Genomic DNA, 144179 nt, shown 5'->3' on the forward strand with positions numbered 1-144179 from the left:
ATGGACCACTTATCAATAAGAACATTCTAAGAGGAAGGAATAGGTCAGACCTAGAAGGCAGAGAAATTCATCTTCTTGTCTGGCATGTGATGTGCCAAGGAAAGAGTAAAAAACTGGTTCTGGATCAAATGAAATCCTCTCAAAAGCATGGCTCTGATGGGACAGCACTTGTTATGGGTGCACTCGGGTGGGAAGTGTGGGGGGGGGCATGGAGTCCGCTTGGTTGTGTGCTAAATACTTTGTTTTATTATATTCATGCACTTTCAAAATACATATTTATTGAGCACCTATTATACAGAAGACCCCACACTGGCAAGTGGACAGGATACAAAGGTGAAGATGGGGTCCATACCCCTCAGGAGTTTCCACTCTAGAAGGGAAGCATGACAAATCCACAAAGAACTCCAACATTAGGTCATGCAGGATACATGTCACAAAACATAAATTTTAAGCACCCTGAAAACATTATATGGTTTCAAAGGACTCTTGGCAGCTCAAAGATTATCACGTAAGAAGAAAGTTCAGTATGCTTACTGAAAAACTATTCAATAACAACCATAGCCATCCTAGGATTGGATTAATAAGATTTATACAGAAATGTCTAATACTTATGCATGCAGTAGATATTTTTCTCCCACAAAGTAAATACTTTTTTAGTTACTACAAAAATACTATTAAGTTGCTTACACTAATTTTTAAATTATAATAGCTAGCTTGGGGCCTTTGCACTTCCCATTCCTTCCCCTTAAAGACCTATCCCCAGATTTCACATGTCTTGGCCCCTCATACTTTCAGGTCTCTGCTCAAATGCCATCTCCTTAGAGACACCTGTCCTCCCATCCTTCTCTCTCTCTCTCTCTCTCTCTCGCTGTCTTTGTTTTTCCCATTGGTATATATTATTACTTGACATTTTATTATATTTCATCATATATCATTTTCTGTCTCCCTTTCTGAAAGTCAAGAGCTCTTCTGTCTAGTTCACCACTGTAACCCAAGAGTTAGAGTAGTACCTGTTCATAGATGACACCTTCTAAACATTTGTTGTTAAATAAATAAAAGAATGAAGAATGTGCCTTCTTAGGAACATCAGATTCCTTCAAATAGTCTCAAAAATGGTAAATCTCCACCAAGTGGATGCCAATTTAAATTTTTGAATCAGCCAAGTTCACATAGAGCTTTCTGGTTATTAAGATTAGTGGAGGAAACTGGGTTCGTTCTTTCATTCATTCCACAAGTGCATATTGAAGACAGCTGTGTGACAACGATTCTAGGAGCTCAGTTAACTGGTTGGTCCAAAATGGAATGTGGCTATTAAGACCATGGGCTTTATTAAGTGATGGTAAGTTAATTCTGAAGTGTTCTGGCAATGTCTGTCACAGTACATAGGAGCATAACTGAAACAGAAGCAAAGCTTTCAAAAATGACCACTCCTGACTGCATGTGGAGGTTCTGGTATGTTTGTTTTTAAAAGATGGTTTTTGGGGCACCTGGGTGGCTCAGTCTGTTAAGCATTCAGCTCTAGGTTTCAGCTCAGGTCATGATCTCAAGGTTCCTGAGATTGAGCTCCGTGTTGAGCTCTGCACTGACAGCATGGAGATGCTTGGAATTCTCTCTTTCTCTCTCTCTCTCAAAATAAATAAATAAACTTAAAAAAAAAATAAAATAAAAGATGGGTTTCACTTTCTCGTGATTCCATTTCCTAGAAATGGGCTCTCTGGTGCCTACAGTGGGTCTTGTGGAAGCAGCCTAGGGAGGGATTGTAATGAAGTCTCCTCTAAATTATTCTGAGTATTCTACTGTGCAACATTCACCTTCCATAGCTGTTTGTGGGTGGAAAATGTATAAGCCTGCAACTTGAGGCATAGATATTTTGGGGGTTCACAGATACAGGGGAAAGTATTTTCAGATATAAATAAAAATTCTAAAGACATGCATGTGAGTAATGTATGCAAACAAATCTACCTATGGTTGTGTTTTTTTTTCCCCCCTTTGGAGTCCAGAACAGAAATTATTTGGTAAGTAAACATGGCTTATAATAGGGTCCGTTAGAGCAAGAATATCTACGTCCGATCTTCCTCATGTCAAAAAATACTTGTCCACATCTAACCATACTGGAAGAATCTAATCCATTGTGTATATGTTATATTCTACAGCCAGGCCAACTGAGCATTTACCTAGAAGACATTATTTTGCTTTTCTCTAAATGACCGTCTTTACAAGTTCTTCACTTTCAACAAAACTTTGCACTTTGTGTTCGGCCATAAGAAATATTTTCCCCCCAAAGCTCCACAGGGTAGCCTTTTGATGTAAACCGGTGTGGGTATCTCTCGTGTTCAACAACCCTTTAAGCACACCGGATCCTGAAGAACCACATGTCCAAATTAAAATTGTTAAATCCACAAGGCTGCAGGACCCATACAGCTGTGGCTTCTGTCAGTTCTTAAATAAAATATTAGGTTGTGTCTATTGTGAGTGAGCCGTCCACGGTCCCTTGTTCAGCTGGCTGGGGTTAAAGGGTATGTAGATTAGTTGGCCAGCTGTTTGGTAATTGTCACAGCCAGTTACTTGGTAACCCACAGAACAGCATTCTCTCGAGGTAGAGGCTTTGTTGCTAGGCAATAAATTCAGGTAAAACAACCTTTCCCTGGTTCTTATCGGTCCAGTTTTATAACACAGGGTATAGGCTAGGTTGTATCCTTGACAGGCTCCTAATCCTCTTTTGTTTTCTCTCCCAGGCCATGAAATGAGTGTGATAACTTGGACAGCCCTTGCTTGCTGGGACTTATGTACTGCTCCTGCAGGCTGGGAACAAGCAAATGACTGGGGAGCAGGGTCTATCGGGGTGCGCTCTCTGGTTGCCACTGTCATCACACACCTTCTGGATCTCAGTCTGGGGACTGACCAGTATATCAGACAGTCACAGAGAAGAGCAAAAATAATAACAGAGGTTTCATGGAAAGGAAGGAAAATGTGTGCCTGATGATGTTTTGCCTATATCAGTATCAACTCAATATTATTGTCGTTATTATGTTATATCTTGAAATACTTCCTCGCCCTCAAAACTTGACTGAAAGCTTTTTAAGTAAATCACTGTGTGTTACAGAGACCAAGAGCTCTGAGAAGGAGATCCAGGCAGGCAAATCTCAGGTCAATCCCTTCAGGACAGGTTTGAACTGGCTTCTCTCTCTAATGGATTCGTTGCAAACAGGCTAATCAGCCTACTCCACAACCATATTTCTTACTTACCTCAAAACTTGTGAGGAGGTCAGGAAATATATAACAGGTGAATATCAGAGGCAAATTCTACTCACTATTTTTATAGTCTCACCTGTTAGTGCTCGAGTAGAAAAGAAATGAGTCATGTCCTGGTTCTCTTAAAAACCTATGAATTCAACTGAGCATACTTGACAGTTGTTCTGGAAAGTCACTGTTCCTGGGAAGCCATGTTTGGATTCTGCCTGGGATTTGCCTTTGCTGGGCCCTGTCACTGTCACTTCCATGGGCAAGCCTCACCTTAGGTAAACTTTATTCACAACTCCAGACCTGTCAGGACAGGTAAATATTTTCTTTCCCCAAAGGTCCCCTCCCCTCCCCAAAATTCCTTGTAATAGCAATCTCCACTAACAGATTTAAAACAGATTTCCGGAGTTCCGGAAGATGGCGGCGTAGGAGGACGCTGGGCTCACCGCGCGTCCTGCTGATCACTTAGATTCCACCTATACCTGCCTAAATAACCCAGAAAACCGCCAGAGGATTAGCAGAACGGAGTCTCCGGAGCCAAGCGCAGACGAGAGGCCCACGGAAGAGGGTAGGAAGGGCGGCGAGGCGGTGCGCGCTCCACGGACTGGCGGGAGGGAGCCGGGGCGGAGGGGCGGCTCGCCGGCCAAGCAGAGCCCCCGAGTCGGGCTGGCAAAAGCGGAGGGGCCGGACGGACTGTGTTCCGACAGCAAGCTCGACTTAGCGTCTGGGAGGTCATAAGTTAACAGCTCTGCTCAGAAAGCGGGAAGGCTGGAGGACAAAGGGAGGGAGAGCTGCTGAGCCCCCGGACGGCAGAGCTCAGCTTGGCGGGGAACAAAGGCGCTCGCCAGCACCATCTCCCCCGCCCATCCCCCAGCCAAAATCCCAAAGAGAACCAGTTCCCGCCAGAGAACTTGCTCGCTCCGCGCAAACACCCAACTCTGTGCTTCTGCGGAGCCAAACCTCCGGCAGTGGATCTGACTCCCTCCCACTGCCACAGGGCGCCTCCTGAAGTGGATCACCTAAGGAGAAGCGAGCTAAGCCTGCCCCTCCCGCCCCCGTGCACCTTGCCTAACCACCCCAGCTAATACGCCAGCTCCCCAGCACCACAAGCCTGGCAGTGTGCAAGTAGACCAGACGGGCCACACCACCCCACAGTGAATCCCGCCCCTAGGAGAGGGGAAGAGAAGGCACACACCAGTCTGACTGTGGCCCCAGCGGTGGGCTGGGGGCAGACATCAGGTCGGACTGCGGCCCCGCCCACCAACTCTAGTTATACACCACAGCACGGGGGAAGTGCCCTGCAGGTCCTCACCGCTCCAGGGACTATCCAAAATGACCAAACGGAAGAATTCCCCTCAGAAGAATCTCCAGGAAATAACAACAGCTAATGAACTGATCAAAAAGGATTTAAATAATATAACAGAAAGTGAATTTAGAATAATAGTCATAAAATTAATCGCTGGGCTTGAAAACAGTATACAGGACAGCAGAGAATCTCTTGCTACAGAGATCAAGGGACTAAGGCACAGTCACGAGGAGCTGAAAAACGCTTTAAACGAAATGCAAAACAAAATGGAAACCACGACGGCTCGGATTGAAGAGGCAGAGGAGAGAATAGGTGAACTAGAAGATAAAGTTATGGAGAAGGAGGAAGCTGAAAGAAAGAGAGATAAAAAAATCCAGGAGTATGAGGGGAAAATTAGAGAACTAAGTGATACACTAAAAAGAAATAATATACGCATAATTGGTATCCCAGAGGAGGAAGAGAGAGGGAAAGGTGCTGAAGGGGTACTTGAAGAAATTATAGCTGAGAACTTCCCTGAACTGGGGAAGGAAAAAGGCATTGAAATCCAAGAGGCACAGAGAACTCCCTTCAGACGTAACTTGAATCGATCTTCTGCACGACATATCATAGTGAAACTGGCAAAATACAAGGATAAAGAGAAAATTCTGAAAGCAGCAAGGGATAAACGTGCCCTCACATATAAAGGGAGACCTATAAGACTCGTGACTGATCTCTCCTTTGAAACTTGGCAGGCCAGAAAGGCTTGGCACGATATCTTCAGTGTGCTAAACAGAAAAAATATGCAGCCGAGAATCCTTTATCCAGCAAGTCTGTCATTTAGAATAGAAGGAGAGATAAAGGTCTTCCCAAACAAACAAAAACTGAAGGAATTTGTCACCACGAAACCAGCCCTACAAGAGATCCTAAGGGGGATCCTGTGAGACAAAGTACCAGAGACATCACTACAAGCATAAAACATACAGACATCACAATGACTCTAAACCCGTATCTTTCTATAATAACACTGAATGTAAATGGATTAAATGCACCAACCAAAAGACATAGGGTATCAGAATGGATAAAAAAACAAGACCCATCTATTTGCTGTCTACAAGAGACTCATTTGAGATCTGAGGACACCTTTAGATTGAGAGTGAGGGGATGGAGAACTATTTATCATGCTACTGGAAGCCAAAAGAAAGCTGGAGTAGCCATACTTATATCAGACAAACTAGACTTTAAATTAAAGGCTGTAACAAGAGATGAAGAAGGGCATTATATAATAATTACAGGGTCTATCCATCAGGAAGAGCTAACAATTATAAATGTCTATGCGCCAAATACCGGAGCCCCCAGATATATAAAACAGTTACTCATAAACATAAGCAACCTTATTGATAAGAATGTGGTCATTGCAGGGGACTTTAACACCCCACTTACAGAAATGGATAGATCATCTAGACACACAGTCAATAAAGAAACAAGGGCCCTGAATGATACATTGGATCAGATGGACTTGACAGATATATTTAGAACTCTGCATCCCAAAGCAACAGAATATACTTTCTTCTCGAGTGCACATGGAACATTCTCCAAGATAGATCATATACTGGGTCACAAAACAGCCCTTCATAAGTTTACAAGAATTGAAATTATACCATGCATACTTTCAGACCACAATGCTATGAAGCTTGAAATCAACCACAGGAAAAAGTCTGGAAAACCTCCAAAAGCATGGAGGTTAAAGAACATCCTACTAACGAATGAGTGGGTCAACCAGGCAATTAGAGAAGAAATTAAAAAATATATGGAAACAAACGAAAATGAAAATACAACAATCCAAACGCTTTGGGATGCAGCGAAGGCAGACCTGAGAGGAAAATACATTGCAATCCAGGCCTATCTCAAGAAACAAGAAAAATCCCAAATACAAAATCTAACAGCACACCTAAAGGAAATAGAAGCAGAACAGCAAAGGCAGCCTAAACCCAGCAGAAGAAGAGAAATCATAAAGATCAGAGCAGAAATAAACAATATAGAATCTAAAAAAACTGTAGAGCAGATCAACGAAACCAAGAGTTGGTTTTTTGAAAAAATAAACAAAATTGACAAACCTCTAGCCAGGCTTCTCAAAAAGAAAAGGGAGATGACCCAAATAGATAAAATCATGAATGAAAATGGAATGATTACAACCAATCCCTCAGAGATACAAACAATTATCAGGGAATACTATGAAAAATTATATGCCAACAAATTGGACAACCTTGAAGAAATGGACAAATTCCTAAACACCCACACTCTTCCAAAACTCAATCAGGAGGAAATAGAAAGCTTGAACAGACCCATAACCAGCGAAGAAATTGAATCGGTTATCAAAAATCTCCCAACAAATAAGAGTCCAGGACCAGATGGCTTCCCAGGGGAGTTCTACCAGACGTTTAAAGCAGAGATAATACCTATCCTTCTCAAGCTATTCCAAGAAATAGAAAGGGAAGGAAAACTTCCAGACTCATTCTATGAAGCCAGTATTACTTTGATTCCTAAACCAGACAGAGACCCAGTAAAAAAAGAGAACTACAGGCCAATATCCCTGATGAATATGGATGCAAAAATTCTCAATAAGATACTAGCAAATCGAATTCAACAGCATATAAAAAGGATTATTCACCATGATCAAGTGGGATTCATTCCTGGGATGCAGGGCTGGTTCAACATTCGCAAATCGATCAACGTGATACATCACATTAACAAAAAAAAAGAGAAGAACCATATGATCCTGTCAATCGATGCAGAAAAGGCCTTTGACAAAATCCAGCACCCTTTCTTAATAAAAACCCTTGAGAAAGTCGGGATAGAAGGAACATACTTAAAGATCATAAAAGCCATTTATGAAAAGCCCACAGCTAACATCATCCTCAATGGGGAAAAACTGAGAGCTTTTTCCCTGAGATCAGGAACACGACAGGGATGCCCACTCTCACCGCTGTTGTTTAATATAGTGCTGGAAGTTCTAGCATCAGCAATCAGACAACAAAAGGAAATCAAAGGCATCCAAATTGGCAAAGATGAAGTCAAGCTTTCGCTTTTTGCAGATGACATGATATTATACATGGAAAATCCGATAGACTCCACCAAAAGTCTGCTAGAACTGATACATGAATTCAGCAAAGTTGCAGGATACAAAATCAATGTACAGAAATCAGTTGCATTCTTATACACTAACAATGAAGCCACAGAAAGACAAATAAAGAAACTAATCCCATTCACAATTGCACCAAGAAGCATAAAATACCTAGGAATAAATCTAACCAAAGATGTAAAAGATCTGTATGCTGAAAACTATAGAAAGCTTATGCAGGTAATTGAAGAAGATATAAAGAAATGGAAAGACATTCCCTGCTCATGGATTGGAAGAATAAATATTGTCAAAATGTCAATACTACCCAAAGCTATCTACACATTCAATGCAATCCCAATCAAAATTGCACCAGCATTCTTCTTGAAACTAGAACAAGCCATCCTAAAATTCATATGGAACCACAAAAGGCCCCGAATAGCCAAAGTAATTTTGAAGAAGAAGACCAAAGCAGGAGGCATCACAATCCCAGACTTTAGCCTCTACTACAAAGCTGTAATCATCAAGACAGCATGGTATTGGCATAAAAACAGACACATAGACCAATGGAATCGAATAGAAACCCCAGAACTAGACCCACAAACGTATGGCCAACTCATTTTTGACAAAGCAGGAAAGAACATCCAATGGAAAAAAGACAGTCTCTTTAACAAATGGTGCTGGGAGAACTGGACAGCAACATGCAGAAGGTTGAAACTAGACCACTTTCTCACACCATTCACAAAAATAAACTCAAAATGGATAAAGGACCTGAATGTGAGACAGGAAACCATCAAAACCTTAGAGGAGAAAGCAGGAAAAGACCTCTCTGACCTCAGCCGTAGCAATCTCTTACTCGGCACATCCCCAAAGGCAAGGGAATTAAAAGCAAAAGTGAATTACTGGGACCTTATGAAGATAAAAAGCTTCTGCACAGCAAAGGAAACAACCAACAAAACTAAAAGGCAACCAACGGAATGGGAAAAGATATTTGCAAATGACACATCGGACAAAGGGCTAGTATCCAAAATCTATAAAGAGCTCATCAAACTCCACACCCGAAAAACAAATAACCCAGTGAAGAAATGGGCAGAAAACATGAATAGACACTTCTCTAAAGAAGACATCCGGATGGCCAACAGGCACATGAAAAGATGTTCAACGTCGCTCCTCATCAGGGAAATACAAATCAAAACCACACTCAGATACCACCTCACGCCAGTCAGAGTGGCCAAAATGAAGAAATCAGGAGACTATAGATGCTGGAGAGGATGTGGAGAAATGGGAACCCTCTTGCACTGTTGGTGGGAATGCAAATTGGTGCAGCCGCTCTGGAAAGCAGTGTGGAGGTTCCTCAGAAAATTAAAAATAGACCTACCCTATGACCCAGCAATAGCACTGCTAGGAATTTATCCAAGGGATACAGGAGTACTGATGCATAGGGGCACTTGTACCCCAATGTTTATAGCAGCACTCTCAACAATAGCCAAATTATGGAAAGAGCCTAAATGTCCATCAACTGATGAATGGATAAAGAAATTGTGGTTTATATACACAATGGAATATTACGTGGCAATGAGAAAAAATGAAATATGGCCTTTTGTAGCAACGTGGATGGAACTGGAGAGTGTGATGCTAAGTGAAATAAGCCATACAGAGAAAGACAGATACCATATGGTTTCACTCTTATGTGGATCCTGAGAAACGTAACAGAAACCCATGGGGGAGGGGAAGGGAAAAAAAAAAAAAAAAGAGGTTAGAGTGGGAGAGAGCCAAAGCATAAGAGACTGTTAAAAACTGAGAACAAACTGAGGGTTGATGGGGGGTGGGAGGGAGGGCAGGGTGGGTGATGGGTATTGAGGAGGGCACCTTTTGGGATGAGCACTGGGTGTTGTATGGAAACCAATTTGACAGTAAATTTCATATATTAAAAAAAAATAAATAAATTAAAAAAAAAAAAAAAAAGAAAAACAAACATATTTTGAGCTAAAAAAAAAAAAAAAAAAAAAAAAAGAATTTAATTCAATTAAATAAAGCATGGCCCCTTCAAAACAGTCTCTGAAAGATAAAATAAAGTAACAACATTAGGTAAAAAAAAAAAAAATAAATAAAAAAAAATAAAACAGATTTCCTTTTTGTTGTTTTTTCATAGCGAATCAAAGTATATCTATAGGGTACAAAATTTATGGGATACACCATGCCTCAAGGCCAGCACAGAAGCCATTCCCTTGGTGACACCCTCTCAAGACTCTCAGCCAGAATTTAAGTGCCTCTGCCAGCTGCCATTGCTCCTCCACAGTGAGTAACAGTTAAGAGCAGCAGGAGTCTGAAACTTGATTCCTCCATTTATGAGCTGAGCAATCTTGGGCAAGTTATTTGACCTCTCTCTGCCTCAATTTCCTTATCTTTAACATGGGTATATGGGGTCCCTGGGTGGCTTAGTTGGTTGAATGTCTGACTTCAGCTCAGGTTATGATCTCACATCTCCTGACTTCGAGCCTGGCATCGGGCTCTGTGCTGACAGCTCAGAGCCTGGAGCCTGCTTCAGATTGTGTGTCTCCCTCACTCTCTGCCCCTCCCCCACTTGCTTGCTCGCTCACGCTCTCTCTCTCCTTCTCTCTCTCAAAAATAAACAAACACTAAAAGAAATAAAATGGGCATAAAATAAGGTTATTTAAGAGCAGGATTATTGTGAAAATTATACAATCTAATGCATTAGTACCCTAACTGCACAATAAATTGTTAGCTTTGATTATCACTCTCTCGCCTTTTGGACCCACATTGTTTTAAAATACTACTAATAAATTGCCTACTGTGTATGGGCAAAGCTTTATGCTGGTCACTTAAAATCTTGCTAGAGTTTAATGAAGAGCAGACATTAAAACAAAGACTGCTCTGGGTGTTCATTATTTAATGTAACTATATGACTTTTCTAGAGAAACAGGCCTATAGAGAACAGAAAGCAGTGAGAGAGCAGAAGCCTCACTGCCCGAGTGACCCGCCCCTGCCTGGGGAGCAGGGTGGACACTTGTGTGTTTGCTCAGCGGGTTCCCTGAGCTGGGAGCTGGCACAGGCATTCAGCTTTGCAACTTTCCCTCGCCCCAGTAAATCACCAGTCCAGAGTAAGTGGTCCGTAAACATTTGCTCAAATTGTTGAAGCAGGAAAGGATGAGGCAGAGAAAAGAAGAGGTCATGTTCAAAGGGTTTCCTAAAGCTTCTGTTGTTGTTTTCTTCTCTGTTTTCTTTTTAAACCTAAAATGTACAAAGTCCTTTATGGACTTCTTCACCCTGTAGGTAGATAGATAGGCAAGCTTACCATCCCCATACATGGATATGAAATTGGATTGCAGCCCCAAACTCTACCAGCCACACAAACAAAATGAAACAAAGCAGCAAAACATTTATTTGGGCAAAATTCCATGCAGGCCTCCTCCTACACCTTAAGTTGCAGAGTTTCCCTTGAAAGGACAATTTAGATGCAAACAGAGATGTTCAGAGTATTTCAGTAAAAAGAACTTAACAGTGAGAAGAAGCAGAAATATAAATTGTGTGCACCGAAAGGGGAATCACCCAGATAGGCTGGCCCCAGCTCCACACGGACGTGCTCCTTAGAGCTCTGTTCCACAGAATCTTCGTTGGGCACCCTGTCACAGACATGAACCAAGGGCCAAGGACCACACAGTAAACTGATAGATGAAAAGGACAAAAAGAAAAAAAAAGAGAAAAAGAAAAGAAATGGACAAAAAGAACTCCCCAGCACAGATTGTGTGAGGCAAATGAAGAGAGTTCTTTAACTTTGTAGACTCTGTTCATACACAGAGTGTTTGGAGTAGAAAAGAACTCTTTTTAGCCATAAAGTAGGCTAAAGAAGCCTTTACACTGCTCATTTACAATTTGTGTATGATAAATTTCTTATGTGATGGCTCTAAGTAAAAGCTAAAAGAAAAATATCCTGTCACTTGCCGTCACATCCTGACTTATTTTTGTTCCTAAACTTCACCCTTTGTTAGACTGATAATTGTTGCATAAGTTCATAAAACTTAAAATGGGCTTTTTACAGTCTTTTCAAGCCATACAGTCGCACTATAACCTTCTTATAACGATTTCCTCATTTTAACAATCTCCTTGTATATTGGACCAATTCTTTAGATAGCATTACTTCATAAAGAAGTCATTTTGACATTTCAGGAATATAACGTTCCTTTGGATAGAGTCCAAGAGCCACTCCCACTTTAAAACAAATTGGTCTTTGTGACAAGTCATATATTAAGATTCCTGTGTGTTTTAAGTTGGCTTCTGAAGAACACTCTATCTCTGATACTCAAATGTCAGAATCCTACACTATGATGTATTCACTTTTTTTGCTCTGTCCTGCCTCTGAGTATTAAAAGACACAATATTTTGACAGCTGAGGCACATTCTATGTTGATACTTGATACAAACAAGTCACACTTGCGCATTTTATCATCGCGCAAAATAAATCTAGATAAACATCTCTTTTCCTGTGCATGTCATCTGGCCATGAGGCATTATTTTTGCCTTCTTATTCTTGTTCTTTGAGTGAGTGGTGTCTTAACTAAACTTTATTTTTTTCCTGGAGTTAGCAATCAATTAGGTATCGCCTTGCCCTGCATGATTACAGAGGGAGACTCTGTGTGTGTGGTTCCTACTTTCTGAACCCAGAGGTCTTGATGACTGGGAACAATTCTTTCTTATTTTGAATCAGGGTATATACCATGAGCACATGCAAACAAACAGTAAAAGACCACCCCAAAGTATGTTTTTCTTAGAACATGCTTCTCATTAGCATGATATAAATCTGCTTCATTATTTTTTGTCCAGACCAAACTCTGGTGAGGATTTTTTGTTTGTTTGGTTGGTTGGTTTAGGTTTTGTTTTGTGGTCTGTGTGTGTGTGTGTGTGTGTGTGTGTGTGTGTGTGTTTTCTGTCTCACAAAAACCAAGTGTTCTCCAGCAATGAGGCAACGGAAAAAATCAATACTTGCCATGTACCATGTAACCAATAGAATAAGGGGAATGATTTATGTATGGATGGATGCAGCCTGAATCAGCTGGGGCCTCGCACAGAGAGCGAGAAAGAGAGAGGGAGAGACAGAGAAAGAGAGAGTGCACAGAGGGAGGTGGGGGGCGAGCTGAACTGCGGTGATTATTTCTACAGTGTGGCCAGATTTTTTTTTCCTGCAGCAATAATCCCTTCTCCAGCACCGCAGGACATAGGGAAAGCCTGCAATTTGAGGACTATATGATGGCTCAGCTCTCCTCCTTCTCTCCTCAGAGTCATGATGCCATGCTCACGCTAAGGTATACTGAGAAGGGGAGAATGATGCATGGCCTGCAGTCCTTCAACCTTCCAGCCATCTCAACCCTAAGCAAGGCTAGTAATGAGTCAACTAGCACTAGTTGACAGAGAGTCCAATTATCAAACAGGATTAAAAACATAAACGTTCCAGCACCGCTTCCCGAGAAGACCTGCAGGAAGGGCTTACAGACGAGAACTACTCAGTACCTCAGGACTTTCTGCTGGAAATAGAGTTTGGTTAACTGGAAATCCAGGGCGCGGCAGCGTTTAAAGGTATTTAATCCTGCAGGTAACTTTTAGGGTAGCCGCTACTCTTGCTCGAAGCTTAGATGCTAACTGTAGTTATGTGCTTGTGGTGTGAAGGTGCAAACAGCACCAAACCCAGCTACTTTGCGGCTGGATACATGCTACTATTGTATATTGATTTCTGGTGGTTGTGACTTTAAACCGGGTTAATCATTTGCTTTAGAATGACATGATATACATTTTCAAATGGAATGTTTTATAAAATTCCTACTCCTGCTTCAAACTCAGAAGGAACCGTGCAAGACTTTGTGATAGGCATATGTGACCATTTCTTTGCAATACCTTTGTTTTTGATATGTCTTTAGATAGACCTAATTTTCTTTTAACTTACCTTCTTTTGGCATTGTGCTCGAAACCACAGGAAGTTTGAGAGCATCGTATTTCCATCAGTCTGTTGAAGAAGACTGAATTGTGTCCATTTACCAGGAAAACTGATGCCAAATAATTTTTTATAATGTTTTTGCATCCTTTAACTCATATACAGTTAGGTGTACCCCATAAATATCCTGTATTCTATATACGATCCACTACACTGAATCATAATACATGGAAAGATATTTTAAATACTGAGTATGGCAGAATAATGCCATGCCATTAATGTGTGCTTAATTTGGAGCTGGTAGTGTTAACACCCATAAGCTATTTAAGTAGCTTTTTCCCCCTTCGTTGAAAGTATCCATTCAAGCTAACATTATTATAAACTCTTGTGACAAAATGCCATGTTATTTTAAAATATGTATGTTTACCTTATTCAAAGTATGCTAAACTCTGTTGACAAAATTCCATGTGGTTTTTAAAATATGTATTGTAGCCCTATAAAAATTATCTTAAACTCTGCTAACAAAATTCCATATTGTTTTTCAAATTCACATATTCGAAGTGTACTGGATGGCAATTTGTAGCATTTTTCCACATATATATTTACCTAACTTTTTCTTTAATTTATTACATACTTATTTTTTTGGTTCCGGCATATTGTATTTAGTTCCTCATATACAATGCACAGTTTGTACATTTATATTGCATCTGAGTATGCATACATAAAATGAAGGATTCGAAGAGTAGAAAATTAGAAAAATATAACAAACTATTCTCAGTCGTCCTCTTTTAAATGACTCTTCCTACTTTCATACCATTTTTATGGGTGTTATTAAGGAGCAGCTGAGTTGAAGCACTGTTAGTTTTAAGTCAGTACGTGTTCTCATGTCTTCATTAAAATATCTATTCATTGAGAGATTTTGTCTATCCTTTTCCTTGTAAAATAATTTTGGAAAGCTCAAAGTAAATAAATGCCCATGGTATCTTTCCTTTAAACAAAATGAGAACAATAAAAATGCACTCCCCAAGTAAACTATATGTAGTGAAATATCTTTTGGTAATTGTAATACCAAACTGATTACCCAAATCAGCAGAAACCACGCATAATCATCTTGAATGGGAGAGACCAAGGAGATATTTGCTGCCTCCACATAGGACACATGAGCCTCAGTTTTTACATTTGGCTTCAGGCCTTCACTCTCACTCTCTCTCTCTCTCTCTCTCTCTCTCTCTCTCTCCCTCTCTCTCAATCTTCTATTGGCCCAAACAGGTAAAACAACAGAAACCCTTTCCCATCTTCACTTTTTGTTATGCTGCTTCACTCAAGCTGTCCAGCTGAGGGTTAATAAAAACAGAAAACCTGGATGTGATCCAAATACAGTGAGGGCTGTGAAGACCAAGCACAGCGTGGCACGTACCACAAAACCAGGAGGAATGCTCTTAGCACCTACAAGCGGGTCTGAACTCACCCCAACACCGAAGCACATGGACATGAACAAGCACCATGACAAGCAAGGTGCTGCTGAACTCCAAGGTAAGTACAAGCAGGACTTTGTTGCACGTTTATTTTCAGGGATGTTTGCTGCCACTTAGGAAAAACTGTTATCTATAGCAGAGAAAAAGATTAAAAGCCTGCAAAAGGCCACAGAGAGTGTTTAATGAGTCTAGCCATGTCTATTACATTGTTTGAGATGGGTCTTATGACCAGAGGTACCTGGTGTGTTAGGAAGCAGAAAATCCTGGTGCTAACAATAGGAGCAACGCACAAAATGAATGAAAAACTAACTGCAGGTAGGAGGTCTGTAAACAAGAAGCCCAAGAACTGGATTTCATTGTCAGTTAACACAGCACCAAGATGGTCTTTTTGTTTTAGAAGTTTGTGTCTATTAAACATAACTTTCCAGTTTCTAATAAAAGCCAAATAACCCCTCTGCCCAATAGGAGATTAATATCCTAAAACATCTGGAGGTAAAAATGTATCAATGAAACTCAGGTTGGCATCTTCTGCCGTGACAGAAAAGCAAATCTCATTGTAAACAGGGTCTTCAGTGAACACCTGCTATGGTTTATTCTCTTTCATTGGTGGTTACAATTTCACTGATGAAATACTCATTAAAGAGAAAATCAATATCTGAGCTTAACCACCTGCTTTGTTTTAGTACCTCAAATTATTTTAAAAACTGATTAATGTAAATAACTCACTGTTTAGGAAATACAGCAAATGAATGTTTCACATCACTATTCCAGCATCCACCAAAAAAGGAAAAAGAAAGATGAGGTGATATCGAGTTCTCATTTACTTAGCAACTCCTTAATCCACATAATAAAAAAGTAAATGAAAATTCCACATTTTTATTTTCTAAAATCTAATTTCACCCTTGCATTAAGGTAAAAAGGAAAACTTCTAATGTTAAAAATAAAATGTTATTATTTCTAAATAAATCTGCTATGCCTAAGAGATAACTTGTAGGTTCTCCATAAAAGAGACATTTCTCACTCCCTTTATTTCTTTTTCCTTCAATTAGTCCACAGCAGCCAGAGCGTCTTGGGTTAGTCTAGTTTAATCTGCACATAATTGGGTGGCAAATTTCTATTCTCTAATCTAAATGAGCTCACCTTAAAAGCACATAGAGGGTGGCTTCTATTTAACAGAAAGTTTAAATAAGGACAACAAAATGTGACATTGCCTTTCTGCTCACTGATACACTATTAAATGTTGGTACCTGTCCTTTGCAGACCTCGACAAGGCAATAGTCTACTGAAAATATTAAAAGACAGATGCCCAAACCCTCACTCCAGCCAATTTTCCTGGTAGCATGAGCTTCCTAGGCCCTCATCCTTGTTGTCTGCATTTGCATCTTTATAGATTATGTGGAGATATAGATCCTTTCATCTCTCGAAAAGCTGTCTAGTCCTAGCCACCACTTAGATGGCTTTACTGTATGGGCTGCCTCATTTATTTCAACAGAATTTTTCTCCCCCAAGATCTAAATGAGAGTGCATCTTCCCTCCTCCCCAGGGAATAATCCAAAAGATGGGAGGTTCTTAATAAAACAATTAATTGTGATAAATTTCTGATTTTTGCTCCTTCGTCCAGGGCTATTTCCATGGCAACAACCTCTCATCCTTTTGTTGGGTTGCTCTTCATTCACACAGCAGGGTAAGCCCAGGGCAGCCAGGGCAGGCTGATGGTCAGCCTTTATTTTCTCTGGCCCTTCAACAAAGGTTAGTTGAGGTCACCAGAAGCCAAAGGGTAATTACTTTTCCTCCACAGGGTTAAAGGTACACAGATTGCTATTGGGACAACTGTATGGATGACCTTCAGCTTTTAATGTTCAATCTTCTTTTCTTTCATCAGAGTGAATAAGTATGATAGAACAGTGGTGATGCCACCCCCATGCCTGAAATTCAGAATAGAAAGCCGAAGGTCTTTTTATTTTGTAAGCTACTATCTATTAGCATAATATACTCTTGGAAGCAATTTGGAAAATCCAATGTGTAAAAGGTTTCCTATCCCTTAAATTAAAAAAGAAAAAACAAAAACAAAAACAAAAAACTCATGGCAGAAAATTGCAGCTGTCCACTGGTTTTCTGAGTCAGTTAATCTGATGCTCATAATTTCCCAGGCTTCAATCACTTTCCTGAGGGTGTGCTCTATAAAGATGAGAAGAAAATGGAAGCTTTCCTGGCTCCAAAGAAGCATCTGGGGCTCTATTTTTCCCCCCCTTCAACTACCAACTGTGGCCCTGTCCCTCTGAACTGAGAGCAAATCAGATTAAAATGAGTTTCCGTTCTTTGCTTCTCTATTCTCAGAGAAAGACAGCCTCTAAAATAATTTGGGGGAGGGAGACTTTTGACACTGAATACTTAAAACACTTTGCCCCTTGTTTGAAGAGCCACTTTGAGATTTTAGCTCTTTGTTCCAATTTTCAAGAAATGATTCTTTTTTTTTTTCTACTTACCAATCTTTTCTTTTTTTTCAAGAAATGATTCTTATGGACTCCTCCAAAAATGGAGCCAAGGTACCAGCCAATTTGATTCATTTGCAATTGTTTTACTATCAGACAGAGACTTTTGGCTCCCTGAACATGATGGCTTTGCTGGTGGTTCATCTCAATAGAGGTGCACAGAAGGGAGCCTGAGCCCCTTCATAGGTGAGGGGTTAACATCATCTATCTGAAAGAGCCACTTGACCAATTCTCAGCCTTAGCCAAAGGCTAAGACTCCCCCTGAGTCGCATCATCTTTTTCTGAGAAGTTGCCTTGATGAGAAGAGCATCAGGGGAACCTAGAGCAGACCCCTGACTCCAACCCCAGAGACAGGTGGAGACATTGTTTCTGCCTGTTTTTTCAGATTCACCCATGTGTGATCTGAGAACAACCAGACATTTTACTTCCCTCCAGTCTGCTACCTCCATGTTAGCATTGACCTAGCTGCCTCTCCAGCCCTTCCCTCACATTCTATATACTCAGTCATCCTTCTCCTGAGCTTACTGGGCACCCTCCAGATCTGTCTCCCAAGGCTCCCGCTGCAGGTTGGTCCATGAGCTGCTCCCTTCCTTTGGCTTGAACTCCATGTCTCAGCCTCCTCTCACAGGACACTCTGCCTTAGATAAGCAGCCTATGGCCTCCTGTGTGTGACTTCACCCTCTGGGGATTTAGACCATCCTCAATAAATGCCAGTCCTCAGGGGCAGCTGGCAGCTCAGTTGGTTAGGTATCCGGATCTTAATTTTGGCTCAGGTCATGATCTCACAGTTTGTGGGTTCAAGCCCCCCATCAGGCTCCTGCTGACAACACTGGGAGCCTGCTTGGGATTCCCTCCCTCTCTTCTCTTTCTGCCCCTCCCTCGCTCTCACTTGCTCTCCCTCTCTCAAAATAAATAAACTTAAAAAAAAATAAAATAAATCCCAATCCTCTCTAATTCCTGATTCTTTGAAAGATTGGTTTAAAATTTAGTTCCTCCAAGGCGCCTGGGTGGCTCAGTCAGTTAAGCGTCCAATTTCAGCTCAGGTCATGAACTTGCATTTTGTGAGTTTGAGCCCTGCGTCGGGATCTGCTCTGACAGCTCAGTGCCTGGAGCCTGCTTCTGATTCTGTGTCTCCATCTCTCTGCCTCTCCCCTGCTCTCTCTCTCTCTCTCTCTCTCTCTCAAAAATAAATAAACATTTTAAAATGTTTTTTTAATTTAGTTCCTTCAGGAATTCCTCCACATTTTATCCTCTGCTACATATAAGCAAATTAAATACATTTAACCAAAAATATATTGAATGTCTACTATATATATATCATATACATGATTGTACAATGAAAAAGCTGTAGAAAATGCATCTAAATATCAAATCTTATTACTAAGCAACTTTTTACAAATCCAAACCTTAAATTACCCCCATTTACAAATTCTGGGGCCTCTTACAACATTACTGTTCTACATAAAGCAATTTATCACATAATTGCCCTCAGTATTTATCTTGGCTGGTTCTATTTTTTCACTTTTCTTTATTTTCTGTTCTTTCTGCATGTCTACAAAGTCCTCATCACTGTCATTCTTGAGAACAAAACATTTTGGCATCATCATATTACAAGCTCCTTGAAATAATCACCTTCTTGCTCTCAATGACTGTCAACTAATTTCTATTGATTTTAACTGATAACTAAGAAGTTAACAAAAAATAATAAAGTATAAGCACACCCAGGGATATTTTATTTTAGAAGGGATTGCTGACATCTTTAAGACCCATAGAGCGCATGTTCTGGATGTGAAATGGTCAGTGGTGGAGACAATATTTGTAAAAGGAGATAAACTCAAGGATGCATGTGGCAGCATCTGGCATGTGACCTGGAGACATCTAACCAGATGAGGGAGGGAAGGAGAAAACCTATCATTGCCCACAGCTGGCTAGTGTCCCCCACTAGTCAAAGAAGTTGTCCTTTCCTCAATTATAGACCAAAGCTAAAAGGACCAGCTGCATTCTCTGGTCAGGGCTCCCCGGTCAAGGGCACTCACTGAAGGTAGGGTGGTCGAGTCCTAAAGCTGACTCTTAGCTGGTTCAGTGGGACTTACAGAAGCATTAGGGAGAGTGATGAGTTCTCACCAGGTCAACCTTAGGAAAGGTGTTTTTCTTTCCTTTTTTTAATGTTTATATGTTTATTTATTTTTGAGAGAGAGAGAGAGAGCTTGCATGCACATGAGTGGGGGAGGGGCAGAGAGAGAGGGAGACACAGAATCTGAAGCAGGCTCCAGGCTCCGAGCTGTCAGCACAGAGCCCCACACGGGGCTCAAACCCATGAGCCATAAGATCATGACCTGAGCCAAAGTCAGAGGCTCAACTGACTGAGCCACCCAGGTGCCCCTCCTTTCTGCATAATTTCTCCCCCTTTCTAATTTCCTTGCCATCATATGTCCAGACACCTCAGCTCCTCAGAGTCCCATCTCACACAGGTTGTAATGTCAACAGGCCACATTTTGCCCTAGATCTGTAAAAAAAAAAAAAATGCCTGGATGAAATACATAAGCAATGAATCTCTAATGAGGGCATTTCAGGCAATTTGGATTTGGGTGAGGGAGATACCTGGAAGTAAGTGTTGCTTTGCTAGATCCTGCCAGATTACCCTTTGAGAGCTCTCTGGGCCAGTGACAAATTGAAAGGAAAGTGTCTGGGATGTATAAGGTCAAAGCTTCCTGAAGAACAGCAGGTCACACGCTTTCATTCATTCCAAAGTGGACACAAATATTCTTCCTCATTAGGCAAGAAATTCAAGCACTTGCCCTTAGCGTTTTCTTACTAGTTCTTAAAGCTCTTTTACTTCCTCTTGAAATCCAGGGCCCCTGGGTTCTGTGTCCTACACTGACTTCTCTCTTTCCCATTTTGAGGAGAAAATGTTACTAAAAGGTTTAACATAGAGGAATCTTCACAATCACAATAGATTCTTCCTCGCGTGCCAGAAAAAGGTGCGATTTGCCATCTCCTCGAATCGATGTCTTCAGATGTGGGATGTAAGGCTATCTCCTACAGAACCTGCAGCAGACATTTCTCTAGCGGCCGTTGAGTTGTTACAGAGACTGAGAGGGGAGCGTCATGGTCCAGAGCCTCAGGCCTGGGTGCCAAATGAGTGATGAGTGCTCAGGAGTCTAGCATTGACAGCTGGGGGATGTGGTGTCCTAAAGCTTGGAGCCCTTCCAAGGCTAACACAAAATGGGACCTGGGAAAAAGATGGTAGCACAGGGCTGCTCACATTTTAGCATGCATAGGAGAGAGATTTCCCTTCTCTGGATATCACTCTTCTACCTCTAAAATGTACCACAACCTTTGCACTGGTCTAACGGTCTTTCACTTGTTCAGAATGCTAACGCTAGTGGTCTCTACACACCACTCTGTCACTTTCCTGCATCTCTGTTCTGGTTTTCACTTCATTTTCTCATAGCCTATATGGATTATGTGGGCCCTTAAGAATAATACTTTTCGTATTTTTATTCAACTTCAAGGCAACTCCAGTTTCCTGCTATTAAGGCAGAAAAATATCCTTGCCTCCATTAATCTTCTGTATCTACAGAATGCCCTTTGACATATTCCAAATCTTCACATCTCTACAAGCCCTCAGGTGATGCTTTCTCTTCTCCCATTTTAGATGAGCTAAGAGACTGCCAAGATACACAAGGTTACATAATCCTTTCTCAGGAAGCTTGTACTGTGGGGTGGCTACTTAATGTAGTGGGGAAGTGCATGGGCCTTAGTGCCAGACCGACAGGTTGGGTTCAGGTCTTTTATTAGCTGACAAATAATCTAGCCCTCCTTAGCCTCAACTTACTTTTCTGCAGAATGGGAATAACAATACACACATGCATACCTCAGAGAGTTATGACAATATTTTAATAACGTAATGCATTAAAAAAAAAAAAAGCTTAGCAAAGTGCCAGTAAGACCTGGATAAATGGTAGGTACTATTGTACAAAGCCCATGTTATTAACAAATGGCACAGGCTTTAAAATTCCATCCCAGTTGCTTCTTTGTTATGTAATTTTGGACAAATTAATATATCTTTCAGCCTCAGTGTTCTCATTTTTAAACGAGGATAATTCACCCACCCTCCAGGATTGTTATGAGACTTAAAAATAAAGATACATAAACTTCCTAGCACTCTTCGAGAACATACTCAACCAATGACTACTACAAACAATATTAAATATAGTGCCCTTTATGCAGGTCTGCCCTATGGGGTTAGAACATAAGTCTTGCCTTTGACTTAGAACTCCAGACCCTTAACAGCTCCTTAAAGAGACCCCCAGGGCTTTCAGCCTCCATAAAGTAACAACACTACTTAATATCTGTGTTCATGGATACCTAGACAAGTTGTTTCCATAGGTGGTACCCAGACTTTGGGATTTCACACACCAGGAAATTCATATATATATATATATGAATTTAATCATATAAATTTTAATACATATAAATATGTATTATATATATTAATTATATATCTCCCCCAAGAGGCTCAAATCAGGCACCAACTTTTTTTCTCAATAAAGTGGTTTTGTTTTTGTTTTTGTCTACCATCTATCAACACTGACATTCCATGAAATAAAAGACATTTTATCAGTAAGAAGTAAGAACACAAATCAGGAGAATAAAAAGCATGCTTTGCACACACATACACATATCCGCACACTGCACAGGCTTCTTGTTATACTGTTACTGTGGAAAACATTACCACGGAATGCCAAGTGGTACACAAATCTGAGTGGGAACCCCTGACTCACATGATCTTGGAGCTGGCCTCCCCTGCACTCTAGAGGGCTTCCGTACTGTTTTTGGGATAGGTAAGCAGGGCAGGGATATGCCTGTTCCAGGTCCCGGATCCCAGGGCCACCTGCCCCTCCTGAGTCTCTGGGGAATGGAAGAATCAAAGGTCCCTCCCAAGCCCCACTTGCTCTGCAGTTGAGCAGCGTCCTCACATCCTATCTGAGGTGGGCATCCGGGTCCAACCGGGCCCTAGCTTCAGGCTCCTAGGTGGTGCTTCCCAGCATCCCCTTGCCTCCCAGCATCTCTCACCTCAGCTGGTTAAGCATTTTGCAGATGATGCTCATTTATCTGCAGGATGTTGTGCATATTGTTATTCCCCTGTCAATTCCCCATGGGCATTGAGGTCCCAAGGGGTCAAGAGGCTCTCCCTAGGGACCCAGAAATGAGCTCTCACTACCTCCTATTTGAGTCCCAGGACAGGGTAGGAATGATATAAAATGAATGTCTCTACCAGGCAGCAATGAGGTTGTACACACAGAACTCTCCAGTGTCACAAGCTGAACACTGTTTTGTTCCCTGTCAATTCAGTGGACATTTACTGAGTCCCTATTAGATGCTGTGCTAGGTCTTAGAATACAAGCATGAAGAAATGTAGACTCTATTCTTAAGGCAACAGCTCATAATGTATTTCTTCCTATAGCCCAGGGAGAACCTTGTGTAATCCTCATTCATTATGCCAGAGACCCAGACCAGCAGGTGTGATGTAAGGGCCTCAGGCAGGCAAGAAAAGGCAACACGGGGAACAGATTCAGTATGAAGGGCTTTCAGGGAACTTATGCAGGGTTAGGACATGATCTTACAGTTCTTTCTGAGAGGCTCTTCCTTCTCCCTAAAGATATGTGATTTTTTCCTCCCTTGAAAATACCTGAAAGATTTTGGTAGATTTGTCTTCATTTCAAAGTGTTCATGAGAAGCAAGTCTTGCTGACTGAAGAATAAACAGAAGACAATGGGAGGAAGTAGAAAGACACTGACCTGGAAGTCATGTAAACACGTTCAAGTCCTGGCCTAGCCACCAAACAAATAAATGCCTTGAGCAAGTCACTTCGCCTCTCCAGAACTCAGTTTCCTCCTCTGAAAAAGGAGTCAGTTGAACTAGCCCTAACAGTGCATACGGTACTCTCTCTGTCCAGATTCTCAGGGCTCTGCACATAATCGCTCACTTAATCGTCACAACCAATTTGTGAGATAGAGAGCATTGTTCACACCCACTTTACAGGCTGATAGGCACAGAGAAGTAAAAATAGTCTTGCTTAAAGTCGTGCAAATAGTACATAGCAGGGATGGGATTTGGACATAATCTATTTTCAGCATCTATACTCTGGAGAGCATTATAGTGGGCCGCCTTTCAGCAAGTAAGGAGATAGTACTCAAGTCCCTCTTAATGTTTAAATTCTATTGATCTAGGAGTTTCAAATGACCCTTGAGAGCTCAAATTCTGTATTTTAGACCAATGGAGCAAAGAGTTTACGAAAATTTATAATGTATGAAGCAAAACTACTAGCTCATGCTAGCATTAAAATAAAATTTTTCGAGGTGCTTTCACAGATGTGATCACTTTAGATTTTAATTGGATCTTGCATACGTTGGGAGGGTCATAGCATCATCTTCTACACCCGAAAAAGGAAGATCAGAGAGGTCAGGACTTGATTATGTCACTCAATAAAACCAGCATCTAAGCCAATGGATGAGTCTTACTTCTCCAGCAAGACCAGGGGCCTCCAGGCTGGTATCCTGCAACCTTTCCAACCTGACTCACACATTTTTTCTAGGATGGCCTCTTAGGTTTGGAGAGAGACACCAAATTCTGAGTAGTGACAGAGAAAGGAAGCTCTTTCTCTGAGGCTCTCCTCCATGCCTCTCCAGTGTGGGGTCTCTCACACCGAGATGCCTGCCCTTGCAATCAAGGGAGTCAGGTTGCACCTCCTTCAAAATTTAGATGCATGTGGTGGGGGGGTGGGGTGGTCACTGCAGAATGAGCTACTCTGTCCTTGAACTCCATTTGGGGCATTTTTTTGCTAAAGTTTATTTATTATTTATTTTGAGAGAGACATATACAGAGAGCAAGTGGGGGAGGGGCAGAGAGAGAATCTCAAGCAGGCTCCACACCATCAGTGCAGAGCCCAAAGTGGGGTTTGAACCCATGAACTATGAGATCATGACCTGGTAGTCTGATGCTTAACCACCTGAGCCACCCCGGGGCCCCTCTATTTGGGGTCTTTTAAAGAGCCATCAGACCTTGAAGCCTCTGCCAACTCAGTTCCTCCTTCTTCCTCCACATTTGTAAGATAACATCTGCCCTCCACTCAGGGAAACTGTACTCTCCAAACATCACCAGTAACTTCCCGGTCCCAAAAGCCGCTGCTTATTCCCTTAATGCACCTGCTACTTTCCCGGCAGTGACTTCTGCCCCCATCCTCCCCTCCCCCAGAACACGTTGCCCACCGTCTCTCCTTCAAATCCTACTCCTATCTACAGGCCTACCCCACACGCCACCTCTTCCAGGAGGCCTTGCCTAGTCCTTCCGATCAGATGTGGTCTATTTTTCTCTGATAACCCACAGCCTTTTTGTTGTGCCTTTCTTATGACACACACACTTGACTTCTTTTGTTTTGTTTTGTTTTGTTTTTGTTTTTGTTTTTTTTATTACAGTTGGCCTTATACTTTCTTATCTCCTTCACACTCAGACTGCTTTTTACTTCTTGGTAATGCCGGGAGCATTGCCTGGCACTGATAAATATCTGCTTGACCTTAAATTAATCTTCTCCCATGCTGTAAAAGGATTCACTCTGCAAAAACATATGGCAAAGAAAAGAGATAATTATACTCTAATGTCTTTCATGAATTTCACCAAATGCTTTTTTTCCTTAATCAACTTCTGACTGACAGAACTCAGCCCCAGAGGTGAGAACATCCTTTCGGTAACTGCCATGTGGCCTGCCTCCAAGAGGTGTCTGAGTGTGAACACGTCTGTCCGAGACTCTGTTAATTGGACCTTAGGCTGTTCAACGTCCACATGGCACAGCTGCTGTTTTACCCAAGAAACAGAGAGCTGGGATGACTTGGAGCAAAGGAGACAGGATCGGGATAATGTCCCCACTGTGGGGCACTTAGTTTTCACTGAAACTTGTCATCCCCACAGAAGGAGAAGGTGGGACCAGGGAAAGACTGGTAATGTGTTTATTCTTTTTCCCCTCCCATGTCAGAATTATGGAATTTTGACAATTACAAAAAAGTTTAAATTATTCTAGTGAAAAGGAAAACCCCAATCATTTCCTCTAAGGATAGCAAAACTGGTCGGCATAAAAGTGCTCCCCAGATTTCCAAGTCTTATTCAGACTCTCCTTACAAATGGCTCTGTGTAGGCCATGGTAAATGGTAGCTCAGAACACTGCAGCTGGTATTCGGTTGGTTTCTCAGGCTACTAGCACATGGATCTGGAGAAGCATAACCAGAGGATACTATGGGTAGACCAGTACTCTGGGGATTAGGTCTGGTGGAGAAGTGAGGCACTAAGCTTCTCTCCCTCCCACATCAAGACAGACACAGAGAACTTCTGAGACTTAGACACTGAGACCAGCAAACGGGTGGCCATTGTTCACTTGATCAAACCAGGTGATTTGGGAAGGTTGAGCAAAAAGGTGAAAGGGACCCCCTCCTTCTTCCTCACAGAGCAATTTCTTAGCCTTTTTTTCATTATCGCCTAAGGATTCTTTTTAGACGTTTCTTCCGAATTGCTCCCCTTGACATTTTAATGCCACGGATACAGAGTATATTTGTGTATGTACTGTGACCCCTTAGAGAACACAGGACATTGTAATGCTCCCAATTTTTTGTCCCTCACACAGTGACCCCTGCCCTTGCCAGGGGCAATACCCCTCCCTCAAGAATGCATGTCACAGACCTGCCCCATGGATTGAGAAGCAACAGGACAGTTCCTGGGCACCATCTCTGGATTCCTTTTTCTTTCCTTTTTCTCACTCTCCTTTAGACTCCATATGAGTCTTGCAGGCAGAATGTTCTAAGGCCCAACATGACTGGGTGACTGCTCCATGAAATGCCACAGCAACATGAGGGCATTGGGGCAGAGACACTGACAAGTCCAGAGGAGTGGTGGGTTTCATTCAGTGTAATCTCAGATTCCACAACAGCAAGTGTTGCTGCTATAATTATATAATTATAATTATAAAAATTATAATATATGGGTTCATGGGTAAAACTTTCTGTAATAAACTTATCCAAATAATAGCATTACAAAGTTCAGAACTGGTTATCCTATTACCTTTTTTTTTTTTTTTTTACCAGCAAAAGGGTCCAAAATTGGATTTTCCCTTCCTTCTATTTTTCCCATATTATAATTAACTTGAGAAATACACCTTAACTTCCAGGCTTTCCCTTTTACTTGCACACTTTATAGACATGACATAATGATTCTATTTAGTAGCTCACTTTAGGCCAAAAATAATAGGGCTAATAATACATTAACATTTCCATTATCATCAGAAAATTGCAGGTCAGCTCTTGAATGATATGTTGCTCAGCACATTATATCCTCGAACTCAGCAAAAATGTATAAATACTTTTACTCCTGAAATTATGGTTTAAGAGAGACATGTGGCAGGGTAAATGGGAGATGAGGAGGATAATCAATTTAGATTGGTCTAAATGGAAGAACAATGGATTGCTATTTTTTTCCTTTAATATAGAAAGTGAGTGTCCATGGTACCCATTTTGATATCCATTTGATACCCATTTTGGTATCAAAGAGGTGGCAATGAGTAACCAATCAAAAATAAACTTCTCAGCCTTTGGCTTTGTGCTGGAACTTACCCATATCCTCCATACACATCACCTTGAGAGAGCAGCAATCCACATTTACCAACAGATAGTACTAGAATGAGGTTAAGAACAAAATTATCTTCCTTTCATCTGGGCACTGGAGGACCTAATTTTTCTGTTTGAAACTAGTGCCGACTGTGTCCCTGCAGATTCTGCAGATTTTATTATTAATCTCCTAAATATTCATTTATTGCCAGTATTTTGAAATATTTCAGGTGAATCTCCTCTATAACACTTGTTTTTTCCACAAAATAAGCAAAAAACAAAAAGTGTCTTACTTTTATTTTGTTTTGGTTTTTTTTTTGCTTGACATCCATTTCACGGTGCCTATAACGAGTATGCAAACTAAAGCCTGTGAGCTAAAACCAGTCACACCCTTTGTTTCCATATTGTCTATGATTGTTTTCCCTACAAGGACAGTGCTGAGTAGTTGAACCCAGAAACAGATTATTTGGTTTGCAAAGCCAAAAATAATTACTGTCTTGTCTCTTTACAGAAGAAGTTTGATGAACTGTGTTTTCTAAACTGGTGGGGTTTTTGTTTTTGTTTTTGTTTTTTACTAAATTAAAACCTTTTTCTTCTATAATTTCAGAATTCAGAATTTAGGATTCTTTTTAGAGCAGAATAACATCTGGTTGTCTTTCTACACTTAGGAATGAAATTTGGAAATATAAACCCAGAAATGTAGTAAAAACATTATAGAAAATGATATAGGTTGTAGATCAGTTACTTTTGTTGAAAAGCAATATTAAGTTTTCTCTTTGAGCAATAACCATGGATACTCATTATAGAACAGACTGGCATTTTCCCAAAGGACAGATGTTTTTCTTTATAAGTGAGGAAGCATGTTTGAGAAATGAATATATAGAATTTTTTTCATGTGTATGTAACTTTAACATTAATATCCCAAATGACCTCTTAAATAATATCAAAGCAAAAAATACAAGGCAAGCAATGCTATATTGTTGCTGAATGTGATCTTAGTTAAGGTGAATCAGAGATCTGAGAACAATGAACATAGCAATCAATGACTGTTCTTACCTGTATAATAGTATGTTTGCATCTAAATTTTTTGAGGATATCAACATACTCATTAAATCTACTAGTATTTGTTAAAGATTACTACTACTATTGGGACATCAGAGTGGCTCAGTTGGTTGAGCCTCTGACTCTTGATTTCGGCTCAGGTGATGATCCCAGGGTCTTGGGATCAAGCCCTGCATTGTGCTCCACACAATGGAGCAAGGAGTCTGCTTAAAATTCTCTCTCTCTCTCTCTCTCTCTCTCTCTCTCTCTCCCTCTGCCCGTCTACCCAACTCACGTTTTCTCTAAAATAAAATAAAAAATAAATGTCTACTATTAAACATACTAAGCATATTAAATATCTTAAATAGTACTAAGACACAAAGCTATCAAAGACATAACACCTACTCTCAGAGAACTTAAAGTCTAGTAGAGATGCTAAGAGGTGCTGAGTACCCAAATTCTATTTTACATGTATATAAATTTAATATATCTAAATTTCAACATATTGAACAGAGGTAAGAAAAGCTTCATGTTTGATTTAGGCAATTGCGTATCATAACAAATGGTATGAAAAAAAGTCAAATTCATGTACCCCTAAAAAAATTTATCTTTCCTTCCTAGGTGTCATAGTGACTGAAATTCTACTATATTTTAGAAATTCATTTATTTTGGTTAAGCACTGCTCCAATTTCCTTCCAATGCTAATGAGTCATTATTTAGATTTTCCTAGGCATATTTAATTGCTGACATTTTAAATATAAGAATCACTTAAATTACTATAATAGATTGCTTTTATTTTTTTCTGACCATCTCAGTTAAAATGAAATCATTTATAGATGATTTAACATGTTGTCATGTTATTTACTTATCAGGTCACTTTCCACTATGATAAACAGGATCCCCACCCCATAAAGGCACTGAGAATTTTGTGTGAAGGATCATCACAAGGGAGACAATGTGCACAAAGGGCGGGGGGAAGAATCCTATAAAATAAGCTTACACTCCTCACAATCAGTCAAAACTGGTGGTATATAAGGAGTTAATGTTATCAAGAAAATCAAGAGTCAGAAACAGAAAGGTGGTCTTCTCAGTTACCCCCACACCCTTAAAAATCAATCTGAGTCAATGGTCATATCGAAGTGGGGCGATGGTGATAAAGGGAAAGAGAAAAAAAGATATTTCCCATATTCTGTTATTGATGGCTGACCACACAAAGGCTAATGTCCACAACAGGAATGAGCATTTATAAACTCATGCAAAGATTTCTCCATTCTATTCTAATGCAAAAACAAAAAACAAAAAACAAACCCTTTTTGAACTTAAGTTTTTATGCCTTGATCATAGAGCCACGTGAAATTATTAACTAAGCTCAAAGCAAAATGCAAGGTACTGAAATTATAACATACTTGTAGGCAACTCAAATGCATTATTATTCATTAATAGGTACTAAAAGCTACAATAAAGTAGACGACTTCAGAGAAACAATTTCAACTGGCATTGAGTGTAAATATGACTTGGTTAAACGTGTTCGTTTGCCTGTCCAGCTACAGCCAGTACATCTGCTCCACATCTTAGCAATACATGTTTTATTTTCTTTCTACTTTATTTGTTGTAGTTATGTATATTTGACTTGATGCATGTTATAACACATAATCATCTTGTTGGGATTGTTTTTCTTTTTTTTTCTTTATTTGTGTGTGCGCATGCATTGAATTGTGTGAAATTTTGTCACATGTAAACATTTGTGTAACTACCACCACAATCAAATTACAGAACTGATCCATACCACAAAGAATTCCCTGTCTTATATATATTTCCCTTTTTTATATATATCATGTAAAATACATATATTTTATATAATTATATATATATCTCTCCACATTCATAAATTTACATGGTATAATCTTGCCTCGAATTTTATTAAATAAAGTGTTTCTAAGTTCAGTTTGATTCAATCTACAGCAGGACATTAGAGACAGCCCTGGGGACAAAATTGCCAGAGTGGTCTGAAGGGTGAATCATTCCCTGCCAGATAGCAGAGCTCTGTGCTTTTTAAATGGCTCAATAGCTCTGAGAGCTGGATTCTATGATGAAGCTGAAAGGCACCTAATATGAGTATTTGGAGCAAATCTCCACAGCCTAAAGCACTGCCTTTGGAAGGCACCACTGGGGAGAATGCACTATAGGAAGAAAGGCAGCTGTGCTTCCCAAATGTGATGTTCATCTCACCTTCATTACTATTTTCTAGAAACAGAGAAGCCTCATGAGTGATTTTGCTGAATACAGTGAAGATAAAGAGTTAATGACTTCTCACCAGGCCATAAATTAACCTGTTTTTCTACAATCTGAGGAAAGAGGTGCTCAGGAGGACTAATGAACATCCACATCTAAAAATAACTCCTTATTTAATTAACAGCACACTCCACAGTCATTCTAATTAAACTGGCCAGGCTGAGGACTATCAGTTCCATGTTTTTTCACCTTAAAAAGTTCCCCAAAACACTGAAATCATTTGAACTTTATGGGGAAATAACAAGTAGGCAACTGAGAAGGGTGTCAGAGGGGGAAATTAATTTCATTTTAAATAAGATAGAGGCAGTAGGCGGGAAGTCAAGCTGTGGCAAGGTCAGAGTGAGAAAGGGAGGGACCAAAGTTGGAACCAGAGTGGCACAAGCCACCAGTTCCAAGCAATTTCCACAGATGGTCTGTGAATAGGGGGAGGGGGCCATCCGACACCAGAAATATCCATCTCTACCTTTGGGAGGCTAAGCCCAGATCTACCTGGAGGAAGGGTAGACAGCTGTCCAAAATGGAAGTAGTTAAGACTCTACTTTAAATAACAACAACAGCCAACATTTGTTGAGTTCTTATTTTGTGCTAGGAATTGCACTAACCATGCTAACACGTATTACTTCATATAATACTCACAACAACCCATTTTACAGATCATAAAACTGAGGCTTAGAAAAGTTATGTTACTTGCTCAAGTTTCCAAAGCAAGTCAGTAGAGGAACCAGGAAATGGACCTTATTTAACAGGGACAGTACCTACTTTCAGGACCCCTGTGACAGAAGGCCTTATAGCTACTAGGTGCTCAATAAATATCCCCACCAAATCTTTCACAATGGCTTGTGTCAGGCTTGTGTCATAATCTACCAATGAAATTTGTTCCCTTTGGGTAATGCCTTCTGTTTCAGCAGTCCTCTAAAAAACAACAACATGACAACAACAAATATATATAGTACATACTATATACAATGTCCCTTAAAACTTCTTTCAAAACTTCTTGAAAAAGAAAAAGGGGACTAGAACTTTGATGCTTTAAGAGCAATTTCATGCTCAGAAAGCTAAAATATTAGAAAAAAAGTTCTCTTCTTATAGACCTGGTTTTTGATGGTATCTTTTTTACATTTGACATACCCTCTCTCAGTTTCCACCTTAAATCCCAATGTGGGGCTGAACCAGCCTAACAAGTATTGCACTGAATGATTCAAGCTTTCTAACATTGGTATTAGCACTTTAATGGTCTCCATTAATTTTTATAACATTTTAAATAGAAAAGGTAAGAGTTAAAGATTCATATATCATCCAAATGCTGATATAGTAGAGACAGTAATATTCCCAAGTCTAAACTAGTGGATAGTATCACACTACACATCAGCTTGAAATGTTTGTTCATGATCTTAACTCAGCATGAAAAAGGCAGTTCATATATACTGGTGTCAAATATACGGGGAACACTGGAAAGTCATGTATTTCATTTTGCCAGTTCACCAGTTATTACCCTTGGGGATTTAAATTTGTTAGGTTACAAAAGCAAATGACTCTTCAGTCAAGAGGAAGGCAAATAATAAGGCAGACTAGGTTTAAGGCATTAGGGATGGGTAGAGACTGTGGTGAACTTGAGTAGCACCAACCTGTCTAAAGAGGAGCTGCTGACTGCCATTATGAAGCGTGGGCCCCATGACACCTAACATTTCTTGGCTTTTATATGAAATTTCCTGACTGTTAAACCTCAGTAATTTTTTTTTAATTAAACACAGGATTCCTGGGTGGCTCAGTTGGTTAAGCATCCAACTCTTGATCTCGGCTCAGGATACGACCTCATGGTTTGGGAGTTCTAGCTCTGCATCGGGATCTGTACTGACAGTGTGGAGCCTGCTTGGGATTCTCTCTCTCTTCCTCTCTCTGTATCCCTCCCCCATGCTTATTCTCTCTCTCTCTCTCTCTCTCTCTCTCTCTCCCTCTCTCAAAATAAATAAATAACCTTAGAAAAAATTTAAAAAATTAAACTGTGCTGGCCAAAGAAAATAATTTTGAGGCTGGATCCAACCTACAGACCAGGAACTATATCTGCTAGGTGAAAGGTATCTATGGATAAGTTTTGATTGGTTGAAAAGGGGGCCTGGGGATTTAAATAGACAGAGGAGTGCCTGGGTGGCTCAGTCAGTTAAGCCTCCGACTTCAGCTCAGGTCATGATCTCGGGTCATGGTCAGCAGGTTCAAGCCCTGTGTCAGGCTCTGTGCTGACAGCTCAGAGCCTGGAGCCTGCTTCTGATTCTGTGTCTCCCTGTCTCTCTGCCCCTCTCCTGCTCATGCTCTCTCTCTTTCTCAAAAATAAATAAACATTTTAGAATTTTTTTTTTAAGTAGGTGGAGGGGGTGGTGCCAAAGACCCAAGAGTGAGCATAAACACCCCACCCCCGACACCAGAGCATCTCTAAAGTAGAAGGCAGAAGAAATACAAGGTGAAAAGACAAAGCAAAGAAGCTTTGCTCTCTTTACACTGTGTATAATGTTAGCAAGAGCTGAGGTTGTGGAAAGAGAAAACTAGATAAAAACAGTGGGAGAGGTCTCTGAGCATATTAAATATTGTGAAGCACAACTCAGACAAGTGAGATATGAAGCACTTCATTTCACCTCTCTGGAGTGCTCAACTGATGACAACCACAGCAGCCAGCATTTCTAGACATCACTATGTCCAGCCCCACGCTGTGTGCTTTACAGGGATTATCACATATTTAGCCCTGACAAAACCAAGTAGACATTATTCTCCCCACTTTACAGATAAGGAAACTGAGGATTGGAGACGTTAAGTGTCTTGGCCAAAGTCATAAAACTGGTAGGTGGCAGAGCAGGCATAACCCAGGACTGGCTGACTCCAGTGCAGAGTTCTTAATCAGTGCCCACTGTTGTCTCTCTTACGGGGCTTGAAATGGGGCCAGAAGACAGAAGAATAAAGTCATGAAATGCTGTGGGTGCACAACGCTTCCAGAACTTAAACAGAGAGAGTAAAGGAAGCACACGTTCTCCTTTTCCTGACAGTGGTATTTTATGGATGGTAGAATGAGGTATTGACAAGAGCCGTGCATCAACATGCCAGCATTCCCTTCACCCTCCTCTGCCACTTCTGTGCAGTGTGATGCTGGCCCCGTCACTGGAGCCCTCTGTGAGGTTCTCTCTAATTCAGTTTTTCATCTGGACAATGAGAACATTCTTACTTTAGCTGCCGAGAAAGAGACCTCAAGAGGATTTCCCAAAGTCCATCCCTGCACGTTTTCATAAAAACACTTCTCATACAATGGCAGCATTGCCAAATTCCTTCATCATCCTTCTGTTACTCTTTAATGCCCAGAAGAATTCACAGCAGTGTGCCGATTCCCAGGTTCCTTGGCTATTTGAAATGCCCATAACCCAATCAGTAATCACCTCTGAATCTGTGGGAGTTAGTGTTACCTGTTTTCAACCAAAGAAATGGCAGTAAGTTTTACAGAGACCATAGCATCCCAAGGTCCATGCCCCTAACCTAAAAATGAAGATGAATGATAAGGACACAAATATAAAAGTGGTTTTCAAAAGTTCTTCAAAATACTGTTAACACACCAACCCACACTGACATATCCACTTAGTCACCCTTTCTTGAGGTAAGAGAGTGAGATTTTCAGAAAAAAATCACTCTCAAACCTTCACAACTAAAGACCTCAATAGAAACCCAGGACAGCGATATAATCTGAGTATCCAAAGGTAGGAAAAGCTTAATAAATGCATGTTGGTAGTGATTAGGATGAGAACACTATAGCTCAATCAATGTAATATATATTGTGTTGCATTTAATGTTGATTTGAGTGAGAGGTGTTGAGTGGAGTCACACAAATCACAATGAGATGAGCCACCCTGGCCCTGTATGTGAACTGTCTCTTGCCCACCTACTCTACTTTGTGTGTGGAAAAGCTCCCCATCTACAGGCACCTTCCCACTGCCACATGATTGTAATGCCCAGTTGTACTGCTGGGCTTAGGAATGGATGTCCTTGACTCCCACTCTTTGAAACTCTGAGACACTGGCTTATTTGAGAGCAGCAGCAGTTTTTGAGAGCCATTTGTATTCAGCACCGAAATTTATAAACTGCTTATATTCTGGTTTTTTCAACACATACATTGGAAGAAACAAAGGAGTCATGGAAAGGGAAACCTATACATTGAAAGAAACTTTGAGATATAGCAATAGATTACAATGTATGAACATACTTCATACTAATTTCAATAAATTATAACTTTTAAAAATTATGAGATAAGGAGTGGCGCCTGGGTAGCTCAGTTGGCTGAGTGTCTGACTCTTGATTTCGGCTCAGATCGTGATCTCGCAGTTCATGGGATTGAGCCCTGCGTCAGGCTCTGTGCTGACAGTGTGGAACCTGCTTGCGATTTGCCTCTCTCTGCCCCTCTCCCACTCATGCATCTCTCTCTCTCTCTCTCTCTCTCTCTCTCTCTCTCTCTCTCTCTCAAAATATATAAATACACTTTAAAAAGAAATTATGAGACAAGTAAATTTAAACACCCCCGGATATTTTACAATATTAAGGAATTATTCATTTTTAGATGCAATAATTATATATTGCTTGGTTTTTAAAATACATTTTTATCTTTTAGAGATAACATGCTTAAATGTGCACAGATTTAGTAGCACATACAATGTCTGAGATTCGCTTCAAAATAATCCTGGGAAAAGAAGAGAAATGGGTAGAGTGGTTGAGGCATAACCAGTTAGGGCATGAGTTAAAAACTGGTAAAGCCAGGTGATGGTGGGGGGGGGGGGTTCTTTACACTAGTTTCTTTTGTAGATGTTTGAAATTTGCCATGATAAAAGGGAAAAGAGATTGTGGTATCGGCTTCTGTCAGCTAAAAGTAACATCTGAGAGGGATCTCTTAATTAATGAGGATGCTCACACATTCCACACAACCTACACTGCTTTCCTGTAATTTTTAAAGAATCCGCTTTTAAAAACAAAATAACTTGAAGGCATAGACGCTCCCTTTGAGCGGTGGTCCTCTAATGCCTTACCTATACTGAGCTATAGATCTTCTCTCCAATGGCCTCTTGACTGCATCCCCACTGAAGGAAAATCTGAACACAGAGCAAGCTCATATCCAAATTGAACTTCTCATTTTCCTAATCCACCTACTTCCTCATTCCTTATCTTGGTATTGCAAGCCCCATCGACTCCGTATCCCAATCTATAAGCCTAAGAGTTATTTTCAATTTCCCTGTCTCCCTCATCCTCACATCTATCTACTTGTCATATCCAATCAATTCTAGATCAGCAAGGGTCCATCCACAATGAACTGGCATAGATTCTGAGAATTGCAGAGCTGAAAGAGGGAACAAAGGGCTTGCCGGTCACCTGGTCTCATCTGAACAGCCCAACCCAGTGAAGTTAGCTGCAAAGACATACGGCCACAAGGAAGGGCAATAGCGATGAGAAACCTGCCACTTTGAGTGAAGTCACCTCTAACTTCTCTGAGGACCCGATACAGTAAGAATGGGTTGGGCATAACCTTATTACTCTCTATCTACCAGGGAGCTCAAGCACATGATGAAAGTGTGAATCACGCAGAGGGGAAAAAAAGAAAGCCCATTCTATAACAGGTCCAAACCACAACCTGCAGACTACCAAAATAGGAGAATGAGAAATGCTGAGCTGTTCAAATGGCAAAGGAGACATTAAAATACAAAAATAGTAGGGAGAGTAATAGAATTTAATTGCTGTCTCTGAACAGCCTCTGAATCTATTGTAACAATGCTACCATGATTCATTCCCACAAGTCAAACTCGAAGCCCAGTGGACAAAAGGAAAAAAAATGGTATTTGACAAGAAAGATGCTTGCAACACATTTAATTTTGCATAAGGAATGTAAACTTCCCAAGGATTTGACCTAAAGCATTAAGCCAGCCCATATATTGTTCTAATCAATTAGGCCTTCCTGCATCAGCACTTTTTGCCTTGCAAACAACCAAAGCCATCATGTTCTCTAATAAGCAAAAAAAAAAAAGTTCATACAGATTGGTATATTTCCATTTGTTTCTTATTATATTTCTAGAAAAAAGGGAATAATTCCTAAAACAGATCTGAGGATCTCTGCAAGTGAAACGGATGAGGTGTCATTAAATTACACCCATCTGAAAGGGAGAAATGGCTAGAAGCTACTAGGTGTTGGTCTTAGGGCTTTTCAACATTTTGAGATTTAAAAGTGTGGATTTTCATATTGAGAGATGTCATTTAGAATTATCCAAATCCAAAAAATGGAGACTTCAACACTATCCTGGTACTTATTATCTTAGATTTATCAAAATTGCAAAAGTGTATATTTTATAGTTAGAATGAGCTTAAAGATAATCTGTTCCATCCTTTTCAACCTCTGTATGGAAATGCAACAGCCTCTTTGGTAGGCAGGCTCTTTATTAATGCTGATTATTATTATATTATTGAATATATATTTTATACATTATATTATATTTTATATATTATATTATTAATATTATATAATACTAAATCAAGTATTTCTTGAACACTTACTATGTGGCAGGTGCTATGCAAGGCTCTCTATATACTTTATCTCACTCAGTCCTCACTAAATCCTACGAGGTTGTTATACTTACTAACCCCATTTCACAGATGGTAAGACTGTGGCTACCAATCAATGAACACAGTATGGGCTCCTCTGTAGATAAGAGTGTAAGAGCAATGAATAAATGCCCCAACACAAAATCTTCAGAAAACTGCTTTAGTTCTCTACCTCAGTGGAGTAATAGCTTTCAATTTTTCACCTTTTCAGCCTTCAGAAAATATCTTCATAAGGAACAAAAGTTCATATGCAAGTATTTTCCTACAAAACTTCAATGATATCACCCTGAGGCTTAGTCAGTATCTTCTTCAGCATTTAGGTCATTTCATTTCTCATTAGACTCTACAGAATGTAAAGATACAAATTAGACCAGTGTTTTCAGAGTCCACTGTGTGCCAGATAGCATGCTGGTGACTTGTGAATTATTTTATTTAACTTTCACAATATAACTATGAGACACTGCCTTTCATCGTGTACATCTATAAACCCAGATCAAAGAGACACACAGCTGATAAGAACAGTGACTGGGATATAGCTCTACTTCTAATTCCAAAAGGAGGAAAAGAGAATAGGACACCAGTTAACCAGCCTGCACCTGTGGGGGGAAAGTATTTTGCAATATACAAATACAAGAATATATTGAATATATTGAAACAAAGAGCCAAAGGGTAGATAGTTTATTGAAGGGTTTTAATTATTTATTCAATTCCTGGATCTAGATGGCGACACAGAACATGGTGTCCTGCTCCCAAGTTTCTTTTGAAAATTTCAACATGGGCGATGTGAGTAGTGAAATGTAAAGACTGGCAGCCCAGCGCTCTTGCTTTCTGCAACACAGAGTCATTTGTTCCTCGTATTTTTATCCAGATCAGCATTAGGACATATATATCAAAAAAAAAGTACCCTAAATTCAAACAAAGAGAAAGAGGAAATGGGAAATCACACCAACGGAAACACTCATGATTCCATTGATCGGTTTTTGATTTGGGACTGAGCCCGATACTATTCTCATGAACTTAAGTTTCACCCAATGAAGTCAATAATGCAGGGTGACCTACATTGTTGACATTTTATGACAAACGAATGCGGCATTCTGCCATTCTAACAGCAGTAGCCGCAAATACTTGCAAGGGGATAGCACAGATGCATTTGCTAGTGTATTCTCATTCTGAATCCCCTGAATTGATCTCCCAGTTTCAAAAAGTATCCCCGAACCCCAAATACCAAATGAACCATACAATGTAGATCAATAGATTTCTCTAATGCAATAATTGTTTCTCTCTGGGAGATTCCCATTAGTCCCAGAAGAAAGAATATTTTGATTGACCTCGAGGAACACAGCAGATGTGGATAAACTGTGTATGCTGCTGACCTTATCAGAAGAAAGCCAGGCCTTGAAAATCACAGGGCGTGTGCATGTTGGCTGTGGGAAACCCAACAGCTGGTCAAGTGTGTGCTTTCTTTAAAAACCAACCAAACCCCAAACTGCAGACCATGTGAAGAGAAAGAAGTGTTTAAATTAACAATACCTCTTCATGTGTAAAAACAATGTCAGGAAATAATAATATGAATAGAAATAAAATGAGGTGAGCTATAAGCATCTAGGAATCTTTAACCCACTAGTAAAAAGATTTTCTACATAAAATCCTGAGGGATTGGTTGCTTCAGCTCCTGGGAACGGAGAAATTTACTATGTTATTTTTTTTATTTTATTTTAGAGACAGAGATCAAGGGAGAGGGGCAAAGGGAAAAGATAGAGGGAATCTTAAGCACACTCCATGCTCAGCATGGAGTTGGACGTGGGGCTCCATCCCACAGCCTTGGGATCATGACCTGAGCCAAAGTCAAGAGTGGGACACTCAAGTGACTGAGCCACCCAAGTGACCCTACTGCATTACTTTTCAGTGTCTCATATCCTGCTCTTTTTAGGGGCTCTATAGCCAAAGAAAATGGCAGGAAGAGGGTGGAGAATCAGCAAAATTGATTTCTCATATAGTTCCAAGACCAAGGAACAGGTTAGAATTATGAGAGAGGGAGGAAAGAAGGAAGAGGGATGGAGGGAAAAGAGAGGGAGAAATGGAAGGAGGTTAGGAAGGGGAATCTAAAAGACACTCTGGGAAGTCATGACTTTGAAGTTTTTATCTCCACTGAAATCATACCCAACACCAATGAGGCTCATTTGCCTGGAACAGAGGCAACTGCTACTCCCCTGCCATGAACTGGAACAAGAAACTGAGCACATTACTAGTACAGAAGAATCACAAGCCACTGCACCTTCACATATCTGAGTGAGCAGGATGTGACCCTGGGCAAAGCACAGCAATGAGAGCTCATGAGACGAGTTTTTACAATCTCAGGTTTACATTATTCCAATTGTGCAGCAAAACCAGTGCATTACCGAACAAACAGAACAGATGCAGGGACATGAAAATAACCCCTTGTCTACGTGCCGGAAGAAGACATACAGGAAACCCAGATATGCCTAAGGATGCACAGCTGATGTGGACTAAGGGGAAATTTAAAATATCAATATCACTCATAAACTCAGAAATTGGTTGAAGGCTGAGAATAATTTTCTTTCATTCATTCATTCACCCACCCAACTGGTATTTAAGGCAGCCTACCATGTGTCAAGTAGTACTTTATTTTTTTAAAAATATATGAAATTTATTGTCAAATTGGTTTCCATACAACACCCAGTGCTCATCCCAAAAGATGCCTTCTTCAATACCCATCACCCACTCCCCTCCCTCCCACCCCCCATCAGCCCTCAGTTTGTTCTCATTTTTTAAGAGTCTCTTATGCTTTGCCAAGTAGTACTTTAGATACCGGAGTTACAGGGCCAGAGTTAGACAGGGGCCCTCAAAGAGCTCCCAGCTCAGCAGAGAAAAATGACATTAGTGCACTACAACACAGTGTAACGGGTAGACCATGGTTAAAGGAGATGGTCAGGGTGATGGAAACAAAGAGTGGGCAGATGGAAAAGCAAAGGCTGGAGATGGAAGGGGTGAGGTTGACACACTGAGAAAAGCTGCAAGGAGTTAACATCTATTCAACTTTCGTTTTGAACACCTCTAAGCAAACCATGCACATTTCTCCAGCAATCCCAGAACACCTCTCCCTGTTGCCTTACATGGGGCCAGATTAACACATTTATGCTATGTTAGCCTCTGGCATGTGTGTGAAAGATTCCTGAGCTAGGTCATGGCCAGAGGATATATTACCAACCCTTACAGGTCTTTTGCAAGGGATGAGGATGTTTTTGGTCATCACCGTAACTGGAAGGTGCTACTGGAAGTTGTGACCCAGAACCCAGAATGTTCCACATCCTGCAATGCCTGGAGAAGCTGTTCATGAGGAAGACTTGTTGATCCCTGGATGCCTGTGGCACCTCATATGAGCACCTCCAGGCCAGACTGTGTCATGCTACAACATTTGCACTTTAGCCTTAATATTTATTCTCTGATTCATAATACCAGCTCCGTTTGAATTATTAACCTTTCTAAATTACTAACGAGAAGACACACACGAAGAAAAGGATGTCACCGAGAATCTTTATGTGTAACGGATGCTGGGAAAGAGAGATATCTTGCTACATTTGAAAAGAGAGCAGTATTTTCTTCCCTGAAATCGTAGTGGTATCTGGCTTCATAATAGAGTCTCTGTAAAAACAAAGTGTCCCTTCCCACTGCTGTTTCAGGATTTCATACCAACGTTTTGTTAGAGAGACCAGAGGACTGCTACCCAAAACCACCTACAAAGGGGTTAGCTTTTACATGTGACATTGCTGGTACTGTCCTTTTGATGGCTGTTAAGTGCTAGGGAGGGGATGAGGGGCTACTTACTGCACCCCTTAGGAACTAGAACAAGGTAATGGAAACATTTCTGGCTGGCGGTGCAGGGCACAGACCAGAGTGGGAATGGTGTGAAGCCACTCATGTAAGCACTCACTATTTCTATGGTCTCTTTCCTGGTGTAAAGTCAAGGAAAAGAAGTAATTGTAATGTTCTTGGCAACTTCTGAATATGTAGAAAAGGATGAATGACAAGCCTACTGGGATTCAAAGACACATTCCTGGTATTTTATAGACTTGATGATGGCACAGAAAGAGAGGAGGGAAGGTCTGCTACCCCAAGGATAATCCTGGGAAATGACCGCCCAGAGGTGCACCGGCAGTGAAATGCTGCCAGTGGACAATAACTGCGGTCAAACCATTATTTCAGTTTTTCAGCTGGTCATACTGTTGGGAAAATGAGACAGAGGCAGGTCTTCTTGTACCTGTAATCATTAACGAGCAATGAGGGGGCATTCTTCAATTGCAAGGGTGGAAGTTTCCTCCTAGGTTTTCTGACAAAAGCATAAAACCACTGTTGCCATTTAGCACCCCACTGCCCTCATTGCCAACCTTCTTGAAAACCGAGCCCATCCTTGATGCATGAACTCACTTATTCCCACTCTCATCGTTCTGGCTTCTGCTCCTGGGAGAAACCTCACACCACACTCACCAGGGAGTCAACCCCCAGCCCACAGCCTCTTCAATTCTCGCTGTCTTGCTGCCCTTTCTCAAACTCATCCATTCACTTACGCAGTATGTATTGAGAAACCACTAGATTCAGGGATTATTCTAGACCTGGCTGAAAACAGCAATAAATAAGAGAGCTAAGGTCCCAGTTCTCAGGGAACTCAGAGTCTAATGGGGTGGAGGGGAGATAGATCATAAGTGAGAAAAAAAAAATTGAACAGGATCATTTCAACTAGCAAACAAGCTTACCTCATAGGGCTGTTTTGAAGGTTGAATGAATTAATAAATACTTTCAGTAAGTGCATACGACAGTGGCTGGCATTAATTAAAAGCTCAGTGTTTGTGACTGGTTCACTACTTCTCATTATACTGGCATTGGGTGGTAAGGAAAGGCCTATTTGAAGAAATGGCATTTGAGCAGAAACTTTAATGGTTGTAAGAAACCAGCCAAGGAGAGATTTGGAGGAAACTCATTCCAGGCTGAAAAAAGCCAAGATGGGAAAGAACCCAAGAGGGTCCTGGGAATACAAGAAAGGGCAGATGATGGGGAAAGGGGCAAGAAATGAAGGCAAAGCAATGAGCAGGACTGAATCAGGTGGGGCCTTATAAGAATATAGAATGCCTCCCCATTTTGCAAGTAACTAAAAAAACTTGCCCATCCTCATGGACTTTTAGCAAGCTGTTGTCTCCACAAAGGCAACCCAAGTCATAACATAGTTACTTACAACTGTAAGTAGAGATTTGCATCTAACTAACAATAATAAAACACTAGATTGGCAGTCAGGGAACTCTGAAGTGGTCCTTATAGTTTAAGGGACAGAAGACCAGTACCTTAACTTGTCTACATTTGTCTAGCCATCTGCAAAATAAAATGGATTTAATTAGATATCTTTAAGGTCCCTTCCAGCCTGTGATTTTATATTTCTATTCTTGAATTTCTACTAGGTATGAAAACAGATCTAGGTCAGTAGAGCTATTGCATCCTTTCTATAAAGCCATATCTTTACTTATCCTATTAATTGGTCTGCTAATTAGAAAATAGTAATTTTCTCAAGCTATATTGCTACGTACAAATAAAAACAACATCCCAAATCCACCTCCTGTAAGACTGATTTTACAAGAAAATCTCATCTACCGGTAAATACAACATCCAACCGGGAGGCTTTTCACTCCTTCCTGTGTGCAATTAACAGCAAACACCTTGTCATAAACATTTTTGAAAGGTCAGAGATGGCAACAATTTTGCTAAAGAGATAAATAGTCAAATAAAACTCTGCCCTGGTAATTCCCAGGCTTCAAAAACCAGCATATGTCTGATCAATAATGAGACACACAAAGGGGATTGTGGGATAAAGGGCGGGTCCAATTTGAGGTATTAAAAACTTGCCTAAGTCATTTTTTTCCCAACACATCTTGTGTTGCAGCAGATAGTGGAGCCGTTAATGGGCAATGTTAGGGAAATAAGATTCTGGCTATGAAACAAAAGATTGTTTTAGGTTGAAGAAGTAAATAATAGTAAGAATAAGGACTTTTGCAAAAGCCAAGGTAAGAACATTTTCCCTCTGTAATAAATCAACTATTGAGCTCAAATTTCTAGTGTTATTTTGAATTGTATTTATTATTATTGCCTTTTGCCTTTGCCCTAGCACAAACTACAAGAGCTCAAAGGATGCTAATTTATTCCTAAATGGGTATGCTTATACTTTCAATGTGCCTTAGAAACAGCACGCTTTATTTATATGTTCTTATCTATTATTGTCATCTTAAAAGTAAATTTAACTTCTTCTACATTGAAGAGATAGGTTTACTTTCTAAAATTTTCATTGTAAATTTTAATTCTTTAAATAAGGCATTTCCGGTCCTTGTGGCAGATTTTATATTCCTGGCAAAAGTATTTCATCACTTAAACTGCATTACACATTGATTATCTATTATCTGCTCATATTAAGAAGGCTCTACCATCAGTTAATGTTTACTAAACAATCAATAAAATCTAAGTGAAACCAGAATAAACTCAAACAAATAAGTGGGCTGAAATTCAGAGAAAATTGAGACCATGTCCCCTTAGAAGGGCAGCCTTTGTGAGAACTCATTTCTACCTAAAAGATCTAATTTATCTTTTTTAATGCCATCAAAGTTAATAATGGATGACATGTCTTATAGCTTCAGTGATGCAGCAACTTGTCGATAACACAGAGAATTTAGAAACCAATTCATCAATTCATGATTTTTTAATTGGACCATGGGTGGTTAATTTTAAGTCATTAGACTCTCCAATAATAAAACCTTAGAAAGAGAGAGTTAATTAATACAGAAGTGGGTAGCTATCTCCTATCTCCGCAATGAATAAGCGTTCCTGTTTTCTGCCTCAATAACAGGTGGCACTTTTCCCTTGCAGCATTTTTGGAGTGGGGTGAGGATAAGGTATGTAGAATGGGAGAAAGTGAAGTAGAAAAAAAGAGGGGCCTATATATAATTATAGGTCTATGTGCAACTATATGCATATAATTTCATATATATATTTGTGAGGTGTTTATATTTATATATTTATATTTATTTTATGTATATTTATGTTGAAATATATTTTTATGTATTTATTTACATATGCTTATGCTTCTATGTATTTTGTTATGTGTATATTTACATCACAAATGCCTCTCTCCCAGACACCCATAATGAGTCTACTCTATTCTGGGAAAATAGGAAGGAATGCAGTTTTCCCTTATTTCCTTATTCAGAGGCGGGGGCAAGGTGGTTGAAGGATTTCCTCACATCTCAGTTTTGCACTTACTGGTAAGGCTGCACAGCAACTGATGTATTTGCATATTGATATTCCATTACTTGTTAAATGTCCATGCTGGAAGCAACCTTAGTGATTATCTGGTCCACCTCACCCCCTTCACTGTTGGGGAACCAGAGGCTCAGGGACATTAAGAGACCTGTCCAAGGTCACAAATGGGTCAGAGATGGTCCCATCCTCCCAGCTCCCACACCCAGCAATCATCACCCCGCGCTTCCCTGGTCTCCCCTTGCCCAAGAACACATCTTCTGACACTCACAATGGAGAAATTAATGAGTCTGCAACTTAAAGATTCGTTTTAAACAAATTGGTTCATTACTATTTAATTGAGGAGGCTTCAGAGCAATAAAAGCCTTGCTTACCAAAACTAGATAAGCAGCTCATGAAACATTGAGCTCAAGAAATTCAAAAACTGTCACAAGTCAATAAGTGCTGCCTCTCTGTTTGATAAATGCCACCCAGTAGCATCAGAAGTATCAGAAACTAATGGTGTCCCGGCACTCTGTAGGCATACATTAATGGGATCAGGAACATAAAATCTAAACAATAATGTACATATTGATTGTTCCGGACACTTGAAGCCCAACAAACATTTGAAAGGTCATTGTACTTGCATCACATTACAGATAAGTCATTTGCTTAAAGCTGGAAACTTGGCTCTCCATGTAAATTTATCTTGTGACCTATAAGCTTAATCATGCCATACCTCTGTTCACTTCCTTAGGTTGTCTCGCATGAAAAATATACCAGAAGTGCTTAACCCCATAAAGCACATTCAAATAAATGACAACATACACATTGCCAGGATACTGTGTGGGAGAACTCTATAGGCTGAATAAATGCCATGAAACAGGATTTTACTAAAGACCATATTCAAAGGTCTCTGTAAGTCAATTACTACGTGAGCTTACAAATGAATATGTGTGCTGTCCAGATGTTTCAAAAATATACAAGTTTGGGAAGTACAATATCATAATTATTTTCACCTAAAAACTAAATTTGGTTTGACTAGTGTACACTGGAGTATAGGCACTTCTTCCTACGATGAAAGATTTATTTCTTTTCAGAGCTTCTCCAAGAAAATCAAAAAATGTGAAGGTTGTCTGGCTGCCCATGTAGAAAAGACATCCCTTTACTGGGGCTTTTGCACCTGAAGGCACCTCTCCCCCAGAATCAGGCTGCCGGCTAGCAGCAGTATCTCTGGAGCTCCCACCTCTGGACAAAATGGAGAGATGCTTCAAAATCCCATAGCCCCAGTTCCTTCCCCAAAATGATAGGTCCCTTTTTGGAGTCAGTATCCCAGTGCTAACTCTAAAAAGGGCAAGAGGAGCTTGGAAGCAAAGCCTGCAGTTTATGCCCCCTAGACAAGAGCAAGCAAGCGCTGGAAGTATTTCACATCTCCTTTGACAAGGGCACCGATTACCCTAAGTTTGGAGAGCTCCTCCATTTGCTGCCAGATAACCAAGCTTTTAGCCATGGCTCCCACCCAAAAGGATGGGGAAGGAGAACTGAAACAGGGCAATGTCCTCTGGAGGAAGCCTTGCAAACAAACAAACAAACAAACAAAAAACTTGCTAGAATCTCCTCTGGCAGAAGACATTCCTGTGTCTGTAGAAGAGTGAAAAGGCACAGGCCTTTAGGCAGACCCCTTGAATCTTATGTGTTCCAACTGTTTCCTGTGAGGAAGGCAACCAAATTTTCTTATTCTGAATTTTGCCTTGTATGTATCTTTTACATTGACTTCTCAAAGATTCTACAACAGCTAAAACCAGCCATTTTGAAAATCAGACATGAATCATACGAGTTTCAAAAATACTTTTTAAATTAATATTACATTCACTAGCAATTGATAACCATCGTAAAATCATAGATTTATAATTTACATTAAAATATCGTCATCCTAAGGGTGCCTGGGTGGTTCAGTCCGTTAAGCATCCCACTTCAGTTCAGATCATGATCTTGCAGTTTATGAGTTCGAGCCCCGTGTGGGGCTCTGTGCTGATAGCTCAGAGCCTGGAGCCTGCTTCGGATTCTGTGTCTCCCTCTCTCTCTCTCAGCGCCCCCCCCCCCCACTCACACTCTGTCTCCTTCAAAAATAAACAAACTTTAAAGAAAAAAATGTTTAATCTCATTCTAATAACACAGAATTTTAGAACCACAAAGGAAAAAAACAGTGGTTTATTTGGTAGCCAAATGATCTGATTTTAATGTTAAAGACAAAATTTTATAGTTTCCTAAAGAAATAATTATAGAAGAGATTACTTTAAAGTGTATGTAAAACCTGACATAGACCGAAGGGATTAATAAATATCGTTTAACCAAAATCCAGTGATTAACCTTGGACGAAAGAGAAAAAAATTTCAGACAGCGTTTTTGCTGCCTGCTTAAAGCAGATTTACTCAGAATATAGGTCTAAATGTAAACTGTATTAGATTAAATAGAGTAGATAAGTTTGTAATACTGTTTTCCTGTTATTTAGGTTTTTAAAGCCAGCCTCCAAAAACCAGTGTGGCTCAAACACCTTTTATTGCAATCAAAATTTAATTAAGACAATCATGTTAATATTTTGAGTTCACTCAAAATTCAGACTTGCGGGACCCTGATAGTGATTACGTCTTTTGATGAATAAGTTGTATTCTGAAATACAGGTTGTATCTTCATTTGTCCTAAAGACATTAGGATGAGGGATGTTGATGTAAAACAAAGGCAGCATTTTTTTAATTGTAAACATTATCTTTTATCATGCCAAAATGTATCTTTTACTGAGTTAACTTTTAATTGCATAAAATCTGGCTAAGAATCCTCTTAAAAGTTGTTCTCTGTATTTCAAAAACCATTTTCTGTGCTCTAAATTTTTTATTTTACTGTTTGTTTGTTTGTTTGTTTGTTTATGTTGAAAGTGAGAACAGAGGAGGGACAGAGAGAGAGAGGGAAAGAGAGAGAGAGAGAGAGATTGAGAATCCCAAACAGGCTCTGCACTGTCAGCACAGAGCCAGATTGAACCCACAAACCCTGAGATCATGACCTGAACAGAAATCAGGAGTCCAAAGCTTAGCTACCCAGGTACACCTGTGCTCTAAATTTTAAACTGAGACTTTGATGATCAATGGACAAGAAGAAAAACTTTTAATTTGAGACAAAAGAATCCTACTTCTATACTGCATAAGATAAATACAAAAAATGTTCAAAGTTCTGTCTTTATTATATCAAAAACTGTTCACACATCCTAAGACGCAGACATATAATGACATTTAAGGACAGAGCAATTTGCACTATCAAACTGAAGTAATTGTGCAGTTTTCCCAAGGAGGCCTTGAGGGCAAAAATTAAAAATAAAAATATACTTATTTTATCCTCCCTCTGAATGTTTGTTCCCTCAAAAGTTACAATAATCTTTCAAGGCTCAAGTCTGATTTGCAGGTGGACTACCTTTTCCTGTGCTGCGACCTCAGGATCTTTCTTTCTTTCTGGAAAATGTACCATACAGCTCTGTACGCAGTAACCCCACAAGGCGGATGGCTGTGTACCTGCAGGTCCTGCTCCTGACGGTTCAGGTTTAGAAAAATGGAACTAGGCTATCAAGATCACCTGTGTTTCAAAGCAACGTTCTCTGCCACAGTACCTAAACTCAAAAGATTTCCTTTTGACATGAGGCGTGTGGTGATGTGAAAAGAGAAATGAGAGTCCCTACTGGGACTGTGAACATCCTCACATTTGTGAGGCCAACTGCCACACTCCCGGCTTTTCTTATTCCCTGACAAGGCTTGTCCCAGCCCTCTCCTGGGATGCTTTTGACAGCGATTGCAAACAACAGAAGCCAGCAGGAATGTGTAAGAACAGGTGCTGGAGCCTCCCAGGGCAGCCTGCTTACAGAGAAAGGGCGTCCTCAGAGCAGCCCTGGGACATCCCACTTCGGAGATGCCCTCTTGCCCTCAGCCATTGCAAGATCTTGCTTTTCTTTTTCATGAGGCAGATGTGTGGAAAGATTTGTAACAATGCATTAAGGCTCCTAAGTTGCTGCTGGCAAATCTTCTTGGCCAGCTTTTAAGGGGACTTTGGTGGGATCACCAACAATATAAAACAAGGATGGGAAAATTCATTCTTGGGTTTGCGTTCAGATAAGGGAAATAATAATAAAAGGCTAGGACCTTTCCATATTACTCCATTATTCCAGGTTACTGCTTTCCACTTCCTACCGCATGTCAGGAAAAGGGACATTCCTATGTTCAGGGGCTCTCCAGCATTCAAGAGGAAACAGATCGGAGAATGCTTCCTCCCAAAACAAGTCAGGAATATTCACACACCACACACTCCAGCATGTTAGACCCCACTTCAGGAACATCTGAATATTAACTCTCATTCTTTTCCACTTAACTAAAATTGCTCTGTGGGCAGGGTGCTCCGCACAGTGGGCACAGTCACCTGTGTGAGTGAACAACCACTCAGTGGCTGTTTCAGCCAGCTTCTCAAAGTGTGGACCCTGGACCAGCAGCAGTGGGAGTCACCGCCCGAGAGCTTGCTTGAAACGTAGAATCTCAGCCCTACCCCAGACCTATTTAAATTGCTTTTAACCATTTAACCAGATCCCCCAAATGATTCATTGTAGATTTGGGTCTGAGAAGCACCTTACTACAGCTTCTTAGAGCAACTCCATGCTCAGGATTCAGAGAGCAAGATGCTGCCCTTACACCAATGCAATGTTTACACTGTTCCAAGAGCACTCTGGGGCATTATGTAAGCCTCAGAGTTCCCAGGAAACAGGGGCAAGAATCAGTGACTCTATATTATAGTTGAGAAGACCAAAGTCAAATAGAAGGTGACTGGTGGTCGCAGAACTCAGACTCAAATTTCCCAAATCTTAGATCTCTGCCCTTTCTGCTGCTTCAGATAGTCCCTAAGGAAGGGCTGGTTCTTTCATACTTGGGCCACGAGAGTTTTCCTTCCCACTGGCATCACTGGTAGAATGGAAAGAAGCCTTCAAGTACTGGTTCTACCTTTATTCACCCTCATGACTTTGGACAAATCACTTCTTTAAAAAATAGGTCAGAGGCCAAATAAAACAAAGAGCATTTATAAAATAAGGTTATGAAACTAAAAATAGAAGGGTAGGGCCATGATTTAGTAATAAGTAGCAAATACTACAAAAATATTCAAGCCCTAATTTAATTTGTAATCTAATTTCTGAAAATGTATCCTAAGAAAATATTCCCAAAGAAGAAAATGTTACATGTACTAAAATGATCATGAGACTATTACTTAGAACAGAAAAAATACTGGAAGCAACCAAAATACTCTCTGTTCAGGATATGGCTAATGAAATTACAGAACATTTGCTCATTTAACATGATATTTGCCAAGACTTGGCAGCAGCATGAAAAATTCTGTTATAATGTCAAGAGGAAAAGAAAGTTATAAAACTGTGGTACATTACAATTCCAACTATGTTGAGATGGGTACCCTTCTAGAAAACAATGGAAAACATTTGTGAAACCTATCGGGTTTTATCAGGATAAAGGTGGGATAAAGGTGCCAACAGTATCTGTCCTAGAAATCAAGAGACATGAGCTCTGAACTTGGTCGTGTCATTTCTCAGGCCTCAGCTGCCCCATCTGTGCAATGGGAACACATGGTTGGTACTGATAGCCCAACAAGCAGGTCAGCTCCTCCTAGCCTAGGCTCCACTCTTACCCAGTCAGCCTTTTCCCACACTGCTGCCAAAGTGCCCATCTTAAAACCCAGTCTAGTCAGGTCACCACACTTCTTCCCTGCTGCAAACCATTTGTCTCCAGTTGTCCCTAGGATAAAGCCACGTCATCCCTAGTACAGTCCATAACCACCTTGTGGGGTCTGGCCCTCCCTGTCGCTCTCCACTCTACATTCCAAGCTGCCCTCATACCAGCTTTCTCTCAGATCCTCACACTGACTTGTGTGCCCTCTGCTTGGGTATCTCTCTCCTTTCTGCCCTTCCCTGGGATGCTTCAGCTCCCTCACCACTTCCTCAGGGAGCCTTGAAGGTCCATCTGGCAGGAGAAGCTCACCCTGTGGCACCCACTCGGAGCTTCATGTCTCTTTTCCTTCAGCTCCTTAGTGCAGTGGTAATTTTATACTATTTGCTTGAGTCTCTAATTAATGTTTCTGTGTGTCCTGTCATTTCCACCCTACCTGCTATAATGTAGCCTCTATACAGAGGCTTTTTTTAGTATCCCCAATTCTTAGCACATGGCAGGTCTTGGAAAAATCTTTGTTGAATGACTGAATATTATTCTGACTACCCACCCCCAAGACTGACACAGAACTGTGTGACTAGCACATGCTCCATGAATCCAGTAGACTTGAACTAACTACAGAAATAATAAACATGACATTTAGATTCGTCTCTCCCACCGAAAGGGAAAAAAAACGCTTTTATGCCAGATCAACTAAGAAAGCAAAAAAAAAAATCAATGTAAAAAAGCATTTCGTAAACTCTAAATTTTAGTGTAGACTTGCCTCTACACTATAGGTACAGTATAGAACAGTACTTTTTAGAAACAGGTACAGTATAAACATGCATAAAATATAAAATACAAGGTATAATTGTTACTGAGACTGTACAGCAAATTATTAAGTTAAGTTCTCTGGAAGGATTTAAACAGTCAAATCACATCAAAACAGCTCTTTTTTTTACCAAGTTTTGGATAAACCATAGAGTAGGCATGTCTGTGTTTCACTTTCCTCATTTCTATTAATGTAGAATTTCACCAAATGATCCTTAACATCCCTTGAACTCTGAGATTCTGATACTATGACAATTTAACAGCCTAACAGTGAGAATCAGGAAAACCTACACACATGTGATGCCAAGCAAGGTAACTCTATGGACACTTTAACTGGCCCTCCCTAGGTAAAACCTTGAGAAAGCCCAAGTTTGCCTCTCCTCTTGTCCATCTGGAGGGCCTCCCCTCCTGCTCTCCTCTACTTGTTTTTGCTCTCAGAATAATGGTCAGCCAAGGTTAATTTAAATCCACATGCTTTTCCCTCGAGGCATTGGTCTTCGAATTTTCTTTCTCAGTGTGGTCAAAGTTGTTTCCTGCCCCCAGGAGAAAGGATTTCAGGCTGAACACACCGGTAGAAGAGGTATTTGCTGAACAGGGACCCAGGCTGCCTGCAAAGTTGACTTCCTTTCTCAGCCTCTGAATGAGATCAGCACCTCCTAGGAGGAAGGAACTGTGAGGGAAGCTCAGAGAAGGGGCAAAGTCCCAACTCATCTATTGCCTATTCAGACTTTGTTCAAAAGCATTCGTGCCTATGTGTACCAAAGCATGCATATACAGCTACAGAGTCTTGCAAAAAGGATGCACAAAAATTCAATCTAGTAATAATTAGAAACAATTTGTTATTAGTTAACTAGTTTTGACATTGCAAAGCAAATCATTTCTTGGTCACTTTAAATAACAAAATCACCTCTCAGTGTGTAATGTATTAAAAACAGTTTTTCATAAAGCATTTCAAGCATTTATATATTAAGGGCTCTTAAATCTCTGCAAAACATACATATGGCACATTGAGCAAAATATAAAATGTAAAAAGTACATATTCATGTTAATATAAGCAATTAATTAAAATACATATTTTACAATGTCTTCTTGACATTGTAATTACCCATTAAACTACGAATAATTACCATAATATAGTATATCTAGTATATATAGTATTATTATCATGACACATACCATCTTAAATTATTCTTAGCATTTCAGAAAATTGGAAGGAAAATCAGATAAAACAAAGAATAAGTCAGAATAAAGCACAAAATTTAACTGAACATTTCAATTTGGAATAATTTGCTTAAAAAAAAGACCTTACTTTTTTCAACTTTTAAACTCAAAACTTCTATTTTATGATTCTGTGCTCATGGAATTTTTTGAAATCCCTGATGAACCGTGTAGGCTAGAAATGGTATACTAAATGTAAAGATTTTAAATAGACATCTAAAATTATTAAATATGCACAATTTTAATGTAATGCAAAATAAATTTGTACTTCAAAAATTATGTAGCATTTTGGTAGCACTTAATCAAAAGCAATGCCATTTCCAACTCCTTTATATTATCAATTGATACACCATTTTCTATACAAGTACAGATGAGCTACAGCACACATGATTAATTGATTTTATTTTGATTAGGCTTGTTAATTTTTTAGAATTGATTATGCTACAGAGAGGGGGAGAAAGAGGATGTGTTCTAAGATTTCATTTATGAAGCAAGAGGTTAGCCCATTAAAATCTCTATTTTTTGGAAAGAAGCAAATTTGTTGTTTCATACAGGTTTAATTAAACTAAATTAAGAAAAAAAAACCCACAAATCTTTAGAATGGAGAACTTTCCAAGTCATCCATGATTTTAGCCACAGAGTTGGCAAAAACCATAACTACGTGCAATTTCCTTATTTCATAGTGTTAGTTGTTTGGAGGGCAGTTACACAGTTCCTCAAACCACACTTTTTTCTGCAGATAACCATTAGAAAAGGACATAGCATACCTAATTCAGTTCAAATTTGGCAGATCACAGGGTGAAATTCTTACACCAACATTAGTACTACGATGCACACAAGTTTAACTGTAGGTAGCAGACTTTCATTCAGTGCTCTTTTCAGCATCTTCTAGTAAAGGCCTGGATAAGAAGGAGGGGGAATAAAGCTTTGACAGATGGTACTCAGCGCTTGACTCCTGCTGAGCTCAGCAGGACCTGTGGTTTCCAAGGTTAGGGCTGTCAAAATGGCTCTGTCTATCAAGTGAATAACCAAGTGTAGACCGCCTGTCCGTTTCCTATACAAAACTTAGATTTCATATGCCATTATTGTGAGTCTTTGTGCCGATTTAATAACTTCCAAGGGGAAGAACTGAGGGTTCCAGTGCAGCGTCACTATTTGAGGAACTACCTGGAAAAGGAATTCTCAAGGGCGAAAAGAGGTAGGCCGAGATGTGATCTCTTTCACTTCAGTTTCTCTCTAAGGCTTCGTGACTTGAAAAGAACTGGAAAGCCACCAAAGTTTCCCTTTTGGCTAAAAGCTAAATGTGAAACTGTACTTAATGATGTCTGGCTCTCAAAAGGGTAAAATGTTTCTATTACAAATCCTTGTAGTGGTGGGTACTTATGCAACTAGCAATACTGAGAATGAAAAAGAAAATGTTTCTATTGTGAAATACGAGCATGTGTTTAGATGTGTTTGTCAGAGTCCTTTTCTCACCTTTTGTACCTCTTAATATTAAAACCACCCCCTTTTTTCCCCACCTATGTCTAGAGCCTTCAGATGGTCAGAGAAAGTAGTGGATGCTGAAAGACTGAATAATGTCATCAAACTGGCCTTTTGTCTTGCACCATTACAGCTATTTTTCTTGGTAAGTCTTATGTTTTTCTTCATGTGTATTTTGTGATTTCCAGATTGCTACTGACCTCTTTGGATTCCAATAAATGGCCATTTGGTAGATTCATAAAGCCAGGCTTTTTATTAAGATGATACAGAAATTGGGACTGTGCTAGTGTGTCTGAATAAGCTAATAATTGTATGTTAGTGTTTAATTTAAACATTTAAAGTAAAACTTTCCATTTTTTATTCCAAAAGTACAAAGTAAAATTAAAATGTGGCATTCTGAAAGTGACGTAGTAGAACACACTTTAGTGATGTCCTGTTACTAAGCATTTTCATTGCTATTTTTGACCAACTGATAAAAGCATATCTTGTCCCTTTTTTGAGCTGGTTTGAGCAGACCCATCCACTCATGTGGTGACTGTTTCTTACTAGCATTTCTGAAAGAAGATATTCTTGCTACAATATAGTTGATGAATTTTCCTCCACAAATATTTAGTTTATATAAGTCCCATGATCATAATAGAGATATTATTTTGAAGGATGATTATTATTTCTAGTATATTCAGTTACTTTGAACATTTTTTTAAAAAAGGTTTAAGTTTTATTTTAAACTCCAACCCAGAAGTCTCTTGACACACTATACTCAGTAAATGTTACTGAACTGAAATTAAAAGGATATTAAATATTGATTAAAAGGAATTTACGAATTGAAATAAAAGGGATACAACTTTTACATCAGATTCTTACAAGAAAGTATCAAATATTAATTTAGCATAAACTTGTTTCTGGTTGTGTTTTTTAACCTGGAACTATATAATGCTTTTAATCATCTCTGTAGATGATAATTAAACAAAAGTTTTGAAAAGAAGTCCTAAACCCAGATGAAATTTTCTTCTCTTTTCCTCTACCTTTGCTTTTTTCAATAAGGTGATTTCTAAGCTTCTTTCTAACAGCCTATGCTCCCCCCCACTCCCACTCCCGCCAAGACATTTTTGTTAATGGTAAACTTATTAAATCAAATTTGCTTTTCATGTGTCTGCATTTTTTGAGGAGTCTCTGTGGGGTTTCTTCATATGTCTGTGGGGAAAGTATGCTTCTGTAATTTCATCTGAGTCCATGAACTATAAGGCCCTGGAAATTAAGCCCATTCTTGGCAAGAACTGTGGGAGCAAGAAGTCAAAATATCCAGGGTTAACTAATGTAACTAATATGTTCTAATTGCACTAGACCCTTCAGTTGTTTTTGTTTTTAAAATTTTTAAATTGTGATAAAGTAAACCTAACATAATCTTTACCTTCTGAACCATTTTTAAATATACAGTTCAGTAGTATTAAGTACATCCCCATTGTCAAATGCTTTTCATCTTGCAGAACTGGAACTCTGTACTCCTTAACAACTCCACAATTCGCTTTCCTCTCCAACCCCGGCCAATCAGCATTATACTTTCTAGCTCTTTGAATTTGACTACTCTAGTTACTGCATATAAGTGGAATCATACAGTTATTTGCCTTTTTGTGACTGGCTTATTTCACTTAAAATAATGTCCTCAAGATTCATCCATGTTGTAGCATGTGTCAAAATTTCTTTCCTTTTTATGGCTGAATAGTATTCCAGTATATGTATAAATTACATTGTATTTATCCATTTATCCACACATGGACAGTGGGGTTGCTTCCACTTTTACTGTTGTAAATAATGCTGTTACAAACACGGGGGTACAGTCTTCAGTTGTTTTAGAAAGTGAATACTGCATGCTACAGAGTAAATGAAGACCAAAGCACACACTGGATGAAGAATGGCTGAAAAATACAGTAATAAAAATAGCTAATGTTTACCAAGTGCTTACAATATGCCAGGCACAGTGCCATGCCTATCACTGGTATTAATTCCAAGAGCAATGCACTATTATTAGCCTCATTTCGTAGAAGTGAAAACTGAAGCACAGAGAGGTTGGTTAACTAGTATAAAGTCACTCAGCCAGTAAATCACTGGTACGCAAATCTGGGAAATGGTAGGTGGAAGAGTATGTGCACTTGGAGGAAGAAAGAAATCACAGAGGTCCTATTTATGGAGCCTCAGCCAAGTAGTAAAGAACTCCCTGACCACTGCAAAGGGTGTGGTTTGGCCAAAAGAGCACTCAGATATGAACAAGTAACAAACATTTGTGTTACCATCTCGCTGCAGGACCCTTAGCAAGACAGCTACCCATTCTGGGCTCCATGGGTAGGGAAGGAGAGGCTGAATTGGGTGTAGTATGGTCTGTGGTTTCCAACAATCTCTCATTCCAAATGAAATTTACCATCTAGTACTTTATTACTTGGAGCATCATTTGAGAGATGAGGATGTAACTTAAAATGTTTAAATGTATGCTTTAGTCTCCCAATATTGATAATCAATAGTTTGTTGATTTTCAACCCACTATGCTCAAATCATTCCTTAAATCCCTTGAACGAAACTAAAACAATGACCTGATACCAACAGGAATGTGTGAAGGAAAATGAGGTTTCTTGTTCAGAGGGTCCCTAGGTATGCCTGCCCCAACAAAAACAAAGTGGAGAATTGTGAAGAGTGTTCACTTCATATACATTCATATGATTAGGGTCATATAATCCCCAAAACCCTGCCACTGGAGGGACTGAGAGGGGTAAATCTGAATGAATCGACATTTTCCTCTTCACAGTCAAAATTTATCACTTCATTGTATCTCTAGAAACAAATACTGTACATAAGTGCCCTCATCATCATAATTTATTAGCTCTTTTGGTTCTATGGTTATGAGTTTAGGTTATAGATCTTTCAGTATTCATTTTCAGAGCATAACCCTAACTCTTGCCTATAGAGATTAAACTGGACCCAAGCAAGCAAATATTTTTTTTAAATACTTGTTTTTAAAAAAGCCTTTTAAACATTGTAAGTTCCTGGAGAAGAGCATTTATTTGAATGCCACTAATTTATAAGTAGGTACATGTTTGCATGTACCCTGAAGCACATTTCCAAGAAAAGGCTGCAAATTAGGCTCAAGAGAAGACTTGAGTTGCAGTACTGTTTGGATTCTTTGCAAATCAAGTGACAAATGCTCATTTGACCAAATCCAGGTATTTCAGAGTTCATACTAGTGATCAATGAGAGCTGCATTTTTTTTCAGGGCTATCTGCAGATAAAGTTCAATATTAACTTAAAAGAATGTTTCATTTACTTTCAGCCGGCATTTACAAGGTGTATGACTTTATTTTAAACCAAATAATTACAATGGAAACACCCTCCATATTTCTATCATGAATTTGCTATTGGATAGACAGTAACTATATTCAAGCTTCAGCCAAGCTACAGAATTCTATGATACATATTTCATCTTCCATCTGTAGTTTCAGAAGATGCAAATTCTAGAAACCAGACAGAAGAGGGAGCTGTCCATCTGGAAATTAACTGATCCTTTCAAAAATATGTCAAATATAGAAGGAAATCCTAACATGATCAAGTCTTAGCTTATTTGGTCTTGTATTTTATGGCAACACAACAAACTTTGTGGTGCATTAAAATCAAGAAAGAAAAGTACCAGTAAAGCCAAACACATTGAGCTAAATTAATGAAGAGGCAAAATACAGAAACCATTAGAAATCCAGTTTACAATACATTCAGATTGTATGGTTGGATTTCCCCTTTTACAGCAAAATATAGAACCAGAACACATCCCAAAAAGGCCAAAATAATATTCTGCTGCCATACACATCACTAATATTACCTTCCTATAGATCCTGATCATAAAACAGAACTCTGACTTTAAAATTGGTAACATCTGGAAATAATGGCAAAATAGAAAAACTGTTGGGCTGCATCTGTCTTGAAAATGCTATGTAATAAGATTTACTTAATATATTTGAAAGAGAAAAAAATGTTTTGTTCCCCAATTTGTTGCAACATCTGAAAGTTCACGAGGTTATGACCCCTCTTTAAGAAAGCATCTCCCACCACCTGCAAATACCCCAGGAAAAGCAGTTGGAAACAATAAAACACGTGCTAGTTAACGGTTACCAGGGAAACGGTTCTGGTTCACCAATCTGAGCGCCTGCGCTTCCCAGTGGCTTTGTCCGAGGGAGACATGCGCCAGCTGTTAGTGAATAACCATTGTTATAGATCATCAGGAAATCACAGTCAGCAGGCAACCCAGCCCCACTGGAAGTTTATTTCTCATATTTGTTCATCACCAGGGCAATCCTCCACCTTTAAAACATCCCTTTAGGCCGGGTTAACTAAATAATACCCTGCACCGGCAGGAATGTTTAAAGGGGGCAAATTGCAAAAAGGTCTTTTTGCCCAACAAATAGATTTCTAACTTCGATTCCAATCGCATCACCTTCCTACCCTCTTCACTTTCCAATGGCAATTACAGGCCAAATATCTGAAGTCAGTGCCCCTTCAGGTGCTGTCCCCTCCTTGCCTTGATAGGAGACTCAAATTCACACATGGAACCCCCTCCTCCTAGAGCTTTCAGAGATCATTGGCTTATTCCAGACCGGAAAGAGCCATATGAATGGTAAATGAAGGACTCTGCAAGGCAGTTTGAGACTGCCATTAGATAAGGGTCTGAGAGCACAGAATAATGGTTGCCTGCCTCACCAACACACACACTTCAACCAGAACAGTGTCCATTTTTACCAATTTTATATTTTATATATTTTTTAATAAATTTATAAATTCATAGCTATTCTCTGAAACAAGATCATATTGCTTTTTTGAAGTTGGCTTTTGCCAATGAGCTCCTAACCCAATCACCCATTTGAAAAATTTCCGGACTTCCATATTCCCATTTGGCATGCACAGAGCTCAGAAGTCACCACTGCATCCCAACAATAAAAGGTGAATAAACTGAAAAATCAACAACTCTTCTTAGACTCATTAAAGAACTGAATTCACAGCACAAACCATTGCACCCAAGATTGAAGACGTGGGTGAATACAGAAAATCACAACTTACCACAGCAGAAACCTCCACGGGAACCAGTCCCAGGGTAGGAAAACCTGAACTGCTATTGAGGAATTGCTGGAAGCTCAGCGTGGACAAGTCTGAGAGCTAAAAACTCCAGTAGGACTCAGTCATAGAGGGGCCCCCAAATTTTTGTGAGTTTTACCTCCAGTTGCTTGACCTGGTCCTTATGTTTTATACCAGAGAAAAACCTCCTTGTACTTCCAATTAGGGTAGGAGCTAAAGGAACCATTTTGAAATATGCCAAAACATTCTATTCTTCTTAATAAGGCCTACCCACAGGTGAAACTATTTTACCAAAGCCTACACTCTACTGGGGTTTTATCAGACCTGGGAAAAGCTCAACTCCAGCTCCTTCTAGCCATTCTGTTCCACCTAAGGTGAGGTTGGGGGTACTGAGAAGCACTGTTGAAGTTCACAGTCCAGGGGCACAGGCTCACTAAAAACCTGAGACCTAGTCATAGGACTGTAGAATGCTTCTCCACCCCAACATGTTATCATCATATTATAAAAGGCCAGTTATCACAGTTCCTTTACACCCAGTACATTAGGTCTATCTTTCAACAAAACATGACAAAGCATACTAGAAGGGAAAAACAATTTGACAACACTAAACAAACATAAGAACCAGAGTCAGAAATGGCAAGAATGTTGGAATTGTCAGATCAGGAAATTTTTTTTTAAACTACAATAAGGGATTTACTGGAAAAAGTAGACAACATATAAGAATACATAGTTATTATAAGCAGAGAGATGAAATTTTAATAAAGAATGCACAAGAAATGCTAGAGTTCAAAAAACACTAACAGAAATGAAGAATGCCTTTCATAGGTTAATTGGTAGACTGGACACAATAGAGGAAAGAATCTGAGTTTAAGGATATGACAATAGAAACTTTCTTTTTAAATTTTTTTAAATGTTTATTTATTTTGAGAGAGAGAGACAAAGTGTAAGCAGGGTAGGGGCAGAGAGAAGGAGACACAGAATCTGAAGCAAGCTCCAGGCTCTGAGCTGTCAGCACAGAGCCTGATACAGGGCTCAAATTCATAAACTATAAGACCTTCACCTGAGCAGCAGTTGGACACTTAAACAACGGAGCCACCCAGGCACCCTTGGCAATAGAAACTTTCAAAACTGAAAAGCACAAAGAAAAACAACTGAAAAAAAAAAAAGTACAAACTTCCAGTTATATAAGTCACAGGAATAAAAAGTATATCATAGGGAATATTTTATAATATAATATTATACATATTATATTTTTTAATATAAAAACACTGTAAAGTGACAGATGGTAACTACCCTTATGGTGAGCATTGCATAATGTATAGAAATGTCAAGTCACTATGGTGTACACCTGAAACTAATAAAACAGTGTACATCAACTCTAACAACAAATTTTTTTAAAAGAACGGAATATCCAGGAACTGTGGAGTAGTTACAAGATGTTTAATGTATGCATAATAGGAGTACCAAATGTAGAAGAAAGAAGGGAACAGAAGCAATATTTGAGTCAATAGTGATGGAGAATTTTCCCAAATTCATGTCAGATACCAAACCACGAATCCGGGAAGCCCAGATAAACACCAAGCAGGATAAATGTCAAAACAAAACAAAACAAAGGAAAACAAACAAAAAACCCCACACCTAGGCATATTATATTCAAAATTCAGAAAATCAATGATGAAAAAAAACTCAAAAATCTCAGAAAAGAAAAATCACCTTACCTAGAAAGAAACAGGTACAATAATTTCATTAGTTTTATCCTCAGAAACCATGCAAGCAAGAGAAGAGTGGAATGAAATTTGTTTCAAATGTTTGGGAAAAAAAAACCCACCAACCTAGAATTTTGTACCTTGTGAAATTGTCTTGCAAAAACTAAAAAGAGGTGGGTGTCTGGGTGGCTCATTTGGTTAAGCATCCGACTTTGGCTCAGGTCATGATCTCATGGTTTGTGAGTTTGAGCCCTGTGATGGGTTCTGTGCTGACAGCTCAGAGCCTGCAGCCTGCTTTGGATTCTGTGTCTCCTCTCTCTGCCCCTCCCCCACTCACACTCAGTCTCTCTCTCTCTCTCTCTCTCTCTCAAAAATAAATAAACATTGGGGCACCTAGGTGGCTCAGTCAGTTGAGCGGCCGACTTCAGCTCAGGTCACGATCTCGTGGTCTGTGAGTTCGAGCCCCGCGTCGGGCTCTGGGCTGATGGCTCAGAGCCTGGAGCCTGTTTCCGATTCTGTGTCTCCCTCTCTCTGACCCTCCCCCGTTCATGCTCTGTCTCTCTGTCTCAAAAAATAAACGTTAAAAAAAAAATTTTTTTTTAAAAAGGAAAAAAATAAATAAACATTAAATTTTTCTTTTTTTAATTAAAAAGAGGGAGGGGCGCCTGGGTGGCTCCGTGGGTTGAGCCTCCGACTTTGGCTCAGGTCATGATCTCATGGTTCGTGAGTTAGGGCCATGCATGGGGCTCTGTGCTGACAGCTTAGAGCCTGGAGCCTGCTTTAGATTCTGTCTCCCTCTCTCTCTGCCCCTCCCCCACATGCACTCTGTCTTTCTCTGCCACTCAAAAATAAAGAAAACTAATAAAAAAAATTTTTTAAATAAAAAAAAAAAAGAGGGATACCTAGGTAGCTTAGTTGGTTAAGCATCCAATTCTTATCTTGGTTCAGGTCATGATCTCAAAGTTCATGAGATTGAGCCCCGCATAGGGCTCCATGCAGAAGGAACAGAGCCTGCTTGGGATTCTCTCTCCCTCTCTTTCTGCCCGTCCCTCACTAGTGCACTCTTCCCCTCCACCAGCATCCCCCTCAAAATAAATAAGTATTTTTAAAAAAATAAAAAGAAATAAGACTTTATCAGACAAACAAATTCAGGAAATTTGTTGCCAGTAGATCTGCCTTACAAAAGATGTTAAAATTCTTCAGAGAGAAGGAAATTGATATAAGCCAGAACCTTGAATCTAAATAAAGAAAAGAAGAGCATTAGAAAATGGGTAAGTGAAGGCAAAATAAAAACTTTTGTTTTTCTTATTCTTAATTGATCTAATAAACAACGGTTGTTCAAAATAATAGCAACAACGTATTAAATTATATACATTTATGTGTGTTATATCTATGTAGATATATATGGTTATGTATAAGTAAAACGAATTACAACAATGATACAAGGGATAGTATGTAGGAATTAGAAATATTTTGTTATTATAAAGTACTTAACCTACCTGAGAAATGGTATATTGTTATTTGAAAGTGGGTTTGGATTAGTTGTATATTGCAAATTCTAGGGAAACCATGAAGAAAAGTTTTTTAAAAGTATAGTTGATATGCTAAGAAAGGAGTAAAAATGGAATCATATAAAATGCTCTATTAAAACTATGAAAGGCAGAAAAGGTGCAGAAGACAAAAATAGCAAAGAACAAAGGCAGCAAATAAAAAGTAATAGCAAATATGCTAGACATTACTCCAACTATGTCAAATCACTTAAAATGTCAATGGTCTAAATATACCAATTAAAAGACACTTCAAAGTGTAACAAAAAATAAGAACCAACTATATATTGTCTACGAGAAACCCAGTTTAAACATAAACACACATGTAGATTAAAAGTAAAGGGATGGAGGTGCCTCTCGGCACCTGGGTGGCTCAGTTGTTTGAGCATCAAAGTCTTGATTTCAGCTCAGGTCAGGATTTCAGGGTCATGGGATCAAGTCCAGCATCAGGCTTTGTGCTGAGCATGGAGCCTGCTTAAGATTCTCTCTCTCTCTCTCTCTCTCTCTCTCTCTCTCTCTCTCTCTCTCTCTTTCTCCCTGTGCCCCTCTCCCCTGATCATGCTCTCTCTCTCTAAAATAAAAAAGTAAAGGGATGTAGAAAAATATACCGTGTTAACACTAATAGAAAAAAAGTGGGAGTAGCTATATTAATTTCAGACACAGCAGTCTTCTGAGTAGTATCCAGAATAAGGAGGGATATTGCATAAAGATAATGGCATTAATTTTCTAAGAAGACACAACAATCCTTTAATGTGCATGCACCTAACAATAGAACATTAAAATATATGATGCAAAAACTGAAAGAACTGCAAGGAGAAATAGATGAATCCACTATTTTAGTTGGAGATGTTAACTCCCTTCTATCAGAAATGGATCTAGCAGCCAGAAAATCAGTAAAGACATAGTTGAACTCAACAGCACCATCAATCAACTGGAAATAATTGACAACTATGGACTACTCCATGCAACAATGGCAAATTACACATTTTCTCAAGTACCCATTGGAACATTCACCAGTGTAGACCATGTTGTGGGCCATAATACACAGCTCAACAAGTTTAAAATAACAGAAATGTGCTTTCAGACCACAATGGAATTAAAGTAGAAATCAATAACAGAAAGATAACTGGAAAATCACAAAATACAGTCCATGGAGATTAATCAAACACACTTCTTTGTGACACATGGGTCAAAGAAGAAATCTCAAGAGAAAATTTTAAATATTTTGAACTAAATTAAAATGAAAACACGACTTATCAAATTTTGTGGGATGCAGTGAAAGCAGTGCCTAGAGGGAAATTTATAGCATTGGATGCATATATTAGAAAGGAAGGGAGCTCTAAAACCAATCATCTAAACTTCCACCATAGGAAACTAGAAGAAGAAAAATTAATTCCAAAGTAATCAGAAGAAAAATAATGAAAATTAGAGCAGGAATCAATGAGGTTGAAAATAGGAAATCAATAGAGAAAGATCAGCAAAACCAAAAGCTGTTTCTTTGAAAAGATCAATAAAACCAATAGGTCTCTAGCTAGGCCAATGAAAAAAAAGAAGAAACACAAATTACTAATACAGAAATGAAAGAAGGGACATCAATACAAATCCTGTGGACATTAAAAGGATAAAGAAATATTATGAGCAACTTTATGCTGACAAATTTAATAACCTGGATAAAACAGACAAATTCTTTACAAGGTACAATCTTCCAAAACTCAGAAAAGATGAAAAAGACAATCTGAATAGCCTCTGTTGATTAAAGAAATTGGATCAGTAGTTAATAATCTTCCAAACAGAAAGCACCAGGCACAGACAGTTGCAATGGTAAATTTTACAAAACATTTAAGGAAGAAATTATGCCAATTTTTTACAATCTCTTCCAGAAAAAAACAGGTGAATACTTTCTAATTCATTCCATTAGGCCAGCATTACCCTAATACCAAAACCAGACAAAGACTTAAAAGAAAAGAAAATGATAGACTAATATCTCTCATGAACATAGATACAAGATCCTCATGAAAATATTAGCGAATCAAATAAACAATGTATAAAAATAATTATATACCATGACCATGTGGGATTTATCCAAGGAGTGCAAGACTGGTTCAACATTCAAAAAATCAATTAATGTCATCTTTCACATCAAGAAACTAAAGAAAAAAAATCACATGATCATTAATTGGTGCAAGAAAGCATTTGACAAGATCTTTTTTTTTTTTAATTTTTTTTTCAACGTTTTTTATTTATTTTTGGGACAGAGAGAGACAGAGCATGAACGGGGGAGGGGCAGAGAGAGAGGGAGACATAGAATCGGAAACAGGCTCCAGGCTCCGAGCCATCAGCCCAGAGCCATCCGCCCAGAGCCATCCGCCCAGAGCCATCCGCCCAGAGCCATCCGCCCAGAGCCTGACGCGGGGCTCGAACTCACGGACCGCGAGATCGTGACCTGGCTGAGGTCGGACGCTTAACCGACTGCACCACCCAGGCGCCCCAGCATTTGACAAGATCTTACACCAATTCATGATTTAAAAAATTCTCAGCAAGCTAGGAATAGAGGCACTTCTTCAACTCTATTTTAAAAATCTACGAAGAACTATAGAAAATGTCATACTTTGTTGAGAACAACTTGAAGCTTTCATGCTAATATCAGAAACACAGCAAGGATTGGGGCGCCTGGGTGGCTCAGTTGGTTAAGTGACCGATTTTGGCTCAGGTCATGATCTCACACTCCATGAGTTTGAGCCCCGCGTCAGGCTCTGTGACAGCTCAGAGCCTGGAGCCTGCTTCGGATTCTGTGGCTCCCTCTCTCTCTGCCCCTCTCCTGCTCATGCTCTGTCTTTCTCTGTCTCAAAAATAAATAAAAAACATTAAAAAAATTAAAAAAAAAGAAACACAGCAAGGATATATCTACTTACCACTCTTTTCAACATTGTATTATAAGTTCTAAATAATGTAATAAGAAAAGGAAATAAAAGTATACATAGTGGGAAAGAAGAAATAAAGCTGTCTTTGTTTGCATATAACATGATTATCAGTATAGAAAACCCAAAAGAATTGATGAAATAACTTCTAGAGCTAATAAGCAATTAGAGCAAGGTTGAAGATGTAAGGTTAATATGCAAAAGTCAATTGCTTTCCTGTATACCAGCAATGAATAAGTGGAATTTGAAAGTAAAAACACATTGCCATTTATATTAGCACCCTCCAAATGTAATATTTAGATACAAACCAACAAAAGATGGAAAATATCTGTGTGAGGAAAATTACAAAGCTCTTATAAAAGATTTCAGAAAAGAACTAAATAAATGGTGATATATTCCATGGTAATGGATAGACTCAATATTGTCAAGATGTTTGTTCTTCTCAACTTGCTCTATAGAGAAAACCCAATCCCAATTAAAATCCCAACAAGCTATTTTGTGGATATCAACAGATTCTAAAGTTCATATGGAGAGGCAAAAGACCCAGAATAGCCAAGTCAATATTGAAGGAGAAGAACAAAGTGAGAGGACTGACACTACCCAACTTAAAAGACTTACTGTACAGCTACAGTAATCAAAACAGTGTGGTATTGGTGAAAGACTAGATACATAGAAAAATGAAAGAGAATAGAGTCCAGGGACACCTGAGTGGCATAGTCGGTTAACTATCCAACTCTGGATTTCAGCTCAGGTCATGATCTCACAGTTCATGAGATCAAGCCCCACATGGTGCTCTGCACTGGGAGCACAGAGCCTGCTTGGGATTCTCTCTCTCCCTCTCTCTCTCTGCCCCTCCCCCACTCTCTCTCTCAAAATATAATAAACATTTAAAAAAAATAGAGAGTCCAGAAGTACACCCACATAAATACAGTCAACTGATGTTTGACAAAGAAGCAAAGGCAATACAGTTGAGCAATAGAGCAAAGACAGTCTTTTCCAATAATGGTACTAGAACAACCAGATATCCACAATCAAAAAAAAGAGAGAGAGACAGACAGACAGACCTTACACCCTTCACAAAAATTAACTCAACATGGATCACACACCTAATGTAAAATGCAAAACTATGAAAGTTCTAGAAGGTAACACAGGAGAAAACCTAAATGACCTTGGGTATGGCAATGACTTTTGAGGATACAACAGCAAAGGCACAATCCATGAAAGAAATAATTGATAAGTTGGGCTTTATTAAAATTAAGAATTTATGTTCTGCAAAAGATAATGTCAAGAGAATGGGCAGACATGCCACAGACTGGGAGAAAATAGTTGCAAAAGACCCATCTGATAAAGGACCAATATACAAAATATGCAAGGAATTCTTAAAACTCAACAGTAAGAAAACAACTAAAAAATGGGTAAAAGACCTAAACAGACACTTCACCAAAAATGATATACAGATGGCAAATAAACATATGAAAAGATGTTTAACATCATATGTCATGAGGGAATTACAAATTAAAAGAATAATGAGAGACTTCTACACACCTATTAGAAGGGCCAGGATCCAAGGCATTGACAACCCTAAATGCTGACAAAGATGCATAGCATCAGGAACTCTCATTCATTGCTGGTAGGAATGCAAAATGGAACATCCACTTTGAAAGACAGTTTGGCAGTTTCTTGGAAAACATAATATACTGCTACCATATAATCCAGCAATCATGCCCCTTAGTATTTACCAAAACAAATAGAAAACTTCTGTTCACATAGAATCCTGCACAGGGATGTTTATTGCAACTTTATTCATAATTACAAAAACTGAAGCAACCACAAAGTCCTTCAGTAGGTGAATGAATAAATAAACTGTGGTACATCCAAACAGTAGGATATTATTCAGTGACAAGAAGCAATAAGGTATCAAGCCATGAAAAGACATAGAGAAAAAGACATGGAGGAAATGCATATTACTAAATGAAAGAAGCAAATATGAAAAGGCTACATACTGTATGATTTAACCCTCTGACCTGGAAAAAACAATACTATGGAGACAGTAAAAAGATGAGGGGTTGGAGGAAGAGATGGATGAATAGGCAGAGCACAGAGAATTTTTAAGGCACTGTAACTATTTTGGATGATGCTACAATGCTGGATACATGTCATCATATCTTTGTTAAAACCCATACAACACTAAGAATGACCCTAATTTAAACTATGTATTTTGAATGATAATGATATGTCAATGCAGTTTCACTGATTGCAATGAATGTATCACTATGGTGCATGAAGTCCATAGTAGGGAAGGTGTGTAAGAATAGGGAGCATATGGGAGCTCTCTGTACTTTTCACTCATTTTTCTACATGAAAGTTCTCCAAAAAATAAAATTCTTTTTTTTAAATAGAGACTTCTCAAATTCACATCTGGGAAGTTCAGATTCAGGAGGTATTGGTTGGGACATAGAAATCTGTCTATTCCATAAGTTCCAACATGATTCTGATATGCCGTCAAGGTTGAGAACTACCGGGCAGATCTTGGCCTCCTGATCTTTCAAAATGTAACCATATTGTTTGATTTTTTTTTCAGACTTTTAATCTCTGGTAGGTGTGATATTCTAAATTCATCTGTAATATCTTACTGTCAGATAATGCTTATCTATCAAATATTTGCATTTACAAAGGAGTTTTCCTCTGTGGAAGTGTTTAACAGGAGTGCTGTATTATAGGCTGGCTATATCTTAAGAGCCTAGTTATGGGGTTAAAATGATGATGCTCTTCCAAAGGTCTGTTATCACAGAGCAAAGAAACAAACAAGATATCAACAATCAGGGACATGGCAACTATGATTCCATCATTCACAGCTTCAATTTTCCTTCAAAAGAACAAGTGATACTGTTAACCAGTCCCTGCAAATACATATAAAACAAAAAGCAGGACTAGAAAAGAAAAAAATGAAAAATGGCATAAGAAGCCTTATCCTCCTTCCATGATCAAGTATACTAGTCCCACCCTTTGGAGCTTAGATGAACAGAATGAGGATCATGGAGTTCCTAATACTAGCCCTTTCTTTCTACATAACCCAGAATGATGTAGCTCTCTAAAAAGCAGTAAAATGGATGGAAATGTTCTCCTTTGAAACCAGATGTTTTTTATCTTTCTAAACTCCAATTACTTCAACACATTATTTAGCTGCACTCACATCAGATCAGAGCCACCTGTTGTATCCTCTGCGCACTTATGAGAGATTTTAGGTTAAGTTTGTATTTATGGTTTATCTAGAAAAGTCAGAATGCAATTGATAGGATGCTTTTAAAGTCATCTTGAGGTCAAAGGATGTGTATATTGCAGATTAACAGATAATCGAGACACTGTGCTGTGTAGTATAAACAAAATCAAACCTAATTTCGTGATTCGTTACATAAATTTGGATATAATCCAGGACTAAAAACTAATCATCTGAAATAAAACTACATGCCAGGAGAACATAATATAACATTGTTAGACTATCAGGGAAAATTTTTAAGTTCCATTAGACTATCAGGAAAACTTTTTAAGAGAGAGCACGAGTAAGCAGGGGAGGAGCAGAGAAAGGGAGAGTCAGAATCCCAAGCAGGCTCCACACTTCCAGTGCAGAGCCTCACACAGGGCTCAAACTCCAGAATTGTGACATCACGGCCTGAGCCAAGATCAAGAGTCAGACGTTCAATCAACTGAGCCACTCAGGCGCCCCAGGAATATTCTTTATTACCAAGATAGATTTTTGATATTTAAATGTTTTGGTTTTGTCTGGTTTGAAGTTAGATATGTTCACTCTGATATTAATAAAATGTGACTTGATGTATATTTTTATTGCCTTTCTAATGGTAAATAAGCATTTGAAAAAAAAAGTAAATTGATGTCCATTCATTAAATAAATGTTTATTGAGTACCTGTTATGTGCCAGGATACAGAAGGGAACAAAAATATACAAAGTCCCTGTTGTAGTCAAATGGTGAAATAAATTTACATCTAACATTGATCAAAAAGTATGTTCTGACAAATGAACAACATCAAAAAATCCCAACAATGTAAATAAACTTTATGATATCATGATATTCACATATTATTGAGCCTCTGAAGTAAACATTGCTTATTACACTTTATTCCACCATTTTAAAAATTAGCAGCAGGTAATGTTACTTATTAAAACAGCTATTCTAAGTAGAAGAGAGATGGGGAAAATAATTGAGAAGCACACCCCCTCTTTCCACTTATCTCTCATGTGATTAGCTAGGCATGTGTGCAAATTAAGAAAGACTGAGAAACCCAATTGCACAGTCTAACCATTAGATAAAATTGCTTGAAGTTCAAGGATATTCACTTGGATTGACCATAAAGATTTCAGTGTGGCTAAAACACTGTTACAAATGAGATTGGTTGTGGTTTGGGAAGGTTCACTTTTCCATTTTCCTTCATTCTCCATGGAGATGTGTGCCAGAATCAGAGAGTATCTATTCTCACTTACTCCTATCTGAACCCCAACCATAACTCTGTTTTCCCATTCAGTTTTAATCTTGGGCAAATTAGTTTTAAAATCTAGCCTTCCTGGAAAGATCACTGTAGAAAGAAGACAACTTTTTTCCATCTTAAATACAACTTCAAAAGTGACAGACTGGAAAATCTCTGCAGGCAAATGTGATGTCACTAAAGAAATCACACACTTACCCGTAGAGATTCTACAGTCTGACATCTTCAAGCATCGAACTGTTCATCAGCTATGCTTTTCTGTATGCAGTCCTTTGACTTGAAATAAATCTGGAGTGGCCAAATAACCAAACTATAGATAACTTACTGAACTTCGGCTTCTTCCAAACTAAGGGGACATACATGCTTCAGGATGACTGAATCCCATCAAATTAAGTTGTAAGATAAGAAGGTTAAATGGTATAAAGCTGCTAATAGCAAAGTGTGATCCCCAGACTAGCAGTATCAGTGCCACCTGGGAACTTACTAGAAATATACATTCTTGTGCCCAGCCCAGGCCTCCTGAATCAGAAACTTTGAGAATGAGCACTTGTCATTTATGCTTTAACAGGTCTTCCAGGTGATTCTGATTCACACTCAAGTTTGAGAACCACAGGCTTAAAGAGAAAACAAAGGATTATTGCTGAAACACTGAACTCAGAAATCGTCTGATGTTATGTAATATATAAAAAAAAGATAAAAGAATATGTATTCACAAAAATAGTATTGTCTAGGATACATTTCTTTTCTAAAGTGATTATCTTAATAACAAGCTTAAGTATTAACAATGGAACAAAACACCTTCCTTTAACTCTTACTTTGCCAGTAGAATTGCAGAGCTCTGCAATTTTCCTTAGAAATAAAGAGTTAAGAAATCTTATTTAGGAGGAGAAAACGTTTTCATGTTTGGGAGGATTAAAAGGGTACTGACATCATTCAAGTCATGAGCCATAATTCTTATTAGATTTTATTGCTACATTCTTTACACAGCTTTGGAAAGTTATTCCTAAGAGCACAAAATATGCACTTAGACTGCACACAGAGAAGGAAAATGCTCTCACAATGAAATTATTTTAGCCTGACCCAATAATATCTTGAAAGACTCAAGACTTATTCTCTGTGTAACATATCTTTTCAAAATAAGAGATGAGTTTATGTGAAATTTGTATTTTTCAGTACCTTTGATCATTTCCCATCTTAACAGTTAAATTCCTCTATAAAAGATCTAATTTCTGTATACTAAAAAAATGATTTTTCTCTCCTCTCTGATATAAGAATCACATGGCAAAAGGGTAAAGAAAAAAATACAAATTAAAAATTATAATTGAACTTGGCCTTTAATGACAATGAATGAAATACACAAATTAGTTCTTGTATAGCAGAATGGAGTATCTGAAGTGTCAGTATGCCTGTTAATCAGTAACTTCTGGTAGCGTGTTAAAAATTCATCTTCAGTTTCATTCATAATGAATTCATTTTTATTATTTCTGGACCACACCAATTTCCCATGATGTGATGGAAAAAATTGTAACATTCAAAAACTGAATTAGATCACACACAAAACGACAACTTACTCAGATTATAATAATAAGATTTGGCTTATTCATTGACAAGTGAGAGCCCAGCTATGTCCAGAATCTGCAAAGACAGTGCTGGAGAACAGCAAGATGTTTCAGAGACTTCAAACACCCTGAAAGAAGTACATTTACTTAGATGAGGATGAAAAGGCTCTCTAAATACCAGGTTTCTTTGCTTTTATTAGAATTAAATCAATTCAGCATTGATGGAATTGCAGATCAGGGAATCCCAACTGGCAATCTTAAATGCCTTTGATAGTAAAAAAATTATTAACCATTATAAGCAATTTGATACGCAAAATCTTTCAAAACATGGGCTCATTGGAGGAAACAGTAAGAAGTGACGCTAGGAATTTAGCATCTTCCTTGGCGGTAGGAGAGCTAGAACTCTCTGATAGCAACAACTAATAGCTATTCCTACATGAAACACTCTATACATATTGTCTAATTTAGTCCTCGCACAAACCTGATGAGGGAGGTATTATTAACCATCTCATTTTGTGAGCAAAGAAACTAAAGTTCAGAAAAACATAAATGGAAAGAAAAGAAATACCTGAACCTGCATGACTGTACATCTGAGACAAAAGAGTATGGAGAATGAACAGGGAACTACAGGTCAGGAAACTGGATTTGGAATATTTGACTCCCTTATTTATGCCTCTCTGGGTCTAAATTTCCTCATCGTTAAAACAAACTGAGTATCCACTTTTCCTGTTTACTGCCCACGGCTTGGAAAACACTTGCCAATGATAAAGAACTGAAAAATGTAGGACATTGTTATTATGCTTGGGGTGAACTGGCAAGCTTTGGGGATGGCCTGGTCTCTTGCTATTTCCCCCACCATAAACTACATCCTTAGCTGTGAAAACTCCAAGAGAAAGGATGCTGCTGTAAATACTAATTTGCCCCTATCATTAGCCCCTCCCAAAACTCTGGCCTTCTGTCTTTGATCATTCTCCCTCCCAGGCCCAGCCATGTTCCTTGTCCCACTCTGGTGATCCCAAGGCCACACATGTTTAAAGCAAGCAAACAGCCTCTCTTGAAGGGCTGTGCCAGGCAAGTTCACATGGTCTTTCCTTCCTTTTAAATTAATTAATCAATTAATTTATTTATTAACATTTATTTTTGAGAGAGAGAGGCAGACCACGAGTGGGGCAGGGGCAGAGAGAGAGGGAGACAAAGAATCCAAAGCTGGCTCCAGGCCCCGAGCTGTCAGCACAGAGCCCAGTGCTGGGCTGGAACCTGTAGACTGTGAGATCATGACATGAGCCCATGTCGGACACTTAACTGACTAAGCCACCCAGGCATCCCATAGGCTTTCCTTCTTTTGACAAGGGAGCAGATTTCCTCCTTTTTGCTTTCAAGGGATGTCAGGATTTTCAATAAATGTATAACTGAAAAACACCAGTGCCTAAAAGCCCATGCAGAAGTAGAGCTTGGCTGCAACATGGTACAACGTACCCCCCCTCAGGAACCGGTAATTGCTAACAGATCCAATCCTGACAGACACTTTACAAGCTCTATCATAGACTCTTAATATTTTAGATCTGGAATGGAAAATAGCGACCACTTATTCCAATTCTATTATTTATTGAGCACTGATTGCATGCTGGGCCTTTCACATGCACTGTCCCATTTAATCTAACAATCTTGTATTATTAATGGTACCATTTTGCAGATGAGAAACTGAAGCTCTTAGAGGTTTAATAAGGGCCTTGAACTGGATCTGTTCGGCTCCAAAGCCCATCATTTTAACCACCCAATTTTAAGGCCCAGAGGCGTTCAGTGGCCCCAGGTCACACAACTGGTTAGTGGTAAGCCTGAAACTAGACTTCAGTTTTCTTTGTACCATATGACACTTGTTACTACTTGAACCATCTATATTCCTAGAAAAGTGTCAAACTATTCAGTTTCTCATACAAACCCAATGGCTGACTCGAAATCAAAGCTGCTAAGTTATAATTCACCACTAGAGTGGGCATCAAGAAAGAAAGTTTCATATGAATTCTGCATCTATTTATACTTTAACCCCAGTGGGTAAGTTGTAAAAGCATGCCTTTATATTCCTGAGGACATGACAAACCATCAAATTCACACATCATTATGAAACAGATGCTTTTCCTAATTTCTGTTGCTAACCTAACAGGCATGGCAAAACTAATCATTAATAAAGATGGTCCCTAACTTACAATGGTTCAACTTAACTATCTCCCAACCTTAGGTGGGGTGTAAAAGTGATACACATTCAGTAAAAAACATACTTTGCATTTTGAATTTTGAGGTTTTCTCAGGTTAAGGACACATGGTACGATACCCTCCCATGATGGTAGGCAGTAGCATACGATAAATGAGGATAAACAACCTAAATACTTACAACCATTATGTACCCATTCAACCATTCTATTTCTCACTTCAGTACAGTATCTAATAAATTATAAGATATGTTCAACACTTCATTATAAATAGGCCTTGTGTTAGAGGACTGTGCCCAATTATAGAGCTAAATTTAAGTGTTCTGAGCACATTTAAAGTAGGCTAGGCTGAGCTACGATTTTCTGTAGGTTCTATGCATTAAGTGCCTTTTTGACTTATAGCAGTTTCAACAGACAGTGAGTTTATTGGGATATAACCCCATCATAAGTCAAGAAAGATCTATCTGTAGCACAGCAGGGATCATGTTGGGGTTTTGTAAGACCAGGCTTGAATTTGCACTCATAAACAGGTAAATGTTACCAATTCATTACTCATCTTCCAATTTCCATGTCACTTGTTAACTCTGTCTTCTGTAAAATTTCACCTGAAGGACCCATTAAGGATATTACAATATGTAAAAAATAGATAACCTTTCCATTTGACAAATGGCTTTTAATTTTCTTAGTGGTCACCCACAGCAGTGGCTGCTGTGGATAACTTCCTTCATCTCACAAATGACTACCTACCAAAATTAAAGTAGCACGTAATGAAATCTGATCTAATAAAAAGTGTGGTTAATTGCTATGCCAAATTATAACATTAATTACTTGATGCAAATAAAAGTACAAATATTTCCTGAGTGGCTTTAGTTCAGCTTTTGTTTTTCCCTCCCATACTTGTTGCTCACCACCTTGCTTCTCATTTTCTTTCCTTCCTTCTATCTTCCCCCTCATCTCTGCAAAACTCAGAGCTGTGTTTGGTTGTGGGAAAGGGGGAAGGTGAAGGGCAAAATAATTTCAATGGGGTTAAAACATATCACCAGTAATTCATAGATTATTCTTTCTCCTAAGGCTTCAACCAGGAGCTTCAGAAGAACTAAAAGTCATATTTCTTTGCCCAGTTATTGGTTTAAGGAAACCAGGGATCACCATGTATTTTACGAAAAAGGTAACTTACCACCATTATCGTTATTGATAAATATTTGTTGAGCATACCATGTGCTTGCAACAGTACCAAATGCTGTATTTTTTGAAGGCTTCAGGCAAGGAAGACAGGCTATTCCTTTTTCTAGTGGGGACTCCCCTCTGAAACTTAATTTTCAGTGCCCCAATGGTTTGAGAGGGTGCATAGAATTATCCCTTATTTAAAGATATAATTATACTTCATTTAGATTTTATTATCTCACTTTTATGGAATTGTATGGATTTTAAGTGTTTTGCCCAACTTGTTTTTAGAACAAGCTCTCTTTTCTCACTTTATATACAAAACATCCTAACTGGCTGCATTTGACTTTGAATATCTATGTTAGAAAGACACAGACTCATTTGAGAAACTAAGCATGTGAAAACTAGGAGTAGTAAATATTTATGAATATGGTAATGTTCTCTTTCTTGACCTGGGTGGTGGTTACATGGGTGTGTCCACTTGGTGATAATTCATCAAGCTGTACACTCATGATTTGCACATTTTTCTATAAGTGTGTTTACCTCAATAAAATAACTTAGACATACATATTTATGAAGAGTCCTGACATCCCCTCCCCAAACACATGCAAGCCCACAATCAGAAGAACTGATTTCACAGGAGAGTATGTATTTTTCCCTTTCCTGGAGTCCTCATTTCTTGCCCCAGGGACTTTAACTCTTCAACTTCAATCCAAGAGATTGTTTGTAGGGCCTCCCTCTCATCAGATGTTCTCCCTTTACACTTTTTTTTTTCTTTTTCTCAAGGAATTTCTTCTGTTGACTGGGCCTCTGTCTTCTCTAATAGGTCCCTATAATTTCTGTGTTCTTCCTTTTTTGCTCACAGTATGTTATCCGGCTGCCCTTGCCAATGCCCACAAAGCTTCAGTTGTCCTTTCCCAGGTGCTGGCTGGGTGGCTTTCTCAGGCTTGTCTTCAAGATGAACTCATGGGATTAAAAATTACTGTGCCTCCTACTTTCTTTCTCTCTTTTTCTCACTATACCTCTGGAACTTGTATTTCCAGCAGATTGAATCCCATGTTTCTTTGCAACGCCATTGAAAAGTACTACTATTGGACATTCTCCCATTTTCAATTGCTTCTTTTTTTTTAATGTTCATTTATTTATTTTTGACAGAGAGAATGAGACTGAGTGGGGGAGAGGCAAAGAGAGAGAGGGAGAGAGAGAATTCCAGGCTCAGCATGGAGCCTGATGTGGGACTTGATCCCACGAACTGTGAGATCATGACCTGAGCCAAAATCAAGGGTCAGATGCTCAACCAACTGAGCCACCCAGCCACCCTTACCTCCCTGATAGGATTCTGTCAAAATCAAATGAAATAATCTACATAAAATACTTAGTATACATACTAAGTAAAATACTCAGACATATGGTAATCACTCATTAAATAGCAGCTTTTGTTATTGTTAGTAATAGTATGATTAGCTAAGGATGTTTTTTGTTTGTTATAACATAGGGTCAACTCAAATTCTTAACCTGTGAAAATTGTAATGCCGAGGGAAAAATAAAATAGCAGCTACCATTTATTACATGTTCTGTATCAGGCATTGTTAGGCACTTTACACAAATAGTCTTATTGAAGCCTCTAATAACAGTATGAAATAGATTTGGGGATCCCATTTTAAAATGAGAAAACTGAGTTTTGTAGGGGTTACACCATTTTTCCGGGTCACTTCCAATTAAACTGAACATGGAGATGTGTTTCTTCTGAAAAAACCACCTTCTTGCAGGATGTGCATCCTGCCAGATTGTGGCATGACACTCGGCCCCTCAATAAGAAGCCATTGGGTTCCAACTACAGAAGAAATCTCAAACCTGACCGTTGCCTCTAAGGAGCAGACAATAGGTAAGTCAACCTTGTCCCAACTTTGTCCAGAGTTTCATCTTTGAGACCTAATGATTTGCAGGCTTCAAGGACCTAATTATCTTCTACTCTTTTGTGTTTGTTGCCTTTAGCATCTCCTCCATCATCCCAAATGAAGAATCATCTTGGAAAATTGTGACAAATTTATAGACTAAAGTTTCTTCTCCATTGTAAGAATCTTGAGAGGTCTGGAATTCTAGACCCTGTCTCCTAAAAATTTCCAGGATAAACTTCCCTCCTTCTTTTACTATAGGTGCACTCTACAAAAGAAGGTAGGTTTGAAATGATTCAGACACTAAGACTACAACCCCACTGAGTCATGATCAATGCCTCATGTCTTTGGTCTCCAGAAAGAGGACCTTCAAAATATTCTTTCTTTTTTAAGAAATGGAAGGTGGCATACACCAAGTCTTAAGAGTTACACCCAATTATACACAGGCAATCCTTAGTGAATATTCTAATAGCAACTAGTTTATTTATTTCTCTCCAATTACTCATGTCAATATCATTATCCAACTTGCTAATGGCTTTCCTTGAAGAGGTTATTTATTCATCTGCTTTGCTTCAGTTATGAAAGATGCACTGTGTCCCTTGAACTAGGGCTGGCTTCTTTTTAAGACTTTCTAGAAGCTTAAACTAGAAGAGTATGAAAAAGCCCTTTTTTATGAGAACCATTCTTTATATCAATTACACTTTTGCTCTGTCATTAATTGTGACTACCTATTTAAGAATGTCTCCACCATTCAGAATGTGGAAAACATGCCAATGGGAAGCTCAGCTCAATGGCAGTTCTGGCTTTGGCTTTGGGCTGGACACCCACTTATGCACAGTATGACTCAGACTCCCTTCTCGTAACGCCTTATCTCTAGACACCATTCTCCATGAATCCTTTTCTCTATTCGTAATCACTTCTAATCCTCATGCTCCTCTGTCTGACCTTCTCTTCCCACAAAAATCCAGAAAGTATGCACTTAATAAACAAACAAATCCATTGACAAAGATAGATGTATTCAGGGCAGCTTTACCAAAATTCAGCTTCAAACTGGTATTTAGCAAAATTCCAGCCAAAATGCTCATTTGTAACTCCAGCCAACTATTTTATTGAAACCAATTCAAAGCCAAACATTTTTTGAATGCCTACAAAGCTACAAAAATAATAAATAATGTTTGGCTATCTTTCAGGCCTTGGGGGATTCAGAGTCCCGATCCCAAAAAGAACAAGAAGGCAAGGTAAAAAGGAAGCAGACATGAAAAAGATTATTGCCTGGAGAGCGACTCCCACCCAGAAATCACAGAGAGGAAGTTTGTTTGAAGAAACTTGAAGTGGTCCCCACATCTGCTAGGAAATTGGGATATAGAACAGAGCCCTGTTGAAGGGGTTCTTATAAGTCCTCTCACCCATCAGCACCTTTTCAGTTGGTTTTCATAGACTTTTCTGCCTTTGTTTTGAGTTAATTTCCAAAAGAGGGATTGCAAAAGACACTCAAATGTAACAAAATTAGTACCGCTCCAGCACCAGTGTGAATCTGAGTACCCAAAGACCTGAGCTGTTTCAGAATTCTGACCTGAAGGCTAAGGGAGAACTAGATTTCTAAGCAGCATGTCTCAAATGACAGAACACTTGTATCCATAAAGAAGAGAAAACAATTATAAAATGGCTTATGTCAACTCTGGATACCATTGGTTCAGAGAAACCATAAGCAGCATGCAAACTCAGAAGCCCCTCAGTGTAAAAATAGATACACCTCTTGGCCAACACCCTAGAGCACCCTGGTACATCATTAATAAGTCAGTAACTTAAGCAAGGCACAGAAGCAGATTTTAAAAACTTCTGGGAAGGGGGCGCCTGGGTGGTGCAGTCGGTTAAGCGTCCGACTTCAGCCAGGTCACGATCTCACGGTCCATGAGTTCGAGCCCCGCGTCAGGCTCTGGGCTGATGGCTCGGAGCCTGGAGCCTGTTTCTGATTCTGTGTCTCCCTCTCTCTCTGCCCCTCCCCCGTTCATGCTCTGTCTCTCTCTGTCCCAAAAATAAATTAAAAACGTTGAAAAAAAAAAAATAAAAACTTCTGGGAAGGAGGCGTCTGGGTGGCTCAGCCAGTTGAGGGTCCGACTTCGGCTCAGGTCATGATCTTGCAGTTCATGAGTTCAACCCCCATGTCAGGCTCACTGCTATCAGTCTGTCAGCGCAAAGCCTGCTTCAGATCCTCTGTCCCCCTCTCTCTGCCCCTCCCTCACTTGCACTCTCCCAAAAAATAAATAAATATTTTTTTAAAAAGAAAAGAAAAACTTCTAGGAAGGAAGATAATAACGTAAGCATAAATATAAGAGTGGAATTTGGGCACCTCTTCTAAAATCTAGAGGTTGGAAAGAAAAAAAAAGTAATTGAGTTAACCAAAGGACATCATGGTAAAATTAAAATAAAACCAGAATTTATTGAGTAACTATGTATCAGATTTTGTATCAGGTAGACATTTCCACAATATTATCTCAGTTAGTTGTTAATAATGTCAGCCACAAGTATTAACAATGCACAAACTGAATCTCCAAGAAACAAAATGATTCAACTTAAAGCACCACGCTGGTAAGTGTAGTACCAGGAATCACACCCTGCTCTACCTCACTCCAAAGCTCATGTGCTTCCCAACCCCTTATGCCATCTTCCACAGTCAATTGCAGGAGGGTTAATCCTTCTGAGTTTTCAGAAGTTATCTAAATAATTCTGACTCTGAGTAAATAACATGATCTTAAGAGAAATATTGAAATTGCAACTGTCTAAACAGATCCAATGACCTAACAGAAACTTCTGTTACATCCAAATACAAAGCTATAGAGAGTAAGATCTAAGAGTTTACAGAATTAAGATCACAAATGCATACATTGCAATGCCCCCAAAGATGCCTGTAGGAATACTTTACTATGGATTTAGAGTCTCCCTTCCTTTGTTAATATCCCTAAAATCCTTGAACAGGATGTATGGTTTTAGAAATAGCTTACTTCTTGATACTTTGCTACTATTTTTTTAGTTTATCTGGCCTATGGACTAACCAGCCACATTAGCATAGCTTTGTTACCAAAACTTCTTTGTATCATTGCCCTCCTTTTCCCTTTTAAATGCCCATCACAACAACCCAGTAAGGTGGACAAGGCAGCAAAGTATGTGTCTATACTTTCCCCCTAGTGCCTTCCCCACTGCAGTTGTGGGCATGATATTCCCTATGTCTTGGGTTCACCTGCAGCTCTTTATTTTCCTCATCAATGTACAGTACTTCCAGTTATGACCTTTTTCTAATGTTTTCCAGTAGAGGGAAGAAGAACTACATCTTTATTCTTGCTATCTCTTAACAGTCACTTTCAGTGTTAAACCTTCTAGGAAGAAAGGGAAATCAAATCTAAGGTTAAGAGAAAAGAAAAAAAGAACAAGCCTGCATGTTGCTTTGGAGTTGGATCTGATTTATCCTAACCCCTTGAGAAGAAAGACATGAGAAATGATAGGCCCTTGTTTTTTGCTTAGGATAAAATCCTCTATTTCTTTTTGATCCTGAGCAATTTGACTCCAGAAAATAGACATAGACTATAGTTTAAATGCTAAAGTTCAGTGAGAAGACATTTTTATTTCTCAACAAGTAGCCTTCTACTTAGGAGTTCATAGAAAAGCAACATTATATTCTCTTGTTCTTTCTTAATTGTTTTGTAACTCCATATCTGCCTGAATTTTTTCCTTGAAAAGCCTTTTTTCTAACCAAGCAGATTATCATTATCCTAATTCTGTCAAGTCTCAGTTATTTAGGGACAAGTTATGAGCTGGAATCTATAATACTTTGCTTCAACAAACATTTCATTTAGCTCAACAAACTTTTATTGTGTAACTTTTAAGTAGTAGAGGCCATACAGAGAATTGTACGGCTGAGACTATAAAGATGAATAAGGGCGGTCCTCATAGTCTAATGAGGGAGACAACACATAGGCAAGAACATCATTGTGTATAACAGGTGTGAAAATAGAGAGGGTACAAATTGAACACAGAGAAGGGAGACAGAAGAGAGAAAGTGTCTGGTGTTGGTCTTAGATTGAATGTGTGTGTCAGTCACACAAGGTATGTATGTATGCATATGTGTGTGTATGTGTTTGTTCAAGGAGGGAGGGAGGAAGAGGAAACTGTCCCAAGTATGTGCAAAGGCATAATACAGCTCATTGCATTATGGAACTTCAAGCAGTTTGTTATAGCTTGAGTCTACAATTTAGGGGAAGAAATGGACTAGTATGAAATGAAACTAGAGAGAAAGGCAGGGAAAATCCCCATCAAAATGCAAATCCTTGCCCTAAACCAGACATACAAAATCAAAATCTGGACATGGACTCTGGGGATCTATGTTTGTAACAAGGTCCTCTGATGCTTCTTATACTCCCTGAAGCTGAGAATCCCCGCAGCAGATGATGGAGAACCTCTGCAGTCTCTCCCTCCTTCCTTTCTTGATCATTATCCCCATGATTGATCAGCCCCACTCAATGAATTAGAAGGGCGGAGGCTCATGGCCCAATCCAATGTAACTGAATAAAGCAGCATGAGCAAAGGGAAGGACACAGAAACTACCATCTAAAAAAGGTGAAGACCTGGACCCCCATTATCACACCTGCCCCTTTGGTGAGTATATATATGCTCATTACCTTTTTCACTTACATAATTGTTGTTTGTTGGTTGTTGTTTTTTGTTTTTTTTTTTACCTGAGGAACTATTTTAGGGTGTTGCTGGTATTCCCAAATTCCTTATAAAGCTTGCTTACAAATGGTTTTTGAGTGATTGGTTTTATATCCTCCTATACTTACTTGTGTTTCTTATTATGTAAGGATTAAATAGAATAAATCCTTTCTAAATGCAAAAATTAGGACATGATATGCAATGCTGCACATACCAGCAACGTGTGAATATAGGTTTCAATTCACCAAGAGGAGTAGCTTGATAATGTCTCATCAAGAAAAAAGCCAGGAAACATAACTCTTCAGCCGATGTGCTCAGTGAATAGTGCCATGCTTTTACCCAAGGCACCCATGTGCCTCTGCTCACATGATGCTCTTCTTGCAGGTCTAACCTGGATGGCTGTGAGTTGGCTTAATCTCAGCTGGCAACTGTGAGATGTTCATACAATCCCCCACAGTGGTCTCTGGGATTATGCTAAACAGAGCAATTTCCTTGCCCTCATGGATCAAAAGACTTGTAGGCAACCCAAATTACAGTACGGAATTACTAGTTCATGACAAAAAAAAAAAGCAAAGTTGCTATGGTTACTGTTTCATGTTCAACCTCTTTTAATCTTACTAAAGTCTTTTCTGAAGTCCTGCTCTACGAGAAAGGCAACCAGCCTTGGGAATTAATTTGTCTTTATTGGATTCATGTTCCATTTATAGCACTCCTTTAAGGCTCCTTGGTTTTTTGTTTGTTGTTTTTTTCTTTTAAATCAACCAAGGGAGTTTGGTGTTAGAAGCTAAACCTAAAATGTTTTCCTTCTGAAAGCTCCTCCCACTCTTTCTGGGGGTGCTGTCAGATTCCAAGCAGTCCAAAAGAGGATGATCTGCCAGGCCCTACTCAAACTTCAACTGCCCAGATTCTCACACTGAAAGTCTCTTCCTCATTCCTACTATGAACGTTTCACATTCAACTGTCCTAATTGATACTGAGCTTTAGAATCAACTGTGGCTCTGGCCTCAAAGACTTTTTTGAGCCATGCCTAACTCCAATTCTTGGTGACCCCTGGAAACAGGGGCAGAAGACTATTCTGGAAAAAGATTGAGAACAAATGTGATTCCTCAGGATAAAAAAAATCAAGGCCAGTTCTCTTTCTCATTCACCCAGCAGCACCAAACCAATTAGATGGAACAAATTTGTAATTAATGTAAGATTAACTTTAGCAACAAAATGTATTAAACATGCTATTTCAAAGGTCTTGGCTGACATGTAGTTCCTTGGGTATCTTCAGGAAGAGAAGAAGCCTGTGTGTCTATCTGATTAGATTACACGTCTGCTATTGTGACCTATTAGGTTTCCTTGCCAGAAAGTGATGTTGGGTAGTAGGAAGTCAGTTTGAGGACTAGTTATTCCCAGACTAACAGGACAAATACTGAAATATAAGCCAGAAAATAACTTACCTCTGATAAGAAGAGGGCTTCATATTAATCTGCGTCACTCATTAGGGCCCTTTAAAGCTATGAAATTCTCCAGATATCATCTGTATCTTCCTGCTAGTTGAAATAGCTTTTTTTTCCCCATCAAACATTAAAAAATTACCAATTCCAATTCTTGGTGACAATTTTTCAAAAAAGATACATTCTTTTTTCAAAAGGAAAGAAAATTAATGTAATTAAATAGGACAAGAAAAAATTTTAAATAGATGAGGACATACTATGTTTCAGGAATTGTGTTTGTGGTCATGTTGGTATATGCGGTAAGTACTGTAGATGTTTGCAGTACTGTCTACACATCTAAGCACCAGGGGAGCTTTCAGAAAGGCCAAAGGCAAGGGCTTCATCACAGATGAATTAAATCAGAATGACTAGGTGTGGGGCCTGAGCATCACTATTTAAGAGCTGCCCAGCAGATTCTAATGTGCAGTCAGAGGTGAGAATCAGTGTATGTGAGTCCAACGAGAAGGCTGTGGATGGAGTGGAGTGGAATAAAAGAGAAACTGGTAGGAAATGGAATTGGAGCAATAACTGGGTGGTCCATGGTAAGGATTTGGGGTTTTAATGTGAATGACTTGAGAAGCACTGGGGGAGAGTTTTTTAATTAGAGAAGTAGCATGACTTGTTTACTAGGTAACATAGATCGAATAGGATTTTCTCAGAACTTAATAACTTATACTCTAAGGAAAAACATGTGTTGTGGGCTCCAAATAGCAACCTTGCAATTAAACTTGAGAAGCATAGACCACAGGACAGGCAGGTTCCTACCAAGAGGAGAGCTAGTATAAAAGACCAAAGAGAAAACTGGCTCTGGAATTAGGAGTCCCAACCTCTTTTGAAAACTAATTAGCTTTTTTGCTGCTTTAAGCAGGGGAGGCGGGGGGGGATCACGTATCTTTTCAGCCACATAGAATCTGACTTGAAAAAAAAAAAACTTAAATATTTTATCACCCTGGTGATAATTAGCATCGAAATAAGGGAAGGCTTTGGCATCTCTGTCAATGAGACACCCAAAATATTGTTGTTGGATGGGATTAGTTTATGACAGTGCTAATAGAGGATAGAGTGCAACAGGGTTCCCAGCCTTTTCCTATGGAGGCTCTGTCTTGCTCACTATATGAGACCTTGTTAGGGCTCCTGGGAACCAAGTCCTCACCTCAATCGCCAGCACCTATAGTATGGCCCTTGCTCTTCCTTGTTACTACCTATACCGTGAAGACTATCTACATCAAAGTGGAAGAAGCTGGTCTCTCTCCCAGAGCAAGCAAGCAGAGCCTACTGCCAGTCTGCAGGCCTGCACCTTAAATGTGTGCTGAACCTGTGATCCTGATCTGCTGCACTAAACCTGAACTCTATTCCTGCTCAGTGCAGCTGACCATGCTCTCTTCATCCTCCAGCCTGTGTGTTCCTGTCTGATCACAGATTGCAACTCACCGTGGCTCTAAGCATTACTCAGGTGAGACCTCACCTCTACACCTGGATTTGGCTTTGCACATAGGAACCACGGTGACCATGTGTCGCCTACAGGCTTCACTATTTGGGGCCCCATGTAAAGGGCATCCCAAGGCTGCTTCTTTAGATCTTGCCTGATTCTTCCCTGACCAGTTGTGTCCCAGCATGTACTGCACATAAACCTGTGGTGCTCAAAACTTGCCCTGAGAGTTCTCTAAGCATCCCTGGCTTTGTCCTCACGTGTACACTTCGAGCTTGCAGGTGTCCCACCACCACCCAGCCCTGGCTTCTACCAGAGTGACAGAAGTCCAGAGATCCATTGATTTCCCCACTGATTTCCTAGTTTTCATACTACCTTCAGTTCCCCAAATGAGCGAAGGTCTCCTCCTGAGCTCATTCTCCTGGACAACTCTTGACTGAACCTTCTTAGTGCTAGAAATCAACATTTCAGTCCTGGCCCAAAAAGTGAAGTAAGATTACCAGCCTTCCTTAGACCATTAGTGCTAGCAGTTCAGCTGGCCCAGGAGGCTGACCTTGGCTTTCAGGTACTGCAGGGAGCCCCATGCGGTAAGCCCAACTTGACAGAAGGTTTTATTTATTCCATTAACGAGAACAAGCTAGCTAGATGGTGGTCATCCTTCTGCCTTCAAAGGATTTTATCGTTCTCTGCTTCTGAATGTATGTAGCAAGGAATGTGGGCAGGCTCAAGTCAGCCAGCAAAAATTCCATCTGCCACCAAGAAGGCCTCTGAAGTCACTGACAAAGTCAAAAAGCCTAAGGCATCCTAGCAGCACCCCTATGCAAGCTAAAAGTGACCCCAGGCTCACAATGTCTGTCTTCTCTGTACATCCAGATTAGAACTTTCTGTGGCCCTCTCCAGGCTGTACTACTGGAGAATAAATAGTCGTTGAATACCCAGAAAGGCCATCTTTGTCTTCCTTTGTCAATTAATTAAATTCCTTTAATTAATTAATTAATTAATTAATTAAAAAATCAAAACTAAACAACAGAACAAAGAGGGTTTATGTGTCCAGTGATGACTGCAAGATCTCAGGAAGTCTACAGCTGTCCATCCTATCTAAGACAGAGCTGTCTTCCATGAAGGTGGAGCAGGGTTAAAGAAACCTTTACTGGTTACAGATTCAATCCTCTATTGGCTAGAGCACTTTGATATTAGTAATCTTGCCAGGTACCCAATTTGTACCTGTATAACCCATTCTTCTGAATCATTTTTGAAGCCCAAACTTCTCCTTAAAAACACACTTTCTTTTGGGGGTTATGGCATTATTTAATTTACAGTCTCAAAACCTGCTGCACTTGTATCCCACACTCTACTAGCAATGAACATTGATAGTCTGGAGGGGGTAAGGATGGAGAAGGTTCCAAGCTCAGCCAACATGCTTGGCCACAAAACCTGGTTTCAAGTTCTCTCTGTAAGGTACAGCTGCTTTTCATGTTTCATTCAACCAGTACTTAATGCCAGTGAGGTGCCAGGCCCTGTATCGGGAATGCAGCAGTAAACAAACCATCCCTACCCTAGTGGGGAGCTGGTTGTGAAACCAATCATGTAAATATCTCCATTGTAATTATAGATGGTTACCTGCTATGAGCAAAGGATGGGGAGACCTCATCTGAACAAGGTGAGGTTGAGATTCGAAGAATGGGTAGGAGTTGTGGGAACAGCATGGTGAAAACCTTGGGAGAAGGGAGGAGTTTGATCAACTCTAGGAACAGATAAGTCTGCCACTTAGCTGTACAACATTTTTGTCACCTGGAATGGACATACCAGGAGGCTCTCTCTAAAAAAACCTCTGGGAGATCTTCCAGAAAAAGTGACCCTCTTCTTTTTGGTTCTATTAGAGACGTCTCAATTACTGGGAGATGCCCTTGGCCTATACAATGCTCCAAAGATTGCTCAAAACTGTGGCCTAGATTTTGACATTCTCCTGTTTCATAGCAGCCTGTCTCTGAGTTGTCTTTCCTTACTATCATTTTGCTCCATCTACAGGCAGACTAGCTCTATTTCGAAACTCAAGTAATCCAGAGAACTGAAGAGTTTTTACTCTATGATTTTTTTCCAGAGTGAAAGGAAATGAAAAGAGAAAGTTGCAAATGTATTCCTAAAAGATCTGTAGTAATATGATGTCTAAAGAGCAACATTCCTGAACTCCAATAATTACTAGGATTTGAATTTCTGTAGATGCTTCATTCTGGTCCTTTTTTCTTCTAGATCATCACACTCATTTTATCACAGTCCTGGTTGATCACTTTCCAATAGCCCATATAGTCTCAGACCAGGATAGAGCAGTTGTTCTCAAATTACAGTCTCTGAACTATATCACCAGGGAACTTGTTAAAAATGCCGATTCTTGGGCCCCATCCTAGAGCCATTAAATTAGAAACTGATTGTGTATCCCAGCAGTCTTTTAATAAACCTCTGGACAATTCTGCATGCTCAAGTTTGATAACCACTGGCCTGTATAGGAGCTTTTATCCAACTCCATGAATCCCTCTTTCCCCACCAAATTCCTTGTAGCAGTTTGTAATTAAAGATGATACTCCCATAGTCAACCATCCCAGCCACCATGTCCCAGTACTGAGGGGTTTCAAAACCTGTTGCAATACTATACTTGGTACTCCAAATAACCAATAGCCTAGAATCATGACATGTGGGCAAATGGACTTATGTTACTTTTGATAAATGACGCTATTTGAAAATTACAGTGGATATTTGCAACAATCAAATCTTGAGGGATCCTGTTCTTCACCTGTTTTTATTTCCTTATTACATTCCTTCTAGCTCACAAATGACATAATACCACCTAATTTCCTAGACACTGCTAGAGTTGTTAACTTAATTCCCTAATCTGTCAAATCTACCTGCTAAACCAAAATTATAAGAGACCATGAGAGCTATAGGAAAATATGGGCTGACTTTTCAGGTCCTGGTCCTGGGATTGCTTCTCCAACAGAAGTCTTCAGGGTCCCCAGAACCATTCTGTTTATAAGTTCTTTGGCTTTACTGAAATACTCTCTATGAAAATATATAAACCTTATATAAACCTCTATATAAACCTTAAGGAAATGCCTGTTAAACAATTGAGATAACATACTTGATCATAGATAAGAACTCCGGAAAGAGAATAAGATGGAACTTATTTTTATGATAAGCTAGATAGAGTGTTTTAGTGTATTCCAAAATTAAACCACTGATAGAATTAAAACATGGTGAAGTATTAACTCTTAGGCCTACTTGGTATTCAGATAAATGAAGACAGAGAGCAATCAGTGGACTTTCCAGTCTCCATTCTGTGATCTCCACTTTGATTCTATTTCCAAATCCCCTACCCTTTATGTCTAAAATATCCCATGTAAACCAAAATTCCACTGACAGAAGGGCAGGATTTCTAGGTAATACTAGAGCCCTTCATTAATTCTATATTTGGAGGAATTTTAGAAGACTAATTAGAATTTTCTGATGAGATCATCAAAAACTGACCTGCAAAATGATCAATAAGATAGGAAACCAGTAACATTCTTGAAATTGTGTATCTGACCATTATGTTCTTCTTGGTATCCTATGCCTCTTATATCTATTAATTCTAATTCTAACCTTATCATTTCAGTGAGCTAGAATTCTAGAATAAGAGACATGATAAATCTATCTTGAACATGTACATGCAACTTATCCTAATCAATGAATCCAAAACTAAATGCTGACCAGGTTGTCTCATTCAAATCTCCTTAGGATTTTAATATTTTTAAATTATCCTTTAAAACAAAAAACAGAAACAAGTGGCTTAAGGCAAGCTGTTTTTAAAATATCCTCTCTAAGGGGCGCCTGGGTGGTGCAGTTGGTCAAGCATCTGACTCCAGCTGGGGTCACGATCTTGCGTTCAAACCCGGCATCAGGCTCTGTGCCGACAGCTCAGAGCCTGGAGCCTGCTTCAGATTCTGTGTCTCCTTCTCTCCTTGCCCCTCCCCAACTTGTGCTCTGTCTCTGTCTCTCAAAAACAAATAAACATTAAAAAAAAAAAAACTTAAAATATCCTCTCGAAAAAATACTTACCCACACTAGTTTGCCATGAAATACATGATTATACTACACGAGTCTTATACACATCGTGTTTGCAATGTGTCTCTTGGTAAATGGGAAATTACTCATTAGTGTGACATTAGATTGATTTTATCAGATGACAAGAAGCATTACTTAATGGCAAATTTTATATGTAGGAACAAAGGGAACAAAGTTGTTGCATTTGGAAATAAATACTTTATATAATTATTATAGAGTTTTTGATGTCGTAGATACTGCATCAGGAACTGATTGGATAAGAATGGGTCACCATCAGTTCCTAATGCATTGCCTTCAGCATCTAAACAAGCATCAGTGAACACCTCATGTTAGATGTGCATGATGTGTTTATGGCTAGACAGTAAAATAAGCACTCTTAATTGACCCCTGAAGAGAAATGTTTCTCAGAGAAGTGGTCCCACAATGCTAAATCACCTATCATTAGCCTACCATTCTTACACATTTATCACTGAAACCAAATAACTTAATCTGGTTCTGTGTTATAACACACTGGTACTTTCCTTGCTAAATATATAACTAAAGAAAGCAACCTAAAGTTGCTGATCATTTTTATAACTTGGGGAAAAAATTAAAGACAAATTTTGGGTTTTCTTTGTTTTTAAACTTAAGGGTCTATGGGGTTTAAATAGGTATTGCTATTTGAATTGGGATTATTTCCCACAACTACCACTGAAATAAATGTAATTATAGGAAAAAATGCTACCAAGAAATTACTATAAAAGATAACCTGTTAGTTAAATTCTACTTTTAATTAGCCTAAAGCCATTTGTACTTCTAGCATTTTTTAGTTAAAAGGTTGAGGCAGTTTGACAAACTAGTTCATTTTACTTCACTTACTAATTCACCTATCAAACATTTGCTGAACATCTATTGTATAGAAGCTACTATCCTAGGCACTTGCGATATAGGAGTGAGTAAAATCATTATCCTAATGAAGGATACCTTCCATACTAGTGAAGGGAGTGGACTAAAAGTTAATTTATGACATTCTGTGTGAAATCAAGAGTTTCCAGAAGAGGGGTGCCTGGGTGGCTCAATTGGTTAAGCATCCACTTCAGCTCAGGTCATGATCTCGCCGTTTGTGAGTTTGAGCTCCACATCAGTCTCTGTGCTGACAGCTTAGAGCCTGGAGCCTGCTTCAGATTCTGTGTCTCCCTCTCTCTCTCTCTGCCTCTCCCCCGCTCGCACTCTGTCTCTCTCTCTCTCTCTCTCTCAAAAATAAATATATATATATATATATATATATATATATATATATATATATATATATATAAAAGAGTTTCCAGAAAAATAACAGTCTTGAAATAGATAGGCTTTAACATGGTTGGAACAATATTGTATACAAGCAATAACGCAAATTTTGTGGATACATACTTATTAAATTTCAGAAGCAATGTAATAAGTTCCTTACCATAAACTGTTACATATATCTTTTTTTTCATATATTCAGCTGAATATGTTCCCCAAAGAGAAAAAAGGCTACTGCATAGGATCTCTGAATACTCATTCCTACAGGTAATGTGAGATATAAATTTAACATTTATTACATTAAAAAAAAAAAAACAAATATGGTCATACAGCCCACTTCCAGTGGAGTGTTCTATTAAAAGAAACACAAGCTAATGGCCATAAGTAATTATAAAAATAATCCCCAATTCTAGTCATTAGTCTGACAAAAACCATTAAAGGAAAAGCAATTTGGGGCCCCTAGGTGCGTCAGTTGGTTAAGCATCTGACTCTCAATTTTGGCTCAGGTCATGATGTCACAGTTTATGGGTTCAAGCACCGCATCGGGCTCCATGCTTACCGGGCAGAGCCTGCTTGGGATTCTCTCTCCCTCTCTCTCTGTCCCTCCCCTCTTTGCTCTCTATCTCTCTCTCTCAAAATAAGTAAATAAGAAAACATTAAAAATTTTTAAAGGGAAAGCAATTCATAACCTTGAGACATACTTATAGGAATCTCCTCTCTTGTTCTTACTGCCCCACAATTGCTTGAGAGCCTCTGAATCTCAACTCTCTAAGAGCTGCCAACTGCAGGACCCCAGTCCTCCTGGCTTTTTGTATCTTTCTTCCTCTCCTTTCCTCCCATCTCCAGTTCTCTCCCTCTGCCTCCCCATTTCTACCTCCCTTCTCCCCTCCCCTCTCCCTCTCAAGACCCTACAGAACCTGGATTCTCTTCTAGTTCCTTCCATTCTTCCTTGCTTGCTACTCCATTCCCCACCACTCACATAGCTAGCTCTCTCACTTCAAGTCTCTACTCCTCTTCAAAAACACCTTCCCCAACTACTCTATTTAAACTAACATGTGTGTCTGGCTGACTCAGTCGGAAGAGTCACAAAAGTGTGACTTTTGATCTTGGGATTGTGAGTTCAAGCCCCACTTTGGGTGTAGAGATGACTTAAATCAATAAATAAACTTAAAAAAAAATAAGATAGCAACTCTAATTTCTGTCACTCCCTACTTACTCAGCTTGATTTTTCTTCATAGTATCTATCACTACTTGACATTTAGTGTATTATATTTTGTTTGTTTGGGTTTTTTTATTCTCTGTCTTGCTTATCAAAATTTAGGTAGCTTGAGGGCTGGGACCATGTAGTGTTCACTGAGGTATCCCTAGCATGTAGAAGATTCCCTGGCATCTAGTGGGCTTTTAATAATTGTTTGAATAAATGTGTTTTTTGTACTGGAAATAATCACTTCTTCTTTTCAGAACAATAGTGCATATCTAAATATGAAATTTTAGAAAGACCCTTAATTAGTCTCACCTAAGGGGTGGTGGGAGGGTGAGAGGTTTTACAATCAAGCCCTATACCTTTAAATACAATCCATATGCTGATGAGTCACAAATTCGTATCCATAGCCCTGACTATTCCCTGAGTTCTAGACTAAAATATACAACTCTTGGATTGGTTAAATTGGACTTTAAAAAAAAATTTTTAATGTTTATTTATTTTTGAGAGAGAGAGAGACAGAGCATGAGTGGGGGAAGGGCAGAGAGAGAGGGAGACACAGAATCTGAGCAGGCTCCAGGCTCTGAGCTGTAAGCACAGAGCCCTACATGAGGCTTGATCACAAACCACAAGATGATGACCTGAGCCAAAGTTGGACACTTAACTGAGTGAGTGACCCAGGCCCCCCTTGGATTGGATAGATTGGATGCAATGGGATCCTGAAAGTTGAAATGAGGACAGATCGGAAGTCCATGATGAAGCTGGGGACGTTGAACCTCTAAATTTTGAGGAGTTTGGTAGTGAAAGTGGCTTCTCTACCTCCTCTTCCTTCCCTCCAACTTGAGGGAATTAACCCTGCACTGCCTGAGAAAATTGTAATGACCTCTACTACAGTAGTTTCCATGCCAGACAAAGCTGAGTCTCCTCAGGACCCAATCCCCACACCCTTTTTTGCTTCTAGACCTGTAAGAAGACACAGTCCCAGCACCCAGCAGGCCCTTAAAGGTGAAGTACAAAATGTGACCCATAAGGATATGTGCTCTACTCCAGAAGAACTACTTGAGTTCTCTAACTTACACAGATAGAAATCCAGAGGATAGGGTAGAAAAGGATAATAAGAGTGTGGAAAAATGTTGGAATGAACATAAAGCTGAATCAGGCCAAATTCATTGATATGAGTGCACTAAGTAGAGATTTTCCATTTAATGTTGCAGTGTAGAGAGTTAGAAAGGATCATAATAGTTTGGTTGGTTGGCTGATACATGGACCAAAAAAGGTGATCTACAATGAGTGAGTCAGAAATGCCAGACTTACCTTGGTTTAATGTAAAGAAAGTGTCAAAGTCTTAGGGAGATTGGAATGTTAGAATGCATTTGTCATTTAAGACTTGCTCACCTACCTTAGGAGGGTCCAGGAAGACATACCTTGACCACAACTGTGACATGGAAATTCACGAGGGAACCACAGATCCTTGAAAAGCTCCTCTAGAAGTCAGATCTTATAGTGGGAACTGCCATCATTGAATTAGGAAACCTAAATATGAGGGGAATGATTGGATCCTGAAGGGGTTGCAGTGCTCAACCAGCAAAGGTGAAGGGGGCATGGTTTGCATAAGCGACAGTGGATTCAAAGCAGCAATCAGAACAGTCTAACTCACGTGGACTATAACACTGGTTAGTCAATCATGGTGTTCCTAGAAGGAAAATACATAGGAAGCCTACTAAATTCTTATTTATCTGTTTAAGCAGAAAAGTTCCAGGTCACGTGAACAAAAGTCTAATCTGAACCATAAAAAGTCACCACTCTCCATCAATTCCCAGATTTGAACCAGTTTACATACCCAGAACTCCTGGAGTGAATGGGAGACTTAATCCCCTTGAGGCAGAACCCCAGGACAGTTAAAAACTTATATTGTTGGAGCATCTAGGTGGCTCAGTTGGTTCAGCGTCCAACTTCAGCTCAGGTCATGATCTCATGGCTATTGAGTTCAAGCCCTGCATGAGGCTCTGTGCTGACAGCTCAGAGCCTGGAGCCTGCTTCAGATTCTGTCTCCATCTCTTTCTGCCCCTCCCCTGCTCACACATACTCTCTTAAATATAAATAAACATTAAAAAAATTAAAAACAAAAAACAAAACAAAATTTATACTATCTTTTTCCCAGTCATTCCCAAAGAGACCTACAGCCTTTTACCAGGGTAACTATGAATTGGGGAAAGGAAATAATCAGACCTTTGGGGACTATGGACACTGGCTCTACACTAACACTAATTTCATAAGGACCAACATGTTACTGTGGTCCACAAATTATGGAGGTCAGGTGTTCAATGAAGCTTTAGCTCAGGTCTGTCTCACAGTGGGCCCAGTGTGTACCTAGACCCAACCTGTGGTTATTTCCCATTTTCCAGAATACAGAATTGGAGCAGATATACTCAGAAACTGGCATATTTCTCACATTAATTCCCTGATCAGAATTGGCTACTATTGTGGGAAAGGGTATGTGGAAGTCACTAGAACTGTATATACCTAGGAAAATAGTAACCCAAAGCAATGCTTCACTCCTGGAGGAACTGCAGAGATTAGTGCCTTCATGAAGGACCTGATAGAAGCCAAGAGTGGTGATTCCTACCATATTTCCATTTTCTGCCAATTTGGCCTTTGCAAAAGACAGATGGATCTAGAAGAATGACTGGATTATTTCAAGCTTGATCAAGTGCTGTACCAGATGTGGTTTCATTGTTTGAACAAATTAACACATCCCTTGGTACCTAGTATATAGCTATTGATATGGCAAATGCTTTTTTTCCATACCTGCCAATGGGGACCACCAGAAATAGTTTTCTTTCAGCTGGTAAAGCTGGCAATACACCTTCACTATCCTACCTCAGGGGTATATCAAGCCTCCAGCCTTCTGCCATAATTTAGTTCACAGAAATTTTGATCACCTTTACCTCCACAAAATATCATACTGGTCCATTATATTGATGACATTATGCTGATGGACCCTAGTAAATGAGTAGTAACAATTAATCTAGACTTATTGATAAGATATTTACTTGTCAGAAGGTAGAAAATAAATCTGAAAAAAATTCAGGAGCCTTTTACCGCAGTGAAATTTCTAGGGATTTGCTAGTATAGAACATGTCAAGAAAGCTCTTCTGAGGTGAAGGGTAAGTTGTATCTGGACCCTCCTACAACAATGCACAGGCACAATGCCAGTGACCGTTTTTAGAGTTTGGAGACAACATCTTCCTCTTTTGGGTGTGGTACTTAAGCCCATTTACTAGTAATTGAAAACGCTGTTCATTTTGAGCAGGGACCAGACCAAGATAAGACTCTGCAATAGCACAAGGCTGCTGTGCAAGCGGCTCTTCCACTTGGGCCATATGGTCCACAGATCCAATGGGGCTTGGAATGTCAGATAAGTATGTTGTTCAGAGCCTTTGGCATGTCTCTATAGGTGAGTCACAGTGCAGACCCTTAGGATTTTGGTTCAAAGCCCTACCAACCTCACCAGATAACTATTCTCCTTTGAGTAACAGATCTTGGCCTGATACTGGGCCTGAGTGGAGACTGAATGCTTTACCATGGACCACTAAGTTATCATGTGACCTGAGATGCCCCTCAAAAAGTGAGTGTCATCTGGTCTAGCATGCCATAAAGTTGGGCATGCACAGTACCATTCCATTATCAAATGGAAGAGGCATATATGTGATGTGGCCTAAGCAGGCTCTAAAGACACAAGTAAGTTATATGAAGTGGCCCAAATGCCCTTGGTCCCCCTTTCTGCTACACTGCCTTTTCTCTCCCAGCCTGCTCCTATGGTCTCATGGAGAGTTCTCTAGGACCAGTTGACAGAGGAAGAAAAGACTCAGGCCCAGTCTACAGGTTGTTCTACATGATAGGTAGACATCACCCAAAATGTACAGCTGCAGCAGTACAGCCTCTTTCTGGGATATCTCAAAGGATGGCAATGAACGCAAATCCTCCAGTGAGCAGAACTTCAAGCAGTTTACCTGGTTGCTCACTTTGCTTGGAAGAAGAAATGGCTAGAAATATAATTATACATTGATTCATTGGTTGTGGCCAATGTTTTGGCTGGATGGTCAAGGGTTTGGAAGGAACATAGTTAGAAAACTGGTGGCAGGGAATTTGGGGAGGAGGTATGGGAATAGACCTTTCTGAATGGGCAAAACAACCGTGAAGATATTTGTGTTACATGTGAATATGCACCAAAGGGTGACCTCAACAAAAGAGGATTTTAATAATCAAGTGGATCAGATACCCATTCCATGGATAACAGTCAACCACTTTCTCCAGCCACTCTTTTTATCCTCCAATGGGCTAATAAACAAAGTAGCCATGGTGGCAAGGATGCAGGGTTTGCATGGGCTCAGCAACATGGATTTCCATTCATCATGGCCAATCTGGCTACTGCTGAGTACCCAATCTGTCAGCAGTAGAGACCACCACTGAGTTTCCAGGATGGCACCATTGCCTAGGGTGATCAGCCAGAACCTGGTGACAGGTTGATTACATTGGATTACTTCCACCATGAAAGGAGCAGCATTTTGTTCTCACTAGAATGGACATTTACTCTGGATATATATTTGCCTTCCCTGCATGCAATGCTTCTGCCAAAACTACTATGTGCATGGGTTTATAGAATGCCTTATCCACCATCATATTACCCCACCCAGCATTTTTTCTGAGCAAGGAACTCATTTCACAGACAAAGAAGTATAACAATGGACCCATTCTCATAGAATTAAGTGGTCTTACTATGTTTCCCACCATCCCAAAACAGCTTTCCTGACAGAATGGTGGAATGGCCTTTTGAAGACTCAGTTACATCATCAGCTGGTAATACCTTGTAGGATTGGGGCAAGGTTCTCTAGAAGACAGTATATACTCTAAATCAGCATCCATATATGGTATTGTTTCTCCCATAGCCAGGATTTGCAGGTCCAGGAATCAAGGGGGGGAAATGGGAGTGGTACCACTCACTTTTACCCCTAGCAACTCACTAGCACAACTTTTGTTTCCTGTTCCCATGACCTTAAGCTAGAGGTCTTTGTTCCAAAGGGAAGAATGCTTCCACCAGGAGACACAACAATGATTCCATTGAACTGAAAGTTAAGACTCTTGCCCAGCCACTTTGAACATCTCATGCCACTGAATCAACAGGCAAAGAAGAGAGTTACTGGGCTGATTGGGGTTATTGATCCTCACTCCCAAGGAGAAATTGGGCTCCTACTCCACAGTGAAGGAAAGGAAGAGTATATCTGGAAAACAGGAGATCCTTTATTGTGTCTTTTACTATTGCCATGCCCCATGATTAAAGTCAACGGAAAACTACAACAATGCAATCTAGGCAAGACTACCAATGGCTCAGACCCTTTAGGTGTGAAGATTTGGATCACCCCACCAGGTAAAGAACCATGATCAACTGAGGTGCTTCCTGAAGGCAGAGAATACAGAATGGATAGGAGAAAAAGGAAATTATAAATACCAGTTTAGCCACATAACCAGTTACAGGAATGAACACTGCAATTGTCATGAGGGGTTCTCCTTATTTTTAATGAGTATGTTTGTGTATGTGTGTGCACACACATACACAGCAAATGTCTTTGTTTTCTCTCTTGTTCCCTTATCATATAAGTATTGCTAATTTTAAATCATAGTACATAAGTTATAGAATATCAAGAAGAGTAGACTTTACTCAAAGACCTCCTTCTTCTGGGGAAGGGATTTGTGCATTTTGGGTTATATGCAGGATAGTCCTATCATGTTAGGTGGAATGATAACCTTGTTATTATATTTATTTGGAGATGAAGTATGGATTAAGGAGATGCTGCTGGGTGGCTAAGATGACAAAGAGTGGACTGTGATAGTTTTATGTGTCAACTTGACTGGGCTACAGAATATCTACATATTCGGTCAAACAGTATTCTAGGTGTGTCTGTGAGAATATTTTTGGATGAGATAAACATTTGAATCAAAAGACTGAGTAAAGTATATTGCCCTCTGTAAAGAGGGTAGCCCTCATCCAATAAATTGAAGGCCTGAATAGAAAAAAAGAGGCTGAACTTCTCACATGAAAGGGGGAGCTCCATTTGCCTGACTCCCTTGAGCTGGGACATCAGTCTTCTGCCCTCATGCTGGAACTTCCACCATTGGTTCTTCTGGATCCCTAGCCTGCCAGCTATAGATCTAGGGACTTCTCAGTCTTCATAATTATGTGAGCCAATTCCTTATAAAAAGCTCTCTCTTTCTCAGTAGGTAGATAGATAGATTAGATAGATACTTTTGGTTTCATTTTTCTGGAGAACCCTAATGTAGTGGGCATCCCCATTTTGATGGACAACATTAACACACCAGAACATAAATTATTTTTTTGAACTCATAAATTTGCATTTTGCCTATCGTCACCATCTCAGCTAAAAGCACTGGCATCTGTCTAACTGCTCAAGTCATGATGCTAGGATTCACTTTGACCCCTCTCTGTATCATTCCCTCCAGCTCATCCCAACTATAGACCATATCTGACAACCTTCATCATTACTACTGTTTCCATCATAGTCCAAGTTCCCCTGTCTCCTGTATTTCTGTAAAAACTTCCTCCAGGTCCCCCTTTCCATTCCCAGGGAGACACTGCTTAATTGTTAAGAGTAAAGACTCTAGAGTCGGAATGTTCCACTACTTACTGAGTGTTATTGAGAAAGTGGCTTGACTTCACGTGCCTCAGTTTTCCCATCTCCAAAATGGAAATAATAAACTCATGAGGAGCTTATGATGATGAGAGAAGAGTATACATTTAAGTGCTTACAACAATGTCTGGGATAAAATAAGCATTCAAATATTAGCTATTAACATAATAATTATTCAGTTATTACTTTATTACTATTATGTGTGTGTGTATTTCTAAAAGCCATTTTCTCCTTAGATAGCCGGAATAATCATTAAAAAAGGGAGGGGGGACAATGGAATACTACTTGGCAATGAGAAAGAATGAAATCTTGCCATTGGCAGCAATGTGGATGGAACTGGAGGGTATTATGCTAAGTGAAATCAGAGAAAGACAGATATCATATGTTTTCACTTATATGTGGGTCTTGAGAAACTTAACAGAAGACCATGGGGGAAGGGAAGGGGAAAAAACATAGTTACAGAGAGGGAGGGAGGCAAACCATAAGAGACTCTTAAATACAGAGAACAAAATGAGGATTGATGAGGTTTGGGGGAGAGGGGAAAGTGGGTGATGGACATTGTGGAGGGCACTTGTTGGAATGAGCACTGGGTGTTGTATGTAAGCCAATTTGACAATAAATTATATTTTTAAAAAGGGAGGGGGCATGACTTAGACCTACTGTGGTGATCATTTTGCAATATATATAAATATTGAACCATTATGCTTTATACTTAAAACTAATATAAAATAATATGTCAGTTATGCCTCAATTTTTAAAATACAGAATATAATTCAAATATATGTAATGATGTCATTGCTCTTGGCTACCTAGAGATGAGGCTTGACCACAACTGAGAGAACCTCCATACACATATGAACAATAAATATTTTGAAGAGGAGTGGAGAAACAAGGGGCATGATTCCCCTACCAAAAATCCTCAACTTCACATTAACTGCAATACAATAAATGCTGGTTACTGCTGCCTACTTTGCATGTTTTAATTAATACCTACCCTTCCCAGGTTATGCCAGATAACTTGTTCCCTGTATTTAGGAATCCAGGTTCCAGCAGAAACCTGATAGACACTCTAAAAGGTAACTTAAGGAACTTCACAAAGGCCTAGACAGGGTTAAAGGACTCAGAGTCTTTGAAGGACCCAAGGACTTTTAACTGTGGCAGTAGCAGAGATCCAATACCACTAGTCTTGGAGGGATGAAAGTAGAAAGAATGGTCACCAGAATTGGCCCTAAGAAAGGAGCCACTGACAAGTATATATATGTCTTAAGGCAGAGAGAAAAAGTCACTATGAAATCATAGCCTAGATGGGTGTGGGAGTTCAGAAAAAAATATTCTAACTTCTTTCCTCCTCTTGCCTTTTGAGCTCCATCTAGTGTTTCCCATTGGTTACACTCACCTGGAAGACAAAAGGCAAAAGAGCCCAGATTATATAGTCTGAGAGGTGAGCCTACTGGTACACAGAAGAGTAGAAAGTATATATGGAAAGGTAAATGCAAAATTTCCAGTACAATTCATCACTGTTTTTCCTCAACATTCTCCTCTGTCCTTTATCTGTATGAAAAACGCATGTACCTTGAAACAGAAGATCCTGTACCCATTTTATTGACGCTGGGTATGATGTCAATTCAGTTACACCTACCTCGAACCTAAATTGCAAAGTTAGTCATCACCAGTGTTCTTCAAATGTGGCAGAAGATGGGAAGGAAAAGAAACAATTAATGTTCAAACATAGTTCTATTAACTGAGACTCCTGTGAGCTTTTTAAACCACTACACCAACAGGCACTTCTTTGTACTGTCCAAAGTGATTGGCCTCAATTACCAAGGGGAAATTGGGTTGCTGCTACACAGGAGGGGCAAGAAAGGTTATGTCTAGAACCCAGGGATTCATTGGAATACACCATAGTACTCCCAAACACAGAAATACTGGTCAGTGGAAATAGTAGTGACCCAATAAAGACAAGACCACCAGGGACTTTTATTCTCTAGGTGCAAACATTTGATTTGCTCCACCAGGTAAAAATTCCTGATGAGCCAAAGTTCTGGCAGAGGGTAAGGAATACAATACAATTGATGTTATGATTATCAACATAGGCCTGTGACCAGCTACAGAAGCAGGAACTACAGCAACCTCCGATTTCACAGAATTCTGACTTCGGTGCCCTGGTGGAAGTGGATATTCTCTTGGGTACTAGGATCTCCAAAAACACCCATCCCAAGGCTTTAAGGAGAGGAAGTAATTCCTTAGGTGGAATATTAAGTAAAATGTAAGAGAGGCAATTCCCATCCCCCTATCTCAAACATGAAGAGAATAGTGCCTAATGGATTAAACAACCTGCTCTAGAATGTTATTCCTTCAGTCTTTACACAGCTGGCTTCTTATTTCCAAACTCAGCTCAGATGTGACCTCTTCAAAGAGGTCATCCGTGACCACCTGTTTTCTAAAGTAATGCATTCTCCCCACCCTTATAATCATACTCACTCTTAGGTATGTCTTATTTCCTTCCTAGCATCTCACACACTCTGAAATTATTTTTATCTCCTTGTTGACTCTATTTCTTCCTCACTCCAACAAGCCTATGACTTTGTCTTATTTATTCAATAGCTAGAACAGTGCCTGGTGTATAAAAGATGCTCCAGCTAGAACTGAGCCTGGTGGCTCAGTTGGTTGAGCACCTAACTTCGGCTCAGGTCATGATCTCGTGGTTTGTGAGTTCAAGCCCCACATCGGGCTCTGTGCTGACAGCTCAAAGCCTGGAGCCTGCTTCGGATTATGTGTCTCCCCCGCTCTCTGCCCCTCCCCTGCCCACGCTCTGTGTCTCTCTGTCTCTCAATAATAAATAAACATTTAAAATTTGTTTAAAAAGATGCCCCCAAAATACTTTTGCATAACATAAAGACTGATGACCTCTAAGATCATAAAGCAAGAGAGAACCTCATGCCAGAAGATTTCTAGAGGAGTCTTTTCACTACATGGAGAAACTCAAAAGTATAGTTCTAGGACTGACAAGAGCATTCTAAGATATTCTGTGATTATTCATACTATTCATACTCTCTATCTTAAAGTGACAATGATGGCATATGGATTCAGAAGGGAAATATTTAAGTAATGCTTGGATTTATTATGAGGACAAAAAAATATGGATTTAGGGGGAAAAGACCACTAGATGTGACCCATATTTGTCCTGTTATAGTCTTTCTTTAAAAGAGGCAAAATGCAGTTTGGAATGTGTAGTATGATAAGGACTTGCTTACATTACAAGGACTGTGAAGAAATTTGTGAGGTCCATGAGGACTGTGATTTATTCCTCTCTATCATGCCATCACTTAGAAAAGCTACTGGCAGTAAGAATGGGAGGTGGAAGGGTTTGAGAAACTTTGTGAAATCCTTCTGTGTCCATATCACAGAAGTAAAGTCAGGCACACCCAGCAACCAAATGCCACCATGGAAAATGTACCATCTGAGGTAACCTTTCATTTCCTTAGGAGGCAAGTGACAGACCACAATGCTGTAATTTCTCATCTGTTTAACTAAACACTCCCAATCCTGTTGTGCTTATTTGGACCAGAGACATAGAGTGGACGAGTCTGTTCCCCATTATTAATTCACTGAACTGGACTTACAATTTGGGAATGGAGACCATGGCCCATATCATATCAATCACAGATTTTAAACACACACACACACGCACACACACACACACAAGTACCCTGGTTTAATAAATCATAGGCCCTCTGAGAACCCACATGACATCCCATGTGCTGGATGGTATTTCCGAAAGCTCTGAGAAAGCTAAAAATCATACACAGCAAGCAAGTCCCTGTTGAATACACATCTGAGGAGCTATGCATGCCTTGTTTATTCCAGCAACTTTATGGAATAAATCACACCAAACAAATTAGTTTCAGATGGTAGGATATGAAGAGCTGATGTACAGTATAAAGGAAAGTGAACTCCCACTTTTGACCCAACTACTTCCCATCTCGAGCATCTCAGAATCCAGATGCAATTCATGCTGAAAATGCAATGAAGATCAGAAAGTTAATAATTGGTGAGGATTGGAGATTTCAAAAAGCAATCTATGAGTATTGTTAACTCATTGTGTTGTCTTATGATTTTCTGTTGTTTTACGTGAAACTATGGGTAAAATTGAACCTATCCTTTTTTCTTCCCTTCATTATGGGTAGTAATAAAAAATAAATCTCTTTGTGACATTTCTTACCTGTACAGTAATTCCATAATAGATTCAAATCAATACACACTTAAATACCTCACTGCATAGCACACTGGGACAGTCTTTTGTATTCCTGAAAGAGACATAATGTCTTCCCCCCCCCCCCCACCAATCTTTTTTTCTTTTTTAATGTTTATTTTTTATTTTTGAGACAGAGAGAGACAGCGCATGAGTGGGAGAGGTGCAGAAAGAGAGAGAAACACAGAATCGAAACCAGGCTCCAGGCTCCGAGCTTTCAGCATGGAGCCTGACACAAGGCTTAAACTCATGAACCATGAGATCATGACCTGAGCCCAAGTCAGACGCTTAACCAACTGAGCCACACAGGCACCCAATCTTTTTTCTTTTTAATTAGCTTAGTAAAATTGACTTGTTTTGATGTATAGTTCTATGAATTTTAGTACATGTATAGAGACATAGAACAACCATTGCTCTTCAGGGTACAGAACAATTCTATCACCCCCTTAATTCTCTGGTGCCACTAATTTATAAACTAGTACCTTTAACCACTGGCAAACCACTGGTCTGTTCTCTGTCACTATGGTTTTATCTCTTCAAAAATGTCATATAACCTTTGTTCTCATCTAAATGAAACTTTTCACTCATCTAAATGCCGTCGAGATTCATCCAAATTGTTGCCTCTCTTAATTTGCTCCTTTTTGCTGCTGAGTAGTATTCCACTGTATGAATGTATCACAGTTTCTTTATCCATTCACCCACTGAAGGATACTTGAGTTTTTCTCAGTTTGGGGACAATTATTAATTGAACTGCTATAAAAATTTGTGTACAAGGTTTGTTGTGAACATAAGCTTTCACTTCTCTTGGGTAAATACCTAGGAGTGGAATTACTGGGTCACATGGTACATGTATGTTTGACTTCATAAGAAACTCCCCAACCTTTTCCAGAGTGGCTGCACACAATATCTTTTTCACAAGTAAACTACTAAAACCAGTTAAAAGCGACCCCCTGATAGCTTGCTCATTCACATCTAGGTGATTACAACAATGTTACTCACCATGATGAAATATTGTCCCTAAAATAATCAGAAGCATTTGACTTCGTTTTCTTTCTTTTCACTTTTAAGGCATCAATCAAGTTTTTAATACTTTAACATGATTTTTTAAACAAAATTAGATGCTTGAAAGTTGTAGCAATGTAAAGCCTGAGGAATCTACTTTTAAACGAGGAAATTTTAATGAGAGAGGAAGAACTGAGGGAAAGTTTTCATCATAGCTAAGTTTGAGCAATTTAACCCAATGTCATATGTATGAAGTCCAATTTTCAATTCACAAATAAACCTCCCCCTCCCTTCCTTCAAAAACTTCCACCCTAGGCTAATTGCAAAAGAAGAAAACGGAACATGAGCTCTAGCCAGAAAAGATTCACAGCTGCCACTCTTTAGTTGCTACTTTAATGGAAAACACATGTGCAAGATACCACCCAGGAGACAACTGTGCTCTGACAAAAGGAACGTCACCAGAAAATGAGCCACGTGAGAGGACTTATTCTCTTGGATAGGCCGAACCCAGAAAGAAGGTTGATAGTATTGTTCTTATATAAATATGTGCTGGTCTAAAGATGAGATGTGAGACAGAAATTGATCTGTAGCAACCAAGTTGAAAGGCAATGATGTAAATTAGCCCTCAACAATTCTCACTCTACAACAATTTTACCATCAGATTTGAGGAGTTCTTAGCAAAGTTAACATGAGGAGAAATCCTGCAAAGGAATTGGAAGCCAGGGCACAATGATGAGTGCAATTATTAAATAGTACCATTAACACACATTAGCTTCCTCCTATTACAGATAGCCAGCCAGCATTGTTCCAAGTGCTGTACACATAGCATTATGTGTACACACACATATATATATATATACACAGCATATATATATATATACACACATTATATATTATATATATACATACACACACACACACACACACACACACACACACACACACACACACATCTATACATCCCTAACCTACAGGGTAGGGATTATATGCATTAGTTTAGGCTGCCATAACAAAATACATAAAATGGCTTGAAAACAGGAATTTCTCAAAGTTCTGGAGAAGAATGAGATCAAGGTGCCAGCCATTTAGACTGATGAGGGCTCTCTACCTGGTTCGCAGATGACAACCTTCTTGCTATGTCCTCACGTGGTGGAGAAAGAGAGGATGTGAGCTTTCTGGTCTCTTCTTATAAGAGGACTAATCCCATCATGAGGTGCCACCCTCATGACTTCACCAAAGCCTAATTATCTCCCCCTAACCCCAACTCCAAATACCGTCACATTGGAGTTAAGACTTCAACATATGAATTTGGGGGGGGGGGGGCGGATACAAGTAAGACCATAGCATCCACATTACAAATGAATGATGTTTTGAGAGGTTATGGAGTTTATAATGGATCATTCAGTCAACAATCAGCACTTGAGCTTGAATCCAGGGCTGTCTGATTCTGGAGAATAATATCTACTATTTATTGACCATCCATTAAGGTCTGGGTGAATTTACACAATATCTCTAATCTTCACAGAAAATCCTGCAAGTCAGTATTCTTCCCATTTACAAATACGGAAACTCTGGCCTAACTCAGGAACCATCTGAACCTAATTTATTGCACATAATGTATCCTGGTGCTTCTAAAAGTATGGTCCTCAGACCAGCATCATTGCCATATTTACATGGAAACAAAATAGAAATGCAACTTCTTGGGCCAAACAACAAACCTACTGAATCAGAAACTCTTGGAATGGTGTCTGCAATTTGTGTTTCAACATGCCTTCTAGGTGATTCTGGGTCATGTTAAGGTTTGAGATCAATTTGTTCCATAAATTTATTAGAATAATTAATATATTCAAAACTCAATAATAACTGGTATATCTGAGATTCAAATACAGGTCTACTTGGTGTCAAAGCCTTTTTCTAAATGATACTGCCCCATCTCAACCTTATCAAAGGAAGATCTTGAAGACTGAACATTTTAAATGAAGTGTGACTGCAGAGCATAATTCTGAATTCTGCTTTGCCACTATAATGCTAATCAGCTCTCCTACCTACAGTAATATGATATAGGGAAATGTCGGAAGGACAGTCCCTGAGAATTGACAATGATGCATTCCACTGATAATAAAACACCTTGTGGTATAAACTAGGAAACCAAGCTTTGTGACATTTTAATTTGGGCCTGACAATTTTGTCTCTCATTTAGTGAAAATGAGAAATAAGCTAGTATAGGAAACAGTACAGAACAAAGTTTCTTTTTTTAAAAAGTGAAGCTCATACCCCTTTGATTTATTTTTTTAAAATCATGCTTAGGGGCGCCTGGGTGGCGCAGTCGGTTAAGCGTCCAACTTCAGCCAGGTCACGATCTCGCAGTCTGTGAGTTCGAGCCCCGCGTCAGGCTCTGGGCTGATGGCTCGGAGCCTGGAGCCTGTTTCCGATTCTGTGTCTCCCTCTCTCTCTGCCCCTCCCCCGTTCATGCTCTGTCTCTCTCTGTCCCAAAAATAAATTAAAAACGTTGAAAAAAAAATTAAAAAAAAAAATCATGCTTAATTCATCTGATCAACCACTGCTTCATCTCCATGAAGTTGCTGTATAGTTACACCATTTTTCCTTCCGAGGAACAAGACCATATTGAAAGTCTGGATAGTTTACAGAAAGAGATAGAAGTCTGACTATAATGGAAATGGCTAATTGTCAGAGAGAGGTGAATAAAAGAGCTTGATCTCATGTCAAGGCCTTTTAAAATCATTTGAAAGGCCAAAGCATTTTGATAGAGGTTATTGCCAATGCAATTATGATCACCTACACATGTGATCAATATCACCTCTAAAGCATTTGATTAAAAATATTAATAAGCATTGCTAGTCCTGCTGTGTTTTACATGTAGTAAAGCTCCTTTAATCATCACAAACATGTGAGGTCAGTTCTAGGATTATTCCCATTTCACAGATGAGGGAATTGAGATATAGATAGGTTTAGTAACTTGCCAGATTAAGCCTATTAAAGAACATTTGCTGGACATTCGTTCAGACATGGATGCTTGACTCTGGATGGATGGGCTCAGTGTTGCTCTGCATCTGGATTCGTTCCAAAGGCCCATCTGTGAGGCTGCCTGACGCCTGGGGTGGGACGGTGCAGCCTTCATAGCGTTGGCACTCCATCTGGATAGAGTGAAGAAGAGCAGCAGTGTGATGCTGCAGCAGATCTAACAGTCCCCTCGCTCTAGTGAGAGACCAAAGTGATAAAGGGACAGACTGGGAACTATAATTCTATTGGCCTATTTGTTTTCCACTTGATTCTTTTTTTTTTAATTTTTTTTAATGTTTATTTTTGAGAGAGAGAGACAGAGCATGAGTGGGGAGGAGCAGAGGGAGAGAGAGACACAGAATCCGAAGCAGGCTCCAGGCTCTGAGCTGTCAGCACAGAGCCCCACACAGGGCTCGAACCCACAAACCATGAGATCATGACCTGAGCTGAGGTCGGACGCTTAACTGACTAAGCCACTCAGGCACCCCTGTTTTCCACTTGATTCTTGAAAATAAACCTAGAAATCTTTTAGTTTGTGGTTTTCATAACTTCACTGACTCCTAACACATTTGAGTCAATGAGGCGAGGATTAGCATGATCTGTGGACGTTCAAACTTCTCATATGGAAGAGGAATTGAAATCCTTTAAAAACATATCACCAGCCAGCAGAAAGACGTCCGTGTTTTTCTGCTTCAGAGTTGTAAATGGATGTGACTTAAGCCCTAATTGGGAAAGACTGTGTGATTTATAATAGCAGATATTCTTTTAAGTAAACTTCCCATACTCTTTTATTCCATCTACCAAAAACAAAAGCTGTTTTCTGCAGAGCATGTGGAGGTGAAAAGGGGTTTCCAAAGAAATTGTTGTGTGTGATTTTTTATTCTTTCCTGGTTTGGGAAGTTCATCTGAGCCTAAGATCATCGTGTGCAGCTGACAGGAAGTTTGCTTGATGGCTTTTGCCTTTCACACCCCTGCTCCCTTTATCTAAACAGACAGATTTCCCACTTTCATACTTCTTCCCCCCTTCTTCCTTCCGTTCATGCATACCTTCACTCTGCCCATCCACTCTGATTCTATTCACTGATACCAGAAGGAACCCTCTGGAAAGGGAGGTAAAGGTTCTATAACATCCAGGGGAGGCTTTTAGTGCAGTAATTAATTAATCAATTGCCACTGCAGGCTATGTCCAGACTTCCCAAATTGTGTAGGTTGAAAGCCTCCTATTTTGAGCCCCTCTTTTGCTCCTTTGTAAGCATTTGAGCTCATTCAATGTGCTGGGAGCTCCAGAAAGGGCCAAGACCTAGTCCTTGCCCTTAATGAGCTCATGCTTGCCTGGGTAGAGGTGAGTGGGTTTATGGGTAACAAAGCTCTCCGGGGCGCCTGGGTGGCTCAGTCGGTTAAGCGGCCGACTTCAGCTCAGGTCACGATCTCGCGGTCCGTGAGTTTGAGCCTCGCGTCGGGCTCTGGGCTGATGGCTCGGAGCCTGGAGCCTGCTTCGGATTCTGTGTCTCCCTCTCTCTCTGCTCCTCCCCCGTTCATGCTCTGTCTCTCTCTGTCTCAAAAATAAATAAAAAAACGTTAAAAAAAAAATTAAAAAAAAAAACAAAAAAACAAAGCTCTCCCTAGTTTATCTGAACCCAAATAGATTCATTTACAGGACAATTTCTCTTAAAACCCTGTATGAAGAAGGTCCTGTCAGGCATCAAATTCACAAATCTCCTGGGTCGAGAATGGTAAGATTTCTGGTGTAAAATGATGAGTTTGGGAATCAGACCCATTTAAGTCCAAATCCCAACTCTGCCTTGGACAAGCTACTGAGTCTCATAGCGTCTCAGTTCTCTGTACTATAAAATGGGAATGAAACTGGCCTCAAGAGTCTGCATGAGGATTAAGTGAGAAAATGTCATACAAAGCACCTGGCATAATTCCTAGCACACAATAAAGGTTTGTTTCCCTTTTCTTTTTCCTCCCTTCTTCCCAGACCTCACAGGAAGAGGGGTGTGGCCTCTTTAATGAGAGGACATGAAAGAGGCTCTAATAATATCAAACATTTCTATATCACCTGCTACATCCCAGGCACCATTCTAAACTCCTTACATATTTTAACTTCCCCCCAAAATGCTATGGGATAAGCACTATTGTTATCTTCTCCACTTCATAAGTGAGGAAACCAAGGCACAGAGATGCCAAGCAACTTGCCAAGGTCACACACACTGTGATTCATACCCAAGTTATCTAGCTCTTAACCATCATGCTATCAGGAGGCAGATCATGAGAAAAAAGCTAACTGCAGCTGGAATCTGAGTACACAAACCAGCAGTCCTCAGATAATGGGCTCTATTTGTTTGGCAGTGTTTTAAAAATCAAGAGAGTCCACATTAGAGCCTATATTTCTGACTTCTCGCAAAACAAAGTTGGAAGATCTGGCAATATGCAGCCATCCTTGTGGCAATAAGCCACTGACTGGTGACTACTCTCTGGACTAAACACATGTTCTCTAGTTCAGCACAGTTACCAGTGTTCACAGTTTTATTAGGTAGGCCCAGCTTCACTTCTGACCTGCACATGCATTTGAGCTTGTGATCCAGAATTAGGCAATGCACTAAACATACTCTTGTCCATAAAGATACAAGAACTATGTTCAATAATGTACACCCAATGGTCAAAATATTTGAATGACATGAAAGCACAAATGAATGCAGAAAAGAAATCTGAATAAAAAGCAATCAACAATCAGGTTCAAATCACAACCACTTATTTAAGTTTGGATTAGCCTTTGAGCCATATGTGCAAGACTGTACACATTTCCACACCTAAACCAAAAGCAAAAAATGCAGGTTTTCTTTTAGGCCATAGGGCTAAGAACCATTCGCCTTCAATGTTAAAAACATCCTTCTTTGTTTGGCATATCTGGACAAGGTAGCTTAAATTTTCATGTACTACTTAATTCAAACAATAACTTCTAAATCATTTTCTTCTTTTAGCTCTTTGGGCCTTGGTGATTGGCACGATCTTGGAGAACAGACAGATATATAGCAAAACTCTCCTAGAAACCTGGAAAATGTGGGGAGGAAAAGGCATGGAACCTTCTCTGTATAAGCCTATGAGAGAAAAGGAATCACTTCAATTTATAAGGAAAGAAACTGAGACTAAAGAGCTATCCAAGACCATACAGCCAGCTGACCCAGCATATTCTGAGCTGAGTCTATGTTCTAAGACTTAATACTACCTTTCTCAGAGTCTATCAATCTAAAAATCATGTTTAAAGAAGTGATCTATGGTATCACCATTTGTACCAAAATGATATCACACACCCTGTGTGATATCTTCCTAACAAATCTATCTTTGCCCAAGAGGGAGTTCTAATATTACTCATCAATAACCCTGGCTTTGTAACATCTGATTTTTTTTTTGTTTTACCTTCTCAGTTTTATTAAACTGAGATCAAAATAAACCTCATTTTTTTTTACCAGTTTATAATCATTTTATTATGAACCTGCAGTAAGGCTTATTATTTACAAATCACTAAGTGAAATTTTTAAAAACCATTTTCTTCCTCTAATCTCTCCCATCCTGCTTTCTTAGAAGTACACAAAGCATTTCAACCACTCCCAAATTCCCTCTTGATACCCTTAATGATTCTGAAATATTTTGTTATTCCCCAAACACCGCCCTAAAGACAAATCATTGGACTCCAGGCTCTTTACACTGCCAAGTTGAATAGAGTTCAAATGTTCTATCTAACCAGACTCTAACTTACAACAAAGACACATATAGTAGATGATGTGTAAGATATTCCAAAAATACCAAGGCAACAGGAAAAAAATCTCTGTCATCAAGAGGTCCTCCCAGAATTTCTTGTAATCTGAAATAATAATTTCTATCAGGACCCTGTAACCTGGTCATACCACATATGTGTATATCCTAATACACTAATAACATAAGTCAACTTTCATCCTAGTAATGTATAACTCAAGATTTCTCAATTAATATTACAAAATTTACTATTGTTTCTGTAAACATGAGAGCATGCACAGACTTGAGGAGGAAAAAAAACCAAGGAAAATAAAAATATCCTGGTAAAATAAAAATTTTAAATAAAATTTTGAGTCATTTAAAATACAACATTGTTTTTTAATTAAACCATTCCACAGCATGGCATAAATGTGAAAACAGGATGCAGAAAGGCGTTTTCCAAAATAATATGGGATCCACTAGAAATTTCTTTTATGTTAAAAAAAAGTGGTCCATGGAAGAACAGTTTTCCAATTGACCAAAGCATAACCAGGCATCTCTTCCACTAGAAGTTTCATCAAAAGACACACTTCCCCTTACCTCAAAGTTTCGATTCCAGAACCACTTCTTGCCCAAGTTTACTGGGAGTTTTTTTAAACTTTGAGCTAATCTCACTTAGAAGATCTTTGGAGGCATGTAAAGTTTAAGGTATATTCTCTTACTATTTTCAGAAGCATATGAACAAAAAAGCAAACTATGTAAAGCTACATAAAAAATGATTGAATTTATTTTTCCAACTGTAAGCTCCTTGAAGATAAGGATTCTCCTTTTCTTCCATCACTGTTGTATTACCTGCATCTAAAATAATGCAGAGCACATAGAAGATACTTAATAAATTCAGTGCTTACATTAATAACCTGAAAAATTCTCTGCAGCCCTGCAATTTTCAAAGGTTTCATCATACAGTTTTCCATTGCTCTTCAGTTCACTAACCATAAAGCCACCTGACCTGAAAGAAACCCCAGAGACCGAACAGTAGTTTGCTCTGTTCATTAACTCACAGATTTATAGAGTTTTAGAGCTATTGGGATATTGGAACCTGCCTTTGAACTCTTTTCTTTAACATAAGAGGAAAGTGAGGTCTAAGCTCTCAGGTTAAGTGACTTAGCCTTTATTACCCAGCTGAGAGGTGCCAAAGCCCATCTTGTTATTTCCTATATCTGCCTCTTCACTTCCCAAAAAAATACTTGTAGACTTGAGGATTTCATCTTTAATACCCTCCCAGTAATCGCACATGGCTTCCCCTTAAGCCGTGGTGGAATGGGCCACAATTTTAATATAATGTACCAATAGCCAGGGGTTTTGCTCAACTGAAAAACAGGTGTTTGACTGACTTGCAGGGTCTTGCTTTGGGGGAAAGATCTGTTGAGTCCACCTGAGAACCTTAAATGTTTTAATACTCTTACATTACTTCATGAATAGCTCAGGGGCTGGGGGTGGGGCAGATATTGTTGTTTCCTGTCCCTCATGTATTGAGACAGAGAAGCAAAAACCTTCGATTTGGCCACAAGAGGGCAGCTACAACATTTCCTCCTTGATTTTTGCAGTTCTAACCCAAGGACAAACGTTATTTCAAGGGCCCAGCCTGCCATAGATCACTGATAGCAACTTTCAACCGAATCCTCAATATGTCACAAAACATTCTTTCACGGTGTTTCTTGGGACTTTTTTGTTTTGTTTTTAAACAAGTTATTTTTCAACTTCTTTCCAGATCTAGAGAGCCCTCTTTTAGAACTCTGTGCCAAGATGACCGTCTACAAAGATCTTTGGAGACCAATAAATCGTTAGGCTAATTTGGAAACCCACAGAAGAAGTTTTATTTTAATTATGCTTGACCCCAGATAAAAATAAAAACAATAATGATCATTTGATTCCTCTACACTTAATAAAGCTTGTCCTAAGTGCTTTACAGGATTTGCCAAGTATTTGCCCCATCTCACAGCCATCATTCGTCATTCTCGTTTTTGTGATATCCTGAAATCTTTCAAGTCAAAATTTATTGTGGAATTTTATCACTTTTAAACAGTGGGAGGTCTGCAAACAAAAATCAGAGATTAGTGATAGCTAAATTCCGTATCCTTGTAGTTCTACACAAACATAAAGTCAAGTTTATTTCATTTTTTAGATGAATAGAGTTGAGAATTAATTTGAAAAGTAAATGCTAGGTTACATTTTTAAATGTGTGTGTGTGCATTTGTGTGTGCATGTGTGTACTCACTAACAATTACTGATAATAACTACATAGGATGTGTACTACTTTGAATTTGTACACAGGTAGGTATTTCCTTCAAGTTTTTTGAGGGGTTTTCCCTAAGCATCCTATTTTAAATTGCAGTCCCTCCCAATTCCCACATATTCTATCCCCATTCCCTGCTGTATTTTTCTCTATGACATTTATCAACATCTGTCATACTTTTTATTTTACTTGGTTTCTGTAAGTCTCCTCTTCCAACGCCCTCTCCCCAACTGGAGCAAAAGCCCTATGACAAAGGAAATTTTGTCTCTTTTGTCTATTGCCATGTTCTCAAAGCTTGAACAGTGCTTAGAACATCATAAGTACTCAGTAATTCAGCAGCTTGGTGAAATCACACACACAAAAAAATGGGAACATGTTACTACAAACTGACATTTTAAAATCTTCAGTAGTGCCTAATTTGTACTACATTTAAATAGACCACCTTTAAATAGATAATAACCCACTTAATCAGAATTGAAGCATATTTCTTAAGCAGGTATCTTAAACAATACTTGGGTTCACAATTATTGCTGAGAGTACCCTATTGTCCCAGAAGTCAATTAAACCAGGACTGAATTCTCAGTGAACTTGATCCTTTAAGAGATATCACAGCATCACTTGAGCAAAGCAGTGGCATAAGGAAAAGAGCAATAAGGGGCTCATAGTTCTAGTTCTGCCTTGGCCATTAGTTAAACAGGAGTAAGGCAGTTCATTTAAACTGTTAGTGCCTTAATATACCCAAGAAAATGGGTATAACACCATCCCAGTCTATATCAAAGAATTTTGGAGTCTCCTGAAATAGTGAAATGTGAAAGTATTTTGGTAAGTATGGAGTATTTTTCAAGTGCAAGATGATCTTAAAATCAGTGTTTCTTGCTCTCTGCTATGTAATGCCAACATTTGGTGTGGTCAAAGAATTATATATGATGGTTTAATAGACAGTTATAGGCTAGATGCAGTTCTCTCAGTCAAGAGACATTTGTCAGGCCCTCCTTGGTATCCAGCCCCCAGACCTTCTTCTTGCCACAGCTGGGCATACTTGGCCCTGGCCTCTCTACCCCATCCTGTCTCCAGGATACATTCTGATCGGAAACAGAAGGCATTTAAGGGAGCTCTGGCCCCATAACAAGGAATTCACACATGTCACAGTATTCAGTCCAGCCCTGATCATGTGCCCTGATGCTGGTAACTAGGTATCTTCCTTCTTTTCCCAAGACAACCAGATCAGGAATTCACCTCCTCTTGGAAGTATTTTCAAGAGGCATTTGTCTTAATCCATTCAGGCTGCTATAACAAAATCTTTTAGACCAGGTGGCTTATAAACAACAGAAATTAATTCTTCATAGTTCAAGATCAACGTGCTGGCAGGTTTAGTGTCTGGTGACAATGTACTTCCTGGTCATAGCTGTCTTTTCATTATGTCTTCACATGGGGTCTCTCTCAGAAGGATGCAAATCCCATTCATGAGGACTCCACCCTCATGACATAAGCACCTCCCAAAGGACTCCCACCTCCAAATACTGCCACAATGGGGAATGGGTTTCAACATTTAATTTGGGAAGACACAAATATTCAATAAATATTGCTGAATGAATGATAAAAGGCTTTATGCCAGTGTTCCCCTAGGTTTAGAGCTCTGCCAGGCACTTGCCAATATTCCCCTCATATACAACACCTCTTACCTACTGTCAGATTCTCTGATGCTGGCTGACCAATTAGCACTCAACACTAATGAGGTTCACTTCTTCCTCAACTCCTACCACTTTATTTAACCACCTTTGGGATTTGTCACTGATTCCAGTCGACTCTATAAAGTCAACTGCTTGCCTTGTATGTTCTTGGCTGCCATACTCAGGGGACACCATGTTCTATTGCCACCCTGTACTCCCTCAGGACATCTATAGTGGTTCCTGTCATCAGGGCATGCCTCTCTTGGTTCCTGATGCAGCTCATGGCTTACCCCAGACTGAATGACCGTCACTACAGTTAACTGAAAGGATGCTATTTAGTCATGCCTATCATGGGTAGAGCCCTGGGAGTATACAAACAGGGCAAGCAATGCCCAACCTTGAAAAATGCTATGTTCCAAAAGTTTGTTTGTAAATAGTTTCTCTAGCACTTGAGAATGCATTTCCCAAGTCTTCATAAACAATTCACTTATTTTAATAGTCATTCCTTCAAAAATATTTGTTATCTCCCTACTTTGCACTAGTCACTGCTCTTGGCACAGGGAGACAAAGAGAAATGAGACTCAGTCCCCCATTTCCAGAAGTTCACAAAATAACAAAGGAGACAGTGGTAGAAGTAAATAATATATATGCAGTGCAGCATGTGTAAAAATAGAGGAATGTCCACAGCACAGCAAGGACAAGAAAGAGAAGGTGATCCCTCTGCATGGGCAGATCAACAAGGTTCCACAAAGAGACATTCCTGATGAGGCCTGAAGAATGAGGAAATGTGCACCGGGCAGATGAGTGGAGAAGGGTGTTCCTGGTATGTGACTGTCAGGCTGCCAGGCCAACACCCAAGTGTCAATTTAACCCCTAATGTAGCTCTGCCAATGCCACAGCACTGTCAGAGACAGAAAGGGAACAGGTTTTTGTAGGATGGTCTAGGAAAATGTGTTTCTATTGGGAGATTAGTTCTAAAACCTTCAATAAGACAAAATTGGTCCTGGGCTCATACCAACACACACACACACACACACACACACACACACACACACACACACACCATCTCCACCACCACCACTCATCATGTGGGACAAGAAAGAAAAGCAATTCAGTGACAGAAACAGTAATTCTTGCACTTTTACTTTCTTGCAAAACACGAGCTGAGTGCAAGGTCAGGAGTAAAGCTTGTTAGAGACTACACATAATACACAGGTCCGTACCCCCAGGAGTTTAACAACTAGCTTTATAGGCAAGATTCGTGCATGTAAAGTAACGAAGAGCCCAAGGCAGTAGCTGCCAAAAGAATGACGCATGCTATAAGCACCGTACTTCTAGCCATCACTGCTTTCTTCGGAGAATAATTCAGTTTAGTTCAACAAGTGTTTTATATTAAATGCCCACTATAGGTCTGTTGATGATGTAAGGCTGCATTCTGAATTTCACAAGCAGCATCCACCAGGTTCTGTAAATGCAAATAAGTTTTCCTCCCAAAGGTATTGGGTTAAGTCAACTCTGGAAAGACTCTGGGGGGGTGGGGCGCTAATTAATAGGAATTCTGTTTTACTCCATACGGGAAACCCATCAACACTGAGTAGGTATGAGAAAGAATTTCCCACCAGCCGGAGCTGTCCGAATTAGAATGAACCGCCTTGGGAGGTAATAAGTTTCCCGTCAGGCTAGATAATTAGTTGGCTGTAATTTGTAGAGGTGACTCAGGCATTCGATGACCACTAGGCTCCCTTCCAATCCTGTGATTGTGTGAACTTTTGCAGCTCCTATTTGATAGCACAATAGACGAGTCTGGGAACCCACACCACACAACAGCCACAATGTTGAAGATTAGCCATGGGTTAGGCTCATTCAGGGCACCAGAGCCCAGAGTGAATAGTGATAAGGAAACAGAGAAAATGGGAACGTGTAACTTTTACCAAGAGCCTAACCAAACTCCTGAGGTCAGAGTGTCTGGGAGAGCCTCAGAACACCAAAACTCATTAGTACTGAAAGGAGATAATGGCTATTGGACAAGGAGCACCCCAAGACAAAGTACGAAAAATATAGCCCATTGGAGAATACACGTAGGACTCTAGAGTATTTTGAAAGTCTCATCTGATGCAGGCTTTCCTGGTCCCCACACTGAGGGGCCTTCCTGGACATTAAGGCATCAAAATTCTTGGGAACATTTAAGCAGAGGTGTTGCTAGAGATGTGCCCAGGAAGAGAGTATCTCCAAGTGACACAGCAGGGGGTGGACAAAGCAAAGTTATACAGGCCTCCTGGCTGAAATATGTAGGCACAGGATGGTGGGTGTAAAAAGAGAGGCAACAGTTTGAAGGTCCTAGAAACCAGGAACTAGCTGTTTAAAATCCTAGAAACCAGGAACTAGCTGTTTAAAATCCTCATGTCACTTGACACATCAGGACAAATTGCAAAGAGTGTAATTCACTGAACTCCAGGTTTCCTGTATCTAAAGGTAATTGCATTGATGTGGGCATGATAGGAAATGCAGTATGGAGTAAGAGAAAGTACCCTATTTAACCAATTCTAGGCTCTGTGACTGAGGCAGTTTCATTCCTATGAGCTTCAGAAAAGAGGACAGTGAATGAGAAGACTTTCATGAAGTCCCTTCCAGCTCTAAGATCTGTAATCCCAATGCGCAAAGGAGAACATCTTATAGCTGAAGAAAACAGAAAACAGGTCATCACAAAATATGCCGGAAGAAACTAAATAAAGCAAAAACCGTGATTCCTGAATTTTGATCTGTGACCTCTTTTTTTTTTTTTTTCCTTTTGGGATTAAATTGTGGTTTAAACAGTTAAGCCAAATGAATGGAAGTGAAATCAACATACCACACACCAGCAGCATTCTTTTTTTTGGGGGGGGGTGGGAAGGAAAACATGTATGTGCTATTTGATTGTGTAGGAAAAATCAATCTACAAAGCTTCCAGAGACAAAGTTCCACTAAATCAATAAGGGTTCTGCCCAGTGCCCAGGGAAACCCACCAAGAGGAGCCAAATTATTTCTTTTTTTTAAAAAAAGCTATCAACTTAACATTACAAATCATTTGCTATTCCCAAGAGAATCGCCTGGTATTGCAAAACTTGATAATTACTGATTCATGACTGATTTAGGAAAAACATGGGCTTAAGTAATCAGGCCAGAGCCCTGCTGCTGACCGCAAAGCTGGCAGGAAACCTATCCTTTCTTTCATCATTCCTTTTATGAATGTTTAACATTCTACAAAATTTAGCTTTCAACATATTAATAGTGGTTTGGTTTCCCCAAAAGACTACAGAACATACAGTTGCATGTTATCAAGCACCTATATGTTTTCTTTTATTCAAGTATCACAAACCAGAAACTCAGGAAGCTATGAAAAAAGTGATTTCAGAAATCAGACTTGGTAAGACATGAGTTGTTTTCTGTAATGTATCAGATCTTAGACTCTTTGAAAGAATTCTGCAAACACACAAACATCCCTTCCATGAACTGACACTATGATCTATATAAGCTAGCAAGAATTTAATTAATGTTTTGAGCTGACTTTACACACCACAAGCGACACATGCCTACGTTCAGGTAATATATGTTTCTCTCAAAAAGTTTTGCTGAAGAATCACTTCATTTGGTGAGCAGATAACAAGCACATGATAAAATGTTCATCTGCACATGCCTGTGGGAAGACGTTTTCTGTTAGGATATGTGAACCCCATATCTGCAGAGAGAAAGCTATTCCCTCTCTGTTGGAACTGCTTTTCTGCTTAAAATTAAGAAATTAAGAATATTTTCTTTTCTGCAGAGGAATTACAGAGAAATCCAAGCCAAAATACTGTCCCACAGATTCAAACAGACTGCCTCTAAAACCATATCAAATTCTCTTCTCAGATCTTTCTTTTTCTGAGATTCTGCTTTCCAAGTAAACATGCTTTTGTTAGTGAAAGGCGAACCCTTGTCATCAACTTCGTTTCTACTATCAGTCCTTAAACACATGTATCACGAAAAGTATCAGAATTGTAGGTTTATTCACTGACACACACCATCAGTGTTATTGGAGGAAAACAATCAAGTATTTAAAGAGCAGAAAATTTAAGTAAACATTTTAGCAGGGCTGTGGTAAATAGGGACTCTTATAGATTGCTCGTGTGCATGTTGGTATTACTCTCTCACAAGCAACTTGACAAGACATATTAAGGTTTTAAATATTTATACCTTGGATGCAAAAAGTCCTTTTTGGGGAACGTATCATTTAAAAAAATCTAGACTAATGTAAAGCTTTGTGCACAAAGATACTTACTGCAGCATTATTTATAACAAAAACATAGAAACAACTCATGTTGAACTTAAGAAAATAGTTAAGGAAAAATTAATTTAACCTCTCAACAGAATACTATGAAGCCATAAGAAATACTTGTTAACATCAGTAATGACATGAAAATGCTTATATCATATTAAATTTAAGAGCAGAAGACATATATTACCAATACACATATATAAAAAAAAAACACTTGCTTTTAACTATGCTTATAAAAACAATAAATGTAGAAAAAATGAAAAGATTGGGTAATTTTTTCTCCTTTCACCTGTTCTATATCTTCCAAATTTTCTTCAATGAGCTCCTTTAGGAAACATTTTAAATAAAATAAGAGGGACAAAACAGGCACAGATTAGAGTTAATGCTCAATATTCCTGACCAAAATTAGATTAGGCCTGAGGGAAGTCAGATGTGGAGAAGGGATTTTGGTGGTATTAATATGTATTGAATTAACTCATAATTAATTCATTCAATAAATAGTTATATAAATTGACTGTGGGAGGGAGGAAGAGAATCACAGAAGTCATAGTTAAACCAAAAGAATCATGTAGCCCACATTATGCAGCAGCAGGAAGAATGAACCCTGGGGAGACCAAGATGTAATTTAAGAACTGGAATAATATAGCAGCAGAGAATTCATAGGAAGAGAAACTTTGAACAAAGCAGAGAAGATCAGAAATGTTAACGCTGCAGAGATGCAGGGAAGTCAAGGAAAATGAGGAGGAGGGAAAAGTCACTGGATTTAACAAGTTAAAGGCTAATCAGGAAAGTAAGGAGAGAATCAAATCCCAGAGGGTGAGTGGTGAGGAAATGGAGGCAGTAAGTGCAAAGAGAGATGAGAGGGGGTGGCAGACTAGACACAGGGTAAATTGTTCTGTCCTTTACAGAATAGGGAGACCAGTGTGAGTTTGGAGGCAAGAGAGGGAATGGATGACCCTGAGAGACAGAAGATTTGAGATGTGGAAATAACCCAGAACCATTCTGCTCCCTGCTCAGCCACAACAGTCAGAGACTGACCACATACCTGCATCCAGCACAGAAGTATACTTCAGATTGGTTCTAAATACCTTTGGGACTCTATCTCGAAACCATCTCTTGACACAAATTGTCTCTTCTGATGAAACCATGCTTGCACTCATCCACACCTGCACTCACATGGCTCTTCCTTCCCTCTGGGACCTTTCCTTCTCTGTCTCTGTCACAGGTCCCCAGCTACCCTCAATTGCCAGGTTCCAGGGTCCATCCCTAGTCTTTGCATTAGTCTCCTAGGACTACCATAACAAAGTGCCACAAACTACGTGGCTTAAAACAACATAAATATACTCTCTTACAATTCTCGAGACTGGAAGTCTGAAAGCAAGGTGTCATCAGGGCCTTGCTCTCTCTGAAGCTTTTAGAGGAGGATCCTTCTTTATCCCTTCCTAGGTTCTGGCAATCCTTGGCATCCCTTGGTTTACATAAGCATGACTCCAATCTCTATTTCTGTCTTCACATGGCCTTCTCCACCATCTCTGCTTCTGTTTTTCTTCTTAAAAGGACATGAGTCCAGGAGCCCGGGTGCCTCAGTTGGTTAAGTATCCAACTCTTGACATTGGCTCAGGTCGTGATCTTGCAGTCATGAGATCAAGCCTCACATCAGGCTTTACACTGACAGTGCAGAGCCTGCTTGGGATTCTGTCTCACCCTCTCTCTCTGCTCCTCCCCTGCACGTGAATTCTCACTCTTTCACTCTCTTTCAAAATAAATAAACTTTAAAAAAAGAAGAAGAAGAAGAAGACTAGTCATTGTATTAGGGCTCATCTTATTCCAGTATAACTTCTTCTTAACTAATGACATCATAAACGACCCTATTTCCAAATAGAGCTATATTCTGAGATCCCAGGTTGACATGAATTGGGTGGGGGAGGGAATACTACTCAACTCAGTACAATTCTGAACCATTCCTCAGACAATGGCCATTCCAGTGTGGTCTCATCTACTTCCAACCCATCTAATCTCTGCTCATGACTCTGAAATCTATATCCTCAGCTGTAATTACAACCCCACTTCCCAGGCCTGTATTTCCCATTGCCAACTGGACACAGATGAGCAAGAAATCCATAGGCCCTTTACACAAAAGATGTCCACTTCCAAAAGAGAAGTGCCTCCTATGGTTTATGTTTTAATTCATGATAAATCCATCTGGTCTTCTAAGTGAAAAGCTTTAACATTATCGTCAACTTTCTCTTCTTCCTAATCTCCTCCCACCACATCAGATCAGACAATAGACATTATGGATTCCATCTCACAAACATTGTTCAAATTTTATCTCTTCTTTCCATCTCTACTACTAAGGCTTCAGTCTTACTGGGCTCTCAACCTTTCCTTAAACTACTCAGGCTACCAAATAAGTTTAACTCACTGAAATATTATAGAGCACCTACCATGTGATGGTGCTACCTACCATGTGATAGATACCAAAGGGATTAAACACAACCTTTCCCTGTGTAGCTTTCAATCTTAGCTGGTCTCCCAGCCACAGGCTTAATGAATTTTCTTAGAGGAAATAAAATCTGATGTCATGCTGTGACTTAAAACTCTCTTTTGACTCCTTTATTCTTCAAGATGAAACATAAGACCTCCCCTTATCATAAGAGATGTTTCACAATTTGCTTTCCCAGGTGCCGCAACCCTCACCCCCAGCCTTTTGTCACTGCCATGGTGGCTTCTTTTCCTTTCCAGATCCATGCTTAGGAGGAGTGCTTTCTTTGATCTACTATGCGTTTCTTCCTTCTGTACCCTGAGAAGCCCCTACCTACCTCTAAAGTGCAATTCAAGGGGCACCTGGGTGGCTCCGTTGGTTAAGCATCCGACTTTGGCTCAGGTCATGATCTCATAATTCATGAGCTTGAGCCCTGCGTCAGGCTCTTGCTGACAGCTCAGAGCCTAGAGCCTGCTTCAGATTCTCTGTCTCCCTATCTCACTTCCCCTCCCCCATCCGTGCTTTCTCTCTCTCTCTAAAAAATAAATTAAAAAAAAATAAAAAAAATTTTCTTTAAAAATAAGGTACAATTCAAATGACTCCTCCTTTCTTACTTCCCATCAGAATCTAACAGAGTCCCTGTGCCCTGACAGGACTTTGTTCCAATCCTTATACAAGCACATTTACCACATTGTATTGAAATTTATCTTTTTACCTGTTTGCCTCCATCACTACACCGTGAACTCACAGAGGACTAGTACCAGAGAATACTCATTTATCTTGGTCTAAATGAATGTGGCTATGAATGCACCCTGTCCTCTGCTTATCTGAATCCTACTCAAGCTTCCAGGCTTGACTGAGTCCCAGCCCTTTCAAGGACTTTTTCAGGGCACTCACTCCAGGCAGTGAGTGTCTCCCTCTTACACCACTTACCTTCTGTATCACCAGCTTGGCATTTACAACACGATGCTTTGAACTATTAAATATCTCTGTTTTCCTTCCTACTGCACTTCAAAGCTCCTTTTCTAAACTTTACTTCAATACTTACATGGTTGTAGTATTCCTTAATATTGGCTGATTGGTAGATCTTTTAGGGGATGGAAGTTTAGAGGAAGTGAGTGGGACACAGAACGGGTAGTGGTTTTAGCTTATGGAAATATAGAGTATATTTCCTCCCGCTAAACTAAACAGTTGAAAGGGAAGAAATAGAAAAATGATAAAGGAGAATACAAAAGTCCTGAGTAAGAGAGCCTCGATCTTATAAAAATAGTCATGAAAAATTAATATACTAAGCTAAGTATGCCACACAAATGTTAAATGCAACCAAGCAAAAACAAAGCAGAAATTACCATGAATGAGTAGATAAAGAGATGGCAAGAGTATGTGTAATTTATATACAATGGAACATATCATATACACATTTAACTTGTGTAAAGTTACCTCTAGAGACTTGATAGGAGAGGGTGAGGGAGAAAGAGCTATAAAGTGTGGACAATTCTGTCACCTATTCAGTAAAGGAGCAAGAGATGCCGAACCAGTCAGATGCTCTCCCCACGCACCCCTCATTGTATAAGCAGCTCATGATACTGAGGCTGATTTTGGGGCTTTGAATACATATTCAAGCCAGGTTCCTTAAGGATCTGTTTATACAGTAAACAAAACACTAACTGAACAGAACTTGCTAAGAGAGAGTATGTGTCGGTATCCAGTGTAGTACCTATTTATGACTATATATAGTGAAATTATGAGCGATTTAAGAGACTTTCAAAAATATGCACTTCACATAGTTTTTCTATTGTGTATTGACTTTGGCACGTCTCCCCCAAGTAAGATGTGACTCCATGGGCTAAGTTATATATCCTCTACTGATACTTAACCTCCATTAGAAGCACTTACAGTACATGCTGTTTACACTATTCATTTTCACAGTTAGTCATACGCTGTCTTATGCCGCTATTTAATTGCCAAATGCTCAGATGTAAATATGATCACCTCATCCAGACTGTAGGTTGTTGACAGCAACCACATCTTAACATTTTATACCCCACAGTGTGCAAGGCACAGTACCATGGAAAAAAGTGTTTAATTATTGACAGGTCACTTTATCAACATCACTGTCTCTATAGGCAAACTCGGAGTCTAAAAGATAACTAAATGTGTGATTTTCATATTCTCTATTCTGCCTTCTAGGGTACATTTAACAGCAGTAAAAAAATTTTTTTTAAAAACCTGGCAGGAGGGGAAAAGCCCTCGTTTGATCCAAAAAAATTTTTTTAATTTTTTTAGTGTTAATTTATTTTTGAGAGAGAGAAGGAGACAGAGCGCAAGAAGGGGAAGGGCAGAGAGAGAGGGAGACACAGTCCAGAGCAGGCTCCAGACTCTGAGCTGTCAGCACAGAGCCTGGTGCTGGGCTCGAACTCAGGAACTGCAAGATCATGACTTGAGCCGAAGTTGGACACTTAACCGACTGAGCCACCCAGGCACCCCCAAAATTATTCATTAAATATTAAATAATTGACTGTTATAGTCATTTGAGGAAGAATGAAGAGGTTCAGTATAAAAGGTAATAAAAAATATATTGTCATCAGCAATATTTTCTAGGGAGATAATAAAAAAAATCATTTGGGAAAGATGCCTGCCTTTATTAGTGGCCTGGGAGGGAACATCAAATCAAACTAAGATCCACCCACTCCTTGAGAGAAAATAGAAAACAACAGAGCAAAATCTCGCAGGATTAATCAACAAAATATAGATATATGAAGAGATTAATCAGGATTTCTTCAGGTTTAACTAAATTATTATGTATCATTTCTAATTTAAAAACAACATTTTTAAAGTAAAATGAGGCTTTTGCTTCTGATTCCTGACATGCTATTTCCTTAACTCCTTTCATTTTATTAATATAACTGTGTCCACAAGGCAGCAGGGATCTGATGAAGATTGAGCAATTACTTAGTGTCATGGGATTATAAAGATAAGCTATTTGGATAATTTAAACTAAAAAAAAAATAACTCTCCTTTATCTCCTGGGTGGTTTTGGTGACCTGGGTTATCCAGATAATTTGGCCAACCTACACTTCATATTACCATAGTCGATATTTTAAATGTGCTTCTCACACTAGAAAATTATTTCAAACTATTTTCAACATGTTCTGTGATAAAGAGATGTGAGGTTAAATGTTACCCCAGTTAAAAAGTAAGTTTGCAGCTATTTTTACTGTACTGGTCAGCTAGCTCTTTTTAACTTTTGGGTCAAAGTTTTTGGACATTAAAACAAATAAATTCACTCTGTTTTTTCAAGCATAAATGATATCCAATAAGCCTCAGAGAACAGAGGTTACTCATTTTGGTTATGTTTTACTTTCTTGCAAACACATACTCATGCTCAATTGAACTGACTCCAAGTGATTTTTAAGTATTAAAGGTGAACACAGTCCTCCTTTTTCAAGGATATTTTGGGCAACTGTCATGAAACAAAATGCAAATCATTTAAAAAAAAACCTGATGTTAAATAAAAAAGCACTAGTTAAGAAATCACTCAAAGTTAGGTTCACATAAAAACAAACTAAAATTGATGATGGGTAAGCACCTCATAACATTCGACAGGAAAAGCATTCAGAACTCTTGACAACGGGTTCAAATTTCCTGACCTGCTGAACAACCTTCCCTTTCCACATCTTTCCTAGATTCTATCAGGTCCTGTTTTTCTCTCTATAATAAACTGCCATTTATCTAGAATGCAATCAACCAGAATGTTAAAATAAATAGGGTGATGGTCTATGCTCCCTTTTCAGTTAATTTACAGGTGTTTATTGAATGCCTATTATGTTCCTAACACTGCTTTGGATTCTATGGTATATGTAACAAATGTTGCTTAGAATTGCATAACTTTCCTTTTATGAGGAAAAAAATAACAAGTAAACAAGCAACTTCTAACACATCAAAAAGTAATGTAGTCCCCAAAGCAACTTCTAGCACATCAAAAAGAATCCTAATTCAATTCCAAACTGCCTTGTTCATCTCTAACCACAGGCCAATAGCAGCCAATGCTCTGATGGTAAGTGGAAAACACTATAACATCTGGAAGCATGAAACAGAGTCAAGTCTCTTCCACGGACTTTTAGTTTCAAACATACCCCTATTATTTGACTTTCTGGGGAAAAAAACGTGGCTAATAATTCATATGTTCCATTAATAAAAATAGCCTCTTCTCCTACATTATAAATAAATGAGGGATGAAGTCTCTTTGTATCCTACACAAAACCCAACATGAGATTTCAAAGGGTCAACAAATAATTGCTGAATGATTGAGAGTATGTCCATAATGCAAGTCCTCATAGAACAGTAAATTTCTAGTTTGCATGGAAATGAGTCTATAGATACAGGGAAACTTGACTAGAAAGCACAATCTAATCTATGAAAAAGAGCCTAATATTCTTCCATTGAGGTTATCCCTGCACCCCTCTCAAGTTCCAGTTTCCCCTTCTAAATTAATGTGTATCTGTTTCTAATTCTCTAGTAGACCACCAATAATCATGTCACAATATAATTCAATTCATGAAATTCAATATATGCAAGATTCTGATTTCGAAAAACAGAATCTATACATGAGGTCATCAAAAATCTTCAGTTCCCCTGAGTTCCTTATTTTAATGCCCCATTTTATAGTATCCTGTGAATTTTTAAGGAAAAAAAGATATCTTCCACAATAGGCACTGGCAAATAAAACCAAGGAGGCAAAGTCCATTATCTTTGCAAGAGTACAAAGGAAATTAAGATACTTTAAAAAATACAAAACCATTCGTTTTCATAATTGGTTTTCCATATTATGCAGCTAACAAGTGCATTTACAACTTCTATTCAACATACCCCTTCTCATTGGTGATAATTAATTCAGCCTTTATTATTTCATATTTTTATGTTTTGACAAATTACCTAGATTTGGGGACAACAAGTTAACTGCCTAAGAAAAAATAAAAGTAGATTTCTACTTCTTGTGTTTCATCAAGATAAATTCTAGGGGTGCCTGGATGGCTCACTCGGTTAAGCGTCCGACTTCAGCTCAGGTCATGATCTCACGGTCCGTGAGTTTGAGCCCCACGTCTGGCTCTGTGCTGAGGCTCAGAGCCTGTGCTCAGAGCCTGGAGTCTGCTTCAGATTCTGTGTCTCCCTCTCTCTCTGACCCTCCCCCGTTCATGCTCTGTCTCTCTCTGTCTCAAAAATAAATAAACATTAAAAAATTTTTTTAAAAAGATAAATTCTAAATGAATTAAATATTTAAACATTTAAAACATGAAACCATGAAATTACAAAAAGAAAATATATGCGTATATTTGAATATTCTTGAAATGGAGCAGGACAAAACCTATTAAAGAAAACGTTGATAGATTTGACTACATCAAATATTTAAATTTCTAGGGGCGCCTGGGTGGCACAGTCGGTTAAGCGTCCGACTTCAGCCAGGTCACGATCTCGCGGTCCGTGAGTTCGAGCCCCGCGTCAGGCTCTGGGCTGATGGCTCGGAGCCTGGAGCCTGTTTCCGATTCTGTGTCTCCCTCTCTCTCTGCCCCTCCCCCGTTCATGCTGTGTCTCTCTCTGTCCCAAAAATAAATAAAAAACGTTGAAAAAAAAAAATTTAAATTTCTAGACTTACAATTCCAGCAACATGGTGTACCCCCAAGGAATGCTTTTGTACCAGAAAAATTCAGAATAAAACATTTTTAAAACCTTTTAGAACCATAGCCTCAATGGAAGAAAATAAAGGAATTCTTCAGAGGCAAAAATTATTTAATAGCTGGAATGCAAAAAGAGAGTCAAGCACTAAAGGACAGAGTTTTCTGAGGCCACTTGCTGATATTTTCTGATTTCTAGAAGTTTGAAGATTTCAAGTTTAATAAGGAAAAGGAAAGAGTCAATTTAAGGCAAAAATTAAGATTAAGATACTTCCACAAAGCTGAAGTCATGAAAGGAAATATTCTCAGTGAAAAAAGATAAGCTGAAAAAAACAAACAAAATAAAACAAAACAAAAATCCCTATCCTCTGCCACACAGAGGAAGGGCTCTGGATTCCAGATTCTGGAAAAGATGGTGAGAATGCCTGAAAACTAATAGCTTCAAGTCAACTTTCCTTTTGATTTGATAATAGACTTCACATTATCTAAGTGGACTAAAAACAAAACAAAACAAAACAAAACAAATTTAAGGTAAACCAAAATAGCTCTTGATTTTGTACCACCCTAATTGGCTTACAGAAGCAAATGAAAATTGTCTCTTACAGAAGACACTTTTAAGCCAAGCCTCATAGACTTCCCATGGACAGAGTTCCAATAACTGTGAGTTTACAAATAAAAACCACAAAACGCAGAAGGAACCAAGTCACCATAAACAAGAGTCAGCAGGAAAATCGATTCATTCAATCAGACTATGGAAACTACCGATATTGGAATTATAGTATATTCAATAAAAAAGTGTGAGTTTAATGTGTTTTTAAAAGTACTGAATATTATGAAGAAATAAGAAATGAGAAAAAAATGGACAGGATTTTAAAAAATGAAATGTTGGGGCACCTGGGTGGCTCAGTCAGTTATGTGTCCAACTCTTCATTTCAGCTCAAGCCATGATCTCAGGTTTGTGAGATCGAGCCCCAAGTTGGGCTCTTCACTGACAGCATGGAGTCTGCTTAGGATTCTCTCTTTCTCCTTCTTTCTCTGCCCCTCCCCTGCTTGTGTTCTCTCTCTCTCTCACTCAAAATAAATAAATATTTTTCTAAACGAAATGTTACTTCTAGGAATGAAAACTACAATAATTAAGGTTAGAAACTTAATTGTCAAATTAATGATAAGACAAAACTGAAGAGTGAACCAGTAAACCAGAAGGTAAATCTGAGTATCCATATGCAGCAAAGAGAATCAAAGACTGACCATAAAAAAAGAGAGGTCAAGAGACTTGGCAGAGAAAGAAGATAGAAATATGTTTAAAAGGCTAGCCAAAAGAAGATAATAAAGAGAATGAGGAGATGCCAGAGAATTGCTAGAACTGTAGAAAGATTTAAATCCTCAGATTCAAGAATTACAACAATGCCAGTGTAAATAAATCCTTATTTGGATACATCATGAGAAACTGCAGCATACCTAAATTAAAGAGGTCTTAAATGAAGTTAGAGAGAAAAGAAAGAATATGTACAAATGACCAATTAAAATGACTAGTAACATCTTGAAAGTAATCATGGAAGCCAGAAGATTATGGAAATAATACCTTCAACATGTTGAATGACAATAACTTTCAGCCTAGAACTGTGTAGTAAACTTTCAAGATAAGCATAACATTTTCAAACAAAAATGGAGGAAGTTTATCATTGGCAGATGCTTACTAAAGGAACTTCTAAAGGAAGGACTCTAAGACAAAGCCCCAAAGATCTGAAATGCAGGAGGAAATACTGACAGAAAATGTAGTAAATACGTTGGCAAATTAAATAAACATTGAATGCAATGATAACAATGTCTAACTTGTGGCATTTTTAAAAAGATAAAACAAGGGCACCTAGGTGGCTCAGTCAGTTAAATGTCCAACTCTTGATTTCGCCTCAGGTCATGATCTCATGGTTCATGGCATCAAGCCCTGCCTTGGGCTCCACACTGACAGCACAGAGCCTGCTTGGGATTCTCTCTCTCTCTCTCTTTCTCTGCCCCTTCCCTGTTCACATTTGTGTACACTCTTTCTCTCAAAATAAACTTTAGGGGTGCCTGGGTGGCTTAGTCAGATGAGTGTCCGACTTTGGCTCAGGTCATGATCTCACAGTTCATGGGTTCGAGCACTGCACTGGGCTCTGTGCTAACAGCTCAGAGCCTGGAACCTGCTTCGGATTCTGTGTCTCCCTCTCTCTGCCCCTCTGCTGCTCATGCTCTCTCTCTGTCTCTCTCTCAAAAATAAATAAATACTAAAAAGAATTTTTTAAGTAAATAAACTTTTAAAAAATAATAAAAATAAATAAAAAGAACAAAAGTAAAAGAAAACGATAGTACAGAATATGGTTATCAAGAATATGGTTAAGGAGTTCTAAAGTCCATATAATTTTCAAGAGGATTAAGACAGTGATTATTTTTGAACATTTTTAAGTTAAATATACATACTAAAATTTTAAGATAATCACAAATTTAATAGAAAGGGTATATTTAATTAAAAACTAGAAGAAAAAATAGAATGAAAAAAAAACCATGATAACAAACAAGTCCCAAAGAAGGCAAAAGGGAGAAAAAAAGAACATAGAAAATGTAAGACAAAGAGAAAATGAAAGTTAAGATGGTAGAAATGAATTCAAAATCATAATAATCACTATAAATAAACATGACTATGCTTTCTACTTCGAAGAGCAACATTGTTAGATGGAATTTAAAAAAATGATACAGTTAACCCATAAGGACTAAAAAATAGGCTGAAAGTAAAAAGATGGAAAAAAACGTAATAGGCAAATACTAACCAGAAGAAAACCAAAAGACTAGAGATATCACTATATATAATGAAAAGAGAGACAATTGGTTTTCATCCAGAAAAAAAAAAAAAAGAAAAGAAATTGAATCAGCACCTGTATCTGTTAACTAGTGTTACAGAACTAACCACTTTAAATCCAGTGGCTTAAAACAGTGATGGTTTATCATCAGTGACAAGTCCTAATTATTTGGAATTCTATTGAAATCCATTGGGCTCAGCTCAGGTTGCTTGCTTGGAATAGCTCTCTTCCTCTTGGGACTGGTAGACAAGCCTAGACATGTTTTTCTCGTAGCAATGGAAGAAGCAGAAACACACAAGGCCTCTTAAGGCCTAGGCTTGAAGCTAATGTCTCTTCTGCTCATTCTGTTAGCCAAAACAAGCCAGAGACTGATCCCAATGCAAGAGCTGGTTAACTAACATCTAACTTTGTGGGAGGAACTTGAAGTCACAAAGAGGATAGGAGAAGAGGTGAAGAACTGGGACCAATAAAATAACCTTCAACCACAGTGAAACCACTCACAAGAATCAATTTCAGGGGTGCCTGGATGGCTCAGTCAGTTAAGCATGGGACTCTTGATTTCAGCTTGGGGCAAGATCTCACAGTTTGTGGGGTCACAGCTCAGGATTCTCTGTCCCCCTCTTTCTCTACTCCTCCCCCACTCATGCTCCATCTCTCTCTCTCTCAAAATAAATAAATAAACATTAAAAAAAAATGATACCTGTGATCAGTGGAGGCAGCAAAGGGGTTGACCACAGTGCCTACCATTTGGTGACTGTTAACTGTCATCAAGTGCTATTTAAAAAAAAACAATTTCAGATGTATAAAGGAACATAAATATGAAAAACAAACTTGTTTATCTTTCAGGAAAAAAAATAAGTGAATATCTTTATGTCCTTAGAGTAGAAAAAAATTTTAAGCAAGAAATTACAAAGCACAAATCATGAAAGCAAAGCTTGATAAATTAAATTATGATGACACCAAAAGATACCATAAAAATAAGTGGAAAAAATAAGTCACAAACTGAGAGAAGGCATTTTCACAAATAAAGCTGATTTAAGATTAGTATCCAAAATATGTAAAGAACCCCTCAAAATGAAAGAAGAAAGAAAGAAAGAAAGAAAGAAAGAAAGAAAGAAAGAAAGAAGAGAAAGGAAGGAAGAAAGGAAGAAAAGGAAGCAAAAACAGACAACTCAACAGAAAAATGGTCAAAAGACAAAAAAATAAAATAAAATAAATAAAAAGCATTCCTCAGAAGAGTATCCACAAATGACCAATAAACACATGGAAAAGATGCTCACTTCACCAGTAATATTTACAAAAGTAAACCTTTTGTACATATCTCCTGGTGCTTATGTACAAAAAGTGTATTCTCAGTATTGGAATTTTGGTTTGTAGGATAATCATATTTTCTGCTTTAAAAAAGCCAAATTGTCCTGCAAAGGGTTTGTACCATTTTGTACTAGCACCAGCAGTGTTCAAGGTAGCATTTTTATTTTATAATAACAAAAAAACTAGAAATAACAGAATGAATCAATAAATTGTGATCTGGCCACATAATGGAATGCCTTTACATGCATTAAAAAGGGTGCCTCCATGTGGGTGAGTGTCAATGGGTCATGTTTAGTTAAAAAAATAAATGGTGTCGGGGCACCTGGGTGGCTCAGTTAGTTAAGCATCTGACTCTTGGTTTTGGCTGAGATCATGATCTCACACTTTGTGGGATGGAGCCCTGCGTCAGGCTCTGCACTGGCAGCATGGAGCCTGTTTGGGATTCTCTGTCTCCCTCTCCCTCTGCCCCTCCCCAACTTGTGCTGTCTCTGTCTCTCTCAGAATAAATAAATAAACTTAAAAAAATAATAAATAAATAAATAAATAAATAAATAAATGGTGTCACAAAAGAATTTATAAAGTGTGATTCTAGTTGTATATATTCAAAAATATACAAAATTAAATAATACTTTATTTAGGAATTATCCATATATGACTAAACTATAAAGAAAAGAAGTCAAAATTAAAGAAATCTGTTGCCTCTGAAAGAAGGGAAAATGTGATACAATAGGAGTTTGGAAAATGTACTACCCTTAAACTGGGATGTGAGTACAGGGTTACTTGTTTTATTATAATTAGTGTTTCAAACACTGTATCTATGCATGTTCTTTTGTAAAAATATTTAATTTTTTAAATAAAACTTAAAGGTCTAAACTGCATATCAAAAATACTGCAAACATTGAAAGGCAAATGACAAAATTTTTTGAATTCTGTATCATATCTAATAAACAAAGAGTTATTGCATTTCTTAAATTCTATAAATAGACTTAATAGAAAAATAGGTTAAACACTGAAACAGACAATCCATTTTAAGAAATCACAACTGTACCACTAAATATATAAAAATGTATTCAGCCTCACTGAACTAGAAATCGTGTGATGTCACTTTCAATGGTAAGAGAGCCAAAGATTAAAAAGAAAGGGATAGTATGGGATAAAATATCACTTATATTCAACAGGAAGAACTATATATTGATGTAATATTTCTTGGGACCAATTTGGTAAAGATATCAATGTGTGCTTACCCTTTGACCCAGAAATGATGCTTCTAAAAATTCATCCTGGGGCACCTGGATGGCTCAGTCAGTTGAAGGTCCGACTTCAGCTCAGATCATGATCTCACAGTTTGCGAGTTCAAGCCCCACATAAGGCTTGCTGCTGTCTGCACAGAGCCTGCTTTGGATCTGCTATCCCCCTCTCTCTGCCCTCCTCCACTTGCACTCTCTCTCTGTCAAAAATAAACATTAAAAAAAATAATAAAATAAACAAAAATTCATCTTAATAGTCAAATGCACAAGATACATGTATAAGGACACTCTTATACATTGGAAAACTCTTTATGACAGTATAAAGTTGGAAACAATTTAAATATCCAATTATTAGGGGTTAGCCAAATAAACCACAGCAGTCTACAACAACACCATTAAACAACTATTAGATGATAGCATTAATACCTAATCGTGGACAGGAGAATGTGTTTATAAAAATATTAGATGGGAAAAAATAGTTGTGCTCTAAGTAGGCATAGTATGACCCCATTATACATACATAATACATGTATGTGTATAAATGAAAAGATATTAAAAGACATAAAGCACATCAAAATGAAAATATTAACACTTGTTATCTCTGGGTGATAGGATTTGAGTGATTTTCGTTTATGCCTCTTTGCCTGTCATTATTTTCTTATTTTGTACAATAATCATGTATAATGAATAACTTCAAAAGAAAAAAGCTTAAATGTGGTATTTAGAAAAATAATACAGTGGGGTGCCTAGGTGGCTCAGTGGGTTAAGTGTCTGACTTCAGCTCAGGTCATGATCTCATGGTTTGCGAGTTCAAGCTCCGCATCAGGCTCTGTGCTCTCAGTTCAGAGTCTGGATCTTGCTTCGGATTCTGTGTCTCCCTCTCTTTCTGGCCCTCCCCTGCTCACACTCTGTCTCTCAAAAAATGAATAAACGTTAAAAAAATTTTTTTAGAAAAATAATATGGTGTGTAAACAGCACCAGAGATAATATTGCCACTTCTTAAAACTTCGCTTTTTTCTTTACGGTAAATCTAATGCTTTCGAAGGGAACATGCTGAAGCTCAAGAAATACAGGGGAATCCATGAGGCGCCTGGGTGGCTCAGTCAGTTAAGCTTCCAAATTCAGCTCAGGTCATGATCTCACAGTTGGTGAGTTCAAGCTCCACATGGAGCTCTGGGCTGACAGCTCAGAGCCTGGAGCCTGCTTCAGATTCTGTGTCTCCCTCTCTCTCTGTCCCCCACCCACTCATTCTCTGTCTCTCTCTCTCTCTCTCAAAAATAAATAAACATTTAAAAATTAAAAAAAAAAAAGAAGTACAGGGGAATCTAATACAAGACTATTCAACTAAAGAAAATAATGGAAGTCACAGGTGAAATTATTTTCAAACGTCATATTTGATGTGGACACAAATTTAATATAAAGAGAAGAAAAGAAGTCATAAAAATTAAGGTCCAATATCAGGGGGAAAAATGAAAAAATCTGCAGAAAGTTAACAAAGAAAAAGTTATGTAGAGTTCAATAATGGTATACATTAAATATGAGAACCCTACATCTAAAATAAAGAATTTTCTAAGGTATAAATTGTTTGTACTTTATGCTTCCATTATGGAAATTTGATGTATCCCCTGACATTCTATAGTTAATAATGTAATGAGAAGAAAAACAAAAGGAACCAAAGAGTCCATGGGGATTTGTAATTGGACCTAGGGACTTTCACCTCTAGTTCATTGTTTGGAATTTGGCCTACATCAACAAATAACTCAGAATTACAACCTACACTTCATTCCCAGTGGTTACAAGCCCCCTTTCCTGGAGAAAATGTATTCAATCCAAAAAGCTACCCACTGAGGTAGCATTTCTACTAGGACCCTGCAAACTCTATAGAAATTAAAGATCAATCCTGATTTTTACTGATTCTCTAAATTACTGTGTATGTATAAAAGAGGTAATGAGAAAGTGAAAAATTCAGGGAAACAGGTGGCTTAAATTCCACCTAAAATCATCCAGCTCTATCTTTCACCCAAGTGTTGGTAACTTTTTGTTAAACAAACTAAACCATGCTATAATTAGAAGACAAACTTGATCAGTCCAAAAATATCTTAAATTTCATTTCAAATTTGCTTCCCTAGCATCAAATTGCAAAGACTTCTGTTACATTTAAAGCATGATTTAAACCTCCCAATAATTACCTCCCCAAAAGTACCCTCAATTCATATATTTTATATTTTCATAGCAAAACATCTTCCCAATGAAGAGTTTTCTATCAAAAAATGAACAATTATGCCACAACTTACCAACAAATGTTCTTTATGGTTCTTTACAGTGAAGACCCAATTAGTTGTGTCTGTTTAACTCATGCTGACTTTCATTCAGAGACTAAATTTATGTGGTGAGACCAATTCTTTTCTAAAGATATGACTCTGGTGATTGAATAATGCTAAGTATACATGGCTAAGATCCCAAAATCTGACAAAATGGATTATTGCTTATAGAAATTTAAATTCCAGTTGAGACCATCTCACAGTTCCCAAGGGCTATCACATACTGTAATCATAAATGTTATTTATTCATGACTAAATAAGACAAAATTAGTAGGTAGGGGGTTAGAAGGGCAGGAGTGGGAAGTTATTGAAAGGATAAATCTGTCAGCTATTCAGGTTAAACATAACATTCAGAAGCAGCACTTTCAGCTATAAAATGATTTGGTAAATTTCTAACAGGAGATTTTTATTTTGTAATTTAACAAATATAGAGACCCTAAAAATGTTACTAAAACTAGTAGATTCTGCCTGATCTCAGCAGCTTTTTTTTTCTTCTAAAAACCAGATTTCAGATTTGAAACATAAAATAAACTATGCTCAGAGTACCAGGTGCTCTTTAAAAATAAAATATTGCGGGGCGCCTGGGTGGCGCAGTCGGTTAAGCGTCCGACTTCAGCCAGGTCACGATCTCGCGGTCCGTGAGTTCGAGCCCCGCGTCAGGCTCTGGGCTGATGGCTCAGAGCCTGGAGCCTGTTTCCGATTCTGTGTCTCCCTCTCTCTCTGCCCCTCCCCCGTTCATGCTATGTCTCTCTCTGTCCCAAAAATAAATAAAAAACGTTGAAAAAAAAAAAAATTAAAAAAAAAAATAAAATATTGCTGGAGTGTGGGGGGAAGTAAGGAAGGCCTTACTAGTCTGGAAAGCCTATAATAAACAATGAAACCCTTTGCAGGCTTCTAGAAAGAACTCTGAAGATTAGGGATCAGACTGAAAACACAATTACCACAGGAGGATTCAATTAAACATACACTTGGTTCTATGGAATAACACGACTCCATTTTGGTAATATAAATGCTTTGACAGCTGGGTACAAAAATGGAATGACCTGCTCTTTAGCTACTCATGGAAAGCTTTAGCATGGATGAGATTCCTGACTCTGGCTATGTCTACCACAAGCCCCGTGCGCACTGAGTATTTTAGTGACAAAATAAATCTTAACTGTTTGTATGACAACACGTATCTGGGTCATATAAGAAACTATTCAAGGGTATTTTTATTGAACATTTTTACTGAATGTTTCTTTTTCCCACGGCCATAGCTAATTTAGGCCCATCTCTTTCATTTTATTTTGTCAGAAGACTATATCTTTACCCCTCCTTTCTTAAAAAGTCAATTTCCTGATAGCCATTCAAATGTTAGCCATTCAAATGGTCCCAGCACCATTTGTTAATTGTTATGAACAACCAGTGGTTTTGAGTGGCTTAGTACTCTCCTGGGGTGGAAAATAAATAAAACACTTTAAGTAGAACAACTACCTAAAATATACCAAAGCAATAAGCCATCATTCATCAATGCTAACGATGCCATACACAGATTCACTCTTGAAGAGACATAAGCTTAGATTCCCTTTTCCTATATGGTCATGGATGTGCCCTGACCAGCCATGGCCCCTATGGCCCCTAACAGTTTCCTTATGACCAAGGGAATTTGCCTAAATATATATATATTTATATATATTATATATATATATATATATATAGGCAAATATATATATATATGTGTGTGTATATATATAACTCTGGAAGAGTTAAATTTGTTGAGGTATGACACAAAAACCTGACCACTTGAATAGTGTGTATTGACTATTTGAACAATATATGGCTAAGTTATATGCTTTCTTAATAGGCAGATTCAGACCAGTTTCAGCTGTTTTCAGCTGTTTTCAGCCTCAGTTTTATCTTTGTGCAATGCAAACAGAAATAGGTCCTACTTCCCAGTCCTGCTGTGTAGATTAATTTAAACCTAGTTCACAGTGAGTCCTAAAATTGTGGCCTCTTACTGGATAACAAAGCCACCCAAAGATAATATAAAATTACTTAGTTGTAGAAATGTTTTGCTTTGTTGGTTTCCAAGAATATTCTCTACTCATTGACAATTGTTTAAAATTTAAATGTGAGTGTTTATCCCTTCAGTAGACTGTTCTCCCAATTTCTTGTTCAAACTAGAAGCTTTAAAAACTAACATTGGGTTTCTTTTTCTTTTTTTCTTTTTTTTTAATATATGAAATTTATTGTCAAATTGGTTTCCATACAACACCCAGTGCTCATCCCAAAAGATGCCCTCTTCAATACCCATCACCTACCCTTCCCTCCCTCCCACCCCCATCAACCCTCAGTTTGTTCTCAGTTTTTAACAGTCTCTTATGCTTTGGCTCTCTTCCACTCTAACCTCTTTTTTTTTCCTTCCCTTCCCCCATGGTCTTCTGTTAAGTTTCTCAGGATCCACATAAGAGTGAAAACATATGGTATCTGTCTTTCTCTGTATGGCTTATTTCACTTAGCATCACACTCTCCAGTTCCATCCACGTTGCTACAAAAGGCCATATTTCATTCTTTCTCATTGCCACGTAGTACTCCATTGTGTATATAAACCACAATTTCTTTATCCATTCATCAGTTGATGGACATTTAGGCTCTTTCCATAATTTGGCTATTGTTGAGAGTGCTGCTATAAACATTGGGGTGCAAGTGCCCCTATGCATCAGTACTCCTGTATCCCTTGGGTAAATTCCTAGCAGTTCTACTGCTGGGTCATAGGGTAGGTCTATTTTTAATTTTTTGAGGAACCTCCACACTGTTTTCCAGAGCGGCTGCACCAGTTTGCATTCCCACCAACAGTGCAAGAGGGTTCCCGTTTCTCCACATCCTCTCCAGCATCTATAGTCTCCTGATTTATTCATTTTGGCCACTCTGACTGGCGTGAGGCGATATCTGAGTGTGGTTTTGATTTGTATTTCCCTGATGAGGACCGACGTTGAGCATCTTTTCATGTGCCTGTTGGCCATCTGGATGTCTTCTTTAGACAAGTGTCTATTCATGTTTTCTGCCCATTTCTTCACTGGATTATTTGTTTTTCGGGTGTGGAGTTTGGTGAGCTCTTTATAGATTTTGGATACTAGCCCTTTGTCCGATATGTCATTTGCAAATATCTTTTCCCATTCCGTTGGTTGCCTTTTAGTTTTGTTGATTATTTCCTTTGCTGTGCAGAAGCTTTTTATATTCATGAGGTCCCAATAGTTCATTTTTGCTTTTAATTCCCTTGCCTTTGAGGATGTGTCAAGTAAGAAATGGCTGCGGCTGAGGTCAGAGAGGTCTTTTACTGCTTTCTCCTTCAGTGCTTTGATGGTTTCCTGTCTCACATTCAGGTCCTTTATCCATTTTGAGTTTATTTTTGTGAATGGTGTAAGAAAGTAGTCTAGTTTCATTCTTCTGCATGTTGCTGTCCAGTTCTCCCTGCACCATTTGTTAAAGAGACTGTCTTTTTTCCATTGGATGTTCTTTCCTGCTTTGTCAAAGATGAGTTGGCCATACTTTTGTGGGTCTAGTTCTGGGGTTTCTATTCTATTCCATTGGTCCATGTATCTGTTTTTGTTCCAATACCATGCTGTCTTGATGATTACAGCTTTGTAGTAGAGGCTAAAGTCTGGGATTGTGATACCTCCTGCTTTGGTCTTCTTCTTCAAAATTATTTTGGCTATTCGGGGCCTTTTGTGGTTCCATATAAATTTTAGGATTGCTTGTTCTAGCTTTGAGAAGAATGCTGGTGCAATTTTGATTGGGATTGTATTGAATGTGTAGATAGCTTTGGGCAGTATTGACATTTTAACAATATTTATTCTTCCAACCCATGAGCACGGAATGTTTTTCCATTTCTTTATATCTTCTTCAATTTCCTTCATAAGCTTTCTATAGTTTTCAGCATACAGATCTTTTACATCATTGGTTAGATTTATTCCTAGGTATTTTATGCTTCTTGGTGCAATTGTGAATGGGATCAGTTTCTTGATTTGTCTTTCTGTTACTTCATTATTAGTGTATAAGAATGCAAGTGATTTCTGTACATTGATTTTGTATCCTGCGACTTTGCTGAATTCATGTATCAGTTCTAGCAGACTTTTGGTGGAGTCTGTCGGGTTTTCCATGCATATCATGTCATCTGCAAAAAGTGAAAGCTTAACTTCATCTTTGCCAATTTTGATGCCTTTGATTTCCTTTTGTTGTCTGATTGCTGATGTTAGAACTTCCAACACTATGTTAAACAACAGCGGCGAGAGTGGACATCCCTGTTGTGTTCCTGATCTCAGGGAAAAGGCTCTCAGTTTTTCCCCATTGAGGATGATGTTACCTGTGGGCTTTTCATAAATGGATTTTATGATCTTTAAGTATGTTCCTTCTATCCCGACTTTCCCGAAGGTTTTTATTAAGAAAGAATGCTGAATTTTGTCAAATGCTTTTTCTGCATCGATTGACAGGATCATATGGTTCTTATGTTTTCTTTTATTAATGTGATGTATCACGTTGATTGATTTGTGAATGTTGAACCCACCCTGCATCCCAGTAATGAATCCCACTTGATCATGGTGAATAATTCTTTTTATATGCTGTTGATTCGATTTGCTAGTATCTTATTGAGAATTTTTGCATCCATATTCATCAGGGATATTGGCTTGTAGTTCTCTTTTTTTACTGAGTGTCTGTCTGGTTTAGGAATCAGAGTAATACTGGCTTCATAGAATGAGTCTGGAAGTTTTCCTTCCCTTTATATTTTTTGGAACAGCTTGAGAAGGATAGGTATTATCTTTGCTTTAAATATCTGGTAGAACTCCCCAGGGAAGCCATCTGGTCCTGGACTCTTATTTGTTGGGAGATTTTTGATAACTGATTCAACTTCTTCACTGGTTATGGGTCTGTTCAAGCTTTCTATTTCCTCCTGATTGAGTTTTGGAAGTGTGTGGGTGTTTAGGAATTTGTCCATTTCTTCCAGGTTGTCCAGTTTGTTGGCATATAATTTTTCATAGTATTCCCTGATAATTGCTTGTATTTCTGAGGGATTTGTTGTAATAATTCCATTTTCATTCATGATTTTATCTCTTTGGGTCCTCTCCCTTTTCTTTTTGAGAAACCTGGCTAGAGGTTTATCAATTTTGTTTATGTTTTCAAAAAACCAAGTCTTGGTTTCATTGATCTGCTCTACAGTTTTTTTAGATTCTATATTGTTTATTTCTGCTCTGATCTTTATTATTTCTCTTCTTCTGCTGGGTTTGGGGTGTCTTTGCTGCTCTGCTTCTGTTTCCTTTAGGTGTGCTGTTAGATTTTGTATTTGGGATTTTTCTTGTTTCTTGAGATAGGCCTGGATTGCAATGTATTTTCCTCTCAGGACTGCCTTCGCTGCATCCCAAAGCATTTGGATTGTTGTATTTTCATTTTCGTTTGTTTCCATATATTTTTTAATTTCTTCTCTAATTGCCTGGTTGACCCATTCATTCTTTAGTAGGGTGTTCTTTAACCTCCATGCTTTTGGAGGTTTTGCAGACTTTTTCCTGTGGTTGATTTCAAGCTTCATAGCATTGTGGTCAGAAAGTATGCATGGTATGATCTCAATTCTTGTGTACTTATGAAGGGCTATTTTGTGACCCAGTTTGTGATCTATCTTGGAGAATGTTCCATGTGCACTCGAGAAGAAAGTATATTCTGTTGCTCTGGGATCCAGAGTTCTAAATATATCTGTCAAGTCCATCTGATCCAACGTATCATTCAGGGCCCTTGTTTCTTTTTTTTTTTTTTTTTAATTTTTTTTTTCAACGTTTTTTATTTATTTTTGGGACAGAGAGAGACAGAGCATGAACGGGGGAGGGGCAGAGAGAGAGGGAGACACAGAATTGGAAACAGGCTCCAGGCTCCGAGCCATCAGCCCAGAGCCTGATGCGGGGCTCGAACTCACGGACCGCGAGATCGTGACCTGGCTGAAGTCGGACGCTTAACCGACTGCGCCACCCAGGCGCCCCAGGGCCCTTGTTTCTTTATTGACCATGTGTCTAGATGATCTATCCATTGCTGTAAGTGGGGTATTAAAGTCCCCTGCAATTACCACATTCTTGTCAATAAGGTTGCTTATGTTTGTAATTGTTTTATATATTTGGGGGCTCCTGTATTCAGCACATAGACATTTATAATTGTTAGTTCTTCTTGATGGATAGACCCTGTAATTATTATATAATGCCCTTCTTCATCTCTTGTTACAGCCTTTAATTTAAAGCTTAGTTTGTCTGATATAAGTATGGCTACTCCAGCTTTCTTTTGACTTCCAGTAGCATGATAAATAGTTCTCCATCCCCTCACTTTCAATCTGAAAGTGTCCTCAGGTCTAAAATGAGTCTCTTGTAGACAGCAAATAGATGGGTCTTGTTTTTTTTATCCATTTTGATACCCTATGTCTTTTGGTTGGTGCATTTACTCCATTTACATTCAGAGTTATTATAGAAAGATATGGGTTTAGAGTCATTGTGATGTCTGTAGGTTTCATGCTTGTAGCGATGTCTCTGGTACTGGGTTTCTTTTTCTAGAGATTATCTATTACAGAGAAATCAAAGATGACCCAGATTTTTGTTGGTTTGCAATTTATATAATCTGGGGGTCCTCTTTATGAAAATGAATATGAAATTAAAAATACAAGAGTAGGTATAAGACCTTAGAAATTAGATATACAAAATTAGGTAGGTGGCTGTGCAAGTGAGGGGGCTCCGAAATTTCATTAACTTCATGGTAAATCCACTCTTGATAGTAGTTTTAACAACAGAAGTATCATCTATTGGCTTAATTTTTAATGCTGATAGCCTGAAAAAAAAAATTTTATTGGAAGGTAGGCAGCATGGTACTTAACAGGACAGGTGGACTGCTTTGTATGATATTTTGAATAGAGTATTCTTATAAAAAAAATAATTTTACATGTAGAAAATAGCCCAGGAAATTCTACAACCAGTGTTTTTATAATGTCAAGAATTATTGTATGAAATGAAAAATTTACTTCCAAAAATTAAATTCTTGTTAACTGCTTTATTTATAGCAGTAACTACTTTAAAATTTCTGAGATTATATTAGTTTTATATGTACAACATAATAGCTTGATATTTGTATATATTGCTAAAGGATAACCACAATAAATCTATCCATCACCATTTGCTAAAGGATAACCACAATAAGTCTATCCATCACCATTTTAGACTTATGAAAATTTTAGCTACAATTTTTTTTTCTCGTAATGAGAACTTTTAAGATCTATCCTCTTAGCAACTTTAAAATATGCAGTATAGTACTATTAACTATAGTCAACATGCTGTACATTATGTCCTCATGTCTTATTTATTTTAACTGGATGTTTGAACCTTTTGACTACCTTCACTCATTGTACTCACCTCCCACCCCCTGCCTCTGAAAACTACCAATCTTTTCCCTGTTTCCATGAGCTCAGTTTTTTTTAAATTAGATTCCACACACAATATAATCTACTTTAAGTTCTCTCAATTAGTCACAATGAAATGAAACTTTGTAGAAACTTCTCAGATCTCATATGTACCATAATTCTTTTTAATGTTTATTTATTTTTGACAGAGAGAGAGAGAGAGAGAGAGAGAGAGAGAGAGACAGAGCATGAGTGGGGGAGGGGCAGAGAGAGACACAGAATCCACAGCAGGCTCCAGGCTCTGAGCTGTCATCACAGAGCCAGATGCGGGGCTCGAACTCACAGACCAAGAGATCATGACCTGAGCCAAAGTCAGACGCCCAACCGACTGAGCCACCCAGGTGCCCCTCATATGCCCCATAATTCTTAAGTAGAAGGCATTAACCTTGATCATGAAGACTTCTTTTTGGTGGAAACATTTTTATCACCTAACATTATTTTCTTCATGGTACTCTTGAAAAATAAAATTAACACATATCAAGAGAGATATATAATAGTAATCCTATCCTCTCTTATTATAGCCAGACTAAAGTTCCATACTAACTCCATACATTTAATGACTTACAAAGTTTAACTATTTCATAAATTGAATTAACTTCTTGACAGCAACTACCGTCTCTATAGCATCAATTTTTATCCATTCTTCAACCTGCTACATTCTGCTTTCCACTCCCACCCCTCCCATTAATTGCTCTCTTCAAGGTCAAATATAACCTCTATTTCTAAATCCAGTTAACATTTACCAATTCAAGACAAATATACTTGAAACCCACTTACATAGGACCATGTAGTCCAGATTGCCTAGCCTGGCAAACAAAGGCCTCATAATCTAGCCCTAATTTATCTCTCCAGCCCCAACTCCCCTCTTTGTTCTCTCTACCCTGGTTATAATTTACTGCTTACTGCTTCTCTGGAGGCTCTCTGAGTCTTTGTCAAGGGCTGTTTCCTCCCTTGCCCTGGCTAACCCAATTTATTCTCCAGAACTCCCCTTAGATGTCTCTCCTTCCAAAGAAAAGCTTTCCATGACCGCCCAAGGAGGGATTAGTTGCCTCTTCCTTGACCTCTCTGTGCTGCCCTAACACATTGTGTTATAATTTCCTGCTTAGGTGTTTCACACTCCTCCAGACTATAATATCCTTAGAGGTATGGTGGTAAACCCATGCTTAGGACATAGTACTGGGTACTTTGTACAGTCTGTTGATCAGGTTTAAATACATGACTAGGAGTTTCCTCACAAAAACATTATTTCCACAGATTAGAAGCTAGTCAAACTTAAAGCATTACCACTTATAAATAATGGAAATACACATTCATTTCCATTTGAAAAGGAGTTTTGAGTTTGGGTGCTTTAAAATTTCACTGTTGTCCAAACAAAATAGGAAATTGAAAAAAAAAAAGGACATAAACCTTCACTTCTACAAATTTGCACTTTAAGAAAACTAGTTGGAAGGACTAAGACATATTCAAATTAACTCTACTGTATTTCTAAGGTCTGTCAAACAAGCAGTCTCTTCAGGTTTTCAATATTTAAAAAAATAGTAGCAGGGGCACCTGGGTGACTCAGTCAGTTAAGTGTCTAACTTCGGCTCAGGTCATGATCTCATAGTTCGTGGGTTCGAGCCCCGCATAGGGCTCTGTGCTGACAGCTCAGAGCCTGGAGCCTGCTTTGGATTCTGTGTCCCTCTCTCTCTCTCTCTCTGCCCCTTCCCCCCTTCCCCTACTTGTGCCGTCTCTCTCTCTCTCTCTCTCTCTCTCTCTCTCAAAAATAAATAAACATTAAAAAAATTGTTTTAAATAGTAGCAAAACAGAGTTGCAAAAGGAAACTGATAAACATTTGTTGAAGCCAATCACTCTTTAGCAGAAGGTGGAAAGAAGGAAGCCATATTCTTGATAATATCCTCATAATGTTCTGTGAGATTCTTCAACTAAGTTACAGCTTCCAGGAAAAAACTAACTATTCATTCAATAATTCATCCAAAACATTTTTGTTGAGAACCTATTCCATGGCAAGCATTGACACAGAATCAGACAGACAGAAACAGCCTCCACCCTGTAGCACTTAGATTCAGTTGTACTCTATGTTTGACAGCAGCTTTTTACTGAAAAAAAAAAAATCTGAATCTCTTAAGTCTTAGCCCCAATGCATTTATAATTTTACTTTGTTACTATAAACTACTTCTCAGACCTGGATAACTACCTTATAAACATGTATTGTGTGTCTCAAAAAATATCTTTGATTCTTTAAGAAAGGATTAAGCATTATCTGTCTCCCCTCATCCAAATTAGAATGGGCCACAGTCTGGACTTTCTTTTTTGTATCCCTGAAACCAAGCCCAGGTCCTGGAGTATAGTAACCATTCAAAAAGCCCTTAAGAATGAATGAAGAGATGAATATTATATAGAATAAGAATCAAGAAAACAGAAATCCCAGACCCAGCTCTGCTGTTAAGTGTGTGTGTGTGTGTGTGTGTGTGTGTGTGTGTGTGTGTGTATACGTGTGTACATGTAAATTTCTTCATCAATAACAGAGTAGGATTTAAGCTCTAGCTCTGAAGTATAATCATAAAGGAACAAGAATGGCATGGTCATTCTTGGGAGGTCATGGGAGGTCAAAGGATTAAAGATCTAGTTCCTATTTAATGTTGCAGAATTTTGATAAATATGAAAATATGAAAAATGAGAAAGGTCTAAAAAATGATTCTCAGGCTGAAATTTAGAAGACAGATCCTTTTATATAACTCTGAAATGTTTTATTTTATTTAAACTAATTCTTAACTTGCTCAACTCAAGTTTCAAAGCTCTTTATAGAAAAAGGAATAAAAGTGAAAGGGACAAGGATACCCTTATTTTTTGTGATCCAGTTGTTACCTATTTCATGTCAATACAATGATGTTGGTTTAAGAAATCTGGATTTCTTCAGCAGTTAGTAGAAAAATAAATGAAGGGCTAAAAGGTGCTGGGGAAGAAAGACATATAGCAGATACTATGCGGAAGAGAAGAAAGGTAATAGAAATTAGGCATACCAGTAAGAGCCAGCATGTAGCAAGAATAGCAAAACCTGTCAAGAAAAATCCAAAAGGAATTCTAGAATTAGCAAATGTTCAAAGGTTCTTCACTCAGTGCTGGAAGCTCAAAATCCTTTTTATCTTCATTATCTTCTGTCAACCTACAGATCACCTTTGCAGACTGAAGTGTAATTTGATATAGAGATACATATGTCATGTTCTCCACTGAAATCCAGACATATGAGTTTGTCTGGTAAACTGGTGGGGTGGGCCTGCTGGAAGATGATTTGCACTGGGAGACTGAGGAGTCTTCTGGAGAAAACCCAGTTTGACTCAATAGCAAAGACACAGTTGCTGGGGAGGAAGACAGGAGGGTAGCAGCATGTCTTG

The 144179-nt window shown here is 38.9% G+C and overlaps 1 long non-coding RNA gene across 1 annotated transcript; it reads left to right on the forward strand.

Moving 5' to 3' along the window:
* The first annotated feature begins 3695 nt into the window (after positions 1 to 3695).
* LOC131485071 (uncharacterized) lies at positions 3696 to 103107 on the forward strand. The gene is made up of 6 exons (XR_009248621.1): positions 3696 to 3808; positions 74320 to 74416; positions 76182 to 76297; positions 76408 to 76587; positions 80728 to 80957; positions 102763 to 103107. It is a non-coding gene; the product is annotated as an uncharacterized LOC131485071 (long non-coding RNA).
* The last annotated feature ends 41072 nt before the right edge of the window (positions 103108 to 144179 follow it).

The sequence above is a fragment of the Neofelis nebulosa genome, chromosome 9, assembly GCF_028018385.1.
Source record: "Neofelis nebulosa isolate mNeoNeb1 chromosome 9, mNeoNeb1.pri, whole genome shotgun sequence".
NCBI lineage: Eukaryota > Metazoa > Chordata > Mammalia > Carnivora > Felidae > Neofelis > Neofelis nebulosa.